Raw genomic sequence first — 144,179 nt, forward strand, 5'->3', positions numbered from 1 at the left:
TACTTCCACACCTTTCTATCGCAAACCTTCAAATTTCAAATTCCTTGGTCACCTATCTGTAATATACTGTGACAGGTAATTCTGCATTATCTTTGACTGCTTCATACCATTCATTTTCAGAGATGGTACCTTCAACCAATGTTTCCATAACTGCCACTGATATTTTTGTATTGAAGCTGGTTAGCAAGGCTGCGCAAAAAACTTTTCGTGCGACAAGACATGTCTACCAGCCAAGTTCAAGTAATCTGAATAGGGTTTGTAAAATGATTGTGACCACTTAGTCCGTTTACCAGTCATGCATACAGACACACACTGATGGCCTCAATCCCACAAAGATGACAGACTTACCTTACACACTTGCCACGCAAAGCTGAATTAGGAAGAGCTCAGCAAAGGCTGGTCTCGCAGGGGCATATTAACAAGGGCCTTATCTCCGATTTTTTTGCTTTCAAAGCCAAAAAAGCAGAGATAAGATTATCGCCCCCATCTACAAGGGGATGCTAACATCCATTAGCGCATGTTAGCACCCGTTTTCCCGACACCTCGCGGTGCATCTCTAATGAGATGCAAAGCAGGCATCCCTGGGAGTACCCCTGACGGACTACCTTGTAAATTATCACTAAATACACATTGCCATATTTACAAGGTGTCCCTCTGGGTTTTAGCAGACGTTAGTTTTTGGTGAAAACCAAGTTTTTTCGGCAAAAACTAAAATCTGCTAAAATGCTGACTTAGCTATACTTATCATTGGGGGTGGATTATGCTGATACGACCACAGGGTCATATCAGCAAGGTTATCGCTGTTTTCAATGGAGCATTGCTGAAAGAACAGCGATGTTTCATGGAAGACATCGCTATCGCTGGGATTATTATCGTCATTGCACTATGCATTGTTAATACAGCGCTAGCATAGCAATAATTATCAGCGATAGCCGGCAATAAACATGTTCACGCTGAGGGCGGCAAGCGATAATTTTCGCTGCTCCTTGGTAATATGCCCCAGAGTTCCTTTGTTCCGCAATTCTCATTGCCTTCTTTTATTTACAATTCTGAGCAGAACCTGAAACTACTTCCTCCTTTATTAATTGCTAAATGCCCTGCTTTCTTAGCCAGTATGCAAAGGCTATCATCACTTATTTTGCGTCACCAATGAAAATTGTGCCACATACGTGTGATGCAAGTGGGGTTTTATGGTTTTTGATGGAAAATGTAGGTTTAATTGAGAAAGAATTCCCACTATTAATTTCATATTTATATTACATCATTTTTCATAATTCATGTCATGTATCACTGAAAAGGCTGGAGGCCAGGGAATAACAACAACTAACAATCTCTAGAATCGAGAGAAAGGAACCCAGATTTGATTTTTATACTTGGTGCCCTTGTTGCCGCTAAGCCGGAGAATTGCAACCTTTATCTCAGACCTGTCCGAGTATTGTCCACCATTGTTAGACCGTAGGAGGGGCGGACTCCTTCCATTCCCTGGCAATACATAAGTGAGCTATAATCATTGCAATAGATTTAGCTGCAGAGAAAGATTGAGCTGCATCTTCTTCCCATCCCCAATTTAGGGGGATATTACTAAGCCCCTATCGCCACCACAACGTCACTTTTTGTGATGTTGTGGTGGCGATAAGGTCAGTGCCCTATTACCAAGGCAGCGGTAAACCACATAACCTAGCTAAAAGCCACATTAAGTGCTTTAAAGCTGCCTTGGTAATAGTGCTCTTTCCACGCTAAACTTAGCGTTAAAGTGGCATGCAGTGGGTGTTGTGCTGGGCGTTCAACAGCAACACCCATTCACTTTGACACTGTCACCTATTATCAAGAGAAGCGATAATAGGTAGCAGCACCGAACTTAAGACCAGGAAAATCCTTGTCTTAATGTGCCTTTTTCCATGTGTTCTGCCTTGTGCAGCACACATAAAAAAGGCAAAATGCCAAGGTTTGTTTTTGTACAGGAAAATTTCCCTTCCTGTACATGAACAAACCTTTTTTTAAATGCCATCTTGTAATTTACATGTGTGCTGCATGAAGTAGCACACATGTAAGTTACAAGATGGCATTTTAGGATTATGTATAGGAAGGGACACCTTCCTGTACATAAACAAACCTCCCTGCTCACAGACACCCTTGCACTCAGGTGCAAAGGTGCCTGCACTAGCATTAAGTTGTGAGACTTAGCTCCATCACTGGGGAAAATGCCAGGCTGCACCATATCCTTGGTAATATGGTGCAGCCTGTCGTTTTCTAAGTGGTGAGTCGAGGCGTTAAGCCAAGGAGTCTAACCCCTCTCACCGCTACTTCCTAGATATGCCCCCTAATATCCCTAACAGGTATCTGTGCATCAGCCTATAAAAGCTGAGAAAGATGCTGAGCTATATCTCTCAAGTACTGCTTTAAATGTCGGCAGCTGGCAAATATATGAAATATGTATGCCACATAGAGCCCACACCTTGAAAACTGCTCCTATCACCTGACTTGTTTGTATCCAATTTATCTATCTTTTCTGGTGTATAATACAACATACAGAGAGTTCTTCAAGCTTCCTGGAAAAAAAAATTTGCACTCAAAGTGGGAAAATATGGAAAAGATAAAGATTCATTATAACAATATTACAGCGGCCTATAATGCTAATTGGTTGTTGATGCCATACACACACAAAAACATAGTGGGTTAAAGATGGTGGCAGGCTAATGTTACTGTGTATGCTCTCCTGCTCTTCTCCCTCTCTGTGCCCTACCTCCTTCTTACTGACTTGAGTGATCTTCTCTGGTTGGGCCTACAGCAGATTTGGTTGGATGTTGTCTCTCTTCTGTAAGGTGCTATTTGCAGCAAACCTCTTATTTGTGAGAATCATCTATATGTGGGCAGCTTTAATGGACCACTCTTGGATCTCTTTAGGCTGCGGTGGCTGAGGAACACAAGAACGCCTTGCTACTCAGTGCTGTGTTTGGGTGCTGTCTCGGGTTCTCACAGTGGCAGCTTCTCTTCTCAGATTGGCTGCCCTGTGCTGATGTTCTTTATGGACCACACAGCTTTATGGTTGACAATGTTGAGTGGTGCGACTTCTGATCCTGAGGCACTCTCTCTTCATGAAGGTCCTGTAGTAATCTCCACTGCTGCCAGTTGATGAACATAAAAAGAACATTAGTCACCCTGAGTGGGACGGGTATGCCCAGACGTGGGTCCCGTGCTCTCCAGGCCACTGGTGTCCAGCTATCCTGGCTGATGAGGGCTGAAATCCTGAAACTGGTCCTGGAATGCTTGTTTCCAGACCAGGTAGGACCTCGCCTGGCAGTTCGGGCTGGACTGTTCCCATTGGACGCAGGGTCAAGCATGATTTGCATATGGCTGGGTCCACACTGCAATGACATGGTGAGCAAAAAACAATGGATTTAGGCCCAGATCTCTGTACTGGGGTGAATGTATGAAATTGTTCTGTATTCTGTCCATCAAGTGTTCCTTTTGCATATGTGACCTCAAGTGGAACGGGTATGCCCAGATGTGGGTCCTGTGCTCTCCATGCCACTGGTGTCAAGCTATTCTGAGTGATGAGGCCTGTAAGCCCATAACTGGTCCTAGGATGCTTGTTTCCAGTCCAGAGAGGACCTGGCCTGGCAGTTCGGGATGGACTTTTCCCATTGGGCCCAGGGTCAAGCATGATTTGCATATGGCTGGGTCCAAACTGCAATGACATGTTGAGCAAAAGTACAATGGATTTAGTCCCAGATCTCTGTACTGGGGTGAATGTATGAAATTGTTCTGTATTCTGTCCATCAAGTGTTCCTTATGCATTTGTCACCTCGAGTGGTACGGGTATGCCCAGATGTGGGTCCTATGCTCTCCATGCCACTGGTGTCAAGCTATTCTGACTAATGAGGCCTGAAAGCCCATAACCGGTCAAGGATGTTTGTTTCCAGTCCAGAGAGGACCTGGCCTGGCAGTTCGGGATGGACTGTTCCCCTTGAGTGCAGGGTCAAGACTGAATTGCATATGACTGGGTCCAAACTGCAATTGCATAGTGAGCAAAAAAAATTATTTAGGCCAGGATCTCTGGACTGGGGTGAATGTATGACATTGCTCTGCATTCTGTCCATCAATTGTTCTTTTTGCATACAGGTGATGAACAACATCAGGGATCAGAATCTCTCTCAGCTTTCCACGTGGTTCAGACCACTCTCTGCTGACTTGGAGAATCACCCACGACAAAACACCTAACAACATTTACAAGTTCTAGGCATACACAGTAACTTTCTTGTGGCAATGCAAGGGGCTTTGCTGGATAAATCTGCCTTCTCCTATGCTAAGAAAGAGGCAGACTGAGGCGACACATGTGGGCTTCATTCAGGCTTTGTCATCACCACCCTCAAATGAAATCGATATCAGTAGTACCAGCATAGCTACGGCTACTAGGTTGACTGAGGTGGATAAGGCTCAGATTTCTAAACTTCCATATGAACCATGCTTAAATGAGATGAGTATAACCAGCTCCAGGGCAGGTCCAGAGTTTTCCAATAGAGATCCATTAGGTCTCTGAGGACTGAGCAAAATGGGCAATCTGACAGGGCTGTTACTCTAAAGCCCCCAAACTCTTTGACATATGTAAGCATTTCTGAAGTTAAGGGTTGAGGGTAAGAAGCTAATCTCAGACAGGAGATGATTCAAATCCCGAAAAAGAAAAGGCATGCATCAGTGGTGCAAGAGATACTGAGAGGGCACTATAAAACCCAGGTCATACACAAGACAAAGGGAGTAGTGACTGATGGGACAATAGTGAAAACAAATAAACTTGCCTATCCTCAGATCAATGAATGACCTTCTCCTAATGTTGTTCAGCTTGGGCAAAGTGATGTTCCTGATGGTACTGCTGTTCATGGCCTATCGATCATGCCAATCCCTATTCAGTCGGCACTGGATCAATCTTCAGGAAAGAACAGTATTGGTCTGACAGTCCTCACAACAGATGCCTTGAAGCCATCTCTCTCATCTATTTTCCAGCTGATCCAAACCCCCTATTGTTCTGAGATTTCTCAACACTATACTACGGTTAGGGAGGATAATTGCCACCTTCAGCAAACAATGACAGGAATGGATGGGAAGCTATACACCCTGACCTCCTAGATGCAGCGTCTGCAGCAGAGAGTCACTGAGGCTGAGGAGGTCAGGGCATTTATATCATAGACAGTTAAAGAAGATGATACCCTGATCCTGTCTGCTCAATCAAAGCTGGAGGATTTGGAAAATCCCCAACTGTGAAATAATCTCTCAGGGGTATTGTGATGTCTTAGGGGTACTGCAGGGCAAACAGGGTAACAATGTGTATTCATACAAAATCTGGCTTGTCCAACTGGCTTTCGATGATATGGCAGACTTGGACTTCTATATTCAATGTGCACACTGGCTCCCAATATCTAAGCTCTTTGGTTCTAGTTCTATCAATAAACCTCATCCTATACTGAGCTTTGTGGGAAAATTATTTTGTGACAAACTATTTCAAGACTCTCAAAACATCAATCAGTGGGAGCCCCGTAGTCAATCAATTATTCTCACAGGTTCAACAACGTTGATTCCAAATCTTCTTTTTATTGAAGTTTTGCTCATGTAATGAAGGCGACAATTATTTCATCAATGTCCCATTCTACATATCAAATCCAATCGTGACATAAACATACAGGTTCAATTAAACAGCTGACGCTTTTTGTTCAGGAGTGGACATCATCAGGGCTGTCAAAACAAATTCAGATAAACATACAGTCAATATCCATTATTAATCATGACAATATCAAATTACTAGTTTAACAATCTATTCCTATATTAGTGATTCCAAAAACACCTGCCTATTTAACATGATAGTCGAATTTACTTGACAATATTCCCAGTATATCGAATAATTCAACCAAATGTGCTCGGCCAATCACATACTCTACCAGCTCACGTACCCCATGATAATCATGACTTTAAAAATCACAGCAGCCTACCTCCAAACGTGTTTGCTATTTCATCATGATTTCCCCACTGGTTTATCTCAGTATCATTCACCGATTTATCTGGTTTCTTATATTTAATGAAAATACCTGAAACAATATAAAGATAACACTCATCTTAATCTTTCCCTAAGATCATTATAAATTACTTATATAACCTAATGTGGATAAGAGGTACTGTGATGGGCTCCAGGTTTTCTCCCTCTTATGCCAAACTATTGGCTGGTTTGAGAGCATGCCTGGAGCTGAAGCGCCATGAAATGGACCGATCATATTTTATTTTGGACACGTTTTATAGATGATGTCCTTATGACCTGGAGGGGGTCACAGGTAGAATTGCAAGAATATTTTGCATATTTGAACTGTAACGATTTCAATGTGCTTTCACACTTGAACACGGCCAAACAAATATCATTTTCCTAGATGTAGAACTTTTTGTGAAAGGGGACAAGATATTAAGTAAATTGCACAGAAAACCTACTGCCACAAATTCTATATTGAGAGCAGACAGTCACCATCCAACGGCAGTGGTGCCAGGGATTCCATATGGGGAGATGGTGAGGACAAGGCGCAATTGCTGCAAGGATACGGATTTTAATACAGAATTGGATATGTTGCAAAAGAGATTGGTGCAGAGAGGATACAAAAAAATGGATTTGATTAAAGCAAAAACTAGGATAATGAATTTCAGTAGACAGTCAACACTTGTACAGAAATGGAAGGATACGTCCAGGGGACATTTATCGTTTGTGACAAAGTTTTGCATACAAAAAGGGGATATATACAAAGCTTTGAGTAAAGAACATTTTGAAGGGTGTTCCTCCACTGGTACCGTTTTTAGGTAAAGGACCTGAAGTGGTCTTCATGAGAAGTCTAACCATCAAGCGAATGGTGACTAGTAATTACCTGGAACCAGTTACTAATGTAGACTTGAATTGGCTACCGAAACCACCGAAGGGTTTCTTCATGTGTGGATCTTGTAAGGTGTGTAAGTTAGGAATGAATAGAACTAAGGAATTTACATTCAACACTGGGCAGAATTATACCATAAAGAATTTCATTAATTGCAATAGTGAAGGCGTAGTGTATGCAGTGATTTGCGAATGCAGTAAAGTCTACATTGGGAGCACTAAGATGAAATTAAAGCTGAGGATCCAGGTACTCAATTGGTCGATAATTAATCATGATGAACGATCTCCTATATATCAGCATATAAGAGATCAACATAATGGGCAAAGTAAAATTAGGTTTCACGGCATTCAGAAAATTGAGCCACGCAAAACAGGTGGAGACAGGGAATTATTTTTGAGACAATAGGAGGCGAAATGGATTAGCCGATGTCGAACGGTGAAGTTAGGTTTAAACACGGAGAATGAGTTGCATTATTTTCTGTGAGATTGGTGGTATTGTGGAAGTGTTAAGTGTTCACAATACAGTTCCTGTGGGGAGATGCGTCCCTGTGTAGAATTATGTAGTATGGGTAGGAGTGGAAGAATGAGGATAACGGAATATTGGACCTAAAGTGGTAATATAGTGTGGGATGAGTGACGTTGGGATAGGGAAGCATGAAGCATGGAGTGAATGTGTCTACATATGAGGTAAATGACACTGTGTAAACTATGGAGGTTGTACATTAAAAAACGATTTGCAGTTCGCTTATAAGATACACTTTAATTTGAATTGTGAGTAGCGCGGTCTGGACATTATGTTGTTTTGGGAATATATGAAGTGTTCCAATCATAGAGTAATGTTATATGAATGAATGTCATGGGTCAGGAGTAAGTCATTGGGAAAATAAGGATCATATATGATAAGGGATTGATAATAGATGAGTGTAGTATTCGAATAGAATGTTGTCTGGTGGGAAGGGAAACGTCATACAAAAGAAAGTGGATTCACAGGATTGTGGGTGTTAGGTAATAGTGTTGGGAAATGGTGGTGTCAGGTGAGATACTATTTAAATAGCGTTCCAGAGTGAGTAGTGACCGGGCAATTTGAAATTCTCTTTCGCGTTGTATGATATGGCCGGAAGGGGGGCTTTTAATGTGGGGTTGAATTCATTCGATGTACTGGGAATATTGTCATGTAATTTCAACTAGCATATTAAATAGGCAGGTGTTTTTGGAATCACTATTATAGGAATAGATTGTTAAACTAGTAATTTGATATTGTCATGATTAATAATGGATATTGACTGTATGTTTATCTGAATTTGTTTTGACAGCCCTGATGATATCCATTCCTGGACGAAACGCGTCGGCTGTTTAATTGAACCTGTATGTGTATGTCATGATTGGATTTGATACGGAGAATAGGACATAGATGAAATAATTGTCGCCTTCATTACATGATCAAAACTTCAATAAAAAGAAGATTTGGAATCAACGTTGTTGTACCTGTGAGAATAATTTATTGACTACGGGGCTCCCACTGATTGATGTTTTGAGAGTCTTGAAATAGTTTGTCACAAAATAATGTTCCCACAAAGCTCAGTATAGGATGAGGTTTATTGCTAGAACCAGAACCAAAGAGCTTAGATATTGGGAGCCTGTGTGCACATTGAATATGTCAGTCCAAGTCTGCCAGATCATCGAAAGCCTGTTGGACTAGCCAGACTTTGTATGAATACACATTGTTACCCTGCTTGCCCTGCAGTACCCCTAAGACATCACAGTACCCCTATGAGATTAGTTCACAGTTGGGGATTTTCCAAATCCTCCAGCTTTGATTGAGCAGACAGGATCAGGGTATCATCTTCTTTAACTGTCTATGATATAAATGCCCTGACCTCCTCAGCCTCAGTGACTCTCTGCTGGAGATGCTGCATCTAGGAGGTCAGGGTGTATACATTAAAGGGTTTTGGAGATTAATTCAAGATGCTTCTGGTCGATCCCCAGGAACCATGAGTTGTGAAGTTGATGAGGCTTCCTGGGAGGAGGATCTAAAGCAACTATATAAATCTAAAAATGTGGCGGAAATTAATAAGGGGAAAACACTAAGGCGACAAGTAGTTAAGAGCCTAATCCCCCTATGCTCGTTTGAAAACATAAAAGACACCATTAAGAAGTTAAATTTAACCCGTGCAGACGGGCCTGATAACATACCTGCTGTAATTATAAAAACAGAGCTAAATTGGTGGGCCTTATTCTTTTAAAAAATGTACACAGCAGTTCTGACCACAGGGATAATCCCAAAGTCTTGGAGGGGAGCCGTAATTAGGCCCATCAATATGTCATGTGCTTATCTAGGTTCCTGATCGATACTGTGACCTTATGCCCCTATTCGGCTATAAAGCCCTTTGTTCCCTATATTGGCATAACCGTTCAAGTACGATTTTCTGTAAAGTCATCTCTGGCCTCACACGAGCAGAGCCACAGAGCCACATTCCAGCATGACTCTCTGCTACTTCCTTTGCGACCAATTAGTGCAATGACAGAGCAGCAGTCACTATCTGATATTCCTAGATAACACTCCGAGTTCTTCAACAAGATAAAAACTTAGCAAACCTGGAAATCCCCGCTTGCTATGTTTTGATTAGTAATAGAACTCTAATGAGCAACTGATAGCTGCCACTTCCTAGTGACATCTTTAATTGACGTCTTATGTCCAGCAAACTTGCGTCAAACCCGGCACCTGTCAGGTATAAATATTACCAACGTTGCCTTAAGCAATGAGCGAACATGTTGCTGATGCCAGCTGCCTGCACGACCCCGTGTTGGTAAAAACTAGCACTCTGTCGCTGCAGCCTGCTATCCTGTGGTGGTGAAGCTACTGATTACCATTATCGCCGCTACAGCGCGACCTATGGTGCAGTACGCTTGAGGAGCCGTGCAGCCGTCCTCTGCGAAGACATCCAGCCCAGCTGCCCGCGGACGCTGTCACCCCTCCTTCCTCCAGACGCGCTGAGAGAAGCCGCTGCCTTTCTCGTGCAGAGAAATCCAGTCCCGGCGCTTCCAGTTTACCCTCGCAGGTGACTGGGATATCGAGAGAGACCCCTGAAGGAGATACCAATCCTCCATCATTCTATTCAGAGGTATGGTGTTGACTAAACCCTTAGAAGAGAATTCTTGAAACAAACCTTGGCAAAACCAACTTAACTTAAGCTACTTACTTACTCCCCCTTCTCACGTGTTAGGCTTAGGTCAGGCACACAGGGGTAGGCTTAGTTAGAAGCACCAGTTGAGTATGTTAGCCTAATGTATATATGACTGTATAAATGTTTTATTACTTTTAAACCATTGTATGGCTAAGAAACCATATCAATGCTTTTACAGTTCTATTTCGCTATTCTTATCTTACTGTACGTACTTTTCATAATAACAGTTATTGCAATTGTGGCAATACATTTCTCTTGTATGAGAAGAAAGACTGTTCAATAAATGTTAACCTTTATTGATACACGCCCGTCTCTCTATTCTCTACATACTGTGAAAGTAAACTGCACTAGACTGACTGAGTGAAATCTATGTCTATTGTTTCACACGACCCTAGAGATCGACTCTTGATCTGAGGAGCAAAGTTGTCATGTTGCACGGTTGTTGGAAAGCTGAATCCCTTCTTGTCTGTGCCAAGGAAGCTGATCACTTCCTATGCAGAGAAGAAAGTTTCCAGTGACCTCTGAGCTAGTTGGTAACACAACCCAATTAAGTTTAGCATAGTCAGTGGAGGCCTGGAATATAGCCAGTTCCACGTCGATACTGCTGTTTATGTTATTCCAATGCGCAGGGCCTAGTGGGAAACTAGGAACTACACTACATGGCGCCCAACGTTTGGTAAGGCGATAAACTAACGTAAGACTTGTAGAGTAACTCAGTCGTGCATATTTCACACCCCTTTCTCCCTTAAATACTCCAATAGACGTCTGGAGTGGGTGAAAGGTTAAAATCCGCCCGACCTTAGTAGGAAGAGATTCCTATGTAAAGCTCTGGTTTATTCAACGTTGAAGGATACAGTGTTCCAAAATATTGTGCATCTAATCTTTGTCTCCTTGGAGACCTACTCTGCAAACCTCGCATTTTTACAAATGCCAGAAAACGGAGCCCCTGAGGCTGCAGTAGATGCGACTCAGCAAGGTCCCGAATACACAGACCCGGATGCTATAATCATCCCGGTCCAGTTAAGAAGATCTATAACTTTAAAACTTATAGAACATGGACTGACACCTCAAGGTGGTACAGTAATTTTCGTGATAGAGGCTCACGAGTATCGGCAGACAGAGGTATTCTATTCATGGATAAACTTTCCAGCGGTAAACGCTATAACACAAGAGTTTCACTATTACAAAATAGAGGAACCTCCGGATGAGTACGCCCCTTTCGAGGAGGTTGAAATTCCACTTAAATTTCAAGAGCACCTGCTCTGGTTTAATGGCGCCCTAAAACACAATGATCACATAACCAGGCTCGGTCCACTAGGTAGACCAGGAGCCACGTGGCCGGTTCTAGCCAGCTACACACCACATCCTGACATTATAAAAATGTCTAGAGAAGAGCTGTTAGTACAGCTAAACACATTAATAAAAATACATAGGCAATTAGTCCAATATGTAATACGGACTGCAACAGTCCAGCCAGCTGTTAATTCACACCAGCTGACCCCTCATCAGGGGAACACAAATAAAATTACACCACAGAACATACAGTCATGTCTTGGTAAAACACCCGTAAAACGGGAACAAATTCCTTTCTGGTTAGCCCAGAAAATCACTCAAATAGAGGCAGTATTTCCTGATACTACCCCTATTGAGAAACACAGAATCTTGACCATCTGCCTTCCTATGGGAATCGCACCACACGTGGAGGACTGTGACACTTGGGGTACAGTCTTTGCTTCCATTTACACAAAAACACACGGTGTTCCGTCTATGGCGGTAATACCAGACGTGCTAAAACAGATTCAAAATGAATTCGGTCCAGAGCCCGCTTTAAATCTAGGTATGAAATTACTGAAAGACTTCAAGCAGGTCACGGCTATATTATTAGCCAACGTAAAGGGAGAAGCAGCATCTGTGGCGATTCGCCAGAAGTTGAGGGAAACAGATATAAAAGATCCTGTTGAGCTTGCAAAAATCATAGAAAAATGCTATGAAGAATTAGGTAGAGACAGCTTGGGTGGAAAACCAGTTAAGCCCCAACTGCTCGAAAATCCTGAAAAATTATTTATTAAAAATAATTTAAACACTCCTAAAAAGAGCTGGGATGGAAATAAACAATCCACTCCCAAGGAAAAAGTTTTCCAGTCCAGAGGAAGGTCTCCTCGACGGAGGGAAAGAACTCCGACTCGAGAACGCCAGTCTCCCCAACGGGAGCCCTCTGAGAAAAGATATAACCTTAGAAATAGGGATAATATAAAAAGACCTGATAGATATCAAAGTATTGATACACGTCCCTCTCGATCTCTTCCACAGAATTCGGAAAGAAGAGGACGGTCAGACCCAGGAGAGCACACCAAGTCCAAAGACAAGGAACCTGCTCAAAATAAGAAATCTCAATTTCCTAAAAAGAAGGTAGCCAGTATTAGAGTAATCAACCATGCCGAGAATACTGAGGACACAGTTGAAAAACGGGGAGTGGGCATTGACAATGTTGGACAGTGCAGCAGAAATCAGTATAGCGCGCAAGACCTTGATGAGTCATCTGGAGACAGTGGACACGAATGAATACATTCAGGTTGAAACTGCCGACGCCAGGCTTAGCGAGCCCCATAAAATATACGAAATAACATTGCGTATAGAGGGTGATAAGACTAGGAAAATTAAGAGTCTATTTTGGGATAAGCTCTCAAAAGGCTATGATATTCTGTTAGCTGAAAAAGATTGGCCCCCAGAGTTTGTCAGGGAGTGCCCTCGTGGCGAAGAGGTAATTATGCCTGCCTTCTCGAATCACATACCGATTCACAAAAAATACACATATGCAAGGAAATGGGCAGTAGCCCAGGCACCTGCATTGTATAAAAACCATGTAGGATGGGATGAGGATTCTACGCCTCACAAAATCCAACTAAAAAGTGAACCAACTGCCCAACGGCAGTATCCCATAAAGCAAGAAGCTAAAAAACAGGTCAGGGAGATCTTAGATCAACTTGAGTACCAGGGGGTGATTGAAACATGCACCTCTCAAATGAACAATCCTTTGTTTCCTGTCTCCAAGCCAGACAATTCATATCGTCTAGTTTTGGACTACAGACACCTTAATACATGTTGCAAAACTTTTGCAGTACAAAACTCGCATAGTGCAGCCCTAATGAATAACATAGTTAGGAAAAAATACAAAACGACATTAGACATTTCTAATGGTTTCTTTTGTCAAAACATTGCACCAGAAAGCAGATACTTGACCGCTTTCTCCGCATTTGGGTCGCAGAAAAAATTCTGTCGACTCCCACAGGGGTTCAAGAACAGCCCAGGACTATTCTCAGCTAGGGTAACAGAGTTACTACAAATCTATGATGATGAAGCATTATCTTACGTAGATGATATTTATCTCACAGACGACGACTTGGATACTCACTTGAAAAGAGTGAACACCATTATACTTGGGTTCGCAGCAGAGGGTTACAAATTCAACTTTAAAAAGTCCCGAATTGCCCATCTGACAGTACTGTTTTTAGGGTACGAATTATCAAGTGAAGGGAAAAGCCTAGCGGACAACTTCTTAGAGAAGTGCGCTGTACTCCAAGCTCCAAAAACGCTGAAGAATTTACAATCAATACTAGGTTTTCTGAATTTCGGAAGAACTTACATCCTAAATTATGCAGAGAGGGTTAAACCTCTCTACGAACTAATAAAACCTGATTTAAAACAAATCAATTGGACTCAAAAACACACAGAAATTTTGAGATCACTACAAACAGACATGTTAGCAAAAACAAAATTAGATACACGTGACAACACACGTGATCTGGTAATCCGAGTCATCCCAGGAAGATGCGGATTCACATACCTAACCTCTAATGAGGGAGAAAAGGTACCAATTTCAATTAAATCTCACTTGTACACACAAGCAGAAAAAACATTCAGTCACACAGAAAGAACTGTGAACGCAGTGCAAATTGCATTAGCAAATGAACGAGAACTAGCACACGGCAAACTGATTAATATCCTTACAGCGGAATCCGCCTTCGAGGCGCTATTCAGCCCAGTTAACCTGCCTACAGTGTCACTGGATCCGAAATGGATACAGTGCATAGATTCTCTAGGAGCGGAAGACGTGAAATACTATTTCGCCCCGCAATACGAAGAACTGAATGATTTAGAATATGAAGAAGAATATCCTCTGCCAATCGAAATCCTGCCTCTCCCACAATACGCATGTATAATCTATACAGATAGCTTTGTACAGCATTTCAACGTAGAGAGAAAATCCTACGATGCAGCATGTGCGATTATTAAAGGTCGTTGGCTGTGCGGTAAATTCAGACCGAAAGTAACAAAAACTGAATCTGTAAGAAACTGTTCGGTTCAAAGAACTGAAATCAGATCTTTAAAGATGGCGCTCGAAAATGCAGAACGCGAATTCCCCACACTTATCGTGTGCGATTCTCATTTTTGCGTCAATTCTTACAACAACAAACTGCAGAGTTGGATCGAAAACGACTACAAAGATGACACAGGTGCCACAATAAAGCATAAATTGCTTTGGGAACAAGTAGCTCTTTTACACAAAGAACTACAAAAGACTCACGTGATTCACGCACAGAGTCTTCAACGTGATGGCGTTCACGTTGCAGGGAATTCATTGGCTAATACAGCCACCGCGGAAGCAACTAACCCGGCTTCCGTAGCCACAAAAAAGCGTACAGATAAGTATATAGACGGGGAAACTATGCTAGCAGTAAAAACGACCGTAAAAGGCGACTGTGCAGCACTACCCGTAAACTATCCACTCAATTATGCATACATAATCGATGCAAACTCCGTTCCTTTTGCTCGAATCCCTGGAGTGGGGGATAGAGTAATTCCAAACATGAACAGGAGAATATTTTTAATAGCAGACGCACACATGGGTTTGGGTCTTAGGCACAGAAACATCAAGGAATCACTGACTGAATTACAATCAGTATTCTGGTGGCCGGGAATGAGTGTAGAACACCAAATATATGCAAACAACTGTGAAAACTGTAATAGGGATCGCAGTAAGGAACCTTGCTACCGGCTACCAATCAGAAAGAGCGTAACTCTGCCTACACCCCGTCCTGCGTCCTATTAATAGTTAAGACAAAATGCACTTAAAAAATGAGGCCACCAGCGCTCGGCTGACGCTAGAACGGTTATAAAAGATTTGCGAGTCTTTATCGGCACATACGCAATTACCACGTTCCATTCTGACCAGGGTCCTGCTTTCAGCTCTCGAGCTTATAGGGAGGCCATGGCCAGCATGGGAATTGGGTTGCGGTATTCTTGTCCGTCGCATCCCGAAGGGAATAGTGTGGTAGAAAGAAAAAACCGGGACATAAAGCAATCTATAACAGCGAAGGTATTAGGTTCAGGCGCTGGGTGGGTCAAACATTTAATAAGTGTCCAGACTAGTCTTAACAACATGCCAAGAAATTCTCTAAAAGGTTTCAGCCCATACGAACTATTGTTCGGAATAAGAATGCGCGTTCAGGACCTCGATAGTCAGATGTCAGTGGTACAAAAAAGAAACAAAGCAGTTTGAAGTAAAAGACCGTTTGGCTGTTTTACAGGAACTGAATGAAACAAGAAAATCATTAAGCAACATAAAGTTAAAAGCAACAGCCAAATACCACTGACGAGGCACCACCCGCAACAGCCCCAGCAAGGCCTGTCTGGATTCCAAAGATTGGGGATCTAGTCAGAGAAAAGATCGCGGTTAAGAAGGAATTTGGGCCTTCTTACAGAAAAGCAGTACCTGTCTTAGCAGTCACCGGAACAAGATCAGTTGTGCTACCGCCCCTTGCTGGTAAAAAGGAGAACAGAGTCATGTCCATCGATCTGGTAAAACCACAAGCATGTGGCCTATAATCAACAGTAGGCCCAGTGGACTCCCAAGAAACAACAGAATACCCAAACTTGCAACAATCCAAGAGGTTCAAACTGAAAGACTCATCACATTCGATCAGCCTGCAGTGCACAATGAAGGACTATGCAATAATGTCATGGAACTCGTGCCTCTTGAAACACAGATTGAAACAGTTCGTCAAGAAACAACACCAGTCTACAATAATGTGGCATCAGAAAGTGCTACCGAGAGACAGATTGAAAGAACAATCCCATCAATTGACAGAACTGCCTCTGGTTATTTCATCAACTTCGACAACTTCTCTGAAGATTTAAACGACCCCGAAGTGATGCCAGAAACAAAAAAGTCTTTTAAAGAAAAAGCAACGGAACTCTTTCATCAACTGAAGGAAAACTACCTTATTTCCCCTTGGCTAGAGTTCTGGTTTGGTCTAGGTGTATTTTTCCTCCTGCTTTGGCTCATCATGGTACTGTGTTTGGGAAAATTCATTGAAGGAAAATATATTACAATGGACACAGCAAGTCAGAACATCAACCTAGTCCTCAAACCACACAGATCATCCCACGTGAAGAAAAGAGAACTGTCAACAGTAAATGTCACAGCAATTCCAATACCTGGTGGGGTAGTATGGGAGAAAACAGACTATGAGATCTATGGTCCGGTCGAAATCCTGAAGTATCCTCATCAACTAAAGGTTTCCTTAAGTGACTTTGTTACACCTAGTACATTCTCTGATGATTGGGACTTTAACAGTATTAATGACATGATGTCTGATTTAGTAATGTCAGCTAGATTCACAGATCATGATTATTTACAAGGTTCATCTAGTTATGAGCAGTTATTCTGTTACACCCACTATGGGGATCATTACTTGCATAAATCTGCACAGCCTAGAAATGTTTTTATGTATAATCAATGGGAACATTGTAGTACACCACCTAAAAGCAGTTCTAAAGCATTTTTTGAGAAATTCAAATATTTTTCAGGGTTTAACACCAGTGATGCAGAAACGTTTTATTATAAACTGTTAGATAAAACAGGAATGAAAACAATGCTGACAAATTCTAAATTGATATATTCAGAAGCATTTTATGACAAAATGATGACATTTGGTTTTGATTATTGGAAAACTAATATTGAAACGAAAACAATTTGGGGTACAAAAGATTGGCAGGTGCAAGGCATTGAAGCACTATTTAGAACCTGCATGATACCAGAACAAATGTTATTTTTAAATGACACTGTACACCAAACATCTTGTCTTGGCCTAGCCAAGAACAAAGAAATGAAAACACCGTCTATACCAAAGCCAATAGCTGAAAATGCAACTGCAGATAATGAATTAGACGTGTCACACATTTTACATTTCAACAGAACACATCCTGATTGGAAAAAGTGGTTAATCTGGCCTACAGACACAAATAGCTGTCAAGATAGGTTCCTGAACAAAACACAGGGTTTAAAAATGACCAGATTAGACTCAAGATATTCCCAGAGACAACATCCAGGAATTATAACCACATACAGTGTAGGCAAACTCTGCCTAGAATGGCTAACTACATCCACACTGGCTGAAATTAAGCAACACTTGTCTTTATTAAAAGATGGTGCTGATTTGCGCGATTTCATTCTTGGACCACGCAAACAGCGTCAAAAGCGTTTCATAGCGACCAGCATCTATGCAGCTTACAACGAGGCTTGGAAAGTAAAGCAAATTGAAACTGCTGAAAAGATACGAGAAATTGATCGTATTAATTTGGAAAAATCACTTTCTGTAGTAGACAATGGGTTAATGACTCTGTCTTCCAGAATATATTCTTTGGACAATATTGTATCATCTGCCTTTGATGTGATAGACAGAGATTTGCTAATGTTACAACATGGCCAGTCTCAATTACGCTCTATTATAGAATTAGGCTGGACGCTGCAAAATCTTCGTTCAGGCTATGTGCCTTGGCGTCTGATAAACACAACGTCATTATTTTCCATTTTTAACCTTACTGATAAACAGATCAGTTTGGCACAGAAAGGAGCAGACTATACAATCTTGAGCATCGAGAAACTCGAGAGATTATCATTGACAATGTCAGAGAGCCCTGTCATTGAATGGATAATACACGGAATTATCACAATTCCGATAACAACTTTCCGATTTCATAAATGCCTTGAATACATACCTGCTGGCCAATATGAACAATTGGGTAAAGGATACTTAAAATCCGAATGGAAATTACCATACACTCATTCTTGCTATAGTGACAGCGACAAAAATGTATTTCTTAGTGGTGACAACTGTAAACACTCACTAAGCGGTATACTTTTGTGTCAGGGTATTAATTTACACGGAGCATGTGATGGAAATTCAAACAACCTTTCATGCCACCAGCTAGTCACACCTGCAACTCAGATAGAGCCCTTCTTTATGCAACTCGCAAACGGGAGTTACATTCTTAGAACGGATCACAGGTGCTGTGGCCTCGCGCCCGGACTAAGTTATCTAGTAGAAGTAACGTCCATGGTCAAATGTTGTATGCAAGCATTGTTTCCGAGCGGGCCTTCAGACACAGTGACTCCCCTCTGGCCTCGTCTGAATCTCTATTCTATACGAATTGATACATTAAGCAAAATGAAATCTGTGCTTTTACAGACAACAGTGCCTATAACGTCATCTAAAGAGACGTATGATCTTCTAGTCGCAAGGACGGCTACTGAGGTCCATGACCTTTTATCAACAAATTGCCCCGTGCATTTCGTACAAATACTAGACCAACTCCTTAACATGTCTAGTGCTACAAGCATCCCAGGCATATTTAAGACAGTCTTTACGGGACTGCTAACACCCTTCCAGGCAATTTTGGGAATCTTTCCTAATTTTGTGCACTCCATCTTTGGTGGTATTCCACTATTTTTTGGACTCATCGCAGGGATTCTATTTTTGACCCTCCTGCTACGTTATGGCAAACCTCGGCTCAGACATAGCTCCCATGGGAATGGAAGAAACAATCCTAGCAATGCGCTACAGGGACAGGATAACTAACGTCCTCGGATTGGCCAGGCTGAGAGATCTAAACATGACCTGGTTCCTTTCATTCAGACCGATATGGCAAAATTGCATTTTACCTGTGCTACGGTGTATGCTTTGCGGCGAGGAATGCGTGTTGGACATCTGTCTTTCACTTCCATCAGCAGTACCAATGGACGTCGATACTTTGCTAAGTCCAATAACGGCTCACGCATTGTGTTGTCCCCAGTGGCTACCAATCCTGATGACGGCATTCGTGGAGACTCCTGTACTACAGCCAAGTGGTAACAGTGGAGCGAGTGACAAAAGCAACATCATCCAGGTACAACGTTCTGTGAGCATTGCTGATCCTGCCTTCGATGACAGCAATCATTCTCACACCTGCCAAGTTTCAGCGCTATCTAATTTGGTTGAACTATCACCTGATTTTGTAGACCAATTCTTTGCGAGCCTGTCTGATACGATGTTCTCACCCACAGAGAAACAATAACTTTTGAGAAGCTTTCCGACACACAGCGTTCCCATGAACTCTGAATTCGGCCTTCAGTTTTGATCAACATAAAACTGGCAGGAGCTTTGGTAAACTGATTTTTCTTTGAATTGGACAATTTTTTAAAAAAAATATTGACCCTTCCTTTTTTTGGCACGAACAATTCTTTGCTTAACGTAAAAACTATTCTTAGAGAACAGAAGCTTCAAACTTCTATTTCTAAACACTTCTAGAGACATAACAACATAACACCAGCCTCTAGCACACATATTATTACAATGCATTTTTATGTGATGATTTATCTCGCATTTCTTCTGTCAGAGATACTTCAGGTGTAATTCTTTTTGCATAATCGTTCATTGATTTCATATGCAATACCTTTTGAATGATTACTATGCTCTAAAACTACGTACAGTACCTAAATTCCATGTATTACAAGTACGCCTATTTCGAATGCATTTATGTATTTTGGGGTGGGCTATGTTACACAATGTTACACATGCATCTAATTGCTTAGTTTTAGTAATTTTGATGGACATGAATTCGTGGAGTGGGTGTCATGTGCTTATCTAGGTTCCTGATCGATACTGTGACCTTATGCCCCTATTCGGCTATAAAGCCCTTTGTTCCCTATATTGGCATAACCGTTCAAGTACGATTTTCTGTAAAGTCATCTCTGGCCTCACACGAGCAGAGCCACAGAGCCACATTCCAGCATGACTCTCTGCTACTTCCTTTGCGACCAATTAGTGCAATGACAGAGCAGCAGTCACTATCTGATATTCCTAGATAACACTCCGAGTTCTTCAACAAGATAAAAACTTAGCAAACCTGGAAATCCCCGCTTGCTATGTTTTGATTAGTAATAGAACTCTAATGAGCAACTGATAGCTGCCACTTCCTAGTGACATCTTTAATTGACGTCTTATGTCCAGCAAACTTGCGTCAAACCCGGCACCTGTCAGGTATAAATATTACCAACGTTGCCTTAAGCAATGAGCGAACATGTTGCTGATGCCAGCTGCCTGCACGACCCCGTGTTGGTAAAAACTAGCACTCTGTCGCTGCAGCCTGCTATCCTGTGGTGGTGAAGCTACTGATTACCATTATCGCCGCTACAGCGCGACCTATGGTGCAGTACGCTTGAGGAGCCGTGCAGCCGTCCTCTGCGAAGACATCCAGCCCAGCTGCCCGCGGACGCTGTCACCCCTCCTTCCTCCAGACGCGCTGAGAGAAGCCGCTGCCTTTCTCGTGCAGAGAAATCCAGTCCCGGCGCTTCCAGTTTACCCTCGCAGGTGACTGGGATATCGAGAGAGACCCCTGAAGGAGATACCAATCCTCCATCATTCTATTCAGAGGTATGGTGTTGACTAAACCCTTAGAAGAGAATTCTTGAAACAAACCTTGGCAAAACCAACTTAACTTAAGCTACTTACTTACTCCCCCTTCTCACGTGTTAGGCTTAGGTCAGGCACACAGGGGTAGGCTTAGTTAGAAGCACCAGTTGAGTATGTTAGCCTAATGTATATATGACTGTATAAATGTTTTATTACTTTTAAACCATTGTATGGCTAAGAAACCATATCAATGCTTTTACAGTTCTATTTCGCTATTCTTATCTTACTGTACGTACTTTTCATAATAACAGTTATTGCAATTGTGGCAATACATTTCTCTTGTATGAGAAGAAAGACTGTTCAATAAATGTTAACCTTTATTGATACACGCCCGTCTCTCTATTCTCTACATACTGTGAAAGTAAACTGCACTAGACTGACTGAGTGAAATCTATGTCTATTGTTTCACACGACCCTAGAGATCGACTCTTGATCTGAGGAGCAAAGTTGTCATGTTGCACGGTTGTTGGAAAGCTGAATCCCTTCTTGTCTGTGCCAAGGAAGCTGATCACTTCCTATGCAGAGAAGAAAGTTTCCAGTGACCTCTGAGCTAGTTGGTAACACAACCCAATTAAGTTTAGCATAGTCAGTGGAGGCCTGGAATATAGCCAGTTCCACGTCGATACTACTGTTTATGTTATTCCAATGCGCAGGGCCTAGTGGGAAACTAGGAACTACACTACAAATAAGAAAGGGGATAGAAAGGATCCTAAAAATTACAGGCTAATCAATCTTCTAGACATTGGGGTTAAAGTGTTCTCTAAAATAATCCTGGGTAAACTGAAGGAATGGGTTGACTCAAATGTAATTGTCCCGGTAGAACAAGGAGGGTTCAAGGAGGGGCATTCAACTCTTGACCATTGTTTTGCCCTGTGGGCCGTGGCGAGGAAGTCGGTAGAACAGCAGGGGAGATTATACTGCTGTTTTGTTGATTTCCGGGCGGCTTTCGACTTAGTAGATAGAGAATGCCTATGGGAGACGTTAAAAAGATATGATATCCCCATGTTATCCTAGAAGTAATCCAAGGTCTCCATAATGAAAATTGGGCACAAATTATTAAAGATACATCAGGTGGCCTAACCCAAGAGATAAGAATAAAAAATGGGCTAAGACAGGGATGTGTCTTGGCTCCACTTTTGTTTTCTATCTTTCTCGCTGATCTGACGAAACGTTTAATAACTGAAAGATCTGCAGGCCCTAAGGTAGATGGAAAGCATCTGACCTGCCTGCTATATGCAGTCGATTTAGTTATTCTAGATCAAACGGAAATAGGATTGCAAAGAAAACTAAATGTCTTTGAGAACTATTCCGTATGCAAAAAATTAACAGTAAATATGGATAAAACTAAAATACTGTGCTTTGGAAAGAAACACAAAGGTTACAACTGGGCTTTGGGCCATACAAAATTAGAAGTTGTAAATGAATACAAATACTTAGGTGTATGGTTCGACAGAGCACTAAATTGGAATACGCACCTTCAAGCTCAAAAAACAAAAGGATTTGCCTGTACTTGTGGGCTGAAAAAATTCAACGATATCTATGGTGATGAATCTCATAGACCCGTGTTGAAGGCATTTAAGGCCATGATCCCCCCGCAGGTACAGTATGGGGCGGAAATTCTGTGCTTGGGGGGGAAATGTGCCTGGGAGAAGGAGGAAGGTAAATGTTTAAAATCTCTTCTCTCCTTGCCTAACTCCTCAATGATACAGGCCATTAGACTAGAACTAGACTGGCCAGCATGGAATATACAAGCACAGGTAAATCTGTGCAGATTTTGGAAAAGGAGGGGAGCAGGAGGAGTGGAGAAAGTGTCGAGCTGGTGTCGGAGGGAGATCCAACAAAGTGAATTGAAGTGGGCAATAGCTACTAGAAATAAACTGTACTCCATTTGTCAAACCCTGGAAGCAAAAATTGACCAAGAATTATTGTGCATTGATGAAGGGAAGAGTGCCTCAAAAAATCTGGGAAATGAAAAATCCAGACAGATCGATATGGAGTATCTGAAGCAAAAAAAGTCTGTGCAATTTATGATCAAAACCTGGTATAATGACAATTCATATCCATACTTAGATACTGTCCCGGACCACAGGATGAGATTAGAATTATTAAAAGTGAGAATAGGCATCAATCCCGCCCGTACAAATGAGAAAGTGAAAAACATGCTAATGGACAACTGTGGTAATTGTAGGTGTGGCTCAAATTTAAAATGAACTAGTCTTCATTTCTTAATGGATTGTCCAAAATTGATATCAGCACGGTGCTTGATATTAAGACCGCTCTTCTTAAAATATAGAATAAGAACAAGGCTGCGAGCAATTGAGCTACTTACGGATATGCAGACCTTAGAGAGTGCAATCGCCTTGGCAACATTTTTACAAGCAGCCAAAAGATATCTGTTGGAACAATGATTTAAAATTGGGTGGTCTAAGGGATGACAAACTGATAGAATTGCATGTTTTAATCCTTTCATATTGCAATTTTCTTATGTATTTCACCGTGATTTATAATGTGTTATTACAAAATATGTTATGAGAATATTATGAAATTGGTTTTTAGGCTTCTATGAATTTTAATAATTGTATTTTTTATTCTGTGATAAAATGTTTTTATAGTTTAATGGCCAAATGGTCAAAATAAACTTATCTTTGACTGACTGACTGACTGACTACGGCGCTCCCACTGTTTGATATTTTGCGAGTCTTGAAATAGTTTGTCACAAAATAATGTTCCCACAAAGCTCAGTATAGGATGAGGTTTATTGCTAGAACCAGAACCAAAGAGCTTAGATATTGGGAGCCTGTGTGCACATTGAATATGTCAGTCCAAGTCTGGCAGATCATCGAAAGCCTGTTGGACTAGCCAGACTTTGTATGAATACACATTGTTACCCTGCTTGCCCTGCAGTACCCCTAAGACATCACAGTACCCCTAAGAGATTAGTTCACAGTTGGGGATTTTCCAAATCCTCCAGCTTTGATTGAGCAGACAGGATCAGGGTATCATCTTCTTTAACTGTCTATGATATAAATGCCCTGACCTCCTCAGCCTCAGTGACTCTCTCCTGGAGATGCTGCATCTAGGAGGTCAGACTTCCCATTAAGCATGGGCGGAAAATCCGTTCCGCTTGCGGATTTTGCGGATTTTCGGTAAATTCGCAATCCGCGAACTCCCGCGAATTTACCGAAAATCCGCAAATCCGCGAGCGGCGGATTTTTCCGGGGGCAAAAGTTCAAGCCTGCCCTGTTGTAACTGTTTTAGGATGGCGCCGGCAAGCTGCCAGCGCCATCCTAAAATAGTTACTAAGTTAGCTTCAACAGGAAGCTCTACAAGATCAAATAAAGCAGGTGCTCGCAACTGCTTTATTTTATCTATTAGAGCTTCCTGTTGAAGCTAATTTAGTAAGCATTTTAGGATGGCGCTGGCAGCTTGCCGGCGCCATCCTAAAATATTTACAAATGCCCTTCCTGTGACCCTTCCTGTGGAGCTTTTTCTCTTCATCTGCTGAACTGATCTTTCTCTGACCTTTTATGCACACAAGAGGCATGTGAACACGCATGGAAGCCCCGCACGTTTGGCCCCGCGCACACACTCGCGGTTTGCACCGTCTTCCCGCCATTCACCCACTATGATGGACAGGTCACTCAAGGGACCCCTGCGCCCTTCGGGGCGATTGCATAGTAACACACACATGGTCGCTCGAACTAGTTGATGCTCAAATTCAGTGACTCATTCATTAGCCCAAAAACAATCATGAGCGTCTTCGAGGCTGGACAGGTGTGCCTCTTCCCAAATCTACTGTGGAAAGTCAGCTGTGACGCTGGGTAGAGGCCTTTGCATCCTTGACTTTCATGAGCGCAATCACCGTGCTGTTCCTGTGACCAGGAGCTTCTTTCTCTTCATATTATTGTGTTCGCACGGGTTGCTGCAAGTTCGCACGCGTTTTGTACAATTTCGCAATTTGCGAAATTGTACAAAACCCTCGCAAACTTGCAGAAACCTGTGCGAACATAAAAAAAAAATCTGCAAATTCGCGAGAATTCGCGGATTTTGCGGATTGCGAGTTCGCAAATCCGCAAAATCCGCGAACGCGAGATCCGCAAAATTCGCCCATGCTTACTTCCCATCCATTCCTGTCATTGTTTGCTGAAGGTGGCAATTATCCTCCCTAACCTTAGTATAGTGTTGAGAAATCTCAGAACAATAGGTGGTTTGGATTAGCTGGAAAATAGATGAGAGAGATGGCTTCAAGGCATCTGTCGTGAGGACTGTCAGAACAATACTGTTCTTTCCTGAAGAGTGATCCAATGCCGACTGAATAGGGATTGGCAGGATCGGTAGGCCATGAACAGCAGCACCATAAGGAACATCACTGTGCCCAAGCTGAACAACATTAGGAGAAGGTCATTTATTGATCTGAGGATAGGCAAGTTTATTTGTTTTCACTATTGTCCCATCAGTCACTAATCCCTTTGAGTTGTGTATGACCTGGGTTTTATAGTTCCCTCTCAGTATCTCTCGCACCACTGATGCATGCCTTTCCTTTTTGGGGATCTGAATCATCTCCTGTCTGAGATTAGCTTCTTTCCCTCAACCCTTAACTTCAGAAATGCTTACATATGTCAGAGGGTTTGGGGGCTTTAGAGTAACAGCCCTGTCAAATTGCCCATTTTGCTCAGACCTCAGAGACCTAGTGGAGCTCTATTGGAAAACTCTGGACCTGCCCTGGAGCTGGTTATACTCATCTCATTTAAGCATGGTTCATTTGGAAGTTTAGAAATCTGAGTCTTATCCAACTCAGTCAACCTAGTAGCCGTAGCTATGTTGGTACTACTGATATCAATTTCATTTGAGGGTGGTGATGACAAAGCCTGAATTAAGCCCACATGCGCCGCCTCAGTCTGCCTCTTTCTTAGCATAGGAGAAGGCTTAGCCAGCAAAACCCCTTGCATTTCCACAAGAAAGTTACTGTGTATGCCTAGAACTTGTAAATGTTATTATGTGTTTTGTCCTGGGGGATTCTCCAAGTCAGCAGAGAGTGGTCTGTACCACGTGGAAAGCTGAGAGAGCTTCTGATCCCTGATGTTGTTCATCACCTGTATGCAAAAAGAACAATTGATGGACAGAATGCAGAGCAATGTCATACATTCACCCCAGTCCAGAGATCTTGGCCTAAATCGTTTTTTTGCTCACTATGCCATTCCAGTTTGGACCCAGCCATATGAAAATCAATCTTGACCCTGCACGCAAGGGGAACAGTCTATCCCGAACTGCCAAGCCAGGTCCTCTCTGGACTGGAAACAAGCATCCTAGGACCGGTTATCGGCTTTCAGCCATCATCAGTCAGAATAGCTTGACACCAGTGGCATGGAGAGCACAGGACCCACATCTGGGGATACTCGTCCCACTCGAGGTGACAAATGCAAAAGAAACAGTTGATGGACAGAATACAGAACAATTTCATACATTCACCCCAGTACAGAGATCTGGGCCTAAATCCATTGTTTTTTTGCTCACCATGTCATTGCAGTATGGACCCAGTAATATTCAAATCAGTCTTGACCCTGCGCCCAATGGGAACAGTCCAGCCCGAACTGGGACCCGAACTGGGACCCCTGCGCCCTTCGGGGAGATTGCATAGTAACACACACATGGTCGCTCGAACTAGTTGATGCTCAAATTCAGTGACTCATTCATTACCCCAAAAACAATCATGAGCGTCTTCGAGGCTGGACAGGTGTGCCTCTTCCCAAATCTACTGTGGAAAGTCAGCTGTGATGCTGGGTAGAGGCCTTTGCATCCTTGACTTTCATGAGCGCAATCCCCGTGCTGTTCCTGTGACCAGGAGCTTCTTTCTCTTCATATTATTGTGTTCGCACGAGTTGCTGCAAGTTCGCACGCGTTTTGTACAATTTCGCAATTTGCGAAATTGTACAAAACCCTCGCGAACTTGCAGAAACCCGTGCGAACATAAAAAAAAAATCCGCAAATTTGCGAGAATTCGCGGATTTTGCGGATTGCGAGTTCGCAAATCCGCAAAATCCGCGAACGCGAGATCCGCAAAATTCGCCCATGCTTACTTCCCATCCATTCCTGTCATTGTTTGCTGAAGGTGGCAATTATCCTCCCTAACCTTAGTATAGTGTTGAGAAATCTCAGAACAATAGGTGGTTTGGATCAGCTGGAAAATAGATGAGAGAGATGGCTTCAAGGCATCTGTCGTGAGGACTGTCAGAACAATACTGTTCTTTCCTGAAGAGTGATCCAATGCCGACTGAATAGGGATTGGCAGGATCGGTAGGCCATGAACAGCAGCACCATAAGGAACATCACTGTGCCCAAGCTGAACAACATTAGGAGAAGGTCATTTATTGATCTGAGGATAGGCAAGTTTATTTGTTTTCACTATTGTCCCATCAGTCACTAATCCCTTTGTCTTGTGTATGACCTGGGTTTTATAGTTCCCTCTCCGTATCTCTCGCACCACTGATGCATGCCTTTCCTTTTTGGGGATCTGAATCATCTCCTGTCTGAGATTAGCTTCTTTCCCTCAACCCTTAACTTCAGAAATGCTTACATATGTCAGAGGGTTTGGGGGCTTTAGAGTAACAGCCCTGTCAGATTGCCCATTTTGCTCAGACCTCAGAGACCTAGTGGAACTCTATTGGAACACTCTGGACCTGCCCTGGAGCTGGTTATACTCATCTCATTTAAGCATGGTTCATATGGAAGTTTAGAAATCTGAGTCTTATCCAACTCAGTCAACCTAGTAGCCGTAGCTATGTTGGTACTACTGATATCAATTTCATTTGAGGGTGGTGATGACAAAGCCTGAATTAAGCCCACATGCGCCGCCTCAGTCTGCCTCTTTCTTAGCATAGGAGAAGGCTTAGCCAGCAAAACCCCTTGCATTTCCACAAGAAAGTTACTGTGTATGACTAGAACTTGTAAATGTTATTATGTGTTTTGTCCTGGGGGATTCTCCAAGTCAGCAGAGAGTGGTCTGTACCACGTGGAAAGCTGAGAGAGCTTCTGATCCCTGATGTTGTTCATCACCTGTATGCAAAAAGAACAATTGATGGACAGAATGCAGAGCAATGTCATACATTCACCCCAGTCCAGAGATCTTGGCCTAAATCGTTTTTTTGCTCACTATGCCATTCCAGTTTGGACCCAGCCATATGAAAATCAATCTTGACCCTGCACGCAAGGGGAACAGTCTATCCCGAACTGCCAAGCCAGGTCCTCTCTGGACTGGAAACAAGCATCCTAGGACCGGTTATCGGCTTTCAGCCCTCATCAGTCAGAATAGCTTGACACCAGTGGCATGGAGAGCACAGGACCCACATCTGGGGATACTCGTCCCACTCGAGTTGACAAGTGCAAAAGAAACAGTTGATGGACAGAATACAGAACAATGTCATACATTCACCCCAGTACAGAGATCTGGGCCTAAATCCATTGTTTTTTTGCTCACCATGTCATTGCAGTATGGACCCAGTCATATTCAAATCAGGCTTGACCCTGCGCCCAATGGGAACAGTCCAGCCCGAACTGCCAGGCCAGGTCCTCGCTGAACTGGAAACAAGCATCCCAGGACCAGTTTCAGCCTTTCAGCCCTTTATCATCCAGGATAGCTGGACACCAGTGGCATGGAGAGCACGGGACTCACGTCTGGGCATACCCGTCCCACTCAGGGTGACAAATGTTCTTTTTACGTTCATCAACTGGCAGAAGGAGAGATTACTACAGGACCTTCATGAAGAGAGAGTGCCTCAGGATCAGAAGTCGCACCACTCGACATCGTCAACCATAAAGCTGTGTGGCCCATAAGAAACATCAGCACAGGGCAGCCAATCTGAGAAGAGAAGCTGCCACTGTGAGAACCCGAGACAGCACCCAAAACACAGCACTGAGTAGCAAGGCGTTCTTGTGTTCCTCAGCCACCGCAGCCTAAAGAGATCCAAGAGTGGTCCATTAAAGCTGCCCACATATAGATGATTCTCACAAACAAGAGATTTGCTTCAAATAGCACCTTACAGAAGAGAGACAACATCCAACCAAATCTGCTGTAGGCCCAACCAGAGAAGTTCACTCAAGTCAGAAGAAGGAGGTAGGCCACAGAGAGGGAGAAGAGCAGGAGAGCATACACAGCAACATCAGCCTACCACCATCTTTAACCCACTATGTGTTTGTGTATGTATGGCATCAACAACCAAGTAGTATTATAGGCCTTTGTAATAGTGTTATAATGAATCTTTATCTTTTCCATATTTTCCCACTTTGAGTGCCAATTCTTTTTCCAGGAAGCTTGAGGAACTCTCTGTATGTTGTATTATACACCAGAAAAGATAGATAAATGGGATACAAACAAGTCAGGTGATAGGAGCAGTTTTTAAGGTGTGGGCTTTATGCGGCATACATAGTTCATATATTTGCCAGCTGCCGACATTTAAAGCAATACTTGAGAGATATAGCTCAGCATCTTTCTCAGCTCTTAAAGGGTGATGCACAGCTACCTGTTAGGGATAATATGGGGTATATCTAGGAAGTAGCGGTGAGAGGGGTTAGACTCCTTGGCTTAACGCCTCTCATCACCACTTCGAAGACACCAGGCTGCACCATATTACCAAGGATATGGTGCAGCCTGGCGTGTCCCCCTGCGATGGAGCTAAGTCTCACAACGTAATACCAGTGGAGGATGGAGGTTAACAGTAGTATTTGTTGTTTATTTGTTTATAGAGAACTGTTTGAGCCATCTGCTTGACTTGTCAAGGAAAAGAATGGAATAGCAATTTGTTCTAGAGATTTAGAGGTAAGATAGAGGTGCAGATATGCCTAATGGTAGCGTGGGTAATGGTATGACCATGCTGGGTGATATTAGAGGTGTGTTCTTCCTTATATTCTAGATGGAGAGAAGGTAAATGAAGAATTATTACTTGAGTCCAGGCTTGAATGAGTTATAAGACACCAGAACCAAGGTGAGGAACTAGGTACGGAGTTGAATTGAATCATCAGCAGTGGTCTAAAAGTGTGGGGAGGAGAGTGGGTTACTGTCATGATATAGGGTGACACCAGTAGTGTGAAGAACAGATAAATGGGGAATTTAAGGGAGCAATATATTTGATGGGGGATTGATTATTATACCCCCTTGTTTCAGATTAAATATGAATGGGTGACTTCTGGACAGTGAACTCACGACCTCTGCATGAGGTATTAATTACTTTGGATTGGTATCTAGGTAGGCAGAACTCCACATTAGGTTATATTAGAAATGTATAATGATCTTAGGGAAAGAATAAGATGAGTTTTATCTTTATATTGTTTCAGGTATTTTCAATAAATATAAGAAACCAGATAAATCGGTGAATGATACTGAGATAAACCGGTGGAGAAATCATGATGAAATAGCAAACACGTTTGGAGGTAGGCCGCTGTGATGTTTAAAGTCATGATTATCATGGGGTACGTGAGCTGGTAGAGTATGTGATTGGCCGAGCACATTTGGTTGAGTTATTCGATGTACTGGGAAAATTGTCATGTAAATTCGACTAGCATGTTAAATAGGCCGGTGTTTTTGGAATCACTATTATAGGAGTAGATTGTTAAACTAGAAATTTGATATTGTCATGATGTTCTCAAAGCGAAACCTGGGGGAGCTGCGAAACAAATGTATTGAGTGGACCTTGAGGGAGTCTGTATTGTAATAAACTTCAGCAGACCATTGAGTGTGCGTAGCATATTAAAACAGCAGGATGTCTATGATGGTTTCAACACTAAAATATGTTACCTCCCCTTGAGTACTTTTATAGACCTATGGCAACAGGAATTCCATGCCTTCCACAGACGGCTGCATAAAATATTATTTTCTCCTTTCTTAAAAGGGTTCAATGGGTTAGACCTATTGAGGTCTGATCTACTAGTTGGAGTTGGGTCCGCACTTAACACCAAGGCAATTAAGTCCTTCCCCAAAGCCCTGTATACCTTGAATGTAACCCAGGGGAAAGCTGATCATACACTAAATGTCCTGAGTTGGAATATTTCTGGGCTATGCTCTAAATTATTGTGCCCGGACTGGCTTTACTATATCAGTCAGTTTGATATGCTAATGTTCCAAGAGACTTCAGCGACCCATAAAATATTTGTGGATGGTTTTGCTTGTTATTATTATCTTGCTATACCTTCTAGTTCAGGTTGTGTTATAGGAAATGATTGAAAGCAAAATCCAGGCAGTGCGGTATCAAAAAGGCTTAACTATATATTTAAGTAATTTTTACAATAACAACTTCACTAATGTGCCTAATACTACATTTCCAATTTTGTTTGAGTACATTCTAAGCTTACAAAGTTGCCTTAAGAGAAAGTGAACAGCTAGCAGTCTTCTGTCTTGATGGTGATTGTAATGCTAGATTGAGCCTAGTATGCACCCATGCACAATATTTTAACACTATCTTCCGCACTGACACCATCTTGGTGTACCTAATAGATCTGATGACAGAGGATCTGAGGTGGCATAATTTCTGGCAACTTCAAATTAGGTAATGTTATGGACATTATAGGTCACCGCACAGAGGTACCACCTACTTTAAGGGGATGTGGATATACGTCCACAATCAACTGTTTTTTTACATTGCCTAACTTAGAGGGATTGCTGTTGTCAGGAAAAGGTGTTCCCCTTAGCTATGGTGATCTTATTCCAATTGAGGTAGCCCCTTTCTTGGGGCCTAAACTGCACTACATGAGGGAAACTGGATCAAGTAGTGTAACCCTCATCAGATAGGCTTATATTGATTTGGAGAGCATTTGCACCCGCATGCCTATTCCGGAAAGTAATTGAAGATAATCTTCCTGTAGTTATGGTATGCCTCAACAAGGACCACACTGTTTATCTACCGGCCATGGTTTTTGGCCAGCTCTGCTCCCTCATCAAGAAAGAGCTTATGAGACCTATTAAACCTTATTGCAGGAAGCCAAAATGGTTTAGTCGTTAGTGCGCTACCGTTAACTGCCAATTGCACTTTTTTTATCTGGGACAAATTTCCGCTGACAACGGCTCATGGACTATATACGTTGCACAAAGTAGTAATAAACTTTCAAGAGCGATTATTGCGCTGTACAACCAAGGAGGGGCGGAACTCTCCCCCCACCTCTGCAGATCTATAAAATGCAATGCGTACCGATAGCTACTTTTGGGATAGTCACAAGAGTAACTCAATTCAAGTCAAAAGAAAATAGATCTGTAGAAGAGTCCTGTGGGTTCCTATTTCTACTTCAAATTGTATCCGCCACAATGAAAAGAATGTCCCTTTTATTGATGATTACATCTATGTCCGGACAGGGTTCACCGTACATGGGGACCTCACCTTGGTGAACAATTTGATTTTATGTGGATACCTTGACATTATTTTACATCACCACGATTCACCATGTGGGATTGACAACAGGATGCTGAATACAATACCTAAACCTTCGGAATAACATCCAGACCACTGTAGATTCATGATCAGTGAAATCTTGATGTGCAGCAGAGAACGGGGTGCTGTTTTTAATCATAACCACACAGGATATCTTATGCTGACAGCCCTGTGCTGACTCACCCTGTCAGCTGTAATCCCCCAGCCCCTGTCACTCAAACTCCAGACAAGGAATACACAACCTAGCAGAGGCAGGCTTGGATAGTTAGGCAAGGAAATACCCACTATCTAAAAGTGGTATTTTCAAACACAGAATGTTTAAAACAACTTCACTAAAATATGTATTTTATCATTCTGAGTTCAGACATACTAAACTCAAATTTCTACCTAGGTCCCTGAGTCAGTTATGATTATAAGGTGTTATAATCAAACTGCCCATTCTGGCCTATGGGGAGCAATAGTGAAAAACGAAAATGGGTGTAATTCACTATTAGGAAATGCCACACACATCAGGGCATGTCCTATCTTTAACCTAAAATGCACCCTTCCCTTGGGCCTACCATAGTAATTACTAAAAACTTTTACAGAAAAGGGACGGTTTAAGGACAGGCAAGTGGGTGCACTTGCCCAGTCAACATGGCAGTCCCAGACTGCACATAGGCTCTGCAATGGCAGACCTGAGACACACTATACAGGCTCCTTCTGTGGGTGGCACAACCAGTGCTGCAAGCCCACCAGCAGCTTTTGATTTACCATCCCTGGGCGCCTGCAGTTCACTTTACTAGGGTCTGACAGTAAATCACATAAGCCAATCATGGAGTCACTAATCCATACATCAATTTACCATAGGGAGAGCATATGCACTTTAGCACTGATCAGCAGTGGTAAAGTGCTCAGAGTCATGAAACAGCCAACAGGTAAGAAAAAATACAGGAGGAAGGCAAAACATTCAGGGATGACCCTCCAAAAAGGGCCAAATCCAACAGACCGGCAGTCAGGCTGCATCGTCGGCGTATTGGAGCACCAGCAGCCTCATCGTTCCTAGTCTTTCTGCTACTAGGCAGGCTACTTTTAGGACATCCCCCAGATCCACCAAGGTATAGGTTAAAAAGGATGGGAGCCAGCACACATCCTTGCTTCAGCCCGCTCTCCATGGGTATTTTAGGGACACTGTGGTGGTACTGGTTTTAACCCGTACCCAAGTGTCTTCATATAGCCATCTAATTGCCTTCAATAGGTTTGGTAGAATGCCCAATTTTTCTAACTTCCACCATAGTCTTCTACAAACAACTTTATTGAAGACTGTGCTATAATCCACGAAACCGCAAAAAAGTGGAGGGTGGTTCTTCAGGGTTGCCTGGGCTGCTCAGTGCGCTAGCGCCAGTATATTGTCCATGGTCGATGCCTGTGACCTGAAGCCAGCCTGGTAAAAAGGTATGATGCTGTTTTCTTCCACCCACATCTCCAAGTCCTTTAGTAATAGCCGGGCAGAAGCCTTGGCTTGAAGGTCAAGTAGGGCGATGAGCCTGTAATTTGATGGCTTTGAACAGTCTCCTTTTTTTAAAATAGGGAGGACCAAGATGGAGCCCCTCCAAGAATCAGAGGTTATGGCTGTCAGGAATGTGTATTTGTACAATGGAGTTAGCATTGATGCCGAGAAGTCGGGGGCCTTTTTGAAGACCAGTGATGGAATCCCATTAGGCCTAGGAGCACCATCGTTCTTCTTGTTCTTGAAAGTCCTAATGACCAATTGGGGGTTTATCTGGGCTGGTGGTGTACAGTATGTTTTCGCTAGAGTTCTGTTACCCACAGACAAATTGCATTGGCTAGCGATCGTATCTCCTGGCATGGGGTTTGATTGCCATCTCGGCCCACCCCACCACTGGCCCCTTCTGTGCTATCTTTGTATGGGGGGTAATTTCATAGAGTTGCTTGACATGGGTCAGCCAGTCTTTTTCTGCTGCTCCGTTTTCTCTTGAGAGACCTCTTCTACTCAGCTGATTTACATGTCTCCACAGTTGCTCAAAGTTCTTCTACTTAATCAGGGAGAAGACTTTGATCCATTCCCTTTCCATGGTGGCATTTTTATGTTCCAGATTTTCTTCCTTAGTGCTGCCTTCAATGAAGCAACCAGAAGTCCCTCCGATGGTCCGCCCCCTCTTTTCTTTTTTGCTCGGGCCTTACGCAGGAGTTGTTTGCAATCTTGTATGTCTTTGTTTGGCCCTGTACTGTCACATCTTGGTTGCCCTTTGGGCCTAGGTGTTTATGGCTGGGAGTTCCCGAGCTTTGCTTGTAGGTCCTCCACGGTATCTTCCCAGTCCTTTATGGGTGAAAGCGACAAAGACAGACTGCCTTCCTGTTTCTCATCTAACCACGTTTGGAGCGAATTGTCTATCTAGTCTGACTATTTGATCCTCCTCAAGACACTATGTTTTTCATTCCCTCTTGACACACAATTGGTTTGGTGGCAGATAGCTGGCGGTACTGTCATCTGAAAGACCGCTCTCAAAGGTCTGTGATTGCTTTCCGCCCTGTCTTCAATCAATCAATCAATCAATCAATGCATTTCTAAAGCGCACTACTCACCCGGAGGGTCTTAAGGCGCTAGGGGAGGGGGGTCCACTACTGCTCGAACAGCCAGGTCTTGAGCTGCTTCCTGAAGGCGAGGTGGTCCTGGGTCAGGCGAAGGTGGGTCGGGAGGGAGTTCCAAGTCTTGGCGGCGAGGTAGGATAAGGACCTTCCCCCTGTGGTGGCTCTTCGGATGCGGGGGACGGCGGCGAGGGCGAGGCCGGTCGACCGGAGCAGGCATTTGGGAGCGTAGAAGTTGAGGCGGCTGTTGAGGTATCCTGGGTCTTGGTTGTGTAGGGATTTGTGTGTGTGGGTGAGGAGACGGAAGGTGATTCTCTTGTTGACCGGGAGCCAGTGCAGGTCTCGCAGGTGTCCGCAGATGTGGTTGTGACGAGGGATGTCCAGGATAAGTCGTGCTGAGATGTTCTGGATCCGCTGGAGTCTCTTCTGGATTTTGGCGGTGGTTGCGGCATAGAGAGAGTTGCCGTAGTCCAGACTGAGGTTCCGTGACGATTTGAACCCGTGTTTTCAACATTGTCGTAAATACATAATTTTGGTATCAGTGACCGCAAATGATCCATTTAGCATATCCTGGTGTTTTCGCTATGCTACGAGCAAGAGCACTCCTGTTATGAACACATTACTGATCTACCCATGGCATCCATCTTAGATTACGGCAGCCATTTTGTATTTCTTGCCCTCACATAGTCAATGGACCACACAGTGACCTCTTTCATTGAAGGACACGTAAGCTTTAGCCGGAGATTCACCTTGCTAGTGACACGTGCACCTTAGGACAGAACACGCCATGGCCGCATGACTCGACAGAAGCTGCCTCCTCTGCCTGAGGCCAGTCCTGCTGTACTGGTTCTCATGTTCGTTGGCCTGATCATGATTAGGCGGCTGAAGCTGGTAGCCTTGCCTATCTTCTGCACCTGGCTCTGCTCCTTTCCTTCTGGGCCTTTATTAGGGGGAGGTAACGAAATTTACGATGAGGCGGTCCGGCTCTTGAATGAAAAGTTGACATGGGATTATGATGGAACAGTGGGAACCCTTCGTTCGTAATGTTTTGACATCAGATATTGTTGACGATTCCTGTGCAACACCAAATATTTATTGTTTAAGACACAATGGTTTAGGAATGTACCAACATGTAAAGAATTTGCCCGAAGCCTAATATTTAGTATATAAGGAGCAACCCTCTTTGTACAAATTGAACAGGCTCCTAGATACTGCCCGTGTGTAGTTTCTGTGACTTCTGTGTCCCTGCAGTAATAAACCTTTGGTCTTTGACGCCACCATCGAGAAGCCCGTGTTTCTGTTTATTTGTGCACCGAGACAGGTAGAACTCCGGGGTCTTCGGGTGTTATCCCTTACACCTCTGGACGGAACCAAAAAGTCCAGAACTCCAATTGGCGCCCAATGTGGGGCGACGTCATTCGGTACCGGTCCAAAAGCCTGAAGAGTTCGAGAAGCTTCGTGTGAAGATTCCTGAGGGAGGCGCCCCACTTCATCGATCCCGGCATATCGCAAAAGTGGCCCGACGTTCTCTTCCACGAGGGTTCCCGTTCGGACGGCTGCAGTGGTCCGTTGCCTTGACCGTCGCCCTGTCTTGGACCCGAGGTGCAGTCCTTAGTACGGCGAGACGTGACGGGTTTCTCCTTGGTGACGTCTTCAGTGCCTCAGTTAAGTATTAAGTGGTTGCTAGTTGGTTACTTCGTAAGGGTTGTTCCTGTTTGGATAAAATCCGTTTTAGTTCTTGGTTTGGTTTGGTTCGTAAGATTATCACTGGTTGTTCTAGTTACGATAATCATTTGTTTTAGTTTGGGTATCGATACATTTGTTCGCTTTGGTAGGCCTAAGTTCTTGGTTCGAGTGCGCACCTTTGTTTGTGTTTTTGTCTGTTCTGTGTTCCGGATTATAAAATGGTAAGTCGGAAAAATTGTATGTTGTCGTGTTTTGGTTGCAACAGTGATTCCCGGTTGGAGGACTCATGTCTGGTTCCTCCGATTGGAACTCCTCTTTATGATCTGTATTGTAAGTTTGGAGTGGGTCCTATATCTTATAATGAGGTGTGGGTCCGATATACGGAGAAAGACGGTGTCCTTAGTTGGCCACTGCATGGTAGTTTTGAACCCAAAGTTATTGATAATTTAGAAATGAAATTGTTTAAGAAGAAAGCCCGGCCGGCAATGTTTGATTCTCTCCGCTATTGGCGAAAAGAATCTAAACAGAGAGAAATTAAAAAGTTGAAGAAAGAACAGAAAGAGCAAGAGTTGACTTTAGAACAGTCTGCTAAGCAGCTGCAACTCAACGAGTCTGAGAAAGTAATGGAGGTGGCCAACAGAGAGCGTAATTTAGCGATAGACACGTGCTATCCTGCTTTGGCATCGAGTACAGCTAAGATAGTAGAGGACCCCGAAAATGATCCTCTGTTGTCTTACTTGTTACGGTCACCGCCACCGTATGCACAGGGTGCTACGGCTCCACCTTTACCGGTTGCTGGACAGCCTGGTATTCCTGCTCCTGCTCCCCTGAATCAAGCTCCTGTACCTCCTGTGGTCAATGTTAATGTTCAATTGGCACCCCCTCTTCCAGGGTTGCCGGCTTCTTTACCTATACCTGCATCGCTTACACCCGTTGTTTCACAAGCTACTTTGCCAGCTACTTCTACTGCTCCTGTTTTATCTGTTCCAACTGCTACTTTACTTACTGCTTCTGCTAGCATCATGACTCCGCTTTCTGTTCGTCGGAGAATCACTGATTCTGTTTCTAATATTTTATCTCCCTTCTATAAAACTTTAATTAAGACTCCTGCCTCTGACTCTGTGCAGAGACGTAGTCAGCTTCCTAGTACTGAAGAACGGGGAATATTAGATTCCACAGCTCTTAGATGGATTTCAAAAAGTGGAAGATATAGTACTAGAGATGTATTAGATACATTTATGCAATGGAATGAACCGACACAACGATATGTGTTCGACAAAATGTGCTCCCTTTTGCTCGAGGAATTGGAAGAGGATGATACTGAACCAAATCTAGAAGAATTAATTAATGTTCAGAAAGAATTTGCTGCAGGTATGATAGTTGGTCAAAATATAAAAGAAGCGATGGAACTGATTTTAAGTTATAGGAATGATCCATCCCTTTGTTCACCGAGGGAGTTAGAAAAACGTAGTACGAAGCAGAATCGCCAATATCCAATGAGGGAGGTTCCTCCAATTTGGCGCGAAGCTGTGCAAGCTGATGCGGCCCATGGTATTGCTGCCGCTCCGACCCAATTCCAGAGAGTGTGGATACACATTCCGTGGAAGCGAGCCGAAGTGTTAGCAGTGAAACAGGCCTTGCCTGATCCACGTAAGAATCCAGCCGGATATTACAAAGAGTTAGCACAGACAGTTGAAGCTTGTGTGATGAATTTAGCGGACATCGACATGTTATTTGGGAATGTAGTTCCGCTACCAATTTGGGCTAAAATTCGTAAAGAGAATCATCCAGTTGCCCTAGGTGGTGATTGGGCAGCTATAATAGCAGTGGATGGTCAACAAATAGTTGGTTCCAAACCCAAACCTTTAATTGCTGATTTACCCGGTAGAATAATTGACTTAATGAAGACTCTGATGCCAGCATTGCGCGTTAACTGGGACAAGTTGTCCGCATGCAGGCAAAAGAAGGACGAAAGTGTTTCCGACTTTTTCACAAGGTTTGAAGAGACTTTCGTAGATCATAGTGGTCAGGATATGAGCACGGAAGGAGGACAGAGACTATTTGTTGATAAATTTGTGCACAATCTGTTGCCAGAGCTTAGTAATAAATTGAAAGATTCCGAAAGTGCGTGGGCTGTCTCTACGACTGCGCAAATACTTGCAACTGCCCAGTACTATGAAAATAGGGTTCTTTTGCAGCAAGCATATCCGCCTCGCACAAATCAGACTAATACACAGCAAGGGTCATATCAAAGGATAGATTATGGTTCTCAGAGACCGCAATTCCAGTGGAATCAGTGTGCATATTGTAAGAAAGAAGATCATTATAAAAATGAGTGTCCAGTCTTAGCGCAAAATAATGCTGCAGCAGCTCAGAGAGGTCGTGGTGGTTCTATGCAAAATTCTAGAGGTCGAGGACGAGGTGCTATGCCTCCACAAACGAATGATCGCCCTTCTAATCATTTTGATCAACGGAATGGACAGTCTGCTCAACAAAATAGATCCCCACAGTATCATGTTGAAGACTATTGTGAAGTTAGTGAGGAATTTCAGCAAAGTGAGTACTAGGACAGCCATGGACAAAGAGAGGGAGTAGTATCAGTTCCAGTAGATCAGAGTGGGCCTTATGTCGCAGTAGCAACATCAGGTGTAGTTGAACCGTTTCTGTTGGATACCGGTGCAGCAAAAAGTTCTATCATACATGCGAAACTCCCTGGCGCACCTTTGTCTGGCTTAACAAATGTCTCTGTAGGTTTTTCAGGCGCCCCTGTTTACAACCCCGTATCTGGTCCTTTGTCTATTTCTGTTGGACCGTGTCAATTGAAAGCACCATTGATTTTGACGACGGGTTGTAATGAAAATCTCCTTGGTGTAGACTTGTTAAAACGCCTGTATGCGACATTGTACTGTTCTCCTTCAGGAGTACAGCTTACGTTGGGTAAAAGAATTATCTCCCCGATGTACTTGTCGATGGATGCGCTCCCACCAGAGCTGCGTTCTCTCCCTGATACTCTTTGGGCGACTGGTCCTAACGATGTAGGTCTTTTAGAAATTCCACCATATGTAGTCACTTTGAAAGCAAATGTCAAATTTGCACGAATCCCTCAATGCAAGATCTCTAGTGAAGGTGAACATGCGCTTTTATTGATTGTGCAAGATTTGATCAAGAAAGGCGTAGTAGAAGAAACTAGAGGAAATGTCTGTAACAGTCCTGTGTTGCCAATTCTGAAACGTACTGATCCTTCAAAGCCTCCAGTCTATAGGTTTGTAATTGATCTTAGAGAGGTTAACAAAATTGTGATTCCACAGTTTCCTGTGGTTCCAGACATAACTGCATTGTTAACGTTGATTCCTGCCACAGCCACATGGTTTTCAGTTATCGACTTGAAGAATGCCTTTTTCAGCATTCCGATAGCCAAGGAAAGCAGGGATATTTTCAGCTTCTCTCTAGGAGGTCGAAGCTTCAGGTTTAAACGTGCTCCACAAGGGTATTGTGAGAGTACGTCCATTTACAGCCAGGCATTAAAAAGTCAGTTAGATTCCTTTATACTTCCTCCTGGTTCTGCTCTAGTGCAATATGTAGATGATCTTCTAGTGGCTGCCGATGACAAGGAAACTTGCAAAGCAGCTACAATTTCATTATTGCATCATTTGTCTAGTTTAAATCACAAGGTGTCACCTTCGAAAATGCAATACTGTTGCCAAGAAGTGACCTACCTAGGTCATCTCTTGTCAAAGGAGGGAAGAAAGTTGACCCCAGAGAGAATAAAAGCAATTACGCAGATGAATGTTCCTAGCACACAGAGAGAAGTACGTGCCTTTTTTAGGTATTACCTCATACTGTAGGCAGTGGATCCCAAATTTTTCTCTTTTGGCAAAACCATTGGTAGCTTTGACTGGGAAAAATGTTCAGAGTCCGGTGACATGGTCTGCCGAATGTCAGCAGAGTTTTTCTGAGTTACGAAACGCACTGTGTTCAGCTCCTGTGTTGGGTACACCTGACTACAGTAAGCCATTCACGCTCTATGTTCACGAGAGAGAAGGTTGTGCGTTGAGTGTTCTGACACAGAGATTTGGTGATAAACAACACCCTTGTGCGTATTTTTCATCAACATTAGATCGGTAGCTAGAGCGTTGCCTAGTTGTTTGAGAGCTACAGCAGCAGCTGCGGCTTCCATTCGACAATCTGCTGGTTTGGTGATGAACAACATGCTAGTGGTCATGGTTCCTCATGCTGTGGACACACTCATGAACCGAACCAAGACGCAACACCTTACCAGTGCTATATTATCTGGCTACGAGCTGACATTGCTAGCGAGTCATATTCAGATCAAAAGATGCAATGTATTGAATCCAGCAACATTGTTGCCGACTAATCAAGAGTCGAGTGATTCCGAACCACATGACTGTTGCTTCAGAACCGAGGAAGAGACAAAAGGACGAATTGATCTTAAAGACACTCCGTTGTCAGATCCAGATGGCACGTTGTATGTTGATGGGTCTTGCTTTAAATTGGAGAATGGTGATGTGACTGCTGCCTATGCAGTAACGACTTTGAGTACGATTGTGGAGACTGCGAGAGTGAGCCAGAATTCTGCCCAAGCTGCGGAATTAATCACACTAACGAGAGCGTGTGTTTTAGCTAAGGGAAAGAGAGTAAATGTGTTCACAGATAGTCAGTACCCGTTCGGCGTGGCCCATAGTTTTGGCCGTTTGTGGAAAGAAAGAGGTTTCATTATGTCCCATGGGACTAAGATTCAACATGGTCAGCTAGTTAATGACTTGTTGGAATCTCTAACCTTGCCGACTGAAGTTGCGATTGTGAAGTGCAGTGCTCATAAAGCAATCACGGATGATGTTGGTCGTGGAAATGCTTTTGCTGATGAGATCGCTAAACAGACAGCTAGGAATATGATGAGTAGAATGTATGTTGCAACATCGGCAAGATGGATTTCTGAGTCTGGAATGTGTGAGGACACAGTGGAAAGTGTGAAAGAAATTCAGAAAGAGGCGACTGAGGAGGAAAAGCTTGCATGGAAAGAGAGTACGGGTAAATTGGACTCGAGTGGGTGTTGGATTGATTTGTCGGAACAACAGCGTTGGATGTTGCCTGATGCGTATGTGCTTGCAGTAGTAACGATGGCGCATGGAGCAGCGCATATCAGTTCTAAAGGGATTTGTAAGATGTTGGCTCCAGTCTGGAAGAATGGTGGGATTAGTAAGTGTGCAGAGAGAGTGGTGAGAAATTGCATGGTATGCCTGATGCATAATCCTGGCAAGGGAATCCCTACACCCCCTGGTCATTTCGCTCCTCCTTCTTGCCCCTTTGAAGTGATTCAGTTAGACTTCATTCACATGGATCGTTGCAACAATCTAAAGTACGTCCTAGTGGTAGTTTGTGCGTTTTCCAGATGGATCGAAGCATATCCACTGAAGGACAATACTGCCTTGTCCACTGCCAAAATTCTTCTCAAGGAATACTTCCCCAGATATGGCATGCCACGGATTGTATGGTCAGATAACGGAAGTGAGTTTGTAGGGAAAGTTATGCAGAGTGTGTGTGCCGGTTTAGGGATAAAACAGAGGTTCCACAGTGCGAACCATCTCCAGTCTGCTGGTTTAGTTGAGGGTTACAATGGCACCCTCAAACTGAAACTTGCTAAAATACAAGCATCCACGGGTTTGCCCTGGCCAGATGCACTACCTTTGGCTCTGTTATCCACAAGAGCGACTGTGCATTCTAGAGTAGGGCTTAGTCCTTATGAAATAGTTTTTGGCCGTCCTGCAAACGTTTGGGGGGTACCTAGACCAAAGGAATTTAAACAGCTGCTAAATTGAGTCTTATTCACCAACAGGTTTTCGATGCATTGCCAAAGCCACCGGAGAGTCCAGGTCATCAGCTGAAACCAGTTGATCAAGTGGTCATCCGTATTTTTGCAAGGACGAAAAATCTCCAACCCAGATTCGTTGGCCCATTCCAGGTGTTGTTGGCGACGAGAACTTCTATTCGTGTGGCTGGCCGAAAAAACTGGATCCATACAACACACGTCAAGCGTGTGCCCCTGCCGCTTCCTTACGATAACTGGGTGAAGAAAGGAATCGGTGCCTCTGAAACTGAGCAAATAGCCAGATTTATCCCTTTCAGCGATGCAGAACTAATCACTGACACATCGAACTTTGACTCTCCTTCTGAAACTGCTCTTTTGAACTCTGAACATTTGTCATCTGCATCAAAAGAACATTTGCCATCTGCGAACTTGAACATTGCAACGCCTGCTGAAAATACACTGCAAAATTAAGATACAATTTACGATCTCGCAATATGGACAAATAAAGCAGGAAACTGCCTATTTTACACATTTGAATTTTGATACATTGCCTCCAGCCAGGAAGTTTGCTAATACTTTGTATTGTTTTGTTGTTTTAAAATTGCCTTGCCGTCTGGGTAGCCGTAGGGTCGTGGCTGTGTGCCTAGTTGAATCTGCGGGGGTCAGACACAAGGTTGATCTTTCTGTTAGTTCTGGGAACTCCCAGGGCTGATAGATGCATTTTCATCTACGTACACATCATCAGTGGTCGCGAGCGGATTGTAGAAGATGGAGCTTCCTGAGCTGCAACGAGAGAATGTAATTTATGTTCGAAGAAATAGACTTTACAAAATTCTTCACAGCAAATGCTTTCTAATGCAATGTGCAGTTACGTTTTTAATTGTTTTAATAACGTTGGTGGGTGGAATCGTCTTTGGTGTGCATTTAATTTTTACGCCGGTAACAACTATAGTACCTCCCCTTGATCCTACTACTTCTACTGTTTCTTCTATGCATTCTTTTCACTCGTTTCCTGAACACGAGCAAGCTCGACGCTCAGAATTCATTAATAACACTTTTGTACAACTCTTGCATCAACACCAACTGGTAGTTAACACTACAGACTGCTGGGTGTGTGGATTGATACCCCACACTATGGATAAAGGCATTCCCTATCTAGTCTTGCCTTTTAGCTATAATGGATCATTTCAGGCCTTTCAGACCATTTTTGCCTATGCCCTTGAGACCTATCCTCCGCGTCCACCACGTTCCACTAAATACAACTCTGCCAATAAAGCTTTAGTCCAGGGAATTATTGACATGATTAAAGACGTCAATAATACTCCATCTTACCCTAGAGATGAATTACGGGTATATTTGAGTTGGAATTCTACAGAGTATCGCCTTAGTTTGGGAGAAAGCAAGCGTAAAAGCTCCACTCCAGTCTGGGTCGTGCCTCACCGAGGTCAAGTCTGTTTGCAAGGAAATGGGAGAAATCCGAGAGCTCAGCTAGGGAGGAGTGAGTGCGTGGAGACTTACGTGTTTCCGTCTAACTCTTCCCCTGCCTTTCTTACTGCTAGAGGAACCTACTTCATCTGTCAAGACAGAGCGTATACATGGCTGCCTGCTGACTTTTCAGGTTCATGTTATATTGCTCGACTGTTGCCTCCAACGTACACTGCTTCTTCAGACTATCACAAGACCAGAGTAGCAAGAGGTGTTTTCAGCAAGGAAGATACCGCTGGTCAGGAAGCTGGAGACTTCTTCAAAGGTTTCCTTCCGTTTTGGGGGCCTATGGCCAATAGTAGAAATCTACGTCAGCTAACACGGGTAGTTGAATCTACTATTACAGAAACTGCTGGTGCCCTTAGTAACTTAACAGCTGAGCTTCAGGCGGATCGTCTCATGACGTGGCAGCACCGTATGGTTCTAGACGTAATACTTGCAGATCGAGGTGGGGTATGCAGAATGATCCAATCGAGCTGCTGTGTTTTTATTCCCAATAATGCTCCGACCGTCTATGAAGCGATCTCTAAGCTACACAAGATTTCCGACTCTATACACGTAGACAAGGGAAACTGGTCCTTCATGGAGTGGTTTTGGACTCTGCTATCAGCGTGGGGATGGAAGGTTCTGATGGTCATTGGTGTCATCCTAGTATTCATGTTCTCGTGCTGCCTTATTGTCCAATGTGGTCCCGCTTTGTGCAGTCTCTGTGCTGCAACCTGTTTCAGAAAACCACCCGCGTTTGGAGAAAAGGCGCGAGAAAGAATGATGATGCAACAACATGTCACTGACCTGATGAGCATAGAGATAGACTCGGACATAGAGTAATTGCCTATGTAAGGGCAAAAGGAGGGTCTGAGGTTCCGTGACGATTTGAACCCGTGTTTTCAACATTGTCGTAAATACATAATTTATGTATCAGTGAACCGCAAATGATCCATTTAGCATATCCTGGTGTTTTCGCTATGCTACGAGCAAGAGCACTCCTGTTATGAACACATTACTGATCTACCCATGGCATCCATCTTAGATTACGGCAGCCATTTTGTATTTCTTGCCCTCACATAGTCAATGGACCACACAGTGACCTCTTTCATTTAAGGACACGTAAGCTTTAGCCGGAGATTCACCTTGCTAGTGACACGTGCACCTTAGGACAGAACACGCTATGGCCGCATGACTCGACAGAAGCTGCCTCCTCTGCCTGAGGCCAGTCCTGCTGTACTGGTTCTCGTGTTCGTTGGCCTGATCATGATTAGGCGGCCGAAGCTGGTAGCCTTGCCCATTTACGACCCACAAACATCTCTTATCCTGCTTTTCTATCTTCTGCACCTGGCTCTGCTCCTTTCCTTCTGGGCCTTTATTAGGGGGAGGTAACGAAATTTACGATGAGGCGGTCCGGCTCTTGAATGAAAAGTTGACATGGGATTATGATGGAACAGTGGGAACCCTTCGTTCGTAATGTTTTGACATCAGATATTGTTGACGATTCCTGTGCAACACCAAATATTTATTGTTTAAGACACAATGGTTTAGGAATGTACCAACATGTACAGAATTTGCCCAAAGCCTAATATTTAGTATATAAGGAGCAACCCTCTTTGTACAAATTGAACAGGCTCCTAGATACTGCCCGTGTGTAGTTTCTGTGACTTCTGTGTCCCTGCAGTAATAAACCTTTGGTCTTTGACGCCACCATCGAGAAGCCCGTGTTTCTGTTTATTTGTGCACCGAGACAGGTAGAACTCCGGGGTCTTCGGGTGTTATCCCTGACACCTCTGGACGGAACCAAAAAGTCCAGAACTCCAAGACGGCGGGTGACGAGGGCCTGGGTGACCGTCTTCCTGGTCTCGGTGGGGATCCACCGGAAGATCTTCCGTAGCATGCGCAGGATGTTGAAGCACGACGAGGAGACGGCGTTGACTTGTCTGGTCATGGGGAGGGAGGAGTCCAGGATGAAGCCCAGGTTGCGTGCGTGATCAGTCGTTTTGGGTGCGGTGCCCAGGGCGGGGGGCCACCAGGAGTCGTCCCAGGCGGAGGGCGAGGAGCCCAGGATGAGGACTTCCGTCTTGTCTGAGTTCAGTTTCAGGTGGCTGTTCTTCATCCATTCGGCTACCTCTTTCATCCCATCGTGTAGGTTGGCTCTGGCGGTGGCTGGGTCGTTGGTGAGGGAGAGGATCAGCTGGGTGTCGTCGGCGTAGGAGATGATGTTGAGGTTGTGCTGGAGTGCGATGGCAGCGAGGGGGCTCATGTAGACGTTGAAGAGGGTAGGGCTGAGCGAGGAGGCTTGAGGAACGCCGCAGATGACTTCGGTGGCTTCTGATCTGAACGGGGGTGGCGGACCCTCTGTGTTCTTCCGGCGAGGAAGGAGATGATCCACTCCAGTGCCTTCTCCTGGATTCCGACGTTGCTGAGTCACTGTACTAGGGTACGGTGGCAGACAGTGTCGAAGGCCGCGGAGAGGTCCAGGAGGATGAGGGCCGCTGTTTCTCCGTTGTCGAGCAGGGCTCGGATGTCATCGGTTGCTGCGATCAGGGCGGTCTCGGTGCTGTGTTTGGCCCTGAAGCCAGACTGCGAGAGGTCGAGGGATCCGTTCGTTTTGAGGAAGGCGGCCAGCTGTTTGTTGATGGTCTTTTCGATGGCTTTTGCAGGAAACGGGAGCAGCGAGATGGGGAGGTAGTTCTTGAGGTCGGTGGGGTCGGCCGATGGCTTCTTAAGTAGTTCGGCATGCTTCCAGCTCTCTGGGAAGGTGGCGGTGTCGAAGGAGGCGTTGATGATGTCCCGTAGGTGGGGTGCGATGACCGCGTCGGCCTTGTTGAAGACGTGGTGAGGGCAGGGGTCGGTCGGAGATCCGGAGTGGATGGAGTTCATTGTGCGGGCGGTGTCTTCGGTGCTGATCGGCGTCCAGGCGTAGAGGGTGGTGGTGGGGGGCGGTGGTTCGGTCATGGAGTGCGTCGGCTGAGTGCTGAAGCTGTTGTGTATATCCGCGATCTTGTTGTGGAAGTAGGAGGTGAGGGAGTTGCAGAGGTCTTGCGAGGGGGTGATGTTGTTGTTTCCGGCGTCGGGGTTGGAGAGCTCTTTGACGATGTTGAAGAGTTCCTTGCTGTTGTGTGCATTGTTGCCCAGTCAATCCTTGAATGCAGTTTTCTTGGTGGCGTGGATTAGTTGGTGGTGTTTCCGGGTGGCGAGCTTGAGGGCAGTCATGTTGTCCGGTGTTGGGACTCTGCGCCAGGCTTTCTCGAGGGCTCTGCAGTTCTTCTTGGAGCTCTTGAGTTCGTTGGTAAACCAAGGGGCTTTCTTGCTGCCGGGTCTGTTCGGCGGGGTCTTCAGAGGGGTGAGGTCGTCTGCGCAGACGCTGATCAACTTCAAATTCAAAGTCATCCAATCTGGCCGCCATCGCTTTTCTGGCTATGATGTAATCGATTTTTGAGATGTCTCTGAAGGTAGGGAGAGGATCCCATGAGTTCGAGTGGGCTTTTTTCAGTGTGCGAGTTGACATCAGTTTATGGTTGTTAAGGAAGTTGGAAAAGGGTGCTGTCCTGCCTAATCACGGGGTTGGGGGCGTTTGGTTGTATGAAGATCCTTCAAGTTGATGTCCCCAGCTAGGATAACCTGGTGAGATTGGAATTTGCTTAAGAGGTCTTCTAGTTTCCCTAACAATCCCTTCAGTTTCTATTTCATGGTGAACTGCGCTGGATTGATGTAGCAGTTAATTATTAGAAGGGGCATTGGAAGTGAATTGAGGTTCGGGCCTCTGATGTGTAGAGCTTGCAATCCGGGTGAGTTTAAATTGATTACTGCAGTTTCACGGGTGCTTTTGTGCTTTATAAAGACTGGTAGACTGATGGCCTCACGGCCAAATAGATTCTTTTTTGTAGCTGGAATAAAGTGTTCGTACTACCCTGCCAGTGGAGTGCTGGACAAGGCCCAGGACTCTTGGAGACAGAGTATGTCGCCAGTTTCCAGAAACTGCTTAAAATTTTCATTTACACTGATTTTACTAATCCTTGCTATATTCCAGGAGATAAAAATGTATTGTTGTTTGTTGAATGCTCTTCGCCTAGCCGCTAGGCTGGCTGGCTGGGATTCTCCGCGGTTAGGAATACTGGTGGGAAACATCCTAAACCACGATGTTTGAGCAACGACTCACCTGAACAACGAGGAAAGAACAAGGAAGACTTCTCAACATCGACAGACGGAACCACGACGGCCGGAACCACGACTTGACGCCCACGTCACTTGTCAACGATGTCTTCCGCCTACCATCCCCTTACGCTCACTAAGATTGGGCTTTATTGGAGTAAAACGTCACTCATCTCTGCCCAATCAGAAACATTTGTCTAACGCAATAGGTTTAGAATTTTTTTTTTAAATTGGCATCATTTAGAATGCACCCTGGTTGGCGTAATCGGTTGTATGAGCATGGAACATGGAATTCTAAGACATTCAAAGGTAGGTTATATCTTAAAATGAATGTAATTTAAAAAAAATATAATTAATATTTGGAGTATTATTTGAAAAATGAGTTGATTAACATTTGTATTTAAATTAACGTATAAACACTTTCACTTCAAGCAAAATGTTAATAAGGGAGTTTTGGGGGGTGTGGGGGATTTCCCCCCCACAAATAATGACTAAATAAAGGATTTTCGTTGTACAGAAAGTCGTACTCAAAAAAGTAGTTGTAATGAAAAGATCGATGTTTAAACTTTCGTGGTTTAGGAGGTTGTGGTTCAGGTAGTCGTGGTTCAAGCAGTAGTGATCAAGTCATACAACCAATACTGGCGCCTCCCACTTGGGATTCTGAGTGAGTTCGAAGAAAAGGGGCCTACACAAATATCCTGATGGTTATTTTGGCATGAGATCCTGATGCCCATTGGGACCCTGGGGGATATCTGAGTTTTAGCCGGAGAGCCTGAACTGTTTGTCCCATGCAGATTCTACCAATGGGCCTCTCCCCTGTTATCTGGTGCCAAAACATGTAGGTATTTTGGATGCAGCAGTGTCTGGACAACAATGCCCCATTACGCAAGTTGTGTAGAGTTGTTCACAATGGCTTGTTGTATTTTTATGTGATTCAAACCCACCACTGTTGAGTCGCCGTGTGAGTCTCCCTTCATGCTCAGGAATTTCAACCATTCTATTTCACCCGTTTGTATCTGTTCTAGGGTGGCCAGATGTTTAATGAGGTGGAGTATATTGCTCCTGTTCAAGATGTCGTGCTGTCCCGTACTGGAATACCTAGGGGTGAGGATTATCACTTGGACCACTATTGGTGAGCCCAGGCTTAGGGCCGCCTTGCTCCTGTGGGTCGGGCACTGCCAAGATTGATCCTGAGCCTTGGCTTCCTTGTTTGGTAATAAAGTGTCCTGCTTGGGGCCGTTTATTGTGGCCTAGGGTGCTCCCAGCACCAGGCTCTTGTCCAGGTTCTAGTTGGAATGGAACTGGATCAATTGGTTGTAGCACTATTGTGGCTGTCGCTGATTGGAGGCTTGATTCATGAGGCGCTTATGCCAGCTGTTGAAACGCTGCCAATGAGCTGGTCTGGCCTTGCTAAAGGTTTTTGGTCCTTCGCAGTAAGGGTGCTCAGTGAAATTTATTGTATTTGCTCTTCAGCCAGAGGCTGAGCATCCATGTAGACCTTTTTGCCCCTTTTTAGCCATAAAAATTTGGTAGGGCTGAGATGGATTGCGGTGGATGGTTGTTCTTTATCAGCTGCAATTGTCTCCCTCTTGACGATGTTTTTTTCAGTTAATTCTTCAACTTCTTTTTTGCTTGCCTTGAGAGTAGAATCTTGTGCCACCGTTGTGCTGAGGGTATGTTCCGGCAAGTCTGGTGCCGGGGCATCGCTCTCCCTACTGCACCCATGGTTTATGCTAGATGTACCTTGATCTGTTTTAGAGCTGCCCTGTTTGACTGGAGTCTTCGGTTCCGATCCCGGTCGAGGTCCTACTTCCTGACTTGCCTTCTGGCGATTGTGTTAAACAACGCCCTGTCTTCTGCGTTGTTTGTGCTCAATGCCTCCGTGTGTCCTTTGGCTACCTCTACTATGTCCATTAGGACCTCGGGAGAGAGGCCCATTTCTCCATGAGGATTGAGCAGCAACAAGAGCATTCCCCTAGGTTGGAGACCAGGTAATGGGAGAACCTGTTGTCTAATTACTTCACCGTGGAGCTTATGTTGATGAGCTGCAATGGCTTGTAGGAGGTCTGTTTGAACTTCCATTCTGGATGATTGCTACAAAAGAGATTTATTGGTGATGCGGTTTGACTCGGTCGGGGAAGTTTTCTCCAAACCCGCATCTGTACTGACATTGCAGAGTTTGCGGTCTACATTTAAATTGGTGCCCCATGGGGGTGTTGTTGGCAGCAACAGATTTGGGGTTAATTCTAAAGTTCTTTTGATCTTTTGACCAAGACTGCGGAAGAAAGAAGCTGTAAGGTCGCCTCCCACAGGGGAATCTATTCTCTCTGTAGCTGAGTGGGACCACAGGCTTTTGGATTTTCCTTCGATCTCTGTGCTCTGAGTGTCTGAACCATGGGCTTTCAAATGATGAATTTGCACTTTTGTCATTGCAGTTGGAACATCCTTGATCAAAACTGTTTTGTGTGTCTTGGTGATTGTGGCGTCTCGCCCCGTGTTTAAGATTTGATGAGGGGTTTGACACATGGCTACACCATTAAGCTGCTTTTGGTCGTGTTGCCCATGGGCTGCACCTGCCATTTCCTTCTGATCCCTGGACTCCTCGCAAGGTTGTAGACCCTCCCTGTGTATACTGGTGTGCTTGGGGGGAAATCTGCCCAGCTCTTTGGGACTACTGTCTTGAGCCAGGCTCAGGCCGTGAGAGTGCGTCATAGGCTGTCCCATGGTCAATGTTAGGGTTATCCTTTTTCCTGAAAAAGTGCCTATCGAGCCCCTTTGTGCGGCGTCTTGCGATGTTTCCTTTGGGCTGTCTGTGACTGATTTACTCCTTGTGATCCTTGTAATCCCTTTGTAGGGGGAGTGACTTTTGTGAGTTTCCTCCGGATTTGTGTGGGCTCGGCCTATTCTTTCGGGGTCCATTTGCTAGGTGAAACGCTGAGGGTGCTCCTCCTGCTTCTTGCTCCAAGTAGATCGCTTACAGCTCTTACCACTCTGCGCACCTGCGAATGCTATGGGGCAAATGCTTCTTTTGTTGATGCTGGCGTGTTGAGAGGATTTTAGGAGAAAGGGATCTTTAAAGGTGCCTTAACATGACCGTGGTTATGCGCAATGATCCCCCAGTAAATCGTTATCCTCTCCCAGGCGGTGTGCGGACAGGTGAGTCAGGGAGGAAGGGAGCAAATGAAGCAGTGGGGCAGTGGGGCTGATAGTGTGAGGCAGTCCTTGCTAGGTAGGTGAAAACTGTAGCTAGCTCTGTGGGCCGCCGGGGTACCCATATCCGTAGCCTAGTAGCGACCTCACTCACCTGTGCCTTGCCAAGCCTGTTATCAAGCGCTCCTGTTGTTATAGTTGAGACTAGATGAGTTGAAATTAGGGCAGCACAGTTTTCCAGGACTCCGTAGCGCTCAGCTACTTCTCAGCCGCACTTAAGCACTCTCGGCTGCTTCTATGCACTCTCTGCTGCTCCTTTACCCGTGGCTCGGCCGGCGCTGTGAAGGGGGGGTCGACCTATGCTCGGAGCCAAGTTGCTGGGCCAACACCGGGGACCTGAGAGGGGGCCAGGCCGTTTTGGGTCAGATCTGGCTAGAGCTTGTCTATTTTGTGTCCTCTTCCCCCGCCCTTTGCAAACCACTGCAGGCTGTGTCAGCGTGCGATCAGCTAGCTCGGCGAGAAACTGCGGTCTGGATTTGGAAGGAGCCTCAAGATCTATGGAAACAGACCACGCTATCTTGCAAAAAACCTGATCTGGTATAACCCCACCAGAACCCTCAGGTCGTCCAACAAACATCTTTTTAACCCTTTTAAGATCCTTACCACCAGGAATGGCAGGAGATCTTTTTCACATCTTGTCCCCACCCAGTGTAATTCACTCCCTTTGCATCTACGTATGGAAACCAACCACAGAACATTTCGTAAGATTCTTAAGACCTGGCTGTTCTGATCTTTCCTCTCCATGTCGGCTCTCTTCGCTCTTTTCCCTTCATGTTCTTGGGTTTAGGCTAGCACTTTGACATCCTCAGGTGATATGTGCGCCTAACAAAATCCTAAGATATATGATATATATGATAATGTTCTGGCATCCGTTGCAACTGCATACAGTCCATGAAGGCCTCTTCTTGGGTATCATCTGGGGATTTGTATGTGTAGAGGGACGTTGCAAAAGGAAGCACATTCACATGCTATGCTGAGAGGCTGCGACAGAAGTTTGACTTCCAAGCAGCAGATGGTCGACATAGCAAGTCAGGCTTTCCGTTGCTTAAGCTGCCCGGCAAGGAGCCTTTCAGCTTTTTCAACCTGTTCATATGTCTTCTGTCGAATTCACTAGGGAGCTTTCTTTGCAGCAAAGGGTGTAAGTGGTTTTCAGCTCAAACTTCCCACAGCAAGAGTGTAGGCAATAAGGGTGGGTGGAATGTGTGTAGTCGCGCTACGCAAATCTTCACAAAACAGTAAAAAATCTCTGCGAGCATGCAAAAGTTCTGCGAACATGCGGAATTGCTCGTTCCACCCGTTCGCGATGCTTTTTTCCTGTTCACGAACGCTCTTTACGTGCTCGGGTAGAAATATCTTGCGAACACGCATTTTAAAAGGGAGAACAAGCAAAAAAATGTTTGCAATTCTGTGTTCTCCACGGAACTCAAAATGACCCTAATTCCGCAAATTCCGCAAGCGGAACAGAATTTACCGCCCAGGCTTAGTAAGCAACAGGGCTTTAAGTGAGCCAGGTCCTGCTGGTGCTGAGACAGGTCCCTATTGGGCTCTCCATTTTTGGCCCCATCCTCAGAGATAAAAGTTTTTTTTTAACTCTGCAGCTGTATCACCCTTCACTGCCATTGATGTAGCTTCACAGAGACGTGTCATAGTTCTTTCACAGTCTCATTTCAGACCTGAAGCATTTTCAATATAATTAACAAAGTCATAGCTGTTACATATTTATCTTATGCAACTAACAACCATTGACAAAGTCAATAGTCCTGGCTTGTTCTAGGTGTAATGTTACTTTTGTAATATATCAGGATGCATTGACTGAAGCAGCAAAATACCAGTCAAGTTTCACACTATGCTATGCACAGATTTTTAGTTTTCTTGTTTTGAAGCAATGCCCTTAATTACATCGGCCACGCCCCTGTGAGAGACTCTATGCCCAGTTTTTTACCCCACTTAATGCCCTGGTAGGCGGTATTCATCTCAAATGTCTGCGTTGTGAGAGACTGTAAGCATTCGGGAGTGGGTCATTCTCTGTATTTTAAAAAAAATGCTGGATTTCTGATTCTAGAGCCATTTTTCTACCCTCATCTGATTTCCTAGCTATGTGGGAGTCGCTCATCAGCATCCCTCATAGATAAACCTTCCCTGCGGCCCATATGAGTTGCAGAGAATTGTTTAGAGGCACTGTTAAGTTCAACATAATGTTTAAAGAGGGCCTTTCATGTATTCTTCTCTTCTCTCTTCTAGGTACTTTAGTGTCAGGATGTCTAGCTGCTGTGTGGTATCTTTTGCAGACAGTATTTTCGGGTTGAGGGTAAGCAGTATGGGGGCACTCTCGGGAGTATAACAGTTTTGGTAGGGAAGAAATCAAGCCTAGATTCAGAGCCATAAGCTGGTGACAGGTAGTTATATTCTCTTTTTCTGGGGTGAAATATGCACCTAGGATCTTGACCCAAATAATCTAGCCTGATTTCATTGAGAGTGGCCTGGGAATTATCTCATCTGGTATCAGGGCAGCCCATTTGTTCTAAAACTGGGTCCAGAATCATATTCCAGTTGCCACTGACTATGAGTTTATTTAGACCAAATTCTGGTGGTAGGAGATTCAGCTTGGAGAGCCAGAGTCACTTTGCTCCAGTTGGGGCATAGACAGAGCCAATTATTACAATTTGATCCACAATCTTTATACAGATAAAGACATATCATCCATTGGGGTTCTGTCCACATTTTGTACATTTGTACAGGACGTCTTTCATAAAAGGGTATCACCACTCTACTTTTCCTAGATGTGGTTAGAGGGTCTGAAGACAATCTGGGTGACATCCCACCCTGAGGAGGAGATGACTCTCCCTACCCAATCTCTATTCAGTTTTGCTGATTCAGATGCAGTAAGATGCATCTCCCGTATAGGGACTATGGGGAATAGTTATCAGTATGTGATGCAGCACAGCTCAGCAAGGGACAAGACTGCACCATTTTGAACATAATAAGGCACATTCCTGCCTTTTTCCAGTGTGCCTTATTCCTGCCTTTTTCCAGCATTAAGGCACACTGTGCTGCCTAGAGCCAACATAGGCGCTGGGGCCTGCGTTGTGATTGTTTTTTTGCACGAAGGAACACCTTCCTGCATAAAACATTCAGTGAGGCATTTTCCTCTTTCTATGTGTGCTACAGAGTGCAGCACACATAGAAAGAAGAAGTAAATAAAGATATTTCTCCTCGTTCACCTGGTGAGGCGCAGCATTTTTACAAGTCTACTACTGATGGTAAATATGGGAATTCACCAAAATTCATGGGTGGATGCATGGGAACACCAACGCTCCACCCATGGAACCCCTCCCCCCTGCAGAGTATCGCAATGCAGAGATTCATGCTACATTGCGTTACTCCAGATGTATCAAACCACTCAGTGTCATGCAAGGTGGCCTTCTGTGGCTTGATAAATTGCATTTTGCAGTTCTGTCATGCATGCAACCCATCACGAGTTACCAAATTGACACAACTACATTTATTCATATGTTTTATTTTATTTTTAATGTTTTTTATAACTCAACCAAGACCCTTATGGGTGAAAGAGTGCTTTACAATTAAAATGAGAGGTAGGTATTGTGCAAGTGATACATGAAACAAAATTATTATTATTATTATTATTAGGGTTTTGTAAAGCGCGTAGTAACCCGTAAGCATCCCAGCGTTACAAAACCCTAATAATAAAGGTTGTGAGAGAAAAAACAACTTGGATGTCAATGATATGGATGGAGGGGTGGGAAAATGTAATATGAGCCAGGCAGGTGGGCATCATGAATAAGGAGAGGGAGGTGTGACCTCAGTGCGAGAAGAAGATATTGGCTTGTAGTGGTTTTCCTTCTTTCCTGAAGATGGAGCTGGAAGAGTTGTACCTGGTCTCAGGGGGAGGGAGTTCCAGATAGAAGTGCAATCCCGGAAAAGGATCAATTGTAGTTTTTCTTTTTGTTGACTTTATATGGCTTTAGTAGAAGGTAGCTTGTACTTCTACACGGTCTGTTTCTGCCAGATAGGGTCAATTTCGGGGAAGATAAGAGGGAGTGTTGTGGTCTACCACTTTGTGGGTCATACAGGAAATTTTGAGATGTATCATCACCACAAAGGTTAGCCATTTCAGTAATTGAAGGTTAGAGGCAATGCAATCTCTTATTTTTTGAGGCAGTGAGAAATCTTACTGCTGCATTCAAGGCCGCTTTCAGTGCTGTGAGTTTAGTTTTTGGAAGGCCCAAAAGGTAGGACTACCATAGTTCAGTTTGGATATTAGCTATGCACTCTATAAGTCTTTTAACATAACATATTACGAGAGCTTAAACAACTGTTTTGAGATCTACAGTGGGAAGGAATGGTTTTAGTTTTCTTAGAGCATGAGTTGATGGTTAGCTCCTCTGGTGGCAGCACTTATGTGCTTTTGAATGTAGAGGTCATTGCCCCGGATTATTCCTAGTGATTTAGATGGGTCGATGATGTGTGGCGTGCCATTCTAGGTAGTAAGGGCTGGGAGCCAGTTGTTGATCCTAGGGGCGAATCTGGGTGGAGAGATCAGACGGAATACCGTTTTAAGGGTGTTAAATTTCAGGTGGTTGCGAGTCAGACATTGTTGTGTTTTAGTGAAGGTGTTGTTGAGGACTCTAATGTCATCGGGAGAAGTGAATCTCATGTAGAGTATTGTCTGCATACATATAGTAGGAGATGTGAGAGTTTAAGGATTTTGATTAAGGGTTTCCATGCATAGGTTACAAAGTGTCGGGGAGCGCTTGGGAACATTTGGGGATGCCGAGCGTAACTGGTGACTGCTCAGAAAAAGTGTGGCTAATTAGAACTTACTGAGATCTGTTGTGAAGGAATGAGGAGAAGCATTTTAACACAGTGATGGAGAGACTCATTCTAACTTCTAATAGGTTCAGTGTTTCATGATTGACAGTGTCAAATGCCCCTGACCAATCCAGTAGTATCAGTAAGCAAGATTTGTTCTGGTCGTGAGAGCAGAGAGCATCACCTACAATGTTTTGTTGCTATGTCCCATTCTGAGTCACGATTGACACTGACACGAGGAGTTGTAATTGCTTGATGTGATTCCGGAGTTGTGGGTGCACACATTTTTCGAAATTTTAGCCAAAGTTGGGATGTTGGAAATAGGGTGGTAGCGTTTAGGGTCAGACTGGTCAGAGTTACGTTTTTAAGTAAGGAGTGCCTGGACCACTTTTTAGGCAGTCGGGTATGGAGTATGGATAAGTGAGGCATTAATAATCCTTGTCCATAAGGGTAATAGAAGGTGAGTAGACTCCTTGAGAAGTTTGGAGGGAAGTAGATCAATGACATGATTTTGTTTTCATCAAAGGATTTAAAGCAGGACCAGACTGCATTGTTTTTAGCTTTGTGGGGAGAGGATGCTGGCCATTCTTCCTGAACAGATAAGGGGTTTGGTGGAGGTAAGCAAGGTAAGAGTTTTAAGGCATTCTTGATCTCCATAATGATTATCATGGGGATCTCAGCTAAGAAGGAGGAAACAGATTCATAATTAGGAAGAGTTTTGTTATCAGAGGATGGGGCATTGCTTTCTCTGGTCATTTGGTTTTTTGATAAGTTTGAACAGTTTTTTGGGATGATTTGTTGCCGAGTCAAGTTGATTTCGAAAGGGCCCTGACGACCTGAACGGACTATATATGCCTGTGTTCTCACTGATGCCGAGTTTGTGGGGAGGGGAAGTTTTTGTTATTCTTGAATTCTATTGAAGTTTTCATTTGTCAGTATTTCCAAAAAAGTGATGATGTACTTTCTCCTGGCTGTTTAAACGGCATGTTTGTCGCTTTATCATGACTACGGAGTCTGTGTTTCTGCTATCATACTGCCGCCCAGCCCCCGGGATGTGGGCTTAATGGCTGTGTTCTGTTGGTTAACGTCCAGGTCTTCGGATCAAGGATGAGCCACGTACTGGTTTACTCCGATGTCTGTCCTTTCATCACAATCAAAATAAAGTATTTTTAAAAAAAAAAGTTGATTTCGAAAGAATGTTGCTTTGGAGCTTCTAATGTGTCTGAGGCATCGGCATTTCTCGTTAAGGCTGCAGTTGAACCAAGAGTTGGATCTTTTAGATGGGATTCTCTTTTTTTTCATGGGGGAAATGGTATCCATGATTCTTTTCGTGGAGTTAATGTAGTGATTAGTGAGTTCATAATATGGCCGTAAATGTGGTTTAATAGAGCCAAGAAAGAAAGGTCTTTTTACACTTTCTGTAATGGGTCATGCCATTCACATGAGGGACGTATGTCATCACAACGCGGTGTTTACACCGAGCTACCATTACAACGCAGTTATCACAACGCAAGTTGTTACAACGACATGCGCTAGTGGCGCTGGACTTAGGAATAGTACAATTTACTATTCCAACTCCAGCCCACGTAACAGTAGGGACGTTATTGGAATAGTAAATCATACTATTCCTTAGTATATAGCGCCATCCAGCGCAAGTCGTTGTAACAACTTGCGTTGTGATGTCCGAGTCATAATGGTAGTGCGGTGTAAAGACTGCGTTGTAATGGTCGTCTTCCCACATGAGTGACCAGACATTTATGTCTAAATGCGGATGTCGGGCCATGTTTTATTTTTTTTTTAAACAGGGTGCTGGTGTATGTTCACCAAGTGAAAATATAGATCTCTTATGAATAGAATGATGAGGATGAAAAGTGGTGAATAACCTGCAAGATAATTCATGCAAAAGCAATATAATCGGTAGCTGTTTGAACAAAAAATTATCCCTCACCCCTAACAACTGTACTTTGGATACTCTGGGCCTGATTCACAGAATAAATTTAAGACTCAATCCTAAACTTACTACTATTTTGGTATTCACAGAATGCACTTACTACTTTAGAATGAACTTACTACTTTTGGTATTCACAGAAAGTTAGGATTTTGTCTTAAGTTTGTCTTAAGACAGACTTAAGACAGACTTAAGACAAACTTAAGACAGACTTAAGACAAACTTAAGACAGACTTAAGACAGACTTAAGACAAAATCCTAACTTAAGTCTGCCTTAAGTCTGTCTTAAGTTTGTCTTAAGACAAACTTAAGACAAAATCCTAACTTCTGTGAATACCAAAAGTAGTAAGGGCATTCTGTGAATACCAAAATAGTAGTAAGTTTAGGATTGAGTCTTAAGTTCATTCTGTGAATCGGGCCCTGTATGACCAATTAAAGTTTTAACAGGACTCCAGACAGTACCCGATGCAGAAGCAGTACATGCACATACAGCATTCTAGGGCTAAAGGGGGGACTGAGACGTATCTCCTTCTGTATGGTGTAGAGGCGTCTCTTTCCTAAACTCTTCATCAGTGTCTTTATGCCTGCAGGCATATTCCGAAGTGTTTGCGTGAACTACCGCTATAAGAGGGGAAGTCACCTCCATGGCAGATAGTCTAACGTCTGCATTTTTCCAACCATAACTCCAATTACGCCAAATCATGGAATTCCTCAGTCTTGATATTGACAGTGACTAGCTTCATTGCTGGCTCTATAATCCCTTGTCTCAAATCCAATCTTTTAAGCATAGGCTTGAGAAAACTCATCAGAGAAGGAAATCTTGAAGCCTTTAAATGTGTATAGTCCAAGTCTTTTAGCTTCAGATAGTGCAAACCTGGTGTGCTCAAATCTCAGGAGGTTGGCAATTATCAGTCAGGGCGAGTTTTGAACTGCATACACTGCATACAGCGATCCTGTGGGTGCCCCAAAACTCAGAAAAGGGGGTGGTGATGAACAGAGTGTCTGAATTAAGCAGACCACTCTTACCCAGTCCAAAGATCAGGGCTTGATCCATCACCGTTGTTTAGCTCACTGCACCATCCCTGCTCAGAACCTGGCTACATGCAAATTAGTCTGTTCCTGTCCCAGTGCATGATGGGAACAGGGCAAACCAAACTACCAAGCCAATTCTTATACTGGGAAGGAAACAAGCTTCCGGGGACCGGTTTCTGGCATTTCAGCCGTCGTCGGCCCGGCTTGCTTGAATCCTGATGGTGCAATGAGCAAGGGACTCACATCTGAGTATACCCTTCCGCGCTTATGGTGGACAAAATGATTCAGAAAAGGGGGTGGTGATGAACAGAGTGTCTGAATTAAGCCGACCACTCTTACCCAGTCCAAAGATCAGGGCTTGATCCATCACCGTATTTTAGCTCACTGCACAATCCCAGCTCAGAACCTGGCTACATGCAAATTAGTCTGTTCCTGTCCCAGTGCATCATGGGAACAGGGCAGACCATCATGCACTGGGACAGGAACAGACTAATTTGCATGTAGCCAGGTTCTGAGCTGGGATGGTGCACCCCCTTTTTTGAATCGTTTTTGGCCACTATAGGTGTGGCAGGGTATACTCAGACATGAGTCCCTTGCTCACTGCATCATCAGGATTCAAGCAAGCCGGGCCGACGACGGCTGAAATGCCAGAAACCGGTAATCGGAAGCTTGTCTCCTTTCTGGTGAAGAATTGGCTTGGTAGTTTGGTCTGCCCTGTTCCCATGATGCACTGGGCCAGGGACAGACTAATTTGCATATAGCCAGGTTCTGAGCTGGGATGGTGCAGTGAGCTAAATAACGGTGATGGATCAAGCCCTGATCTTTGGACTGGGTAAGAGTGGTCTGCTTAATTCAGACACTCTGTTCATCACCACCCCCTTTTTTGAATCGTTTTTGGCCACTATAGGTGTGGCAGGGTATACTCAGACATGAGTCCCTTGCTCGCTGCATCATCAGGATTCAAGCAAGCCGGGCCGACGACGGCTGAAATGCCAGAAACCGGTCCCCGGAAGCTTGTCTCCTTTCTGGTGAAGAATTGGCTGGGTAGTTTGGTCTGCCCTGTTCCCATGATGCACTGGGCCAGGGACAGACTAATTTGCATATAGCCAGGTTCTGAGCTGGGATGGTGCAGTGAGCTAAATAACGGTGATGGATCAAGCCCTGATCTTTGGACTGGGTAAGAGTGGTCTGCTTAATTCAGACACTCTGTTCATCACCACCCCCTTTTTTGAACCAAAACTCTAGTGGTCCTGAGAAATCCAGCTCAGTAATCTGCAGGTTGAAGGACTGTAGGAAGGGCATCACATCACAGGTTTCTTCCATTTCAGGCTGTCCAAAAGTCGTATATTATTTTTAGAACAGCAGTCCTCCAAAAATGTAAGTTTATTTTGGGTGTTCCACAGTCCTGTGCCCCATGTCATCATCTTCATCACCTTTTAATTGATCTTATCTATTCTTTTATCTGCTGCCTCAAGATGGCTTAAATGTACAATCCCTCCCATCAGTGCCTTAAGTTTGATATTTGTCTTGGTGGTCGATTGGTCCACGGTGTAACTTACAGACTGGTGATGCAATGCAGCAAGTCATCTTGCAGCACTGTGTGACAGGGAAAGGGCAGGAATGCGCTTTACTTAACAATATATGGGGGGGCGTGGTCTGGCGCGTGGCAAGATGGCCGCACAGTAGTGTATCTCTGCCGGCTATCGCTCATATCCTTCAAAATATCCTGTTCTGCTGTGGCCACTCATGATTGCAAAGGGTCCTTAAAGTGCGGCGGAGAGCTGGGTTACCATCCGATAGCACTCCAGCTGATGAAGGACTCTTGTGGAACCTGATCACCGTCCTATAGTGTGGGGTGCCAATAGCTGAAATGGTGGCCACGCGGCTCTGATTACGGTTGCGTGAAAGAATACTGCAGCACTGCTGTAGATCTGTTTGAGGCATTTTAGACTCCGGAGGAAGACTTCAAAATAACGGGTGAGCGGCTCCTTTCCTGCAAATCGTTAGCTGTCTTTAGCTGAAGTCACACACCCCCAAGAGAATGTGCGCGAGGAGCCCAATCTGAGCCGGAGAAGTGAGCATCATGCGAGTGCCCTGCTTTTCACTCCAGCCTAAGCCTCACCACCTAAAATGGCCTGCGTCGGCTGCTGAATGCAATCTGAGTGCTCCTTGCGCTAGATCCTGCAGAACTGTCCTGTGTAGCGGTGCACAATTAATGGGAGACCAGGCCATAAATTGCTGAGCTAGGAGACACATGGCCAGACCAGATCTGACGCTTGGTGCTATAGCTGCATTTCAGGTCTAGTTCATATCCCTCAACGCTTCATCTGCGCAGAATTTTTTTCTTTTTTGCACTAACACGATGGGCAAACCCAAAAAGTATCAGCCCCGCCTGAACTTCGAACTTCGCAAAAGTGATAAATCGGTGCTGAATGCTGCTTCTGACTCAGAGCTGGACTCTGCTGCACAGGCTCCGACGGCTCTGGAGAAGACGCTGGCTGCGATCCAAGCCAGCTTACAATCTATAGACCGAAAAATAGAAGCGTTAAATAGTCGCATGGACCACATGTTGTCTAAATGAGATAAACAGGCACTAAGGCTGGTCGAAGCAGAACAGCGGATATCTGATGTCAAAGATGTGCTGCAGCAGGCGGCAGCCAGGACCTCAGATATTGAAAAGATACTGACGCTCATCAGAGATAAAAATGAGGACATTGAAGCGCGCTCGAGGTGCAACAATGTGCGCATTTTGGGACTGCCGGAGTCAACAAATGTGGGGCGGCTGGAAGACTACATCAAGGCACTGTTTAAAGACATCTGCGGAGCTGAGAACCTATTGAATATGCTGGTCGTGGAGCGGGCCCACAGATTTCTTGCAGCCCGCGCACCCCCTGGGCCCATCATCTCGTGGCTCTTAAACTTCAGAGATCATGACGCAGTGCTGCGTATAGCCCGACAGAAGGGCACCATCAAGCACCAAGGGAATGAACTGGCATTCTATCCTGATTTCACGGCCTCTGTTCAAGCAGCTTGGAAAGAATTTCAAGGTGTTAAAAAACTGCTAATGAAAGAGCAATTGCCCTATGCTATGTTATATCCTGCTCGCCTCCGCATAGGCATGGATGACAAGGCAAAGATCTTCAGCAATCCGAAGTTGGCCATAGAATTTGCAACAAATTTGAGACACAAGCAGCAGCCCTTGGATCACACTTCGGATATAGATTAATAAACCCATTTTTCATTGTATCTTACCCACCAGCTTTTCCTGCAGATCCGACAGGGTCTGCCTGTTTAGATGTCACCTTTATTCTTTTTCTCTTATAAAAGAGGAGGTGGGAGGTATTATATCGCAAACAAGTTTCCAAGACAGTGCTTGTCACACACATGACCCTACTCAGCTCTTCTGGTATGTGTTTTTGTGGCTACGTCAATCTTTTCATGGGATTGTACACACAGGTGATTTTGTGCCCATATGAAACTACCAATAATTAAACACATGCGGAGGGAGCCCTACCTTACGAGGCTGTTTAGTACAGCGAGGGTTGGCGATCCTCTTTGCTATTGTCTCTTACAATGCTTCTAATAACGTATACCGCTTTCGGTTGCAGGTAGGTCACAAGCAGCGACCTATACTCTTTCAAGTTGGCCCCCTCCCTATTTCAACTGGGTGTGGTAGGTGCTGCTACGTCCCCCCTATGAGTGTACCCCATCATGTACTATGTCACTTGTTGGGGTTGTTTAGGATTGGGGATCATGTATTTGGCTGATTGGGTTTGCCAAAGTGGGTGGGGGGGTTTAGGATGTGGCATTGATACAGCTGTGGTGTTAAAGAGGTCAGACATGGATACGGGTCCGATTATGATTGTGTTGAAATACAGAGTGTTATTTATTCAGCAAAGTTACTCACACTGCAACAGACAGGATGGGTGAACGTTATAACTGCATAACATGGAATATCCACGGTCTTAACACTCCCAAAAAGACTCGGCAAAGGATGGCATATCTTGAGAGGCACAAAGTCCAAATCGCTTTATTACAGGAAACGCATTTGTGCAAACAAAAAGAAGTCAACATCGCACATAAATGGGCAGCATATAAGATAGCTTCATCGTTCTCCACCTATGCAAGGGGGTTCCTCATTTTGATTAGAAGAGGTGTGCCTTCACTCCCTATATTATCACACACTGACAACGAGGGTCACTGGGCTATGACGCACAGCAAGCTAGGAAATACAATGATAACATTAATTAACATGTACGACCCAGTTGTGGATGATCCGCAAGCCTTCATGCAGTTGCTGGGAGTGCTGCGAACATGGCCGGAAGCGGCAGTTATTTGGGGAGGCGATTTTAATACACATCTTGATCAGAGTCTAGATTAATCCAACCCACAGGGTGTGCATACTTCAGGGTAGCACAATGTATTTGAGACGCCATGGCGGAGATGGGACTGGCCGACGTTTGGCGACTCTGCAATGCTGAGTCTAAGGTGGCCATGCACATCACCCCTGCTCACAACAGTTGGTCAAGATTAGATAACTGGTTATTAATGGGCATATTATCAAGGGTAGGCGATAAACTTATCGCTGCTTTAGCTTCCGTTTATGGGCAAAAAGCGGCGATAAGTTTATCACGATATCAGCAAGGCCACGCTAGCGAGTGTTTTGCTGATTTTGCTTCCGTTTCCAGCACGCCTAACTTTGCATCGCTAACGAGATGCAAAGGCGTGTCTGTGGAAACAACATGGGTAAATATCGCAAAGGCAGCTTTGCGATATTTACAACGCGGGGAAGCGATTATTTCAATCGCACTAAGTATGCCTTAACGCAGGAATTTAACGTCTGTTAAATTCCTGACTAAGGCATACCTAACATGGAAGGTGGATTCATGTGATACGACCACAGGGTCGTATCATCAAGCATATCGCTGTTTTACATGGAACATCACTGGAAAACCAGCAATGTTTCATGGAAAAGGGCGATATCGCTGGAATATACATCGCCATGGCGCTAAGTGTTTGGTAATACAACGCTAGCCTGGCGAAATATTCCAGAGATAGAAAAAAAGGCTATATAGAAGGTCAACAATAATTATCACTGTCTGTTGCAAATATGCCCCTAAATGAAGAGGTATATGGATGGGTAGCGCAAATACAATACGTACCACGCACCCTGTCAGATCATAACCCAATATTGTTGAGCATTCAGATCTCTGCAATTGTACATCGCCCATTTTTGCGCTTTGGTGCTGAGGACCTACTAGACCTTATATATGAGGACACTATTAGGCAGGCAATAATACAGTTCTTTGAGCTAAATGTAGGCTCTGTGGAGAGCACTGCCATGTTGTGGGAGGCATTCAAGGTCACAATACGCGTGGTCTGCATCAGCACCACATCCAACATTTTGAAGGACATCAGAGGGCAACTGTCCAAGAACGAGTTAGAAACACAATATTCAACTACTCCGGCCACAACCACCCTCACCAAAGTTCAGGACTTGTTAAAGGAGTATGATTTAATGGCAGTGTCAGAGTCTCGCTATCTGACACGTGGCTAGAGCTTACGGAGAGGCGGGCGACCTGGTAGAAGGCTTGCTGCCACTTTACGATTCAGATCTACTCACCACCACATTATCAAAATAATTGACTCTCAGGGTCTTTAACACTATAAGCCACAAGAAATAGTAGACCAATTTAGAAGCTTTTACAGAGAGTTATACACTACACGGGGGCATGCGATGAGGCCGCACTAAATGATTATCGTGAAGATATAGCCTGTGTGTGGCTGTCAGATGGGCATAGGGAATACCTCAGCCGACCTACAGAGGAGTCAGATGTTAAAGAGGCAATTATGTCCTTGCCAAACAACAAGGCCCTGGGACCTGACGGGCTCACTGCCGAATTTTATAAATGATATGCAGACCTTCTTACCCCTTATCTATTAGATATGTACGCGGAGGCCCACGACTCTGGTGTTCTGCCTCCATCCCTTAGACAAGCTCTCATTATCACGCTGTCCAAAAAGGACAAGGCACCAACACTATGTGAATCGTACCGCCCGTTGTCACTCATAACCTAGCCGCCAAAATATTGGCGAAAATAATGGCCACCAAACTGCAGCCCCTACTTCCCACCATGGTTTTGCCTGATCAGTCCGGTTTTGTACCGGACCGCTCCAGATCAAATAATGTACGAACAATATTTGCCATGTATCACATATTAAACCCTGAACTTCCGGCGCCAGCAGTCATGCTAGACACCGCTAAGGCATTTGATTCAATTGAATGGGGGTACATGTTCCATGTCCTAAGGAGAACAGGGTTCCCAAGTGTTCTATTAAGGTGGCTGCAGGTACTATACACTGACACATTGGCGAGGGTAAGAGTGGGAGACCTCACCTCAGAACCATTTTGCATAGATTGAGGCACTCGGTAAGGGTGCCCCCTGTCATCCCTGCTGCTTTTTGCTGTAATGATGAAGCTGCTTGCCTGTCTTATACGACACAGACACACTGCACTCAACCACAGGCCTGTTGGTATTGCAATGTATGCGGACGACATGGTCCTCTTCATTCAAGACCCACAGGTCCATCTTACTGCGGTACTTCGTGAATACATCAGATTTGGGTTTTTTTTGGGACTCATGATCAACTGGGAAAAGTCTGTAGTGATCCCCTTGATTGAGTGCACACCCCCTCCCCCGATGGAATACCCCTTAGTCTGGACAACGGACCCCGCCAAATACTTAGGAATATGGGTACATCGTGATCCTGAGACAGTCATCAAGGAAAATTATGGAAGAGCATACCACACTTTGGTAAATCAGGTGGAGAAATTGGTTCATCTACCACTGTCCCTTGCAGACTGTGTGGCTGTAATCAAGATGGTCATTCTTCCCCGCTTCTTATATCTCTTTTGTAACATACTAAATAGCCTTACCAAGCACTTCTCCATGCTCAAAACACAACTCTTGAAGTTGGTGTGGGTAACCAAACAGGCCATAATCAGCTGGGCTACGCTGACACTTTCATACACTCAGGGAGGATTCAGAGCACCAGATTTGTACATATATTAATTATGTGCCCAGGTGCGGTATCCCTATTACTGGTTTAGACCACATGATTTCACGCCACACTTGACAGTGGAGGACGGGGACGCGCATCCCATACCCTTAGTGGGGATAATCACACACACTCACAGAGGCACACCCAAGGCGGAGATCAACACCATAGACACTACTGTTGAGGCGTGGCATGCGATCGCGAAGCTAGCTAGCAAGCCCCCTATTTATAGTATTATACCCGGGCCTTCCGTTAGCTGGGCACGCCGCACTATCTGTTGCACAAGAGGCTGGTCCTCTTAGAGCTTTGAAGGAAGTGGGAAACACACACATGCACGATCTATACCCTGGTGGTACTTATCTAGACAATGCTGAAGCGTGCCATGAGGAGCCACCACCCATCTTTCCCTGATGAACCACCTACTTTTCACTCTTTACAGATTCTTATTGTGAACCCTATCAAAAAGAAGCTAATTGCTAAATTATACAAGGCAGTGCAGGAGGAAACAGTGAGAGCAGCAGATAAGAGTCTTGAACGCTGGAACTCCATTTTGGATCCCTGGATAACTGTGAAAGAATGGGAACAAATATGCACTTTGACTGGTAAACTCTCGCCCAATTGGAATTTACAGATTATTCATTTTAAATGTATTCATCATTCATATCACACCCCTACAAGACTGCATAAAATAGGACTTCGTGACTTGGATCAATGCAAAAGGTGTGGGCTAGGGGAAGCTGACTTCTACCATCCAGCGTGTAGGTGTGGATCAGTCTACAGTTATTGGGAGGAGGTGCTAAACCGCTTAAACACTATGACAGGGATATCACTCCAGTGTATGCCACTCACATGTTTGCTCTGTTACGTTCCTCAGCTGAAAGGGGTGATGGGCGAATATATTCAAACCGCTCTTTTGCTGGCCAAAAAAAGGGTGGCTATGTCATGGGAGAGTAGGCTTAGTCCACAGATTGATGAATGGATCAAAGATTTAGTGTACTGCAAGGAAACCCTGGAATTGTACACAGAGGAGCTGCCGGTATCTTCACGACCAAAGGACATTTGGGAACTGCTGAGGCACTATCCGTTGCATAAAGTGCAAAGGGAGGAAACATCACCCTATATGGTACCTGTAATGTTGTAGTAACATGCATTCCTGAGGTCATACATTCTGGATTATAACTTGACCTGTACATCAATGTCCAAAAGTGTAACCTAGACTGCATGCGATAAACATAAGCCTATTGATTATGGTGTTTTGTTTGGAATATTCAAAAAACAAAAGAGGGTCCCTGAATATACTGATTACCGGGAAAGGGAGGCAGGGGAAACACTAGAACAAGAACAAACCTCTCCACGGTATAAACTTAATATTTAGGTAATATATTTAGGTAATATATCCATAATACAATAATTAAATCAACATTGTCCCAACAACAGAAATTATTTAGAAAAGTATATTCTTATTTATTCATTCTCATATCCCAAAGGATTATTTTTTATAACAAAAGAGCATCATCATATTATTCAAAACAATACATTCTGTACAACAATATCTACAAAAGCTCCACAGACAAAACCACCATATTCATTCATTCAAGAGAACCATACCAAACACTAATACATCCATTCCACACCACAACTCTGCAACCATACCATACCAAATAACAATAAACAAAAACATACATAAAGTCATATATATATACACATATATATATATATATATATACACATATATATATATATATATATATATATATATATATATATATATATAATATATATATATATATATATATATATATATATATATATATATATATATATATATATATATTCACTGAAAAAACCATAGGTTATAGACCATATATAGTTAGGAATTCGCATTTACAAAACCTTATTTTACTCACACAAAACCATTGAAATTCCATATATAGTTAGTTGCACTAACTATATATCGCGCACCCGCAATCCACTGCTGATGATGTCACATATTACATCATTCATGACATGGTCAGTGACATCACTGATGACATCACTGATGACATCTCAAATGACATCACTGATGACATCTCAAATGACATCACTGATGACATCACTGATGACATCTCATTTGACATTACTGATCACATCACTGATGATATCATTCATGTGATAATACGATGAACCTCTTCAGACTCTAATATAACCTTAGATACAATCAGTGTAAACAGACACTCACAGACTGTCACTCATCCATGGAGTTACTCACACACCTAGTCAGTCAATCAAAGAATCAATCACACCTCCATTTCCTCAACTATACAGTTATACAAACTTTACTTATTCAAACATATACTAACACATATTAACTCTCTTATACAATCCCTGATACAAGTTCACAATGATCCATACAGCCACTCACACATTCACTGGCTCTTATGCACAGTTATTTATATATGTCAACTCTCACATGTACTGTGTTTTACATATGTACTTACTTTGACATGTAGCACTGAGATATCCATTCACTCACCAATACACTCATGCACACAGTCAACCGCCCATACAGCTGTTTCCACATGCACTTTTGAAACCATACATCTAGTGAATCAACTGCTCACACATCTATGCACAGAGTCATACACCTCCCAGCCACCCACACACACACTCAGTCTCCCATACAAATACTTGGGCAACCAATCAATAACCCATATAGTTACTCATATAGCTACTTATCAACACATGCAACAGTTTACAGAACAACAGACATAATGATGCACAAATTAAGACAGTTTAGTCACTAACCCATGCACTCAGTGAGACACATTTAATCACTCACTCATACAGTCAGTCATGCACCTACTAAATCCTTCATCCAGACACTTATACATCCACTCATTCTTCAATATGTAAGACATATTTTAACTTTACAGAAACATACAGTCACTGGATGTTGTCATCAGTGATGTCATCAGTGATGTCATTTGAGATGTCATCAGTGATGTCATCAGTGATGTCACTGACCATGTCATGAATGATGTAATATGTGACATCATCAGCAGTGGATTGCGGGTGCGCGATATATAGTTAGTGCAACTAACTATATATGGAATTTCAATGGTTTTGTGTGAGTAAAATAAGGTTTTGTAAATGCGAATTCCTAACTATATATGGTCTATAACCTATGGTTTTTTCAGTGAATTTTCAAGGTTTTGTAAATGCTAATTCCTAACTATATATGGTCTATAACCTATGGTTTTTTCAGTGAATTTTCAAGGTTTTGTAAATGCTAATTCCTAACTATATATGGTCAATAGCCTATGGTTTTTTCAGTGAATATATATATATACATACATATATAAACATATATCATCTGTATATCTATATAAATACAAACATAAATGCATGCATACATATACTTATATGCATTTTAGGGTTGTTAGGGCGTTTTCGTGTGTATTATGTTGCTTTTTTAGGGCTTTTGGGTCAATTAAGTAGGGTTCCCGGAGCCTAGGGCTGAGGGGCCGGTTCAGTTTCGTGCGTATTGGTGTTGGCAAGGTTTTGAGGGATTTTGGCGGTTTTTGGTTGAGATTTGGCCGTTTTATGTCTTTTTTTGTGTTTGCGGGGGGCGCGTATTCGGGTTAAAATTCGTCCCCGTTCCAGTGGATGGATTGGGCTGATTTTTGGTGAGATGTTAGAGAATCGCTGGAACTAGTGTCCAGCCAAGTTTGAAGCGGATCGGAGCAGTGGAAGTGCTTTAAAGAGCAATTTTTGTGCAGAGTAGCGAATTGTCATGTTATTCAATGGGAGTTTTTGGTGCGCATGGAGAAGGTGAATTTGGGGTGTTCCAGTTGCGCTAGAGGGACGGGGCTTGGGTGAGCTGTGGGGAGAGTGGATCGGCAGGTGTGCCGAATTTTTGGGATTTGTTGGCCGAAGGGAAGGGTGTGCTTGGGCAAAGTCGATTTGGTCAAAACGGTGCGTTATTTACATGAAAGTTGAAAAAACACTAATAAAAGCAAAGCTAAAAAGCCACCTCATTACAAACAGAATGGCTTTAACTTAAACGAGGGCGAGATCTATTGCATTTTCAATGCTTGTTTACTTTGGTTCCATCAAGAAGGCATTCAGATGTGTCACACATTTGCCATAAATTCTGAATGTTAGCACTCTAGTTGCACATTAGATCACTGTAGTAAAGCTACTGCTCACCAGGGACGTCTGCTGCTGGTATTCAAAGTGCATGTTTCAGTCTGCATGTCAGAATTTTTTTAATGAAATAGAAGAGGATTTGAGAAGTCACTCAAAATGATCCCTAATTTTTCTTTCTGAAGCACTAATCATACTTTCTATGGCAAAATTAACCCCCTCATGTTGTTCCTTTTTAAATTGAGTGTTTTCAGACTTACCACTTCATTCCAATCAAGATGGCTTCTGGTGTGCCATACTTTTGTCATAAGTAAGACTGTTAGCGCTCTAGTTGTTCTTTAGAACACTCTGGGACATTCTGTCATTGGGCTATACTTGGGGTACATCTGGGTGATATTTGGGCTACATTTAGGCTCTTTTGTCTCTGGTGGCCATCTTGCGAGACTATGTCAGAATTTTTTAATGAAATTGAAGAGGGTTGAGAAGTCACTCAAAATGTGCCCTAATTTTTCTTTCTGCAGCACTAATCATAATTCATATGGCAAAATATACCCCCTCATTTTGTTCCTTTTTAAATTAAATGTTTTAAGAGTTACCACTTTATTCCAATCAAGATGGCTTCAGGTGTGCCATACCTTTGTAATAAGTAGGACTGTTAGCGCTCTAGTTGTTCTTTAGAACACTCTGGGACATTCTGTCATTGGGCTATACTTGGGCTACATCTGGGTGATATTTGGGCTACATTTGGGCTCTTTTGTCTCTGGTGGCCATTTTGGGAGACTGCATGTCAGAATGTTTTAATGAAATAGAAAAGGATTTGAGAAGTCACTCAAAATGTGCCCTAATTTTTCATTCTGCAGCACTAATCATACTTTCTATGGCAAAATATACCCCCTCATGTTGTTTCTTTTTAAATTAAATGTTTTAAGAGTTACCACTTTATTCCAATCAAGATGGCTTCAGGTGTGCCATACCTTTGTAATAAGTAGGACTGTTAGCGCTCTAGTTGTTCTTTAGAACACTCTGGGACATTCTGTCATTGGGCTATACTTGGGCTACATCTGGGTGATATTTGGGCTACATTTGGGCTCTTTTGTCTCTGGTGGCCATTTTGGGAGACTGCATGTCAGAATGTTTTAATGAAATAGAAAAGGATTTGAGAAGTCACTCAAAATGTGCCCTAATTTTTCATTCTGCAGCACTAATCATACTTTCTATGGCAAAATATACCCCCTCATGTTGTTTCTTTTTAAATTAAATGTTTTAAGAGTTACCACTTTATTCCAATCAAGATGGCTTCAGGTGTGCCATACCTTTGTAATAAGTAGGACTGTTAGCGCTCTAGTTGTTCTTTAGAACACTCTAGGAGGCTGCAGTAGAACACAAAGGAATCAACTGACAGTCTCTGTCCTTGTTGGATGTACATGTTTTACTGAGAATGTCAGACTTCATTTTCACATGACTGAGAAAGATAATATGAATTTACAGAAAATATGCTTTCAGTTTAGCTTATAGATCCCCTTCCAAACCACTGTGGGAAAATCATGAGATATTAGTTTTCTTTCAAACAATATTCATGATATCACAGCAGAAGGTTTTTTCACATGGTAAAATCACCTTAGAACCCACCACAATTCCTAAAACGAGTATGGTACCATCAACAAATGATTTATAATGTAACTAAAGTCCTAAAACCCTCTATTAACTACAATGCTTTTTAATGAGGTGCTATCATGTATATTGGTCCCAAGATGGCTGCCAACACTTCTTGGATGAAGTGCTGACAGCCAATCAGATCAGATGTGTGGTTAGGCTCCGCCCAGATATATATATTTTTTTGAACCTAAATTACTCAAAATCCACTGGAGCACATATATTGAGACCTAGCAAAGGCACATCAGGCTAACAGTCCCTACAATTTTGCCAAGTTTCGTGCAAATCCATTCAGCCGTTCGAGCTAAAAGTGAGGCCAACCGCCCTATGGAAATTAACATGGGAAAAATGCGTTTTGGGACCCCCCTTTTTTCTCGCCCCCCCCTTGATGAAACCCCCCCAAATTGTCAGGGGTTGCTCAGAAACAAAATGTTCCATTTTCCTGAAAATTTCAGCCAATTCCGTCCACAAACGCCAAAGTTATTAGACATAGAATTTTCAAAAATCCCATAGAGAAAAAATCCTAACTATATATACCTACTGGCGACCGCCAGTAGGTAATATATATATATAGATATCAAAGAAATAAGAGAAAATGGAAGAAAAAAGCCACAAAAAAAGTGCTGATGCGCGTTTCGGAAAAGGACAGTGTGTCCACAGCTCCTTCGTCAGGGCACAATAATTGACATTACTGGTAGGTTAGGTTTATTCTTAAGTAGATAAAAAGCAATTCTTTGACTCTAAATATTCACAAGCAGGGGCTTGAATTTTGAAGTAAATTCCAGGATCAAAAATGTAATCTGGAATTCAGAGATTCCCGGATCTACTGGTATTAGACGATCTTCGGTGTAGGGGAAGTTTCTCTTAGGAAGTAATGTGCTACCAAAAAGGACACGCCGTCAATCCCAACAAGGTTCTTGTTACAGCATACAGAGACGGTAAACGGATGTCCGACTGAGGGCGTACGTAGGAGAAGTCCTAAGAACGGCTTTATATCCACAACATTGCTATCCCAGGTATGATGTACCCAGAGATATGGGCGAACACAGGGTTCCACATGTGTCTTTCAAAGTACTCGAGCCCAGGAACAGACGGGTGGCGGGCACAAGTCCTCGTATACCCGACCTACTCGGCAAAATCGAGGCAAATTGGAAGCCAAAAACGCCGTCCACGGAATAGCAAGAATCAGCGGCCGCCCCGCGGGCATCTCCTACGTACACCCGCATTTTTCGTGTCGTAACCCCCATTCCCCTCCCACCCTCGCACTTGCTTGTCTATGCTGTTTCTTTTGGAGAGAGGTCGGGTATGCACGGAGGCAGGGATCTTCAGAAATGAAGTTGTCTTGTGTATCTTTCTTTCTGAACTCCATCCACTCCGGATCACCGACCGACCCCTGCCCTCACCACGTCTTCAACAAGGCCGACACTGTCATCGCACCCCACCTACGAGACATCATCAACACATCCTTCGACACCACCATCTTCCCTGAGAGCTGGAAACACGCGGAACTCAGCGCTCTACTCAAGAAACCAACAACGGACCCCACCGACCTCAAGAATTACCGCCCCATCTCGCTCCTCCCGTTTCCAGCCAAAGTCATCGAGAAGACCGTCAACAAGCAGATGGCCGCCTTCCTCGAGACGAACGGATCCCTCGACCCCTCACAGTCCGGCTTCCGAGCCAATCACAGCACCGAGACCGCCCTCATCGCCGCCACCGATGACATCCGAGCCCTGATAGACAATGGAGAAACAGCGGCCCTCATCCTCCTAGACCTCTCCGCGGCATTCGACACGGTCTGCCACCGCACCCTAGTACGGCGCCTCAGCAACATCGGAATCCAGGACAAGGCGCTGGAATGGATCATCTCCTTCCTCGACGGAAGAACACAGAGAGTCCGCCTACCACCGTACAAGTCAGAGGCCTCCGAAGTCATCTGCGGTGTCCCTCAAGGATCATCTCTGAGCCCCACCCTCTTCAACGTCTACATGAGCCCCCTCGCGGCCATCGTACGCAAACACAACCTCAGCATAATCTCCTACGCCGACGACACCCAGCTGATCCTCTCCCTGACCAACGACCCCGCCGCCGCCAGAGCCAACCTGCACAAAGGGATGAAAAGGTAGCCGAGTGGATGACGACCAGCCGCCTGAAACTGAACTCGGACAAGACGGAGGTCCTCATCCTGGGCTCCTCACCCTCCGCCTGGGATGACTCCTGGTGGCCTCCCGCCCTGGGCACCGCACCCAAACCAACAGACCATGCACGCAACCTGGGCTTCATCCTGGACTCCTCCCTCTCCATGACCAGGCAAGTCAACAACGTCTCCTCGGCGTGCTTCAACATCCTACGCATGCTACGGAAGATCTTCTGGTGGATCCCCACCGAGACCAGTAAGACCGTCACCCAGGCCCTCGTCACCAGCCGACTGGACTATGGCAACGCCCTCTACGCCGGTACCACCGCCAAGCTCCAGAAGAGACTCCAGCGGATCCAGAACGCCTCAGCCAGACTCATCCTCGACATCCCACGAACCAGCCACATCTCCAGACATCTGAGAGACCTTCACTGGCTCCCCGTCAACAAAAGAATCACCTTCCGCCTCCTCACCCACGCACACAAAGCCCTACACGACCAAGGCCCGAGCTACCTCAACAGCCGAGTCAACTTCTACGCTCCCAAACGCCACCTCCGATCAGCCAACCATGCCCTCGCCGCCGTCCCCCGCATCCGAAGAGCGACTACAGGAGGAAGGTCCTTCTCCTACCTGGCCGCCAAGACCTGGAACTCCCTCCCGACCAACCTGCGCCTGACCCAAGACCACCTCTCCTTCAGGAAGAAGCTGAAGACCTGGCTGTTCGAGCGGTAGCGGCACCCCCCCCCCCCAGCGCCTTGAGACCCTACGGGTATGTAGCGCGCTTTACAAGTGTCACTGATTGATTGATTGATTTCCATGATGCTTCTTATAAAGACGGATCTTGCAGGATGTGCCCACTGGTATATGACCTCCAGTTTTTAGTTGTACATTTGACAGTGGGCTGGGGCACAAGAAGGCCGTACCTGCGAGATATGTCAGGCCGCGTATTTTAAACTCCCTGAGATTAACATAAATCACGTTCCTGGATTTGGTGCTGACCGAGTGGAATTAATAAGGAGCGATTTGTAATTATGGAAGGTGACTACTGCCGAAGCACACAAAAATACCACATGTTGGACAGTTATAAGCAGCTACAGTGTATATGCTGGGCTTTGGAATTATAAAACAACTCACTGTAAAACAAACAGGTTTAGAGTTCTTGGAACACACTGTTCATGGAGCAAAAACACAAATATGGCTCACTCTGATAAGTAGAGAAACTAAAAAAACAACTGGATTTGTGATACCGAGGAGAATACCATGTGTTCCACAATGCCACGGACACAGATATGCTTCTTTGGAGTGAGGTGAGGGTTGAATTATTTGACTTACTGACTAAAAGCAGGAACAGGGTTGGAATTCAAATACTTCTGATCTGCGAATGCAAACACACTGGCAGTCTTTGAACGAATAATTAAAGGCAATCGTATTGGTGTCCTAACAGGGCACACCAGTGTGTTTGAGAAGATTGAGGGCCCAATTCAGATCTCGGTCTGAGGGGCTCCTGGCAGCATCCGTCAGGAGCAACTCTGTCCCGTACGCACAATTTCTAGATGACTCTTACCACTGTTCAAGCGAGCAAGTACGATGCAAGGATAGCCTTGCGCTCCGACCGACTCATACCCATCTGCGGCGCTGTACGGACAACTCTGACTTCATCGACGCGCACCTTGCTATGGGTCTGATTCCCGAGTGACCAAGTACGATGCACGCGTCAAGCATCCAGATCGACGCAGACCCTTAAACTCAGGGAAGCAGATTTTGGGGGTCCGTAGTGGGCCCCCTTTCACCTGGGGCACTATGACTCAATCACTGGTCCCCCCTACACATGCATGCACTGTGCAGGCGGGACCGAGACGTCCCCGCAACAGGAGGCGCCCTTGTCCGAGACGTGTGTTTTTTGTCTACACCCACATACACCAGGCTTCTGTAGACTTTAGTGGGGCTCCGAGCGACTCGAGTCCGTCAGAGCTGCAGCGCATCGTACTCTGACACTCGGAACCCAGGAGCAAGAGTTGGTCAGAAAGCTCTATGGGTGCCAGTCGGCAGTAAGGCTTTCCCAGGGAGATCGGAATCGTGCCCTCAGTGTGAAAACCTGATCCATTTATGACTAAAACCAAGCCTGATCAGATATTTCAAATTGGTTTAAGATGGAATATAAAGTGGGGTCAACCAACATTAACCTCTGAATGTCTATTCTGTGATTTGCGGTGATGCCATTAACAAGATTCCCTTTGAGACACTGTGTTCACCATGGTTACAAAATAAGTATTTGCCTGTCTCATACATTTTAGAGCATTAAATCCATTATTCTTTGCAACAATAACATTCTTATTCTAATATTGCCATCTCAGTGCTACTCACTTTATTGACACTGGAAGATTAAAATGCTAGTTTGATCTTGCAGGAATTAAAACTAGGCTCTTCAGTCAGGTTGCTGACACATCCATGTGACCCAGGCAGCTCACCAAAAATGTTGGTGGGGCCCAGTTCATATGAGCAGTTTCATAGGGGATGGAAGGTAATTCACATGCCCCGCGGGGTGCCTCTCCTCACTAGCATGTGGCCTGTTTGAGGATATAGTTATGTCTCAAGTACAGCCATTGCTAGTGTCAAGGGTGTTTGCTGCACTATGTCCCTAAGAACAAAATGAAATCGAAGGTGAAGTTGACCTCTGCAGACACCAAGGCATGGAAGAGCAGGAAAACTGTACAGCTCTCCCGCAAGGTGCAGCTTCCAGTGAGGTGCTGAGAGAGCGCAAATTAAGTAAAATGTATAAGTGCACCATATGTACAACCTAGTTGCACGAATTTAGTTAAAGCATTTAGAAGTGTTGAAAATATATAACTGCATATACTCATGAATGTTTAATCAATATAGAATGCATATTTAGAGAGTGAAACTAATGTAGTAGTGTTTAGGAATGTTGGAGTGATTATTAGAAACCATATTATGTAGCTGCTACTGAAGAAAATGTAATGCTGCAAAACGTGGAAAGGCGCAGGCCTCATGGCACTGTATGAAGAAAAAAATGTGATTTTACATTAATGCATAAGATGGATTCACTATTATTCAGAATTATAGTTTGTATGGTAAAGAGTGTTTTAATAGAAGTGTTTCATATAATCAGAGTGTTATAAGTTAGAATATTATTTTAGGTTAAGAAATAAAGGTTCACAGAGTGCAGGCCTCTTCAAGTTATTTAGCAGGCCTGGAAAGATAAAGTGGCTTCTTTGATCTGCACGTGTTAGTTAAATTCGAGTCTCGTTAAGAATAGATTGCCAACCATGTTCGAAGTTTTATGGCCTGAACAGATACGTGAAGCCTGGAATTTGGGGCCCAAATCATGTGTGTCTATTTGCAGGTGTGAGGGGGGTTCCAATCAAGAGCGTGATGAATAGAGCTCTGTCCGGGGAGACAGGCACAGGCCTGGAGGAGGTTACAGGAATTTCCTGGGGGGTACCAGCGTGCTGGAGAAGAAGCCTGGGAAGCAAGGTCAACGCTAACAAGAGGCCCAAAGGAGTGCCAACATGGAAAAAGCCAGAACCGACACCACGTGAGAAGAGTACGTGAGAGGCGTTACTGAGGGGTGTTCCAACTGCAATTGTAATTTTGTATTAGGGACAGCACCCTGGGGAGGAGTTAGAACAGATTGCTTGAGGACCCTTAGAGAGCGGATGGGTAGGCAGAGAGGGTATGACTGAAATGCATAGATTTTCGACTAAGAGGAAGTGAGTGAACTTCTTTGGAAGTCACCACGGCTGACACCTTTTTAGGATAAGATTCTGCTAAGTAGGGATGTCACCTAGTCCAGTGTAGGGACAGTCTAACCTGATTTCTTCCTTTCTGTAATGACGCTCAAATTCCAGCTTGTGTCTATGCTAGCAAACTTGCTGGTGTTCGAAGTAGTTTTGGTAGTTTTCTTCTGCCGTGTAAGATCATTCCGAGAATTCATGTTTGTACTGGTACCTGTATACCTTTTGAACCTTATATTGAGATGCTTGTATCTTCAGTTAACTTTGGCTTTATAATAAAACTTTAAAACTGATTAGTAGTAAGTGGTTCTTCAGAGTCGTGTCAATCTTTAGGTTGTCTAACCTGGTGGTAGATTGCTTTTTACTCTATGACAGGCAACAAAGATCCAGTCGACCTAGGTGGGGATTTAGATCTAGTGTGATCAGATAAGAGATCGAAAATCCCGTCTTCCCAGTTGGTAGCAGAGGATGGTTGCCTTCTTGAGGAAGGTAATCTAGATTAGGTAAGATTACCCCGAGGCCCCTAGAGATCGAGAGACGACCAGAAGAAGAATCACCTGCCGAAGAAGGTGCTGACGGTGCGAGAGAAAGAGCAGCAGAGCCGGTCGAGAGTGAGTATAAAGGGTCATGCGTTGTCAGATTGCGGTGTTTTGTGTTGTATTTGTGTTGTAACGTCAAGCGGAGTTGAATGCCTGTAGTGTGATTGAGGCAGGGTTGTGAGCGTGCGCAACCTGGTGAAAATCTTAAGTTCGGAATAGAGCTTAAGTGGTTCGGGTGTATCGGACATCCAGAGTAATTGTCGACCATTGTGAAGGGGGTCATGAGGTACCATTGATCGCCCGCAGGACCGTGATAGGGGGAACGTAAGAGTGAGTGTGTGAGCAACGGACGCTGGTCGGAAGTTACTGTGTGCAAGTAACCTATCAGTAAGACGATCGTCTGGACGGAAGACGTTTCGTCAGTTGAGGTGACAATTACAGTTAGACTGTGGGCGTACAGTCAAGAAAAGTGATCGCTTGGTCGGAAGAAATCATTTTTCAGAGTATGAATGGGACGCATGCATGACCGGGACACGAGCTGAGAAAGGAGGGGAACTGCTGCAAAGGGGACGAGTGACGTCAGAGAGAGCCGCGCTGGGATAGGCTGGTTGACGCGAACCGCGCTGTGATAGGACGGTTGGTGTAAAGTCGCGCTGTGATAGGCCAGTTAGCGAGAGCCGCGCTGGGATTGGTGGATTGTCATCAGGAAGTAAACGAACGAAGGGAATTAAGGGAAATTGCAGATTTCAAACATGAAGTGTTTTAAATGTCTGAAAGCGATCTTTAAGAAAGAAAAGAGAGAATCTTTAGACGGGGAAGAAGCCCCGCCAGAGGGTACACCGGCTCATTATATGGCTACGAATGTTGGGTTGCACACTATACTGTTGATTTCTAATTGGAGTAAGATTACAGAGGGGAACGAGGAACTGACCTTTCCGAAATACGGAACGTTTAGATTAGAAGTATTGCACCAGTTAAAAGCGGTTATGACCTCAATGAGACCTCTGCCCAGACCAACACAGTTTGAAGCCCTTAATGCATGGATTAGGGCGGCGCACGACAGGAACCAGAACAGGCGCCAAGAAAGAGTGAAATGATCGGTAAGAGCAGTGCAAGACGGCAAGTGGGATGAGGAAGCCAAGAAATGGAGAGTGCAGACTATTGAACTAAATAAATTGTACCCAGTAATAGAAGTTACAGGAGATAAGAGACCACCAGAGGAAGATGATGAGAGTGAGACAGAGGACAGTCTGATAAATAGGTTGTTGATAGACAGACCACCTCCGTACAATAGAGAGATGGAAAGTGCCGAGCTCTGAAAAGAAAGGGGGGCTGGCATAGGGGAGTATAGACCACTTCCTGTAACGGATTGGGAACCCACCAAAAGTGAGGAAATAACTCAACCTAGTCCAGTACAGAGAGTGGTCGGAAGGTTTGTAGTACAAAAGATGCCAGAAACAGAGCGTGCCAAGTCCTACCAATTACCGATCGCTCTCCAAGTACCTGTTACCATAGGTCCCATAGTATCGATTTACGACCCAGAGAAAGCACGAGAGGAGGAACAGGTACGCCTAGACAGGGAGAGATCAGAAATGGAAAGTAGGAACAATATTCTAAAGAGATCAGAGCACTCCATTGAACTCGGCAGGGGATCCCACAATAGATCAAGGGGGACAAAGAGGGCTGATGGATCTAAGGGGACCACGGCCGAAATCCTTTAAGGAGTTAAGGGAGTATTTGAAGGAATGGGATGATGCCGTATAAACTCAGAATAATCGATCAGGAGCGGAAGCTGAATGGGGAAGCCGAGACAATGGAACCCCGTCTCCCTGTGGGGCTGGCGAAAGCGGTCCAGAGTGGGACGGGAAGAGTCAGGAAAGTAAAGGTGATACCCACCATACCAGTGGTGGAAGTAGACAAGAGCAGGAAGATAGGAGTACAGGATGTGGAGGGGTGCCTCGCCCCATTCACAATGAAGGGGATCGAAGAACGCAGGAGTACAGGGATTGCTTTAGGTGCACTCACCATGCGCCTGGCGACAGTAGGAGACATTGGAGTCGCGGAAGCATGGAAAACCGCTAGGGGTCTCACCATGCGTCCAGCGATCACGGACAGGAACGGGATCGCAGGAACATGGGGAGCTGCGAGGGATCTTATCATGTGCTGAGTGACACTAGGCAGCAAGGGAATTGCGAAAGCATGGGGAACAGTGGAGGATCCTATCATGTGTCTAGAGAAACCAAACAAAACAGACTGAATTAGACTGTGGGAAATAGAGCATTGTTTCACCACGCACCAAGGGAAGATGGAAGAGCATAGGATCTAGAAAGATGGGAACATGGGAGCATGGGAGGACTCCCCATAACTCACCTGAGAGCTGCGATAAAGGCAAGAAGGCTTGACGTAACACGTTTAAAATCAGATCTAGACGAAATAATAGATGGTACGTTGCCTTTGGAGAGGATTGACATGTATGAGCAAGATGAGGTACTGTTTATAGCAAAGGATATTACTCGTAAAGCGAGAGCCGTACATGAGAGATTATCTGAATTGGCAGACAAGTACATGGTGGATCTGTCAAGAACAAAGGCATTACAGGGTAACCATCGGTTGCATTATACAGATCAGGACCTTGATGAGAGAAGGACCATCGGATTAAAAACACACATAAGGGAACGGATCACAGGAATAAGAACATGGAGAGATCTGGATAAATGGGAGGAAAGGTGGTCCAAGAAAGGGACTGTTAGGCGGAGCGCAATTGGAATGTCCCCGGAGGGAGGGCTACAGAGGATGGAAGCATACCCTTTGCGAGAAATCGCGAATGGGAGCTATGTGCATGTGCCCTGGAGTAGGGTGACTTAGCGGCATTTACCAATTCTTTTCCTAAACTGAGGGAGAATCCCGTGGAGTGGTATAAGCAGGTAGAGAGGTTCGTAAAAATCTCCAAAGTACTGTGGGTTGACCTGAACACCCTGTTCGATATTGTAGTCCCAGGAGACTTGTGGACAGCATGTAAGGTTAGTGTCGAATGGCCCACATCTGAATCGGAAAGGAATACTCAGACTAATGGACCGTCAGAAAGAGTCATGGAGAAATATGAAAGGGTAATGACATGGTTGAAGGATAAGGTGCCCCTGCAGGACATAGATTGGGTTAAAATAGGTCGGACTAGGCAGGAACCCAAGGAGACCGTCCATGAATATTATGAGAGACTACTGAAAGCGTTCAAACAGTACAGCGGATTAGATGTGATGGATCCCAAAGACATAGGACAGTTTGTGTCAAAATTCGTTTTGGGATTGAGACCTGATATCTGTTTGATGATTCAGCAACATTTAATTTGTTGGCAAAACAAACCGTTAGATGACATTTTGAGATATGCAAGGTATTGCAGTGATGAAATAGATTCCAAAGCAAAGAAACTTAAGGAGAAGCTGATGATGGTTCAGATGCAGTCGGCTGGAAAGGGTGGAAAGCAGCAACAGGGAACAGGGACCATTGGTAAAAGGCCAAATAATCAGAACAAGGACAGAGAGGAAAATTCGAGACCTAGAATGGATCTGGTTACCTTGAAAAAGACGACAAGGTGCCACCAGTGTCACCAGGTGGAACATTGGAAACGCGAGTGTCCCTATAACCCTGAAAATGGAGAAATAGAAATAGAGGAAGAAGATGATCAGAGCAGTCCAGTAAAGGGGACAACGATACCAAAGGGTAAGGTGGTCAAAGGGGGGACCCCGGCGCCTCGAGCCCAGTTTCCTCAACCACCTAGAATTGCGACTGGGGGAAACACCTACAAACAGATGCCTCTTTTTGTGGGAGGAGAAGAGTGTTACTATGTTGATCCTCTAACTGGACAATGAGTGAATAGTGAGGAAGACTGTACCCTCGGGGCAGTCCTAGAGGTGGGCCAAAGGGGACCGTACGTGGAGGCCGAGGTGGCAGGGTGTCCTACGACCTTCTTGGTGGACACGGGGGCCACTAGATCCACTCTGAGATCAGCAGTAGTTCCTGGTCTGCCAATGTCGGGAGAAACAATTCAAGTGGTAGGAGTCGCAAATAGGAGAATGACTAATCCTTTGACAGAGCCAGTACTATTGAAAATAGGGAATTACAGCGATGAGCATCAGTTTGTGGTCTGTGACTCTAGCCCTGTGTGTCTGTTGGGAAGAGACTTGTTGTGCAAATAAAATTGCACAATATATAGCACACCTCAGGGAGTGGAGGTACAGACTAACAACGATGATGCTGACTTTAAAGTTGCAAACTCAAAGGTATGCGTAGAGCTGTATCCTACCTTGACGGTGGAGGAGCTTCCATGGGACTTGAGAGATGCGGTGTCATCTGAAGTGTGGGATTTCACTGGGGAAGAGATAGGACTTATCAAAGGAGTGGAACCAGTGAAAATCATGGTAAAACCAAATGTTGAGTACCCAAGAACTCCTCAATACAAACTGACCCCGGAGACGATTGCAGGAATAAAGCCTGTGATCGACTCCATGATTAAGCAGGAAATACTGAAGGAAATCGTGGGTAGTCCATGTAACTCCCCGATTATGGGTTTGCAGAAACCTAGTGGGAAATTCAGAATAGTGCAGGACCTCCTGTGGAACCGAATCCATCAGTGATATTGTTTCAGATACCATTCCAAGCTGAGTGGTTTACGGTGATAGACCTTTGCCAGGCCTTCTTCTCGATCCCGTTAGATGAGGAGAGCCAATTTCTTTTCGCTTTTAAGCTGGAAAATCGCGTATTAACATGGTGTCGTATCCCACAAGGGTATACAGAAAGTCCATCGATTTTTAACCAACTGTTGAAGAAAAATCTTGAAAGTCTAGTACTCGGTTCTAGTCCAGTACATAGACGACCTACTTGTCGCGTCAGAAACAAAGGAAGCTTGTAAGGTAGACACCATCACCTTGCTGAACCACTTAGCTGAGAACGGACACAAGGTGTCTCCAAGCAAATTACAGTATTGTCTAACAGAAGTACAGTACTTGGGTCACAGAATTGAAAAAGGGAAACGGAAGGTGTCACCAGACAGAATAGAGGCGATCATGAAAATGAATTCGCCCACAACTCAGAGAGAGGTCAGAATGTTCCTAGGAATGGTTGGTTATTGCCGACAGTGGATAGCTAACTTTTCCCTGAAAGCAAAGCCATTACAAAAACTGACGCACAAGGAGGTGAGTGATCCGGGTCCATGGGACAAGGATTGTTTGATGGCGTTCCTGCAGCTGAGGGAGGACTTGTGTCGTGCCCCTGCTTTGGGAATGCTGGATTACGAAAAACCATTTTTTCTTTACTGTTGTGAACGAGAAGGTTGTGCTTTGTCAGTTCTAGTCCAAATTCATGGAAATGCCCGTAGACCAGTTGCATACTTTTCGGCTACTTTAGACCCAGTAGCCGCAGCGTTGCCCGGATGTCTCAAATCCGTTGCTGCAACGGGTGTCAGCATTGAGCGGTGCGAGAGTATCGTTATGGGACACCAGTTAGTGGTGTATGTACCTCATTCTGTGGAATTGTTAATGACGAGGACTAAAACACAGCATCTGACCAATAGTAGGCTCACGCGCTATGAGCAAGTCATTCTTGCTGCAGAGAACGTGACCCTTAAGAGATGCTCTGTTTTGAATCCTGCTACCTTGATGCCGCTTCCTAATGATATAGAAGATGTAGAATGTGGAGATCACGATTGCCTTGATGTGACTGAACTATGCACCAAACGAAGACCCGATATTGTGGATGAGCCGTTGACTGACCCCGATGAAATTTTCTTTGTCGATGGCTCATGTGTAAGAGACAATATTGGTCAGTTGAGAGCAGCTTATGCTCTTTGCACCATTACCGGAGTTGTGGAAGCCGCTTGCCTGGAAGGAGTACACTCCGCTCAGGTAGCTGAAATTATTGCCTTGACGCGTGCCTGTTTAGCAGGTAGCAAAATTCGAGTCACCATTTACACCGATAGCCAATATGGTTTCGGTGTAGTTCATGATTATGGGCAATTGTGGTCTCAAAGAGGTTACATGACCTCTTCAGGTTCACCTATTCGAAATGGGGAATTTGTACGCCTATTGTTGGAAGCATTACAAGGTCCGGCAGCAATTGCCGTTGTTAAATGCACAGCTCATACGAAAAACACAGATTTTGTATCCCAGGGAAACAGATACGCCGATGAGGTTGCACGTTACTGTGCAGAGCAAGGATATTCTTTCACAGAAGTGGAAGTGAGTGGGATACAGGAAAAGACTGAATTGACTATGATGTTAGAAACTGTAGACACCTGGGATGAGTTAAAATGCATACAAGAAAATGCAACAGACTTTGAGAAAAAGACCTGGGAAACTGCAGGTTGTGTGAAAAGTGAAATGGATTTTTGGGTTTCAGCAGATGAAAGGGCAGTGTTACCAAATGAATTCGTGAGTCCAATGGCGAGGCTGATACATGGTCCAGTACATTTGGGAAGAGATGCTATGTTGCGGGTATTCAGGCAAACCTCGTACAACCCCAAGTTTAGAGTAGCCGCAGAGGCAGTGTGCCAACGATGTATCACCTGTCAGCAATTGAACATAGGGAAAAGGACACCAGTCACATTAAGTCACATTGGAAGGTCTGGTGGCCCTTTCAACCGGATGCAGCTAGATTTTATTGAAATGCCAAAATGCAACCGCCTCAGATACGTTTTAGTGGTTGTCTGCATATTTTCTAGATGGGTCGAGGCTTACCCTACACGCAGGTGTGACACCCTCACAGTAGCGAAGCTGTTGCTTAGGGAGTTAATACCGCGCTTCGGGGTGCCGGCCTCTTTGGAATCAGATAGGGGAACGCATTTCAACAGCGAAATTGTGAAGATGCTCTGCTCAGCACTAAATATTGATCAGAAATTGCATTGTAGCTATCGACCAGAAGCTTCAGGGATTGTGGAACAGATCAATGGCACAATAAAGGCCCGAATTGCCAAAGTTTGTTCATCGACATCCTTAAGTTGGCCTGATGCCCTGCCACTAGTACTTATGAGCATACGTAGCACACCAGACAGGAGAACAGGACTCTCTCCACACGAAGTTCTAATGGGGAGGGCTATGAGACTGCCATCAGTTCCAACTGCAGCATTGTTGAATATTACAGATGATCTGATCCTGGACTATTGTAAGGGACTCTCTGACGCCATTCATTCTGTGTCTCTTCAGGTGCAGGCTGCTGAAATTCCATCGTCCCAAGCCTTGTGCCACGACCTGTGCCCTGGTGATTGGGTCGTGGTGAAGAAACACGTCAGGAAGAATTGCTTAGACGTGCGCTGGCGTGGACCCTCCCAGATCATACTGGTAACGAACACTGCAGTTAAGTGTGGAGGTCTGCCCAACTGGATTCATGCCTCTCACACTCGAAGAGTTCCAGCACCCCTGGAAGAAACAGCTCCTCTCTCGAATGAAAATCCCGCTGTGGACGGAGAATCAACAGAGGGGACCAGTCAAGCTGTAGGGGTGTCAGAGGAAGCTGGGAGCGTGTCTGACCAGGCGGAAGTAGGACAGTACGACAGTGAAACTGACGTTGCCACAGAAGGAGAAAGTAGCTGTGAGTACGAATCAGACACTGATCAAGCAGCCAGTGATCAAGAGTCGAGTGTAAGGACAAGAAGTCGGAGAGCAAGGCGTGGAGAGGCTAGTTGGCCTGAAAGAAGGAGGAGGCCGAGCCTAAGGTCAACTCCAGAGAGAACTCTTGCTCCGATATCTGAAGACTCAGACTTGGACGAAGGTGCACAGGACACAGACGCGGCGGGTCCAAGGAGATCAAGGAGAGTGCGTGTGCCCTGCAGAAGATACGCTATTCCTGAGTGGACCTACCTGGCAGCAGATGTCTTGGTCACAGAGATCCGGGAGGGTGAGGGGGGTGATAGTGATCAGCACTGACCCCATCATCAAATTGGAAGTGGCGTTGTTGGTGCCTGGAGTCGAAACCGAAGGGTTGCTAACACTCAATTTTCCCAATCCCCCTTACCTGAGCAAAATAAAAGAACTGGTTTTGAACAGAGTGGAATTTCCAACTTTTGGCACAACAATATCAGAACACGAGGAGACCGTTCTTCGTTTTGAAATATTAGAATATGCTATTAGAGCCGCTGGAACCCGTATCATAGTGGATGCCTAAAGACTTTAGTAAATAAAACAGATCGAAAAGACTACCTAGTGCCAAGTGAAAGAAGAATAAATTTAGGGATTTTTCCATTTAGAGGACGGAGAAGGGCTAGGGATGTCTGTTGTTGAAATTCGGGAAGACTGAACTTGCAAAGAGGGGTTCATCAGCTTCCAGGTGTGGTTTGAAAAGACTGAGTAAGCCAAGAGAACTTGATTGAAGAAACAAAGAAAGAGACTTTTCGGTTGAAATTGGGAAAAGAAACTACACTATTTGAGAACATGGAGGCCGGTAACCCGAACCGCCAGGCAAAATGTATAATAGGCACACTTTTAGCGGGAGTAATTTTTCTTATAGTTTTAGTAGTTACAGTATCATATATAGTGGGACATGAGAACGAAATAAAGTCAACAGGAGTAAAAGTTGTAATAACACCGAAACCTACTACTGCTGGTGATAAGGAGGTCAAGGTAGGGAAGGATCAAGCCTTACTGGCAGCAGAAGCTCGTAGGTTACATGTAGATGAGTCACAGGGAAACTTTAAATCGAATGCTTATGCCCAATTGCTATACAAGTACATTGATGTCATGGAGGCTAAGGATTGCTATGTATGTATGCAATTGCCAGCCTCTGTAGACGAAGGTATCAGATATCATCACCTTCCATTGACTTATGGGATTACATGTAGTTTATTGCTAAGTATATTTTATGGTCGAGATAGCTTTGAGTACTATTTCTCAAACTTCGATTCAGTGTTACCAGAAGTCCCGAACTACAAGCACCTCAATAAATGGGACTATTACAAGAGTGAGGACCGATTAGGGAAATTTGTCATTCCTTGGAACACATTAGATACTTCACATGCCCGAAGAAATAATCCGACTTGCAAAGTGTCAGAGATTGAGAAGAAGTTTATAGGGCAAGTGGATGACCGTTACAGAAGGCAAAAGATTCTGAAAATGTCAGGACAATGGAAAACAGATTGGACCGAGGAGGAAATGACACACAAAAGAAAGGGTAGTAGCAGTCCAATAGCTTTAGATCGAACACAAAAAGGGAAATTATGTATACACAGAGGTCAGACCTACTATATAAATGTGTTTGTGGGAGATGTAAGTTGTGAACATGCCTTCCAATTAGAATACTATTCGAAAGACTTCTTAAAAGGAATGCAAGTGATTCCGAATGTGTATTTTGTATGTGGAAGAAATGCCTACGTGAAACTACCTGACAATTGGTATGGATCATGTTACTTGGCAATTGTCTTCCCCAAAATATATCATGCTAAAGATTTAGAAATCATAGAGGGAAAAACTCCAGCTAGAGGGAGACGAGATGTAGGAGATGCTGAGGTAGTTGAGATGTATTTGGTGCTATGTTCCCTCTTTTAGGATTAATATTGAATGATGTCAAGATCAGAAGATTGGCAACAGTAGTAGATAGATTGTCTGCCAGCACTGCTAGATCACTCATGCTGGTAGAAGGAGAGATGCAATCGATCAGGGCAATGGTTCTTCAGAACCGTCTTGCTTTAGACGTACTGTTAGCCAAAGAGGGCGGAGTCTGTAAGGCTTTGAAGGTCCAGGAATGTTGCACTTACATTCCAGACAATTCAAAACCCCTTGAGAAGTACATACAAAACATCACTGAAATACACCAAGAAATTGAGGACTTGTCAAAAGTAAATGTGTGGGAAAAAGTGGGTCATGGAATGGGTAAAGTTGGTGGTTGGTTTGCTAACCTAGGTAAAGGTTTCATCTGGTACATTTTAAAACCTATCATCATAATAGTGATCTGTGTAATCATATTGTGGGGATTAGTGAGACTGTAAAAATGGTATAGGTCAAATAGGTTGCAAAGATCCATGAGAGCGCAGGAACAGAGATTAGCTGCCATGCAGGATAACCAATGCAGGAGTCTGAGAGCTCTAGAAACAATCAAGAGAGGGAGCCTTGCAACGAGTTCTGTTTGACAAAATCCAGATTGGTGTTGTGATGGTGATGACCCCTAGAGGTCATCAAAGGGGGGAACTGAGAGAGCGCAAATTAAGTAAAATGTATAAGTGCACCATATGTACAACCTAGTTGCACGAATTTAGGTAAAGCATTTAGAAGTGTTGAAAATATATAACTGCATATACTCATGAATGTTTAATCAATATAGAATGCATATTTAGAGAGTGAAACTAATGTAGTAGTGTCTAGGAATGTTAGAGTGATTATTAGAAACCATATTATGTAGCTGCTACTGAAGAAAATGTAATGCTGCAAAACGTGGAAAGGCGCAGGCCTCATGGCACTGTATGAAGAAAAAAATTTGCTTTTACATCAATGCATAAGATGGATTCACTATTATTCAGAATTATAGTTTGTATGGTAAAGAGTGTTTTAATAGAAGTGTTTCATATAATCAGAGTGTTATAAGTTAGAATATTATTTTAGGTTAAGAAATAAAGGTTCACAGAGTGCAGGCCTCTTCAAGTAATTTAGCAGGCCTGGAAAGATAAAGTGGCTTCTTTGATCTGCACGTGTTAGTTAAATTCGAGTCTCGTTAAGAATAGATTGCCAACCATGTTCGAAGTTTTATGGCCTGAACAGATAAGTGAAGCCTGGAATTTGGGGCCCAAATCATGTGTGTCTATTTGCAGGTGTGAGGGGGGTTCCAATCAAGAGCGTGATGAATAGAGCTCTATCCGGGGAGACAGGCACAGGCCTGGAGGAGGTTACAGGAATTTCCTGGGGGGTACCAGCGTGCTGGAGAAGAAGCCTGGGAAGCAAATTCAACGCTAACAAGAGGCCCAAAGGAGTGCCAACATGGAAAAAGCCAGAACCGACACCACGTGAGAAGAGTACGTGAGAGGCGTTACTGAGGGGCGTTCCAACTGCAATTGTAATTTTGTATTAGGGACAGCACCCTGGGGAGGAGTTAGAACAGATTGCTTGAGGACCCTTAGAGAGCGGATGGGTAGGCAGAGAGGGTATGACTGAAATGCATAGATTTTCACCTAAGACTAAGAGAAAGTGAGTGAACTTCTTTGAAAGTCACCACGGCTAACACCTTTTTAGGATAAGATTCAGCTAAGTATGGATGTCACCTAGTCCAGTGTAGGGACAGTCTAACCTGATTTCTTCCTTTCTGTAAATGACGCTCAAATTCCAGCTTGTGTCTATGCTAGCAAACTTGCTGGTGTTCGAAGTAGTTTTGGTAGTTTTCTTCTGCCGTTTAAGATCATTCCGAGAATTCATGTTTGTACTGGTACCTGTATACCTTTTGAACCTTATATTGAGATGCTTGTATCTTCAGTTAACTTTGGCTTTATAATAAAACTTTAAAACTGATTAGTAGTAAGTGGTTCTTCAGAGTCGTGTCAATCTTTAGGTTGTCTAACCTGGTGGTAGATTGCTTTTTACTCTATGACAGGCAACAAAGATCCAGTCGACCTAGGTGGGGATTTAGATCTAGTGTGATCAGATAAGAGATCGAAAATCCCGCCTTCCCAGTGCATATAAGTTGTGAGATTGAACTTTCAGCCTCCCCGGATTCTGCACTGCTGTCTTTACATCTAAGCAGCTTTGAAGAGACAGCCATTGATCAAGGCCATGAGCAGCGTCAACCACTGCCTGGGCTATATATTGCAGAGCATAGGGCAACACAGTGTGTAGGTAAAATGCGGTGCGTTCCTTCCAGAAACTTGCACTGTTTGCTCCAGCGCTTCATCCTCGGAGTCTGGCTACTACATATCTAGGGACCAAACACCCCCACACAAACAGTCAAGCAGCTAGTCTGCTGAATTTTCTATTCAGCTGTAGTATATGCAGCAGCACTAAGAAGCTACCTAAGAACTTATGTATGACATGCTCTCAGTACTGAAACTAAATCCCCACTATGTGGGGGACCTACAGACAAGAAGTCATTGAGGCAGTGCTGCATACACTTCCTTTGGTGATATGTTGCAAACTGTGCAAGGGCCACTTCAAAAAGTGTTAAACATGTGCAAATATTTGCAGGAGACCAGACATTCTGTAGACATGCATTTATTAATATACTTCATTGTCACATTAAAAACTCAGTAAATGTAAGCTGTCTGAGAACATAGGTATGAGTTTGTAAGTAAGCTCAATGTCCACCTTTGTCATCAGCACTCTCGCGCATTGGTCTCTCACAATGTCAGCCTACGAATGATGAATGATGAAATGCACAGCATGAAAAGGCTCTGATAAATGTATTACATTTGCTGTAGCACAGGCATCAGCTCCACCACTCAGCGTTCCTATCACAGCCCACCACAACCCACTAACACCAGATAACTGCATGCTAGGCCTCACTCAGTGATCACCTGGCTGCCCACCCCTGTGAATCGCAGAGCTCCATGTGAAGGACTTGCGAAGATGCTGGTCAAGTGTTGTCTCCCCCAGCTCTCACACAGATTGATGGCTCAATGTGCTTGACTTCAACATGCTGATTGTCTCCAAAATCTTTTTGACTGACCTGTTGTGGCTAAAGCTGAATTTAGGTCCACCCCAAAAGTTGCCCTTTAGCCCGTGTCTCCGCTAGGGCACTCCTCATTTGATTTCGGTGATTGTACTTTGTCAGTGGACCTGAGTAATTGAGACAGTACTGATCAATGCCACATTTATATCACCAGTCCACATAATTACACTCAATAACTCACAATCCCACTCCACATAACTCCAGTACACTCAATACCACATAAGTATTATCCACATATTTCCTCTGCACACCATGCCACATAATTCCACAACACAAGTACACACAATGTTACAACTAACAAATCTAATTCAAGCCACATAATTCCACTACACACCACATACATACACTCTATAACACCTGGGTAAAACACATTGTCATTTACAAATCCCATAGCTCTGCCTCATCAAAATGCGAGACTGATTGCATTGCCAATGCTTGTTTTGTGCAGCTTTTGCAAAGGTTATCTGTCTGACTCATTTATTTTCAGGCATTGGGTTTATAAGCTAAAGTGAGAGAGTGGAGGAGGCTAAGAATGCAGTACTCCTGGCATGGTGGAAGTAGTACTGAGTCGAAGTGTTTTTAGGCCTCGCCTACGCAGCGCATGCGCTGTCTGGTTGAGAGATGGTGTATACAGTATAGTGGGGGAAGCTCCGCCCACTTTCCACCTATCTTTTTGATTGGCTGGATACCTAAATGTTGCAGTCTGATTGGTTGACCTCAACTTAATCCTGCCTCCTGACAGCCATGTCGTCATTTTTCTCCTTCCACAGCTATCGGCCCCTTTACTTTTAAAACTGTTTTGTTCCCCTGCCTTTCCCCCTGTCCTCCCACAGTCTGTCACCTCTTTGCCCACCACAATCCACCCACCCACTCCTGTTCCTTCCTTCTTGGACGACTGCAGTTTCATTTACAATGCAATAGGGCTCACGTAAGTACAAGTTCTATTGCAATTGTAAATGCTTTTTTTCTCTTTGATTGGCAGGCTGCATTCAGACTTTATTTTGCCTGACCTAGATTCTTACATGCACGTATCTTTGTTCCCGCCCCCTCTTGCCATAGTTTGTGTTTAATACCGCCCCCTCCCGTTGTCTGTGTTAATTTTATTCCCAATTATGGGGACTGTAATCACCTCGGAAAGGCCTCACTTGCCCGAGCATCCTTGTGGTGCCATCGCCTGCATGTGGAGAGATAGTGCTGGGCAGCCTTCCCAGCACTTTCCAAGCTGTGTGCGAGCAAACGCTTGAAGAACAATACACCTTCAGGTTAGGGTGGGAGCCTGTGCGCGGAGACTGCCAGATCCGTTCCCTCATTCTTCTCTCATCCTGCAGAGTCCGGGCCGCGGTTTATTGTCCCTCCCACCCTCCCCCAGGCGCCCTCTAGGTCTCTCCGGTGGTCGGCGCCTGCCTCTCCCCGTATCCCTATTGTTCCCTGCCATTCGTGAGTGTATAACAATTCAGGATAAGCCGACCCCCTCTGCCTATGATTATGTAGTGAGTGGCAGGAATGAGGTGCATTGCATGCTCCCACCCCGTGCGCTCGGTTGCAGCTGGGATCCGCAGTTGCATTGAAATGTCTGGTGTGGGCATAGGAGGAAGGATTGAGAGGTGCAGGATGGCAGTACCGGTAAGTACCCCACCGTGTTGCCGCGTGAAGAGGCCTCTGGTGCTGGGGAAGGGGGTGAGGGTCCCGGTGCCCCAGTCTATCCCTCTGGCTGTGTTTAGCTACAGTCCGAGAGCTCCTTAAGTATCCCCGTCTTGCTGTGTGCAGGGTCCTTTCTGAGTGGCTGACATGAACCCCCAGCAGCAACGGATGGCCGTTATTGGGAGAGCCAAGGAGTTGAGTGCCCTACTGCATTCATTGCGCAGCTCCGAGCATTCTAGGTCCACTGAAACTGTCACAGTTTCAGGGTAATTAACATTAAATCCCTTTTCTAGCCTTTAAAACATCAGACACAGATTTGTGCCACATTTTTCAGAGTCCATTGGATTCGTAGGGTAATTACTCTATTTTTCATGTACAAAGTGCTTGATTTATTGTCCACCGTTGAGAAGGTGGCAGCGATCATTCAGCAGCAGTTACAGCAGATTTGCAGAGAGGGGTTGTGCCACCTTGGAAGCAAGACAGTCCTCCCTCCCCCGTCCCCCTCTCTCTCTCTCCTACTCTCCCTCCTCTGTCCCTCTCTCCCTCCTCCATCTCTCTGCGTCCCTCTCTCCCCACCCCCATCGCTCTCTCCCACATGTCCCTGGCTCCCCCTCTCCCCCGTCCCTCTCTCCCCCATTCTTCTCTCCCCCCTAGCCGTCCCTCTCTCCCTCATCCCTCTCTCCATCCGCAAATGGTCCTGGCCAAGTACGAGCGACATTGTACCACTCAAGCCCTGGCAGAGCTCCTGCGCTTGGCTCTCCCTCTCTCTCCCCAGTGAGACTGGCCTGAGTGACACAAGAGATTTTAATTCCCGCCACGCTACATGAGCCACAAGATAGGAGTGATTATATTGCCCTTATTTGATCTCCCTTTGCCTCTACCCCCACCCCGTGCACGACACTGCATGCCTACAGCTGACAGCAGAAACCAAGCTTCCTGCTCTCTGATAATATGTACATTCTTCAGGGATATTTGATGTGTTTGTATTTCTCCCTCAATGAACCGCTGCCCGTCACAAAATATCACCGACCAATGCCACGTTTGGCTGTCACCTTTGGAACGCTCAGTGCCTCATTGAACAGATCTCATACACATTCATTTCATGAAGCTTTATTCGGTACATAAAACAATGACCATAAAAGCACAAACAATGCGGTACAAAGCAGCAAATACAAGTGCAAAATACCGAATAAAACAGACGTTAAAATAGACGAATGTTTAAAATATCATACTTTTCCTAAATTCAATGGATTTATATATAAAAGTGGCAATATAAAAACATTTGTCCGGGGAATTCATATTATAGATCAACTTCATGGCGTCATCCACATTGTAGATACCATACTTTACAAACAATGGTTTCAAGTAAGTAACCCTGACATTCAAGAAAAGGGTGCAAATTAGCATAAAGTGCAGGGTGCTTTGTTTCGAGTGCCCATCACATGGGCAGGGGCCAAAAGGGTACTTTTTTGGTTGAGGGAAGGCCACGAGGACGTGGGCCATTCCAAATCTGAGTCTTGTTAAGACGTAACTATGGGTTGGTCTGGTTACCATACTCAGGTACGGCTGGTAGCCTTCGCTTTTGATATATTTATTATAAAGCTGAACTGTAGTAAGGCAACCATCCGCTGCTAGAATTTTTTGGGTTCTATGCAACATAAAAATGTCTTTCATTTCTTGTTTAATAATAATTCCGACGGAACATGAATCTAACAATATGTTGATCCCATAGATAGTTAGAAAACTGTCCATAACATAATTAAGCCAGGGCATCTTAGTACAATTTTCCAGGTTGAGACAATCCCTGATGACAAGTTGATTAAACACTGTCTCTTCCTTGCGCCAAATCGCTTGGAAAAGCATCAAATGCCTTAGCGGGATGAGGTCACCTAAATAGCTACCCCTACCTCCCTATGAATCAAATCAGTTGCAGCTGAGGTAGGTAAGCACAAAAGTTTTTTTGAGGAAGATATTTTCTTCCCTTTGCAACATACCTATATTTGTGTAACCCCACAGCCCTGCCCGTATAATGCAATAGAGATGCTCCTTGCCTTGTAAATCTGCATCATGTCTCTAATTCGCCTATCCCCTAGCTTAGAGGCGAATTTAAAAATGCCATAGGAACTTTTTACCATCTTTGATCTAACATTTAATAAATCCTGGGACCAACTTCCGTCGCAAGGAAATAGTGACACCCAAGTAACAAAATGTTTCCACCTGCTGCACTTTCACCCCTTCAATAAAAAAGGCATGGTTTTTATTAGTTCTAGCCCCGCAGATCATAGTATGGGTTTTACTCTTATTGATCAACAGCTTTCTCTCCCCAATAAAATCAGAAAACCGATCCATCAGGCGCTGTAAACCAATGGGAGTCCGTGATAAAAGTACGGCATTGTCTGCATAAAGCAGAACTGGAACGCTGGATCTGGCTACCTGAGGGGCATCAGCCTTAACTGTTTTCAAGACGGAGTCTACGCCGTTAATAAATTGAGTACGGAAAGTCAAAGGAAAATCCCTGGAAAAACTACTGTGCTATTGAGCTATCAGCGTCCCATTCATCCAGCATACATTATTCAAAAAGAACCATTCAGTTAAAGTTTCCACACTAGAATGTAACGTTTACAGTCTTTTTTATTATTCGTTTTTTTTAAAAAGAAGAAGAGTAGGATACATCGATTATCCTATACACATTAGTTTAAAATTTCAGCAAAAAATACTTTTCTTGACAATGTATCTAAAAAAACAATACTTTTAAAAAATCACGGCCCTTTCTAAAGGCATACTGGGAATTAGCAAGAATCCCCTTCTCCTCTGCCTAATTTTCCAGCCTAGACAGCAGCACTCTACTCATGATTTTCACTGATGAGTCAAGTAGACTAATAGGTCGGTAGTTACATGCTGCTGTCTTGTCCCCCTTCTTATAGATAGGGACAATAATCGAGTCTCCCCAGGTAGTTGGAATCAAGGCTGTAACTGCTGCGTTGAGAACCAAAGTAGGTATTGGTCCCCACAATAAAGAGAGGGCCCTATAAACATCGATGAGGACTCCATTGGGGCCCTGTGCCTTTCCCCCTTACTAGCTTTAATACTGCATTCAACCTCTCCCAAGGGTATGTCCAAAGGGGCTATAGGCCAGTGCCTTTGTTCTGCTTCAATTGTCCCATTAGCTTGAAATATGGCTGAAAAGTGGGAGACCCATGCCTCACTACTGACATTAGATGAAAGTTGGGGAGTTTTATCATCTTTAAGGAAGGGGGAGTTAACTGTGGACCAGAACAGGCAGCTGTCAGAAGTTTCTGCTGCCTGCGTTAAACTATCCCATGCTTCTTGCTATAATTCCTTCTTCCTTTTAGAGAGTGCCATTGTGTAGTCATAGCTCAAGAGTATAACTTGATTCCTATCCCTTGGTCTAAGGGCTAGAGCCTGCTTCAATTGGGAAAGGAGGGCTGTGCACGCGTGATCGAACCAGCCCTTGCCATGGCCAGTCGAACCTGGCCTTTTGCCCGTAAATATATTATCAATAATTGTATTAATTTTAACAAAATTATTTACAATTGAGACAGACCCACTTCCTAATGTCAAAATGACATTAATATCTGCCAAAGTTCTAGAAATAATTACTGGCACAACTGTTGCAGATTTTTCACCTTTCCACCTTATCCTAGGCCTATGGGGCTCGACATTATCTAGGGTTCTTGATGCCCGCAGATTCCTACAATTCCAATTTTCTATTCTCATAACTAAACAATTATGATCACTTAGAGTAGGTACCTCAATAACCACTGTCAAACAGTAAGGCTCTATACTGGCTGAAACCATAATATGATCAATGAAGGAATTAGTGTTTCTCCCGGTGTAGGTGTGGATGGTTTGGCCACTAGCATCTTTAACAGGCTGCACTAACTCTAAATCATAAGCTGCCATGATACCACTAATTGCCTCCCTATAGGCATTATGTGGGAAGTGGGGTGTATTTTCGCCACTATTGTTTTGCACCCCACAAACCCTGGAGAGTGACTGGGGGCAAATTGAAAAATTAAAATCGCCTAACCAGATATTTATTTATTTATTTATTTATTCAAAGTTTTATATAGCGCGAACAAGATCCTTACAGATATCAGAGCGCTTCACAATGACATGGTAGGGGCAGTAGGAATGAACAGGGGTAATGGGAGCAATGTAGTAGTCACTAACATGAAAGGATAATAATAACATACATAAAACATATCAATATACAGTTAGGTAAACAGGTAGTATAAGACGGCACAAGTCATTGATCCCACTACAGAGGTGTTCAGGTACACTTTGGGTGTGTGGAAGGCTTATACCAGTGTTTTAGTATAGAGAGAGCACTGAGTGGGGGCAACCGGGAGGGTGAATCAGTGACCCAACGTGTATCATATATTGTAAGAAAGTAGCGTAGTAGTGTCTCCATCAAGTAGAGGTATAGTGCCAAAGGCCAAGGTGAGTATTGACACAAGGCAATGCAGAGTCTCTGATCCAGCACCTATAAGGTTCAGGAGATCTTGGCCAGAAGGATGGTTTTCACCTCTTTCTTGAAGAGTGCAGTGGAGGAGATACGCCTGGTTTCAGGAGGGAGCGCATTCCAGATCCTGGGTGCCATTCCTGAGAAGGAGCGCTTATAAGTTTTCTCTTTCCGGAATCTACGGGGTTTCAGGAGTAGATTTTTTGAGCTTCTATTGGATCTCGAACCTCCTGATATAGACAACTTTTGAGCGAGGTAGTTGGGTGCATTGTGGTGCACGGCCGCGTGTGTCATAACTGCAATTTTTAGTTGTATTCTGGCTTCAAAAGGCAGCCATTTTAGGGACTTTAAGTCTGGGAAAATATGCGAATGTTTTCTTGAGCCAGTAATGAGTCTTGCGGCAGCGTTCAGGGAGGCTCTTAAGGGTGCTGTTGTGGATAGCGGGAGTCCGCTGAGGGCCACAATTCCGTAGTCTATTCGAGGGATGACTAACGCTTGTACAGCAGTTTGGAAGTCTTCAGTAGGGAGGAAGGGTTTAATTTTCCTCAGTGTGTTAATTTGGAAATTAGCTGCTTTTGTGGCTTTGCTGACGTGCTGCTGCATGTTGAGCTTGGCGTCTAGTGTGATGCCTAGGGATTTCGCTGAGTCCACGATGGTGGGTTGGACATTGAGTGCTGTTAGGTTGTTGAGCCATGTTTGGGTGGTGGAAATTTTCGCCGGGGGTGAGATGAGAAGGAACTCAGTTTTCAGAGCATTTAGTTTGAGGTGATTATCGGCTACCCAAGATTGAGTGTTAATAAGCGTGGCATTCAGATGTTTGATATCTTCCGGAGATTGAAGCTTTAGGTACAGTTGTGTGTCGTCGGCGTACATATGGAATTGGACATTAGAAGCTTGGAGCAAGGTGGCGAGCGGTTCCATGACGAGGTTGAATAATGTGGGGGAGAGGGAGGATCCTTGTGGAACACCTAGATCGGCAGGCACAGGTGAAGATAGCACATTGTCGATCTTGAACTTCTGAGACCGGTTGTGAAGGAAGGACGAAAACCATTTGAGAACCGTTCCCGATAGACCCATTCTAGTGCTTAGCAGCTCCAGCAAGTTCTCATGTTTGACCGTGTCAAAAGCTGACGAGAGGTCAAGAAGGATGAGGAGGCAGGACTCATTGCGATCAAGAATTTGGAGGGCGTCATAAATTGTGTGTGTCATAGCTGTTTCCGTGCTATGTTTCGCTCGGAAGCCTGATTGATGAGAGTTGAGGGGGTCAAATTGGTCAATGTGTCTTGTTAGTTGGAGTTGGACACATTTCTCCAGCAGTTTGGCCAGGGTGGGGATATGGTGATGGTCCGGTAATTGTTTAGGTCAGACGGATCAGCTGTAGGTTTCTTGAGTAAAGGCGTGACTTGCCCCACCTTGAGGGAGTCTGGAATGAGGCCTTGTTGCAGGGAGCAGTTGATGATTTTGGTCCAGAGAGGGAGGAGCAAGGGGATGAAGTCTTTTACAGCATTAGCAGGTAGAGGGTCTGTGAGGTGATTAGAGGGCTTCAAGGTGCAGAGCAGTTTGTGTATTGTTTCTTCCGAGTAGGTATCGAAGTATAGCCAGGATGCCATGTTTTTAGGTTGAGTGTTAGCCATTCTTGTGTGGTTGGGGAATCGGCTTACATCCATGATGAGGTCATTTCTTATGTTGTCAGTCTTTAGCTTAAAGAAAGCAGAGAAGTCTTCACAGTGTGGGGTGTCGCTTGTTGTGCTATTTGATTGTAAGGGTTGTGCCTTTGTTTGGGTCTTGATTAGTTCGAACAGTTTTCTTGGCCTGTTTTTTGCTTGGTCCAACTGGCGGCTGAAGAAGTCCAACTTTGTGCGCTTTATTTTCCTAAAGTAGGCATTTCTCTTGTTTTTAAGCCTTTTGAGGTGCAGTGCTGAGGGGTCCGCTCTCCAGGTGCGCTCTGCCATTCGCATCGAACGCCTGTCGTCATTGAGTCTGTCGTCATACCAGGGGTTAGAAGTTTTGGTGGAGACTCTCTTCAGTTGCAGTGGAGCGACTTCATTGACTAATGTATTCATAGATTCAAGGTAGTGGTCAGTCAGTGATTGAACATCCGAGGCACCTGAAGGGGGAAGGAGGAGATTGCCGATGTGGGGAGGCAGAGTAGAGGGGGTGAGATTCTTCATGTCCCTTTTCCATGTTTTGGATTTGATTGGTTGAGCCGGGTTAGGTTTAACTTTTTCATTGATAAAGAAGGTGATAATGTGGTGATCTGACCAGTCGCAGGGTATAATCGTCTCCAGTTGTGTAGAATTCTCTTTGGCAATGATGAGATCAAGTATCGAGCCTTTGTCGTGTGTTGGTCTATCGCATATTTGGGTGAGGTCAAGCGCATTAAGGAAAGTTTTGAGACTATTCACCACTGTGTCTTTCTGATCGTTCCAGTGGAGATTGAAGTCACCGAGGTAGACTTGGGTGGTCTGCCGACCGACATTGGAAGTGATCATGTCCATGAGTTGTTGGGTGAATATGAGATTGTCACCAGGGGGGTGATAGATGAGATGTAAAGCACAAACTTGTTTGCCCTCGCTGGTGATGTCGAGGCAGAGGAGTTCACAGGAGGAGAGGGGGGGGGGGTGACTTTAGTAACGGAGAGGTTGCTTCTAAAAATGCATGCAATTCCCCCGCCCGTCTTGTCCGTGGACCTGTCTAGCCTAATGATGTGATAGTTGGGTGGGACTAGTATGTCCATAATCGGGATAGAGGCTTCAGTGAGCCAAGTTTCTGTTAGGAAGGCTAGGTCCAGATCCCTAGCTGAGACGAGATCAGCGATGTCGGAGGAGTGTCTCTGGGCCGACCTGCAGTTGAGTAGGATGCATTTGAGTTTGGGAGAGAGAAGGGTGGTCGAGCTTTCTAGAGTGAGGGGAACTTTTCTGAGGTTGTTAGGGACGGAACCTCTGTTGTTGAGTGTTGGGAGCCTCAGAGGGTTTGTGAGAATTGTGGGTATGGGGATGTGTGTGCTAGGTATGTGTTTTACCGGACCTGGGCCATAAGTGCGTAGGAGAGAGCATAGGTCGCGGTCCGACAATGGGTTGAGGACACGGCGGGAGCGGTGGGAGTTGTTGCGAACGGGGATAGTCGGCCAGCGCGGATGTCGTTGGAGGCGAGGGTATGTAGGGCGGGAGCGTCCTTTGTAGGGTAGAGGGATGATGGGAGGTAGACTGGGATGTGATGAGAGAAGGTCTTTGATTGCGTGGACATCTTTTTTGATTTGTAGAATATCCTCTTTGACTTGTTGGAGGGTGGGTAAAGTCAGGTCGGGGGGTGCATTGGGGATGGCGTAGGTAGTGAGAGCCAATGGTGAATGGTTGTGTAGTGAGCTGGAAAGCGGGCAGGGAATCGAAGGGGGGGTATACTGGCGTTGTTGGAATGTTCTGCAGTGCAAATGGATGGGATGGCATTCAAAGAGTGGGCATCTTTGTGGGCGGGGGTGTGGGTGAAGTAGGCGGTGTAGGCGGTGGGTGGGAGGCATAGGTAGTGCCGTCAGTGGGAGACGGTGCCGGTGAGTGGAAGAGTGAGTGAAGGCTGAAGACAGTGGGGGAGACCGGGGGGTAGTGAGGGCTGAGAATAGGAGGTGGGAGAGAGGGGGATGCTAAGGTAGGGGAGGTGGTATGTTCTGTGTGTGTTGTTGGGAGGGTGTGAGTGTCGTGGGTGGGAGTGGGGAGGGAGCTGGGGGAGGAAAGGTGTCCGCCGTGGGGGGTATGGGAGGGGGGGGTGGATAGACTCCGAGTGGTGAAGTTATCAGATGGTGGCGTGTTGTGGGTGAGAGTTGTTCTGTTAGGTGTGAGAGTGTCGTGGGTGAGAGTGGGGAGGGAGCTGAGGAGGGAGAGGCGTCTGTCGTGGGGGGGATGGGAGAGGGGGTGGATAAACTCCGAGCGGTGGTGTGTTCAGGTGGCGTGTTGCGGGTGGGGGTTGTTATGTCAGGGAGAAGAGGGATAGGGGGGATGTGAGTGGGAGTAAAAGGGATCCTGTTAGAGGGGCGGTTAGCATAAGAGGTGGCAACATTTGTGTCTGTCCTTGGGGAATATAGGGCGTTGACAGCAAGTGGGCCATTTACTGGGGTACTGGGGGTGTCTGTCCTTGGGGAGTGTGGGGTGTTAACAGCAGGTGGGCCATTTACTGGGGTGCTGGGGGTAGAGGTGTTGCAGGTGGGGGCTGCAACGTCAGGGGTGATAGTGCTGGTGGAGATCTGGGTGGGGGTCCGCAGATTGGAGAGGTGCTCTTTGAACTTGGGGAACAGGTTGTCTAGTAGTTCCAGATTCTTGTCCGTGGATTGAATTAGGACGATCCCGTTGTTATAGATAGTAATGTAGTCCTGCCAGGGAAGAGGTGGGAGGGTGTGATAGAGAGAGTTAGGCCATGAGTTGTTTTCCTGGTGGAGGAGACGGTGAGTAGGGTTAGGAACGTTTTTTTCCATTGGGCTCTGCCTGAGGTGTGGAAGATGATATCGGTATTCAGGGCTCCATTGCCCGGTGAGAAGTAGGTGTCGGCAAAGGGTGTTTCAGGGTGCGACCTCATGAAGTTATGTTTAAAACGTTTAGTGGCTTTTTTGGTGAGGGTGGAAGGGTAGTTAATTCGAAAAGTGTGCTTGCCGTTGCGCTGCATTTTAGAGGCTGTAATGTTGGGTGTAGGAGCTAGGGCGTCTTAGGTGACACTAGTGAGCATCCAAAACAGATATGAGGTAGCGTCCAAAAGAGATATGAGGTAGTATGTATCTAAATCTAAATCACTGTGTCTAAATACAATAATCACAATCAGACTCAGCAGTCGTTGTAAACATGGTCAGAGTCAAAATCTAAATACAATAATCACAATCAGACTCAAAATACAACGAAAACGGGATGTAGGAAGTGGTAATTGGTGCAGTCCAGGGAGAGGAGTGGAATGGGTTCACCTTACCGCAGGGGATGGAGACAGAAATATGTGAATGGAGATCGACGTAGAATAAGCATAAAAATACTAATAGTGATAATACAGGCATGAGGTAGCATAGTACTAGTAATAATAAAACTATGAGGTAGCAGTCGGTGCAGTACTGAGATAGAGGAAGAAGGGTACAGTTTATAACAGTGGATAGTCTAGAGGTGTAATATTAGTGATACACTAGAACAAGGTACAGGTATACAGAGTGAAGAGATATGCAGTTTTTTTTAAAATATGAGGTAGTTAACGGTGCAATACTATATTGAAAGTGCGAGGGGTGTAATATACTTAACGGAGTATAATATTAATGATATATCAGGTCAGAGTCTATATACATAATACATGTGCAAAAGAAAAGCAGCAGGAGTCAGAGATGCCCCTAGTGAGCAGCCAGAAATATATGAGGTATCCGTCAGTGCATTAAGTACATGTAGAGGTATAATACTGCAATAAACTGTAGACACTCGGTACTTGAGATTAGGAGAGAGGAGAGATAGGGTCAGACCACTCCAAAATGGCCGCCAAAGTAGAGGAGATAGCTACGGCAGTCCTCTGTTAGTTTCTGTTGCTTTAGGCACAGGGAGGGCAGAGTAGATTCTAGATTCTGTTTGAGCAAGGCCAGATCCTCTCTTGCTGGGAGGGAGTCTTATCTGTAATTTGGTCTGTGTGGGGGAGTCAGAGACAGACCTGGGAGCCTTGTGGGCCTCTTCGATGCAGGAGGCGATTTATTGCTGCCGTTTTATGGCCACAGCCATTTTGAATAGAGGCACAAAGGAAAAAAAGGGAAATGTGTGCAGGGTCGATAAATACCTTCTTATAGTTCTGCCCATATAGACCCACGATGTTGCCAGCGGAGTCGTGCCAAGTGAAGCCTTTTTCTTTTTTTCTTTTTCCTGTTCTAGAAATGAGGAAAGGACGCACACCGCTGTTGCCCCGCCTTCTGGTTGGTGTGTGTGCGCAGCGTGTGTTTTCCCTACTGCCCCAGGTCTCGGGAGACAGCCATCTCCTCCGTCAGTGGTGGAAACAATAACGACACTTCAATTCAATTCACCTCAATTCCCCGTGGAGAGAGGTAGGCTCTGGTCGGACCGATTTCCGATGTCACCCACTGACCCGAGTGCTCATGGCTCTAATCCTGCTGCTCTCTGGGCGGCGGCGCCTCACCTCCGGTCACCTTTGGCTCCCATCGCAGGGGCAGTACAGGCTCCTGCTATGCGTCGCTGCTCGTCCGGATCCCGCGCGTCCCGGGGCTCACCTCAAGCTGTTCCTGTGGCAGCGCCAGCATTCGATTTCTGGACTTTGTGTTGTCCCTCCAGATCACCTCCGGGATCGTCCAGTGCCTCCGAGGCAGGCAGGCAGGCAGGCAGGCTCTCCGGGCGACGCACGATCCACCCGGGCGTCTGTGCTACCCTCCGGCAGGCTCCGTCCGTCCGACTCGGACACCGCCTGAGTCCAGAGCCAGGGCCAGCCCGGTGGAAGTGGGGGTGTTCACGGGGCCCAGCACGCCCTGTATGTCCCGGTGCTCCAGCCGCCCCACCCGAGCACCAACCGATGTAGGTGGGGGTGACACCAGTGTCCCGCAGCAGTTCAGATATAAGTAAAACATCGTTTTGCTCCTGCTACAAGCTTCATGAGGGCACTTTCCAATTCTTCTATAACATTGTGCCGTGAATTATTAAAAATATTGTTATAGAAGTTAATTAGGAGCACCTCTGGGCCTTCCTTCAATTGTACCCAAAGAATTTGGGAATGAGTTCCTACTGTTACATGTTTTACTACTGTCAACGTCAGGTCCACAGATAGGAGGAAAAGTAAACCTCCCTTAGCTCTCCCATGTCTAGACTCTACAGCGTCTAAACTATAACAGGCATACCCTTCGAAACTAGGTTTAGTAACACACCACGTTTCTTGAAGACATAAGATGTCGTAAGACCTAATCATGTCCTCCCATCCCAAATTGTTCCTTTTCGAAGCCCAACCAGCTCGGTTCCAGCTCACAATAGAGGTTCCCCTTGTGGTACAATTATTGGGTTCATCTTGGACAACAATGAGATTGACATCAACCTCAGTTAAACCACATTAGGGACCTGAGCATATGCTGTTTGTTGATTAGTCGTCCCCCTCACTGTAGCCGGGTCAGATTCCAGACCACTGTCAATCAATGCAAAAGTGGAAGTGGAATCCTTAGTTTGCCCCAGATCTATACTAGGCCCATCTAGGTATGTTCCTTGGACATTAAGGGATAAACTAAGCTGAGGTGTAATAACCTTTAGATGTCAATCGTTCTGGTCTAGAGAACTCAAAGCTTGGTATCTGTTCTCTAATGGTACCTCAAAGATTGGACCGTGATTGAGGGAAAAGTGTCTACCTCTATTGGTGACATGGGGCATCTTACTAAGATGATTATAAAAATATCCCAAAAGGCGTACAAGTTCATCATTTTCATTTGGGGTTAGTGAGGCTGCTCTGACCAGGACAGTTGCGACATGTTGAGGGTATTTAAAATTAACAATGACTCAATCCCCCCTACTGGACTTTCTTGAGTCACTAATCCAATTAACCCTTCTTGTTGTTAGTATTTGATCCGAGTAATTGGTTGGAAACCACATTGCCTATGCAGCCACGAAACCGTTTTATTCTTAAGCGATTCATGTGATTCCTGAGGGATTAGTGGAATGTGAGACTGACTGATATCAAGAGGCGGGACATTGGTTAGAACAACTACATTGGGTGCACAGTCTGGTGGAAGATTGATAAAAGTACTTTTCTTAGGCGCAGATCCTCCAACTGTGCTTACTGGCGCTGCTGTTACCTGCGCAGTCCTACAACCCACTGGCAGGCCAGCTGTATCTACTTTATGTAAGCTAGGCCTCTCATCAAGTGGATTCTGGGCATTGTCCTGTGCAGTTCTACAACCCACTGGCGGACCAGCTGTAACTACTTTATTTAAGCTAGACCTCTCATCCAGTGGCACATCCAGTAGTCTGCCCAATCTAAACACCTCAGCTGTGAGAAGGTCTAGTTTGTCCACAAGTGGTTTAACAATTGTTTCGAACTTCCCCTCTATGATGCTGACTAATATATCAAATTGCTCAGAATTAGAATTAGAATTAGCCGTACAGTTCTTAATCATAGTCTCTTTATCGCTGGCATTACTAGTGAGCGTTGGTACAGCTTTCCTCTTGTTATAGTTTCCCCCGCACTTGGTTTGTACTTTCCTACAGGCCCTCACTGTTCGCAAGGCCGGGGAACGTCGTGGCGTGATGGCATCAGGTGTTTCAGGTGAATCGGGGGAGTCCTGGGTTAGAACTGGGTCAGCTGGTATAACATCAGGATCCCCATTTAAGTCCACAAGCAGATCGTTACTAGCTATAGGTAGTGCAGAAGGTAAGTCTGGGGACTCCAGATAGTTCTAGTTTTTGTGCAAGGTAGGTGGTGGTTTTGAAGTGGAGGGCTTTGTGTGAAAGGCAGGCAATCTTCAGATGAATTTTAGCTTCGTAGTGTAGCCAATTAAGTGATTTTAAAACCGGAGAGATGTGTGTATTTTGCTTGGTGCCCATGATCAATCTGGCTGCTGCGTTTAATGGGGCCTTTAGGGGGCCAAAGAGTATTTAGGGAGTCCACATAGCATAATTTAAATGTTGAGGCAGGATTATTAAATGGTGCAATGGGTAAAGGTATTGATTTTATTAAATTTCCAAATATGAATGAGGTTGAATATTTAGCCATAAGATACGATTATATTGATGGCATGAAGGAGATTGGCCGATGTTTTGTATGTTTTCTGCTTGTAAAGGACTTATATGTCTGGTGGCAGCAGTTTCCAGTGTCTCTAGCATAAGCTGTAACTATCCATAAATCTCAAGGTTTAAGTGTAGACACAGCTTTTATTAATATTGGTGGTGTAGTGAAATTGTTAGCAGTTCTTTTTTCCTAATATATATATGTGATTGTTTTTTTCCCCACTGTTCAGAGATAAATCTTTATACAGTACATCATTTATGGTGTACTATTATGAAAGCTTAGACCACGCAAAAGAGGAAAATTGAATGTTTTACTATAATTGTGATATACCCTTGGAATGTATACTGTTTTGTTTCTGGAATTTTGCAAATGTAATGCTAACTTATATTTATGTTCTTTTCCTTTTAAAATGTGTCAACATACTTGTATACATAAAAAGATTTTGAAGAAGGTATGTAATATGTTGTATTGTCTTGAGTAAGAACATTGTCTGTTTTGGTTTTGGTTGATTTTTATGACTGGAAAGTTAGTACCAATGCAAGTTGTGTCAGAGATTACAATCGGTTAAGAAGTTTATATACTCCTCATTTAGTCCAGTATCCTATTTATGAAAAACACATAATCTGTCTAAAGCAGAAGCTTACAGAAGAATCTACAGATTTTTCTAAAATGGAGAACAAGGAAGGTGTTAAGAAGAAAAAGCTGGAGAATGAGGGAGGTATTGTAGGTTCCCAGATGTCTAACACTTCTGGTGTCAACTGCTATTCAAAGCTGGACAAATATACATTTCTGGAAGAACTTATACTACTATGGCTATCATCTTTCAGAATGTCTATCTAAAGAGTGAAACAGGTGGGCAGAATGCAATACGGCAACCTTAACTTCAAACAAAAACTTCCTTTCAAACGTACATTTCTTACCTCTTATTCCTTCAACCAAAGTTCTGAGGAGGATTTCTGATTTAAAAATAGTGGTGTATGGTATTTCTTCTATGTGGATCGTCAGTGTTTAAGTTATCATTCAGCCTACCATAAGTGATGTTTTCAAAAGTATCTCCCAAATTGAAGTGTGTTTTAAATCTAAAAGTTGAACTGAACAAGTTAGAATAATGAAAGTGTGATTTTTAACATATAAATGTTTTCAAAAGTATCTCCCAAATTGAAGTGTGTTTTATATCTAAAAGTTGAACTGAACAAGTTAGAATAATGAAAGTCTGATTTTTAACATATAATTGTCTAGATTAGTTCAGTAACTGTAGTCAAAACAATTGATTGAAATGTTTTAGTGAGTGCAATGCCTAGTGTCACTTATTTGTAGTGAAATTGTTAGCAGTTCTTTTTTCCTAATATATATGTGATTGTTTTTGTGAGAAGGTGGCCTGGTATATAATGCTCACTAATTCTAGTGATCACTTTGTACCATGCCAAGCAACCCTTATGATGATTGGTTGTAAGTCAACCTTATAGACCAGTTATCCTAGTGGTAACGTGGACAAAGCAGTCTTAGGCTAAACTCTGAAAGGCATGTGAAGCCAGCTGTATTACCATACACAACCCCCTTGAATACCAAATGAAAGGACACCACACAGATATATATATTGAAAATATTTATAGATTTATTAACTACAAATATCCCCTGGACTCTTTATGAGCACAGAAGCACAAGCGTTAAACACAAGACAGTTTAAAATACACAAAGGTTGCACAATATCGATGAGCCCTAGGGGCCACCTAAACCATATACTAAGAAAGTGGTATAAGAGATACCAATTGCAATGGAAACAGGCCTAGGGCCTTGGGAATCGCTGGAGCTGATCGGGACTAGCAGTGACTAAGTCGGAAAAAAGCCCGCGGGACTCGGGTGCAGTGTTTAAAGTGCACGCACTCACCAATGCAAAGTCTATAATGCGTAAAAAGTACAAAGTTAGTTAGTTCGGAACCTTCCGAGTGACCTAGAAAGCTGAAACTTGAGACACAGGCCCTAGAGATGTGTACCAGTGTGGGAACACCGGCAGAGCTGAGGTACCTCACCCACAGGAAGCGGGTGCATAGGGTCGAAGTTGTGTCGGGTTTCGTCACGCAGGTCGATGGTGCTCGGAGCTGAAGATGCTGCAGGCGGCTCGATGTGAAGAGTTCCGGTGGATCCAAGGGTGGATCTGAAAATGTGAAGACCTGAAAGCAGAGGGGACAATGTTCAAAGTCACTAGCCAGTGACTACCGTGGAACCAGGATGGAACCAGGCGATGTCGGGTGCAAACAGGCATTGAGGTGTAGCTTCTCTCTGCAGCCACGTGGACACCGGGGGTTGAGGACATCCAGGAGTCGGTCACGAGCTGTCTTACGTAGGCTTATCGCTGTTGGCGGTGTTGGCAACTTGATCGGAGCAAACAGGCCTTGGCTAATGCAAGCCACGCAGAAGTTGAAAAAGGCTTCTTACTCAGACCAGCAAGGTCAGAGCGGGTGCTCCTTTTTACAGGAGCGAGGGCAAGTCTAGAGCAACCAGACCCGTAGTGTAGTTCTTCGGTTTCGTTGCCAAGATGGCCGCTGGCCGCATGGCTAGTGGCCGGGATGGCACGTCAAGTGGCAAAATGCAAAAGGGCCCCACACAGATCGTGGAGATGCTGGGGGGCTGATCTTCGGTGCAAGGGCTGCTCGGTGGTTGGGGGTCTCAGTCCCCAAAGCACAACGTCGAGGATGCCTCTGGTGCTGTGCAGTCAGCTCTTCAGGTGTCTTTCAAGATGGCTGGTCCCACGTCTCTCGGTGCCTCCACGGGTCCCTTCTTTGCAGGGACTGTGGATCGGGCTGTGAGAAGTCTGGGAGTTTGGGTCTTGTCAGGCTCTGGGCTCGGGCTCCGGCGGGAGGCGGTGGCAAAGCAGACGTCGATTCGCTGGTTGGTACCTGTATTCACAGGGTGGCCACTCCTAGGCCACAAGGGAGATTCTCTTCAGTCTTCTGAGCAGCAGAATGTCGAAGTCCAGTCTTCTTCTTCGTGTAAAGTTGATTCAGGATGATCTGCTGTGCAATGGCACTGCTCCCACTCTTATTCCCAATCTGAGGGGTGGATCACCTACTAGGTCCCTCCTCTGGGTGGGACCAGGAAGGGGGATGGTTACACCCCCTCTCCTTTGTCCAGCTCCTTGCCAAGACTGGGGCTGGAAAGCCCCAGAACCGGTTTGGGCTGGCTTAAGCACAGGGACACCTTTTGTGCCCGAGGCATGTCTCAATCTATTCAGCCCTGTCCTACCCAATACACAAAACCCTGTCTGGGGTGGTGCTCGCACCTCCCAAGGCAGGAAACCCTTTGTCCAAGCCCTCCTCGCTGGAAGGACTCCCAGCAGCAGGAGGTCAGACATGTGTCTGTGGTGGCAGCATCCATTTTGTGATGCTGAGGCTCTGGTTAACTTTAACCGGGGTTAAGGCTACACACATGTCGTGTCCCTCTAGAAGGGTGGAATGCTATCCCCGTCGACAGAACTGTCGAGGGGATAGTATTCCAACTCGTATGACACCTTACTCGACATGTTTTGATAAAGCCAAACCAAAGATAGCATATAACCGCGAGGATTATAATGCACTTAAGAGTATATGGTATGGCAATATCCCGGAACAGCTTAGAGAGTGGTTCCCGACAGCTGCAGACAGGCTCAGCTCATGCTAGAGCACCATCTCACATATTTCCAAGCACTCTGCCTCCAGGATTGATGAGGCCTTCAATAGGAGTGGCTGATAGGAACATATGTGTCCAGTTTAAGGTTAGATATAGGGATACTATATCTAAGTAAGAGGTGATTACACCAACTTACCCCAGCTGAGTGATCAGCCAGTTGTGTCAAATATGGAGGCCAGGCCAGGGGTGGCACAATACATGATGCAGCCCCTGGTAGGTCTTGGTTGCACCTATGCCCTGGGTACCTAGGGTACACTGTTACAGGGTCCAACAAGGTGAACCAGTTCCAATTCGTAATGCACCTAGAGTGCATTGGCAATAATTTAGAGAGAGAACAGCAGGCTGTGGGTCTGATTAGCAGGCCCACAGCCACATTAAGTCATAAACCAGTGAAGCAAAAAGCAAAAATTTGGGGTGACCATAGCCTAGCAGACCCTACTCTCCTACACATCCCCCCCCAAACGCAGGGACATTAGACTAACCTTGACCAGTTGTGTCTTCATGTTCTAAGTGGAAGTACCTGGAGAGACCATCTGCGTTGCCATGGTCAGTCCCTGGGCGGTGCTCCACTGTAAAGTCCATCCCCTGTAGGGAAATGGACCACCTGAGTAGTTTGGGGTTTTCACCCTTCATCTGATTAAGCCATAAGAGGGGTTTATGGTCGGTCTGAATCTTGAAGTGAGTGCCAAATAAGTATGGTCTCAACTTCTTCAGGGCCCACACCACAGCAAAGGCCTCCCTCTCAATAGCTGACCAACGTTTCTCTCTGGGGGTCAGCCTTCTGCTAATAAAAGCAATGGGCTGGTCCTGGCCATCTACATTAAGCTGTGAAAGCACTGCCCCCACTACCAACTCAGAAGCATCTGTTTGGACAATGAACTCTCTTGAGTAGTCAGGACTCTTCAGGATAGGTGCAGAGCACATGGCCTGCTTCAGGTCATCAAATGCCTTTTGACAGTTTACTGTCCACTGAACCTTTTTGGGCATCTTCTTAGATGTCAGATCATTAAGAGGAGTCACAATGGACCCATAGTACTTAACAAACTTCCTGTAGTACCCAGTCAGGCCCAAGAAAGCTCTGACCTGAGTCTGGGTAGTTGGAGGGGACCAGTCCTTTATGGTCTGGATCTTACTCTCCAGTGGTTGAACTTGGCCTCCACCTACAAGGTGGCCCAGGTATACAACCTTGATCTGCCCTATCTGGCACTTTGTTGCCTTGATAGTGAGGCCTGCCTTCTGCAGAGCCTCAAGCACTTCCTTCAGGTGGACCAGTTGAATCTCCCAGGTGGAGCTAAAGACAGCAATATCATCCAGATATGCTGCGCAAAAGTCATCCAACCCAGTAAGGACTTGATTCACCAACCTTTGGAAGGTGGCAGGTGCATTTTTCAAACCAAAGGGCATCACCACAAATTGATAATGCCCACTAGGGGTAGAAAATGCAGTTTTGGCTTTAGACTCCTCAGCTAACCTGATTTGCCAGTAGCCAGCTGTCAAGTCAAATGTGCTCAAATATTTGGTAGAAGCCAACTTGTCAATGAGCTCATCTGCCCTTGGAATAGGGTGTGCATCTGTCCTGGTGACAGCATTGAGTCCTCTGTAATCCACACAGAACCTCATCTCTCTCTTGCCATCTTTGGTGTGAGGTTTGGGGACCAGAACCACTGGGCTAGCCCAGGGGCTCTCTGAAGGCTCAATGACACCTAATTCCAGCATCTTTTGCACCTCAGTCTTTATACAGTCACTGACGTGGTCAGGTTGCCTGTAAATTTTGCTCTTTACAGGAAGACTGTCACCAGTGTCCACCACATGGGTACACCAGTTAGTCTGACTGGTCGTCAATGAGAACATATGCCTGTATGCCTGCAGAACTTGTCTACAGTCATTTTGCTGATGTTCAGTGAGGCTGCCATCTAAGGCCACACCATCAACTGAGCAAATCCTCAGGGTTCTGAGTGAGCAGGTCTGGGAGAGGGTCACTCTGTTCCTCCTGTTCCCCATCTGTAGCCATGAGCAAGCCCATGTCTGCCCTGCTGACATATGCCTTTAGTCTGTTTACATGGAGCACCCTGTGGGGGCTCCTGGGATTCCTAGGTCCACCAAGTAGGTAACCTCTCCCTTCTTTTCCAGAATTGTATGGGGTCCAGACCATTTGTCTTGGAGTGCTGCTGGGGCCACTGGCTCCAACACCCATACCTTCTGTCCTGGCTGAAACTCAACCAAGACAGCCTTTTGGTCATGCCAAGCTTTCTGTAATTCTTGGCTAGCCTCAAGGTTTTTGGATGCCTTTTCCATGTACTCAGCCATCCTGAAGCGGAGACCAAGTACATAGTCCACTATGTCCTGTTTAGGATTTTTGAGAGGTAACTCCCATCCTTCCTTCACTAGACATAGGGGTCCTCTTACAGGGTGCCCAAACAACAATTCAAAGGGGCTGAAACCAACCCCCTTTTGAGGGACCTCTCTGTAAGCAAACAAAAGGCAGGGTAGAAGGATGTCCCATCTGCGTCTGAGCTTTTCAGGTAATCCTTTGATCATACCCTTTAGGGTCTTGTTAAATCTTTCAACAAGCCCATTACACTGTGGATGGTAAGGAGTGGTGAACTTGTAGTTGACACCACATTCCTTCCACATAGCTGTCAAATATCCTGACATAAAGTTGGCACCTCTGTCAGATATTACCTCCTTAGGAAACCCCACTCTGGAGAAAACTCCAAGTAAGGCCCTGGCCACAACAGGAGCTGTTGTGGGCCTAAGTGGAATTGCCTCTGGGTACCTGGTGGCATGGTCCACCACCACCAGTATCAATCTGTGCCCAGATGCTGTAGGGGGATCCATTGGACCTACAATATCAATCCCCACTCTTTCAAAGGGAACCCCCACCACAGGTAGTGGTATCAGGGGGGCCTTTGTGGTTCCACCTGCTTTGCCACTGGCTTGGCAGGTTTCACAGGAGCGACAAAAGTCCTTGGTGTCTTCAGACATGTGTGGCCAGTGAAAGTGAGGGACAAGCCTGTCCCAGGTCTTATTCTGGCCTAAGTGTCCTGCTAAAGGAATATCATGGGCCAAGGTGAGAAGGAAACCCCTAAATTGCAGAGGTATAACCAACCTCCTGGTTGTACCAGGCTTGGGGTCTCTACCCTCTGTGTAAAGGAGTCCTTCATCCCAATAAACTTTATGGGCACCTTGAGCATTCCCAGCAGCCTCAGCAGCAGCCTGCTGTCTTCTGAGGGGTTCAAGAGAAGGACAGGTTAACTGAGCCTTGCCCAAGTCTGCCCTAGAAGGTCCCCCTGTCCCCAGGAACTCAACCTGATCCGGTTCAAGTTCTTCAGAGACCGTTCCTTCAGGGGTCTCAAGATCAGTTTCCTGTGAAGCCTGATCCTCACTTGTAGGCAGTTGGGAAGGCACAGCCTTTACCCTTCTGTTCTTCTTCTTGGAAGGTTCTTGGTCCATTGTTCCAGGATCCAAGACCTGAGGTTCAGAGAGGCACTTTTTGGCCTGTGACCTGGTCACAGCAAGGACATGTGATGATATCCCTAACATCTCTGCATGAGTCCTGTACTCAACTTCTGACCATAGAGAGCTCTCCAGGTCATTGCCCAACAAACGTTCAACTGGGAGATCAGCACTAACCACAACTCTTTTTAGGCCAGTTACCCCTCCCCAGGAAAAGTTAACAATTGCCACACTATGTGTAGTAGTGACATTGCTGGCATTGGTCACCAGGTAATTATCACCTGGCATGTATTGTCCAGGGTCCACAAAGTTAGGTGTCACCATAGTGACACTGGCACATGTGTCCCTGTAAGCTTGAGCCACTTTGTTATTAATCAAAGGTGTCTGTCTGTATTTGCCCAGGTTACTGGGACTTATGTCAGGGGTCAAATCTATGTCCCCTTCACAAACCAGAACAGCCTGTGTAAGGGTTCTGACTAGGTCAGAATCTCCTTCAGTTCCCAAGGTGATACCCACTACCCCCTTGGTTTGTGGACCAGCACTGCTAGCTGTACTAGTGGGTGCAGTTGCCTTAGGGGCTGCAGTGCTGGGGGCTCCACCCTTTTTACTCTCACTTGTCCAGTGAGAGGTGTTCTTACAAGTTTTACACCAGGGTTTCTTCTGACCTTCTTTCTTCTTCTTCTTGGAAGTTTGGTACCCACCCTCTGTATCAGTTTGGGGCCCTGTTGAAGACTTCTGGTCTTTAGCTTTCTGCTCCCCACCCTTCTGGTCTGTTTTCTTCTGGTCACCACCTTGTTCTGGTTCTGGTTCTTTTGCTTAACTCTGGTTTTAACCCATTTATCTGCCCTCTTTCCCAATTCTTGGGGAGAGGTCAAATCTGAGTCAACCAAATGTTGATGCAACTGCTGGTTCTGACAATTATTTAAAATTTGTTCTCTCATCAGCAAATTATACAATCCTTCATAGTCTGTAACCTTGCTTCCCAGCAACCATCCCTCCAGAGCTTTAGTGGCACACTCAACAAATTCAGACCAGTCCTGAGTGTGTCTTCTGGGTATCTCTAAACATTAACCTGTACTGTTCAGTGGTTAAGCCTAACCCATCAATCAGAACACTCTTCAGGACCAGGTAGTTTCTAGAATCCTCATCACTAACTGTGAGGAGTCTGTCTCGGCCTCTACCTTCAAAGGAGAGCCACAAGATTGCTGCCCACTGCTCCTGAGGGATCTGCTGTACTCTGCAGGCTCTCTCAAGTGCAGTCATCCATTTGTAGATATCATCCCCAGCTTTGCAGGGGGGCACAATCTTACTCAGGTTTCTGTTATCAAAAGACCTGTCTTTATCCTTGTGGATATTGCTGCCACCAGTGGGTTCTATTACCCCACTCTCTCTAGGCTGTCTTGCTCTAGCAAGTTTCTCTTGGGCCAGGGCAACCTCTAACTCTTGTCTCTGGATCCTCAATTCAGCCTCTCTCATTTTGGCCTCATGTTCCCTTCTCTGAGGGCTAGTCATCTCCCTTCTGGAGTGACCATGAGAACCTCTAGAAGCATGGGAGTTCTTAGAGTCACCTGAGTGAGTCCTTCTCCTCCTAGGCTTCTGGTTAAGTCCACCTGGGGGTCTGAATGGGTTGTTACCGGATTCAGTCCCAAATAGGCTTAAGTTAGCCTGGTTCAGTCTGCTGACCAGCACCTGACTAGTTCTGTCATCATCTGACTCACTGCTCCCCCCTTCTGTCTCTTATTCCTCTTCCTCCTCCTCATCTACCTGAGGAGCTCCAGTGATGGGGGCTTCCTCATCTACCAGGATTATAGGGACAGGGGCTTCTGCAGTGTCATCCTCTGAAGGATGGCCTCCTTCAGCATTCCCTGTGGGGTCTGCCTTAGAGGAATTTAGAGTCTCAGACTGGTCCAAGATCTCTCTAAGGTGGTCTGTAGTAGGGGAAGGCCCTGTCTTCAGACCCCTTAAGACACAAAGCTGTCTTAATTCCTTAAAGGAAAAAATAGCAAATTTGGAATGTGCCCTTGGAGGGTCACTCTGACCAGAAACATTCCCAGTGGGACCCTCTGCTCCAGACATTGCTCTAGTGTGGGTGGATATGTTGCAATCTACCTACACTGGTGTTCACCTGCTAAACCTATCTAGTAGTTGTAGTCAGGGTGTGCTACTCCCTTTCCTCTACAACAACTAAGTTCAGTAGAACTTAAGTATACTAGTCTTGTTTTATATGTACCTAACAGGTACCTTTGTGATCTTTCAAATGATAATCTCAAAGATTGCAATGGTAAAACAACAGCAAGCTCAGATCCCAATCCGCTGCTCACCAATGTGAGAAGTTGGCCTGGTATATAATGCTCACTAATTCTAGTGATCACTTTGTACCATGCCAAGCAACCCTTATGATGATTGGTTGTAAGTCAACCTTATAGACCAGTTATCCTAGTGGTAACATGGACAAAGCAGTCTTAGGCTAAACTCTGAAAGGCATGTGAAGCCAGCTGTATTACCATACACAACCCCCTTGAATACCAAATAAAAGGACACCACACAGATATATATATTGTAATGTAATGTAATGTAATGTAATGTATAGGCATTTATATAGCGCACTACTTACCCAGATGGTCCCAAGGCGCTTCGACCGCTGCGAAACCCTTCCTGGCTTCCCTGAGAGATGGTCCCTTAATGGGTATCTCCATGGTGAGACCAGGCATCCCCGGCGGTCTGGTGGGGCCGTTAGTGAAGATGAGGCAAGCTAATGCCCAGAGTTGCCGAGTGTGATCGCTGATCAGAGTGGGCACCGAGGCGAGAGAATTATCGAGTCCGCTGACCCTGGTCCAGAAACCTGCAGCGCCGGGATTCGAACCCTGGTCCCGGGCCGTCCTCTGCTCTCGGGTCTGCCGCCTCTAACCAGTGAGCCACACTACTTCATATATATAGATTTATTAACTACAAATATCCCCTGGACTCTTTATGAGCACAGAAGCACAAGCGTTAAACACAAGACAGTTTAAAATACACAAAAGTTGCACAATATGGATGAGCCCTAGGGGCCACCTAAACCATATACTAAGAAAGTGGTATAAGAGATACCAATTGCAATGGAAACAGGCCTAGGGCCTTGGGAATCGCTGGAGCTGATCGGGACTAGCAGTGACTAAGTCAGGAAAGGCCCGCGGGACTCGGGTGCAGTGTTTAAAGTGCACGCACTCACCAATGCAAAGTCTATGGTGCGTAAAAAGTACAAAGTTAGTTAGTTCGGAACCTTCCGAGTGGCCTAGAAAGCTGAAACTTGAGACACAGGCCCTAGAGATGTGTACCAGTGTGGGAACACCGGCGGAGCTGAGTTACCTCACCCACAGGAAGCGGGTGCATAGGGTCGAAGTTGTGTCGGGTTTCGTCACGGTGGATCTGAGGATGTGAAGACCTGAAAGCAGAGGGGACAATGTTCAAAGTCACTAGCCAGTGACTACCGTGGAACCAGGATGGAACCAGGCGATGTCGGGTGCAAACAGGCATTGAGGTGTAGCTTCTCTCTGCAGCCACGTGGACACCGGGAGTCGAGGACGTCCAGGAGTCGGTCACGAGCTGTCCCACGTAGGCTTCTCGCTGTTGGCAGTGTCGGCAACTTGATCGGAGCGAACAGGCCTTGGATAATGCAAGCCACGCAGAAGTTGAAAAAGGCTTCTTACTCGGACCAGCAAGGTCAGAGCGGGTGCTCCTTTTTACAGGAGCGAGGGCAAGTCTGGAGCAACCAGACCCGCAGTGTAGTTCTTCGGTTTCGTCGCCAAGATGGCCGCTGGCCGCGTGGCTAGTGGCCGGGATGGCGCGTCGAGTGGCACAATACAAAAGGGCCCCACGCAGATCGTGGAGATGCTGGGGGGCTGATCTTCGGTGCAAGGGGTGCTCGGTGGTTGGGGGTCTCAGTCCCCAAAGCACAACGTCGAGGATGCCTCTGGTGCTGCGCAGTCAGCTCTTTGGGTGACTTTCAAGATGGCCGGTCCCACGTCTCTCGGTGCCTCCACGGGTCCCTTCTTTGCAGGGACTGTGGATCGGGCAGTGAGAAGTCTGGGAGTCTGGGTCTTGTCAGGCTCTGGGCTTGGGCTCTGGTGGGAGGCGGCGTCAAAGCAGACGTCGATTCGCTGGTTGGTACCTGTATTCACAGGGTGGCCACTCCTAGGCCACAAGGGAGATTCTCTTCAGTCTTCTGAGCAGCAGAATGTCGAAGTCCAGTCTTCTTCTTCGTGTAAAGTTGAATCAGGATGATCTGCTGTGCAATGGCATTGCTCCCACTCTTATTCCCAATCTGAGGGGTGGATCACCTACTAGGTCCCTCCTCTGGGTGGGACCAGGAAGGGGGATGGTTACACCCCCTCTCCTTTGTCCAGCTCCTCACCAGGACTGGGGCTGGAAAGCCCCAGAACCGGTTTGGGCTGGCTTATGCACAGGGACACCTTGTGTGCCCCAGGCATGTCTCAATCTATTCAGCCCTGTCCTACCCAATACACCAAACCCTGTCTGGGGTGGTGCTCGCACCTCCCAAGGCAGGAAACCCTTTGTCCAAGCCCTCCTCGCTGGAAGGACTCCCAGCAGCAGGAGGTCAGACATGTGTCTGTGGTGGCAGCATCCATTTTGTGATGCTGAGGCTCTGGTTAACTTTAACCGGGGTTAAGGCTACACACATGTCGTGTCCCTCTAGAAGGGTGGAATGCTATCCCTGTCGACAGAACTGGCGAGGGGATAGTATTCCAACTCGTATGACACCTTACTCGACATGTTTTGATAAAGCCAAACCAAAGATAGCATATAACCGCGAGGATTATAATGCACTTAAGAGTACATGGTATGGCAATATCCCGGAATAGCTTAGGGAGTGGTTCCCGACAGCTGCAGACAGGCTCAGCCCATGCTAGAGCACCATCTCACATATTTCCAAGCACTCTGCCTCCAGGATTGATGAGGCCTTCCATAGGAGTGGCTGATAGGAACATATGTGTCCAGTTTAAGGTTAGATATTTTTATTTTTATTATTTATTTTTATTTTATGTAGTTTGTAGAGCGCGCAGCTACCCCCGAAGGGGTGTCCCGGCGCTAAAATCCAGGGTTTACCAAGGGAGAGGGGGAGTGAAGAAAAAGGAGAAGTGGAGAGACTAGAGTCCGGAGAAGAGCCAGGTTTTAAGTTTGGCTCGGAAGATGGTTTCGGAAGGACAGAACCTCAGCTCAAGTGGAAGGGAGTTCCACAGTCTGGCAGCAATGACACTGAAACCTCTGCCACCGGTTCTAGACAGTCTGAAACGGGGCGAGATCAGGAGACGGAGGTCATTGGATCTCAAGGATCTGGTGGAGCGGGATATCGAGACCCGTTTTTTCAAATAGGTAGGACCGTAGTTGTTGACGGCTCGGTAGGTAAGGGTGAGGACCTTAAACTGTATGCGGCTAGCCACAGGAAGCCAATGGAGTTCCCTCCGGTAGGCAGAAACAGATTGACGGTACGGGATATTACCGATCAGTCTGGCTGCAGCATTCTGGACAATCTGCAGCCGGCCTATCAGGTACTGGGGAGCTCCTGCATAGAGACTATTGGCATAATCCAAGTGGGACGTGATGAGGGCCTGGGTGACTGTGCGGCGGGAATCTAGGGGGAGATAGGGGAGGATCTTTCTTATCATGCGTAGTTTCATAAAGCAGGCGGAAGTAACTTTATTGATCTGGGTTTTGCATGACAGGGAGTCATCAAATTGGAAACCAAGATTCCGCGCCGAGTGAACAGGGGCCGGAGCGGGGTCAAGCGCCGTGGGCCACCACCAAGAAGAGGGGATAGAGGTTTTCTGATTGAAAAACAGAACCTCAGTTTTATCTGCATTCAATCTAAGGTGGTTCGCGGTCATCCAGCCACTGATGTTATTGAGGCATTGGCGGAAGTTGAGGAATGCGGAGTCCGAGTGGTCCCTAAAGGAAAACACCAACTGTGTGTCGTCCGCGTAAGAGACCACCCTGACTCCGTAAGACTCCACAACGTCAGCCAAGGGGGCCAGATAGACGTTGAAGAACAGGGGGCTGAGGGCGGAGCCCTGCGGCACCCCACATGACAGTGGTTTTTTCTCTGACTTAAAAGGACGTAACAGTACCCTTTGACTTCTGGATGAGAGGAAGGACTCGATCCAGCTGAGGGCAGTGCCACCGATGCCGATCTGCTTAAGTCGATCACGGAGGATGGGGTGAGAGACCGTGTCGAATGCTGCGGACAGGTCGAGGAGAACCAACATGGCCTCCTCGCCCCTGTCCACGCATTCTCGGATGGTTTCAGATACTTCCAGCAGGGCCGTCTCCGTGCTGAATCCGGCTCTGAAACCGGATTGAGATCCATGAAGCAGAGAATGGTCTTCTAAATATTTCGTAAGTTGGAGCTGCACGGCTTTTTCCAGGACCTTGGCGGGTTTAGGAAGAAGGGAGATGGGACGGTAGTTGGTAAAGACAGCGGGGTCTGCGTCTGCCTTTTTCAAGATAGGGATCACCAATGCCTCCTTCCAGGTGGTAGGGAAGAAGCCATGGTGAAGGGAGGCATTCCAGACGGAAAGGAAAGGGCAGGCAAGTGAAGGCGCCAGTTCTCCCATGATTTTTGCAGGGACCGGATCAGAGGGGGCACCGGATTTACAGCAACTGAGTAGTCTGATAGCCTCGTCCTGGTTGAGTTTGTTAAATTAAAGGAAGGACGGAGACTCTGGGGGACCAGTGAAGGAAGACGGGGTGGCAGACTCTGTGGGGAAGGAAACACAGAGTTTGTTAATCTTTTCCAGAAAGAAATCTGAGAGTCCCTCGCAAAGAGCCTGACAGGCGGTGTTCTGGGGGGCCCTAGCCGGAGGGTTAATAAAGTCTTTAACGATGCTAAAGAGCGTTTTTGATGAATTTTTAGCTTTATTAATTTGGGCGGCAAAGTGGTCTTTCATCGCGCATTTTTTAAGTTTAAGAAATTGTTTTAGGGCCGTTCTGTAAAGATGTTTGGCTTCAAGGTCATAGTTAAGTCTCCACTTGCGTTCGAGAACCTTACATCTGCTTTTCTCCTCCCGAAGGGGGGTGGAGAACCAGGGAGCAGAGGGTCGCGACCTAGTGGAGGAGATGGTTATCTGGGGGGCAATAGAATCAATTGCTTTAAGGAGAGTGGAATTCAACCTAGAAACATTTTCATCGATGTCCGGGGAGAGGTCCTCCGACTGATAGTGGAATAGTGGGTCCAGGGTAGCGCAGGTAACCTTGTGCCACTTTCTTCCCAGTTCCTTCCTAGGGGCCAATGGGGCAGATTTGCGTCCCAGGGTGAGAGAGAATGGAATGAGGAAGTGATCAGTCCAAGTAAGGGGGAGAGGCTGTAGAACAGTAATGAGCGGAAAATTGGCGAATATAAGGTCCAGAGTGTGGCCTGCCACATGGGTGGGACCTACAACCAGTTGTTTAAGATTGAGGCTCTCCATGGTATCCACCAGGTTGGTAGCCTTAGCACAGAGCGGGTTGTCTATGTGGAGGTTAAAATCGCCCAGGACAATGAAGTTTTGATGTTTAATAGATAGATCAGCCAATAAGTGGACAAGGGCAGTGAGGGAGGGGGCGGTGACGGGGGGGGGATAATAAACTAGTGTGCCAGCCAAGATAACTGACGCAGAGTCAGAGACAGAGAAGTACATGGCTTCGATTGTACCTATATCAGCAAGTTTAGTGAAGGTCAGCTGGAAAAAGGATTTAAATATGACGGCTAGACCGCCTCCAGACTTACCTCCAGCCCGATTCAGGCATTTAATGTCATAGCCTGGGGGGATAGCCAGATAGATGTCCGGCGAGGAAGAGTCTGTGATCCAAGACTCGGTTAGAAAGAGAATATCCCATTCATCAGACGAGATGGACATCCAGATGTCATTGGCATGACGGGGAAGAGACCGGCAATTAATCAAACCTGCTCGCAAGGTGTACTGATTAGAGGAGGATGGCTGTGGTGGTGGACAAAGGGAGAGACGAGGTTGGCAGGGCGGGAGAGAGAAGTTGCATTGTGAGCAGAGGTAATGAGCGGTTTCCAGGTGATTAGGGATGCAGCGAGGGCTGGTCGGGCATAGGCGCGTATTGAGTGAATGGAGTTGGGCAGTAGTCCAGCAGATGCGGGCAGGGCTAGTGGAAAAGGCAGGGGGACTGGCCCTGGGCCCGGTCCAGGCCCGGACGGGCCCAGACGGGCTTGCCTTTAACGCGCCTTCGGCGCGCTGACGGCGCGCCCGCTGCGCCCGTCCGCTGCGCTTCCTGGCGAGGCACATCTTTTATGTCCGTGTGAGAGGGAACATGGGGGTGTGGCCAGCTGAGGTGGGCGTGTCCGCCGTGGCGCCTCGCCCTCAGTGATGGCGACAGGTAGCCTTCGTTGCAGCGCTAGGAGCGCTGTTTTAGTGCACAGGGAGGTGTTTGTTAAAAGCAGAGTATCACACAACAAAGTTTTTAAAAGAAAGAGATTCACTCCCGGCTTCCGCCTCAGGAGACTCCCGAATTAAAGTGTCGCGCTTTCCAGCTGCGCGCACTTTATAGTGTCAGGGGGGGGGCGTGGCCAGCTGAGGTGGGCGTGTCCGCCGTGGCGCCTCGCCCTCAGTGATGGCGACAGGTAGCCTTCGTTGCAGCGCTAGGAGCGCTGTTTTAGTGCACAGGGAGGTGTTTGTTAAAAGCAGAGTATCACACAACAAAGTTTTTAAAAGAAAGAGATTCACTCCCGGCTTCCGCCTCAGGAGACTCCCGAATTAAAGTGTCGCGCTTTCCAGCTGCGCGCACTTTATAGTGTCAGGGGGGGGGCGTGGCCAGCTGAGGTGGGCGTGTCCGCCGTGGCGCCTCGCCCTCAGTGATGGCGACAGGTAGCCTTCGTTGCAGCGCTAGGAGCGCTGTTTTAGTGCACAGGGAGGTGTTTGTTAAAAGCAGAGTATCACACAACAAAGTTTTTAAAAGAAAGAGATTCACTCCCGGCTTCCGCCTCAGGAGACTCCCGAATTAAAGTGTCGCGCTTTCCAGCTGCGCGCACTTTATAGTGTCAGGGGGGGGGCGTGGCCAGCTGAGGTGGGCGTGTCCGCCATGGCGCCTCGCCCTCAGTGATGGCGACAGGTAGCCTTCGTTGCAGCGCTAGGAGCGCTGTTTTAGTGCACAGGGAGGTGTTTGTTAAAAGCAGAGTATCACACAACAAAGTTTTTAAAAGAAAGAGATTCACTCCCGGCTTCCGCCTCAGGAGACTCCCGAATTAAAGTGTCGCGCTTTCCAGCTGCGCGCACTTTATAGTGTCAGGGGGGGGGCGTGGCCAGCTGAGGTGGGCGTGTCCGCCGTGGCGCCTCGCCCTCAGTGATGGCGACAGGTAGCCTTCGTTGCAGCGCTAGGAGCGCTGTTTTAGTGCACAGGGAGGTGTTTGTTAAAAGCAGAGTATCACACAACAAAGTTTTTAAAAGAAAGAGATTCACTCCCGGCTTCCGCCTCAGGAGACTCCCGAATTAAAGTGTCGCGCTTTCCAGCTGCGCGCACTTTATAGTGTCAGGGGGGGGGCGTGGCCAGCTGAGGTGGGCGTGTCCGCCGTGGCGCCTCGCCCTCAGTGATGGCGACAGGTAGCCTTCGTTGCAGCGCTAGGAGCGCTGTTTTAGTGCACAGGGAGGTGTTTGTTAAAAGCAGAGTATCACACAACAAAGTTTTTAAAAGAAAGAGATTCACTCCCGGCTTCCGCCTCAGGAGACTCCCGAATTAAAGTGTCGCGCTTTCCAGCTGCGCGCACTTTATAGTGTCAGGGGGGGGGCGTGGCCAGCTGAGGTGGGCGTGTCCGCCGTGGCGCCTCGCCCTCAGTGATGGCGACAGGTAGCCTTCGTTGCAGCGCTAGGAGCGCTGTTTTAGTGCACAGGGAGGTGTTTGTTAAAAGCAGAGTATCACACAACAAAGTTTTTAAAAGAAAGAGATTCACTCCCGGCTTCCGCCTCAGGAGACTCCCGAATTAAAGTGTCGCGCTTTCCAGCTGCGCGCACTTTATAGTGTCAGGGGGGGGGCGTGGCCAGCTGAGGTGGGCGTGTCCGCCGTGGCGCCTCGCCCTCAGTGATGTCGACAGGTAGCCTTCGTTGCAGCGCTAGGAGCGCTGTTTTAGTGCACAGGGAGGTGTTTGTTAAAAGCAGAGTATCACACAACAAAGTTTTTAAAAGAAAGAGATTCACTCCCGGCTTCCGCCTCAGGAGACTCCCGAATTAAAGTGTCGCGCTTTCCAGCTGCGCGCACTTTATAGTGTCAGGGGGGGGGCGTGGCCAGCTGAGGTGGGCGTGTCCGCCGTGGCGCCTCGCCCTCAGTGATGGCGACAGGTAGCCTTCGTTGCAGCGCTAGGAGCGCTGTTTTAGTGCACAGGGAGGTGTTTGTTAAAAGCAGAGTATCACACAACAAAGTTTTTAAAAGAAAGAGATTCACTCCCGGCTTCCGCCTCAGGAGACTCCCAAATTAAAGTGTCGCGCTTTCCAGCTGCGCACACTTTATAGTGTCAGGGGGGGGGTGGCCAGCTGAGGTGGGCGTGTCCGCCGTGGCGCCTCGCCCTCAGTGATGGCGACAGGTAGCCTTCGTTGCAGCGCTAGGAGCGCTGTTTTAGTGCACAGGGAGGTGTTTGTTAAAAGCAGAGTATCACACAACAAAGTTTTTAAAAGAAAGAGATTCACTCCCGGCTTCCGCCTCAGGAGACTCCCGAATTAAAGTGTCGCGCTTTCCAGCTGCGCGCACTTTATAGTGTCAGGGGGGGGGCGTGGCCAGCTGAGGTTGGCGTGTCCGCCGTGGCGCCTCGCCCTCAGTGATGGCGACAGGTAGCCTTCGTTGCAGCGCTAGGAGCGCTGTTTTAGTGCACAGGGAGGTGTTTGTTAAAAGCAGAGTATCACACAACAAAGTTTTTAAAAGAAAGAGATTCACTCCCGGCTTCCGCCTCAGGAGACTCCCGAATTAAAGTGTCGCGCTTTCCAGCTGCGCGCACTTTATAGTGTCAGGGGGGGGGCGTGGCCAGCTGAGGTGGGCGTGTCCGCCGTGGCGCCTCGCCCTCAGTGATGGCGACAGGTAGCCTTCGTTGCAGCGCTAGGAGCGCTGTTTTAGTGCACAGGGAGGTGTTTGTTAAAAGCAGAGTATCACACAACAAAGTTTTTAAAAGAAAGAGATTCACTCCCGGCTTCCGCCTCAGGAGACTCCCGAATTAAAGTGTCGCGCTTTCCAGCTGCGCGCACTTTATAGTGTCAGAGGGGGGCGTGGCCAGCTGAGGTGGGCGTGTCCGCCGTGGCGCCTCGCCCTCAGTGATGTCGACAGGTAGCCTTCGTTGCAGCGCTAGGAGCGCTGTTTTAGTGCACAGGGAGGTGTTTGTTAAAAGCAGAGTATCACACAACAAAGTTTTTAAAAGAAAGAGATTCACTCCCGGCTTCCGCCTCAGGAGACTCCCGAATTAAAGTGTCGCGCTTTCCAGCTGCGCGCACTTTATAGTGTCAGGGGGGGGGCGTGGCCAGCTGAGGTGGGCGTGTCCGCCGTGGCGCCTCGCCCTCAGTGATGGCGTCAGGTAGCCTTCGTTGCAGCGCTAGGAGCGCTGTTTTAGTGCACAGGGAGGTGTTTGTTAAAAGCAGAGTATCACACAACAAAGTTTTTAAAAGAAAGAGATTCACTCCCGGCTTCCGCCTCAGGAGACTCCCGAATTAAAGTGTCGCGCTTTCCAGCTGCGCGCACTTTATAGTGTCAGGGGGGGGGGCGTGGCCAGCTGAGGTTGGCGTGTCCGCCGTGGCGCCTCGCCCTCAGTGATGGCGACAGGTAGCCTTCGTTGCAGCGCTAGGAGCGCTGTTTTAGTGCACAGGGAGGTGTTTGTTAAAAGCAGAGTATCACACAACAAAGTTTTTAAAAGAAAGAGATTCACTCCCGGCTTCCGCCTCAGGAGACTCCCGAATTAAAGTGTCGCGCTTTCCAGCTGCGCGCACTTTATAGTGTCAGGGGGGGGCGTGGCCAGCTGAGGTGGGCGTGTCCGCCGTGGCGCCTCGCCCTCAGTGATGGCGACAGGTAGCCTTCGTTGCAGCGCTAGGAGCGCTGTTTTAGTGCACAGGGAGGTGTTTGTTAAAAGCAGAGTATCACACAACAAAGTTTTTAAAAGAAAGAGATTCACTCCCGGCTTCCGCCTCAGGAGACTCCCGAATTAAAGTGTCGCGCTTTCCAGCTGCGCGCACTTTATAGTGTCAGGGGGGGGCGTGGCCAGCTGAGGTGGGCGTGTCCGCCGTGGCGCCTCGCCCTCAGTGATGGCGACAGGTAGCCTTCGTTGCAGCGCTAGGAGCGCTGTTTTAGTGCACAGGGAGGTGTTTGTTAAAAGCAGAGTATCACACAACAAAGTTTTTAAAAGAAAGAGATTCACTCCCGGCTTCCGCCTCAGGAGACTCCCGAATTAAAGTGTCGCGCTTTCCAGCTGCGCGCACTTTATAGTGTCAGGGGGGGGGGCGTGGCCAGCTGAGGTGGGCGTGTCCGCCGTGGCGCCTCGCCCTCAGTGATGGCGACAGGTAGCCTTCGTTGCAGCGCTAGGAGCGCTGTTTTAGTGCACAGGGAGGTGTTTGTTAAAAGCAGAGTATCACACAACAAAGTTTTTAAAAGAAAGAGATTCACTCCCGGCTTCCGCCTCAGGAGACTCCCGAATTAAATTGTCGCGCTTTCCAGCTGCGCGCACTTTATAGTGTCAGGGGGGGGCGTGGCCAGCTGAGGTGGGCGTGTCCGCCGTGGCGCCTCGCCCTCAGTGATGGCGACAGGTAGCCTTCGTTGCAGCGCTAGGAGCGCTGTTTTAGTGCACAGGGAGGTGTTTGTTAAAAGCAGAGTATCACACAACAAAGTTTTTAAAAGAAAGAGATTCACTCCCGGCTTCCGCCTCAGGAGACTCCCGAATTAAAGTGTCGCGCTTTCCAGCTGCGCGCACTTTATAGTGTCAGGGGGGGGCGTGGCCAGCTGAGGTGGGCGTGTCCGCCGTGGCGCCTCGCCCTCAGTGATGTCGACAGGTAGCCTTCGTTGCAGCGCTAGGAGCGCTGTTTTAGTGCACAGGGAGGTGTTTGTTAAAAGCAGAGTATCACACAACAAAGTTTTTAAAAGAAAGAGATTCACTCCCGGCTTCCGCCTCAGGAGACTCCCGAATTAAAGTGTCGCGCTTTCCAGCTGCGCGCACTTTATAGTGTCAGGGGGGGGGGGCGTGGCCAGCTGAGGTGGGCGTGTCCGCCGTGGCGCCTCGCCCTCAGTGATGGCGACAGGTAGCCTTCGTTGCAGCGCTAGGAGCGCTGTTTTAGTGCACAGGGAGGTGTTTGTTAAAAGCAGAGTATCACACAACAAAGTTTTTAAAAGAAAGAGATTCACTCCCGGCTTCCGCCTCAGGAGACTCCCGAATTAAAGTGTCGCGCTTTCCAGCTGCGCGCACTTTATAGTGTCAGGGGGGGGCGTGGCCAGCTGAGGTGGGCGTGTCCGCCGTGGCGCCTCGCCCTCAGTGATGGCGACAGGTAGCCTTCGTTGCAGCGCTAGGAGCGCTGTTTTAGTGCACAGGGAGGTGTTTGTTAAAAGCAGAGTATCACACAACAAAGTTTTTAAAAGAAAGAGATTCACTCCCGGCTTCCGCCTCAGGAGACTCCCGAATTAAAGTGTCGCGCTTTCCAGCTGCGCGCACTTTATAGTGTCAGGGGGGGGGCGTGGCCAGCTGAGGTGGGCGTGTCCGCCGTGGCGCCTCGCCCTCAGTGATGGCGACAGGTAGCCTTCGTTGCAGCGCTAGGAGCGCTGTTTTAGTGCACAGGGAGGTGTTTGTTAAAAGCAGAGTATCACACAACAAAGTTTTTAAAAGAAAGAGATTCACTCCCGGCTTCCGCCTCAGGAGACTCCCGAATTAAAGTGTCGCGCTTTCCAGCTGCGCGCACTTTATAGTGTCAGGGGGGGCGTGGCCAGCTGAGGTGGGCGTGTCCGCCGTGGCGCCTCTCCCTCAGTGATGGCGACAGGTAGCCTTCGTTGCAGCGCTAGGAGCGCTGTTTTAGTGCACAGGGAGGTGTTTGTTAAAAGCAGAGTATCACACAACAAAGTTTTTAAAAGAAAGAGATTCACTCCCGGCTTCCGCCTCAGGAGACTCCCGAATTAAAGTGTCGCGCTTTCCAGCTGCGCGCACTTTATAGTGTCAGGGGGGGGGCGTGGCCAGCTGAGGTGGGCGTGTCCGCCGTGGCGCCTCGCCCTCAGTGATGGCGACAGGTAGCCTTCGTTGCAGCGCTAGGAGCGCTGTTTTAGTGCACAGGGAGGTGTTTGTTAAAAGCAGAGTATCACACAACAAAGTTTTTAAAAGAAAGAGATTCACTCCCGGCTTCCGCCTCAGGAGACTCCCGAATTAAAGTGTCGCGCTTTCCAGCTGCGCGCACTTTATAGTGTCAGGGGGGGGCGTGGCCAGCTGAGGTGGGCGTGTCCGCCGTGGCGCCTCGCCCTCAGTGATGGCGACAGGTAGCCTTCGTTGCAGCGCTAGGAGCGCTGTTTTAGTGCACAGGGAGGTGTTTGTTAAAAGCAGAGTATCACACAACAAAGTTTTTAAAAGAAAGAGATTCACTCCCGGCTTCCGCCTCAGGAGACTCCCGAATTAAAGTGTTGCGCTTTCCAGCTGCGCGCACTTTATAGTGTCAGGGGGGGGGCGTGGCCAGCTGAGGTGGGCGTGTCCGCCGTGGCGCCTCGCCCTCAGTGATGGCGACAGGTAGCCTTCGTTGCAGCGCTAGGAGCGCTGTTTTAGTGCACAGGGAGGTGTTTGTTAAAAGCAGAGTATCACACAACAAAGTTTTTAAAAGAAAGAGATTCACTCCCGGCTTCCGCCTCAGGAGACTCCCGAATTAAAGTGTCGCGCTTTCCAGCTGCGCGCACTTTATAGTGTCAGGGGGGGGCGTTGCCAGCTGAGGTGGGCGTGTCCGCCGTGGCGCCTCGCCCTCAGTGATGGCGACAGGTAGCCTTCGTTGCAGCGCTAGGAGCGCTGTTTTAGTGCACAGGGAGGTGTTTGTTAAAAGCAGAGTATCACACAACAAAGTTTTTAAAAGAAAGAGATTCACTCCCGGCTTCCGCCTCAGGAGACTCCCGAATTAAAGTGTCGCGCTTTCCAGCTGCGCGCACTTTATAGTGTCAGGGGGGGGGCGTGGCCAGCTGAGGTGGGCGTGTCCGCCGTGGCGCCTCGCCCTCAGTGATGGCGACAGGTAGCCTTCGTTGCAGCGCTAGGAGCGCTGTTTTAGTGCACAGGGAGGTGTTTGTTAAAAGCAGAGTATCACACAACAAAGTTTTTAAAAGAAAGAGATTCACTCCCGGCTTCCGCCTCAGGAGACTCCCGAATTAAAGTGTCGCGCTTTCCAGCTGCGCGCACTTTATAGTGTCAGGGGGGGGGCGTGGCCAGCTGAGGTGGGCGTGTCCGCCGTGGCGCCTCGCCCTCAGTGATGGCGACAGGTAGCCTTCGTTGCAGCGCTAGGAGCGCTGTTTTAGTGCACAGGGAGGTGTTTGTTAAAAGCAGAGTATCACACAACAAAGTTTTTAAAAGAAAGAGATTCACTCCCGGCTTCCGCCTCAGGAGACTCCCGAATTAAAGTGTCGCGCTTTCCAGCTGCGCGCACTTTATAGTGTCAGGGGGGGGGCGTGGCCAGCTGAGGTGGGCGTGTCCGCCGTGGCGCCTCGCCCTCAGTGATGGCGACAGGTAGCCTTCGTTGCAGCGCTAGGAGCGCTGTTTTAGTGCACAGGGAGGTGTTTGTTAAAAGCAGAGTATCACACAACAAAGTTTTTAAAAGAAAGAGATTCACTCCCGGCTTCCGCCTCAGGAGACTCCCGAATTAAAGTGTCGCGCTTTCCAGCTGCGCGCACTTTATAGTGTCAGGGGGGGGGCGTGGCCAGCTGAGGTGGGCGTGTCCGCCGTGGCGCCTCGCCCTCAGTGATGGCGACAGGTAGCCTTCGTTGCAGCGCTAGGAGCGCTGTTTTAGTGCACAGGGAGGTGTTTGTTAAAAGCAGAGTATCACACAACAAAGTTTTTAAAAGAAAGAGATTCACTCCCGGCTTCCGCCTCAGGAGACTCCCGAATTAAAGTGTTGCGCTTTCCAGCTGCGCGCACTTTATAGTGTCAGGGGGGGGCGTGGCCAGCTGAGGTGGGCGCGTCCGCCGTGGCGCCTCGCCCTCAGTGATGGCGACAGGTAGCCTTCGTTGCAGCGCTAGGAGCGCTGTTTTAGTGCACAGGGAGGTGTTTGTTAAAAGCAGAGTATCACACAACAAAGTTTTTAAAAGAAAGAGATTCACTCCCGGCTTCCGCCTCAGGAGACTCCCGAATTAAAGTGTCGCGCTTTCCAGCTGCGCGCACTTTATAGTGTCAGGGGGGGGGCGTGGCCAGCTGAGGTGGGCGTGTCCGCCGTGGCGCCTCGCCCTCAGTGATGGCGACAGGTAGCCTTCGTTGCAGCGCTAGGAGCGCTGTTTTAGTGCACAGGGAGGTGTTTCTTAAAAGCAGAGTATCACACAACAAAGTTTTTAAAAGAAAGAGATTCACTCCCGGCTTCCGCCTCAGGAGACTCCCGAATTAAAGGGATACTATATCTAAGTAAGAGGTGATTACACCAACTTACCCCAACTTACCCCAGCTGAGTGATCAGCCAGTTGTGTCCAATATGGAGGCCAGGCCAGGGGTGGCACAATACATGCTGCAGCCCCTGGTAGGCCTTGGTTGCACCTATGCCCTGGGTACCTAGGGTACACTGTTACAGGGTCCAACAAGGTGAACCAGTTCCAATTCGTAATGCACCTAGAGTGCATTGGCAATAATTTAGAGAGAGAACAGCAGGCTGTGGGTCTGATTAGCAGGCCCACAGCCACATGAAGTCATAAACCAGTGAAGCAAAAAGCAAAAATTTGGGGTGGCCATAGGATAGCAGACCCTACTCTCCTACAGTTTTTTCCCCACTGTTCAGAGATAAATCTTTATACAGTACATCATTTATGGTGTACTATTATGAAAGCTTAGACCAAGAAAAAGAGGAAAATTGAATGTTTTATTACCATTATAGCATAAGGAATGTATACTGTTTTGTTTCTGGAATTTTGCAAATGTAATGCTAACTTATATTTATGTTCTTTTCCTTTTTCAACAGTGTTTGGAGTGATTCATCTTTAAAATGTGTCAACATACTTGTATACATACAAAGATTTTTTTGACACTGCACAGGTACATCAGAGGCAGCACATGAGAGGCCAGAATGCATTATCAGATCAGCAACAAGGCATTGTGGACACCAGAGCAGGTACATCAGAGGCAGCACATGAGAGGGCAGAATGCATTATCAGATCAGCAACAGGGCATTGTGGACACCAGAACAGGTACATCAGAGGCAGCACATGAGAGGGGCTAAGTCCATCAACAGTCCATTGAGAGGAACTAAGTCCATCAACAGTCCATTGCACTGCACAGGTACATCAGAGGCAGCACAAGTACGTATTACAAGCAACCCGTCCCAAGGACCACAGCAGTGGAAGTCTGTTTACAATGGACAACGTACACACCATGTTCAATGATATGTGAGTGAAGTGAACAGCACCTCACATCACACTATCAGGTGGATTGCGTGAAGTACCTGCATCGGACAGACTGCCAGCACCAGAAAATGGAGTGTGAGACACAGCCACAGCTCGAGTGACTGACACATGGGCCACAGACCCAGACACACTTCCTGCACCACTAACAGGAGTGTGACACACAGCCACAGATGTAGTGACTGACACGTGAGCCACAGACCCAGACACACTGCCAGCACCTGATACAGGAGTGTGAGACACAGCCACAGCTCGAGTGACTGACACATGCGCCACAGACCCAGATACCCTGCCAGCACCTGATACAGGAGTGTGAGACACAGCCACAGCTCGAGTGACTGACACATGCGCCACAGACCCAGATACAATGCCAGCACCTGATACAGGAGTGTGAGACACAGCCACAGCTCGAGTGACTGACACATGGCCCATACACCCAGAGACACTGCCAGCACCAGAAACAGGAGAGGGCACAACTGATAAAGTGCTACTACATGATGCATGACAGCAAACAACAGACACAGTGCCACTATCTGACACTTGCGAGTCAACTGCAGCTGCGCCACTGGGACCACTGAAATACTGAGCCACAGGGCTGCATGGGCCAGGAGGCAGGGTGGCTCTGGGAGCGGGGGATAGTTGCACTTGACCGACATCGGGGTGGGCATGTGTCAATGGTGTGTATCTACGTCTCTTGGGGATATGTGAGTGCACCCTGGACAGGACAGGACTGGCAAGTGGCTCGGACTGAAATGACATATCACCCACCATGGGTGGTGCATCTGCTGCCGGGGGTATGCTCTCTGGGGATGTGCTGGAGCCTGCTTGTCGTTTGCTGTGTGGCTGCCTTCTGGCCTCTGCAACATGTGTCATTGGGGATGCTACAACAGGGTCCACCTTCCTCTGCTCCTGACGGGCCCTGATGGGAGTGGAGGTAAGGGGTGACTCCACCGCGGAGACATCTGTATTCCGTTCCCTCAACAACATCAGCGTCAGTGCAGCAAGGGGTGATGTATGCCTGTCCTTGATAGCGCCAGTGTCCATGGGAGAATCCTTGTCCCTTGGATGTTCCTTTTCCGTAGGAGGAATGTGGTCTGTGTACTTTCCCTGTTCCCTGGATGGTGCCCTGTTCCTGCCAGCAGACTTGTCGTCTGTGGTGTACCTGTCTCCAGAACACACCTTCTCCCTGTGTGTGTCCCTGCCCTTGGGAGTGTCCCTGCTCTTCTTAGGTGCCTTTGTCTTTTGACTGTCCTTGTCCCTGCCCTTGGGAGTGGCTCCTTCCTTCCTAGTGTCCCTGTCCTTGGGAGTGGCTCCTGCCTTACTAGTGTCCCTTGTCCTTGGGAGTGGCTCCTGCCTTACTAGTGTCCTTGTCCTTGGGAGTGGCTCCAGCCTTCCTAGTGTCCCTGTCCTTGGGAGTGGCTCCTGCCTTACTAGTGTCCCTGTCCTTGGGAGTGGCTCCTGCCTTACTAGTGTCCTTGTCCTTGGGAGTGGCTCCTGCCTTACTAGTGTCCCTGTCCTTGGGAGTAGCTCCTGCCTTCCTAGTGTCCCTGTCCTTGGGAGTGGCTCCTGCCTTACTAGTGTCCCTGTCCTTGGGAGTAGCTCCTGCCTTCCTAGTGCCCCTGCCCTTGGGAGTGGCTCCTTCCTTCCTAGTGTCCCTGTCCTTGGGAGTGGCTCCTGCCTTCCTAGTGTCCCTGTCCTTGGGAGTGGCTCCTTCCTTAGTAGTGTCCCTGTCCTTGGGAGTGTCCCTGCTCTTTTGAGGTGCCTTTGTCTTCTGACTGTCCTTGTCCAAGGGAGTGTCCATGGACCTGGGAGTATTCCTTGCCTTGGGAGTACCTTTTGTGTGGGATGGCTGTGTAGCATGTGAAGGCATTTCCCCCAAGACCACTTGTGGATCCTGTGTGTGAACTCCAGTGTATCTGACGTTGTCTTTGTGAACAGATTTTGCTGACCTAGGGGATGGTGTCTGTGCCCTCCGTGCCCTGACGTGCTGTCTGACGCTGCTTCTAGTGCAATAACCTGTATTTGAGTCCTGGTCAGAATATTCACTCCCCCCTGAGACATCCAGTGGTGTAGATGGGGAAACAGAAGTAGCACCCAGTCCATGCGACTGTACAATGGCAGACGACACACTGCTTGCCAATGACTGTACTGTCCTGTGTAGACCAGCAAGATCGCCATGCATCCCTTCCATGAATGCCACCACCTGCCCCAACTTCCTATCATGGTCCTGGAATGCATTTATCATATTGGTCTGCCCCACACACAGCTGTCGCAGCAGATCAACAGCCTCAGCACAAAGTGCATTTTGGGTCACCGAGGCTGGGGCAGCGGTGCCTCCACCGAACGCCACTCTGCTCCCCCTACTCCTGCGTGCATGAACAGTACATGGTGCAGTTGGCGGCAGTGTGGGCCCTGTGTGCTGTGTCCTGACCGAAGGTGTTGATTGCCCACTCCCAGTCTGTGACAACAGTTCTGACCCACCAACACTGTCGGAAGATGAGGACGATGGTGTCTCCACATGCGAGTCCTAAGGGACGGTCCTGTCCCCCGCTACGGCGCTGCCCTCTTCTGTGTCAGTCTGCTTGTGCGTGAAGTCTGATCCGGATGTATTGCCTCCACACATCTCCGCCGTCTGTGGCTGAGTGCCCTCTGCCAAAGCTGAAATGCACAGAAAAGAGGTGTAAGTCATGGGCACACTCACGTACAGTAGGACAAGGAATCCCTAATGCCATTGCTCACAAAGTACATCTAGCCCCCAACCTGCACACGGCCCACCCCTACCAGTCATCCTCACATGAAATATGCGGTGTTGGCCGTGAAACATGTACAGCATGCGGACAGGGCAGGAGCAAGTACATCTGCACACATGTCTTGCCACAGGGCGACGGACCACCACGGCATGTGCTTCAAGACTCAACTGCTAAGCAAGTGGCGTGTCAACATGCCGGACCTGGAAGTCACATTAGACTCCGCCAATGGCATCATCATGCCATTGCAACGATACATACGCTACACGGAAGTCACTAATGTGTCTGAGCAACAATACATGCATTGCACTCCCAAGTACCATACACAGACAGTCTGCTTACCGCTACTTTGCTGTTGATCCACACCCAGCCGGTCGGACAGGTCAGGATGCGTCACAGCAATGATACGGTGCATGAGAGGGGTCATGGAGCGTCAGGCCAGACGTGGCGTTCTTGGAATCATCCCCAGTGTCACTTCCGCTACATTCTTGCTCAGCCTGGAAATGTCGTCCCAGCGTTTGTGGCAGTGTGTATGTCGTCTATTGGACACTCCCACTGCCCGTACATCACGTGCAATGGTCCTCCACACGTCCTTGCGAAGGTGAAGCTTGACCTACCATGATGGGAGACAAAAGGGTGCAAGTCAGTGGACAGTTGGCCAGTCACACAGATAGGGGCAACACGTATCTCTCAGCAGCCATGCACATTTCGACAAATGTGTTGGGCCCACAGCACACCGCCAATATTGCAGAGGGCCGGAGTCATTGACCACCTCATGCACACCTACATGTCCCCCACTGCACTTACCACCTGTCCGGGTGCGCCGTACAGCCGTCCGAAGTTGCGGAGCACACCGTCCACGAGGACATCCAGCTCCACGGTGGTGAAGGGACGAGACCAGATCTCTTTGACTCTCGACATGGCAAGTTCACGGAGTATGGCACTAGAGCAGCAGTCGGTGGTCAGCTCAGCAGCAGCAGGTCGAGGTGATGGTCACAGACAGCAGTCGGTGGTCAGCTCATCAGCAGCAGGTCGAGGTGATGGTCACAGACAGCAGTCGGTGGTCAGCTCAGCAGCAGCAGGTCAAGGTGATGGTCACAGACAGCAGTCGGTGGTCAGCTCAGCAGTAGCAGGTCGAGGTGATGGTCACAGGCAGCAGTCGGTGGCCAGCGTAGAATGTGTGCTTTTGCAAATCACACATATATAGGGCCTTGAGGCCATGTCAGTGGCATACGTCGCCAGCCATTGGTCAGCTCTGGATGCGTGTTTGGAAAAGGGCCAATGACTGGCCCTGGTGTGGCGGTGCACTGCATCCGCTACTTTCGATTGGGCATACGCGGCCCGCGGCCCCTCTTCCCATTGGCTGCATGTGCACGGACCCTCACGGTCACACATCGGCAACCGCATGTGCTAGCCTCCGGGACGGATGCTTCAATTGCAACAATGTTCAAGCACTGGTGCCACCATGGCGGGGCACGTATTCGGCGGGGGAGGTGCTGGCCAACACATCCATGAGATGATGTCAATGGACATGGTGGTTCATGACCCCCCTTACAGTCACATTGCATCATCAACCGTACACCAGCCGGCCCAGCCCGGCCCAGGACCGGCCTGGCGGCCATGTCAACCTGGAGTTCTGGACTTTTTGGTTCCGTCCAGAGGTGTCAGGGATAACACCCGAAGACCCCGGAGTTCTACCTGTCTCGGTGCACAAATAAACAGAAACACGGGCTTCTCGATGGTGGCGTCAAAGACCAAAGGTTTATTACTGCAGGGACACAGAAGTCACAGAAACTACACACGGGCAGAATCTAGGAGACTGTTCGATTTGTACAAAGAGGGTTGCTCCTTATATACGAAATATTGGGCTTCGGGCAAATTCTTTACATGTTAGTACATTCCCAAACCTTTGTGTCCTAAACAATAAATATTTGGCGTTGCACAGGAATCGTCAACAATATCTGATGTCAAAACATTACGAACGAGGGGCTCCCACTATTCCATCATAATCCCATGTCAACTTTTCATTCAAGAGCCGGACCGCCTCATCGTAAATTTCGTTACCTCCCCCTAATAAAGGCCAGAAGGAAAGGAGCAGAGCCAGGTGCAGAAGATAGAAAAGCAGGATAAGAGATGTTTGTGGGTCGTAAATGGGCAAGGCTACCAGCTTCGGCCGCCTAATCATGATCAGGCCAACGAACACGAGAACCAGTATAGCAGGACTGGCCTCAGGCAGAGGAGGCAGTTTCTGTCGAGTCATGCAGCCATGGCGTGTTCTGTTCTAAGGTGCACGTGTCACTAGAGAGGTGAAAAGCCTACGTGTCCTTAATCGAAATGAAGTAATCAGAGGTCATTGCGTGTCTATTGTCTATGTGAGGGCAAGAAACACAAAATGGCTGCCATAATCTAAGATGGATGCCATGGGTAGATCAGAAATGTGTTTGTAACAGGAGTACTCTTGCTCGTAGCATAGCGAAAACACCAGGATATGCTAAATGGATCATTTGCTGTTCGCCGATACCAAAATTATGTATTTACGACAATGTTGAAAACACGGGTTCAAATCGTCACGGAACCTCAGACCCTCCTTTTGCCCTTACATAGGCAATTACTCAGTCTATGTCTAACTCTATGCTCATCAGGTCAGTGACATGTTGTTGTATCATCATCCTTTCTCGCGCCTTTTCTCCAAACGCAGGTGGTTTTCTGAAACAGGTTGCAGCACAGAGACTACACAAAGCGGGACCACACTGGATAATCAGGCAGCACGAGAACAGGAATACTAAGATGACACCAATGACCATCAGAACCTTCCATCCCCACGCTGATATCAGAGTCCAAAACCACTCCATGAAGGACCAGTTTCCCTTGTCTACATGTATAGAGTCGGAAATCTTGTGTAGCTTAGAGATCGCTTCATAGACAGTTGGAGCATTATTGGGAATAAAGACACAGCAGCTCGATTGGATCATTCTGCATACCCCACCTCGATCTGCAAGTATTACGTCTAGAACCATACGGTTCTGCAATGTCATGAGACGATCCGCCTGAAGCTCAGCTGTCAAGTTGCTAAGGGCACCAGCAGTTTCGGTAATAGTAGATTCAACTACCCGTGTTAGCTGACGTATATTTCTACTATTGGCCATAGGCCCCCAGAACGGAAGGAAACCTTTGAAGAAGTCTCCAGCTTCCTGACCAGCGGTATCTTCCTTGCTGAAGACACCTCTTGCTACTCTGGTCTTGTGATAGTCTGAAGAAGCAGTGTACGTTGGAGGCAACAATCGAGCAATATAACACGAACCTGCGAAGTCAGCAGGTAACCATGTATACGCTCTGTCTTGACAGATGAAGTAGGTACCCCTAGCAGTAAGAAAGGCAGGTGAAGAGTTGGACGGAAACACGTAAGTCTCAACGCACTCACTCCTCCCTAGCTGAGCTCTCGGATTCCTCCCATTTCCTTGCAAACAGACTTGACCTCCGTGAGGTACGACCCAGACTGGAGTTGAGCTTTTACGCTTGCTTTTTCCCAAACTAAGGCGATACTCTGTAGAATTCCAACTCAAATATACCCGTAATTCATCTCTAGGGTAAAATGGAGTATTATTGACGTCTTTAATCATGTCAATAATTCCCTGGACTAAAGCTTTGTTGACAGAGTTGTATTTAGTGGAACGTGGTGGACGCGGAGGATAGGTCTCAAGGGCATAGGCAAAAATGGTCTGAAAGGCCTGAAATGATCCATTATAGCTAAAAGGCAAAACTAGATAGGGAATGCCTTTATCCATAGTGTGGGGTATCAAGCCACACACCCAGCAGTCTGTAGTGTTAACTACCAGTTGGTGTTGATGCAAGAGCTGTACAAATGTGTTGTTAATGAATTCTGAGCGTCGAGCTTGTTCGTGTTCAGGAAACGAGTGAAAAGAATGCACGGAACCTCAAACCACCGCTGTGCAAGGCCCCGTCCACAACCGCCGTGCCAGGCCCCGTCCACTACTGCCGTGCAAGGCCCCGTCCACTACCGCCGTGCAAGGCCCCGTCCACTACCGCCGTGCCATGCCCGGCCCAGGACCGGCCTGGCGGCCATGTCAACCACCAACGTTGACATGGCCTTGCACGGCAGTAGTGGACGGGGCCTGGCACGGGGGTGGTTGACATCGCTCTCATTGCACCACGGGCACGTGAGCAGGTGTATAGGAATCGGAAGCACTTCCATTCCCTCAACGTGCAGGTGGTGTGCCAGGCCGACAACATCATATCCCATGTGTGTGCAAGATTTCCTGGCTCTGCACATGACTCCCACATCATGCGGAGCAGCATTGTCCCCCAACTGATGGCAAATCTGCGTCCAGCACAAGCGTGGCTTGTTGGTGAGTATGCTGTGGTGACAGGAGTGATATCTGTGTGGCATTGTGTGCACACCAATTCTGGTAGTGACATTTCTGTCTCTCTCTTCCCCCAACATAGGCGACTCGGCTTACCCAAACAGGCCTTGGCTACTGAGTCCCATACGTAATCCTACAACAGCGGGTGAGATGCGATACAACGATGACCTTGGGAGAACACGTAGAGTGGTTGAACGTACTTTTGGACTGCTGAAGTCTAGGTTTCGGTGCCTGGATAAGACCGGAGGGGCCCTGCCTTACTCACCAGGCAAAGTATGCAGGATCGTGATTGCCTGCTGCATGCTCCACAACCTGGCTGTGCGCAATAACATAGAACTGCTCTTGGACCCTGATGAACAACAAGTTCCTCGTCCTCCCAACACACTCATGTCGACTGATGAGGATAGTGGTGAGGAGGAAGGTGTGGACCAGAGGCGCCAGCTCATTGATCGCTACTTCCCTTGAATGTGAGTGAGCACCTCTTGTGCTGGTTGTGTATGCCTTGTGTATGTTTGCTGGTGTTGTGTGGTTGTGGTGTGCATCATCAGTGTGTTCTGCTATGTGATGTTTGCATGTGAGTGTGTGTTTATTTATTCGGACATGCAATGCTCCATGATGTTTGTCCTCTCAGCCAATGATTTTGTGATGAGTGTGGTTTGTGGAATGTTGTTATGTTATGTTATGTTAAAACAATTTGTATATCGCTGCTAACACCTGAAGGTTTCTTGGCGCTTATGCTGAGGAAACAGAGAAAAGGTGAGGGACAAAGCTAATTGTAGACCTCAGTAAACAAAAAAGTTTTAAGGAGGGATCTGAACCTAGAATAGGAGGAGGACAGCCTTAGAGGGAGGGGGAGGGCATTCCAGAAAAAAAGGGGCTAAAAAAGAAAACCTAAGGCGACCATGTTGCACTGCAGTGTGTTGTGATGGGTGTGATTCTGTTTTCTGACGTGTCTTTGCTGTCTCTGTTTTTCCCTAGGTCACTCCCGCTGCGGCATGATTATGTACGACTTGGATCCCTGAACCTGGTGACGTCTGTTTCTGATACAATCTCATGTGAATACACATGGAGCCAACACATAATTGAGTGAGTAAGTGGTATTTATTTACAGATTGTGTATTGGTGCGGGTGCATATTTACAAATGAGTGTGGGGTGGGGGAGTGTGAGTTTCAGGGAATGGCAGATGAAATGTCCGTGCTGTCACCACATTGGGTGGTGACTGGCTAGTCCAGCAGACCTGTGCCAATGATTGGCTATGTGGGACAGGATAGTTTGCTGGGTGAATGGCGGGCTCTGGCAGTGTCTCAGTCATTGACGGCCCCTCTTGGGGCGTGTTGTAGGAGCATCCCCACTGCTCTCCCCCACTTCCAGCCTCAGACGGCCCCTCCGTCTTGGAGACGGGACAGAGTCAGCTGGGGGGGCAGTTTGCTCCGGTGCCACATCCGTCGGCAGGGGCGCAGGTGGCGGTGGCAGTGGTGTTGCTGCCCGTGCCATTGGTTGAGGGGGTGTGGGGGTGTTGCGGGCTATCTATGCCCTCCACATGGTTGCCTGCTGGGCCATGATGTCTACAATTTGCTCAAGCCGGCACTCAATGGCCCGCAACATGTTGGTGTTGTCCACTGAGTCCTGGTGGGCACGATCTGCCTGTGCCTGGCCACGCTCGTAGTTTGCCTGGACCCTGGTTCGGGCTTCCAGGGACTGTGCCACAGGATGGGGTGGGTGTCCTTCCTCTGCACGACGTTGCATTGCACTCCTGCCTGGCTGATGTGTCCTTGGATCTCTTGTTTGACGCCCACTCTCCCTGCGTGGCTGAGTTGGCGCAGGCCCTGCGTTGTGCGGTGGGTTAGGCAGGGTGGCAGAGGCAGGAGTGGTGGTACTGGTGGTGGTGGAGGTGGTGGTGGTGGTGGCTGTGCAGGTCACTGTGGCCGATGTAGCAGGAATAGCACAGGCGGTAGTAGTCGGGGCTAGAATCTCCTGGGAGGCAGATGGCCCCGGCAGCCTGTTTGTTCCCGCACCATCCTCCGCACCGGAGCTGGCTGTGGCATCGTCCCCAGAGAGTTCGGTGTGAGGCGAGTGTGAGAAGTTGGCCTGATATATGATGTTTCCAATTCTGGAACCACCTTGTATCAGTCCAAACAATCCCTTATGGTGTCTGGTTGTAAGTCAACCTTGTTAGACAAGCTATCCTAGGGGTAGCATGGACTAAGCAGCCTAAAGGCTTAACTTAAGAGGTTGTGTTAAGCGAGCTGTTTTACCAAATACAATCATGTAATATCAAATGAAAGGACACCACACAAGTATATATTATAATAATATATGTGTTTATTTCTAAAATAATTTAAGGAAATCAAAAAAGAGGGAAGGAAGAGGTGGTGCTGGATGGCACCGGGGTGGGCACGTCCTCCTCTTGTAAAGGTATTGGTAATCAAGAAAGGTCCACCTCCGAAAAGGTTAGTGTGTATCCTGTTGTTGTTGGAATGCACAAGATGTGTTAAAATACCCCTCACACACCAAAAGGGCCCTTGGTGTAATGCTTCATCATCGGGGTCTTCCCGCTCGGCTGCCGGACGGGGCAGTGCTGCAACAAGCGACTACGCCGGAGCACCTTTTAAATGTGGGTGCTATGTGAGTGAGTGGGAGTGAGTGTCAGTAGGGTCAGGGGTGATAGAGTTAAGTGATGTTAAATAATACCTGGCCTAGTGAAAGAAAAAATTATTAAATAAGCACTGGCTGGTATTGTTAAAAAAGTGATATCGGAAAGATCAAGCTGGTTAGTGGGCTCACTTTCCTGTGCGGGTCAGTGTCTGTCACGGAAGCCACGGACAGAGGAGGAAGCACCACGAGGCTGGGGGTTTACTGGACCCTGATTTACCCTTCTGTCCAGATTTGGCTCATGGGGCACTGAACCCCTCCTTGCCAAGCATACGATCACAGTATACTAGTATTAGCAAGGGCAGTGTATTAATATACAATATATGTCAATACACATTGATAAAGACAAGTACACTACATTATATTGTACATACACGCACTGTGGAACAACATTAGTGAGTGACAAGGGGATCTGACCCCGGTCCTGACGAAGGGGCACGGTGCCCCGAAACATGTTGACCCGCACAGGAAAGTGCGGGTCAACCACCTAAACACAAGCTAAACACAAGGCAAAAAAACTGGGGTAACCATAGTCAGGTAGCCACCTTCCTACAGCGAGTCTTGAGGCCGGATTGTGGTTCCACCAGTGAGATTACGATCACCTGGGGGATAAGATTGTGCAGGTCAGTACTGTGGACATTACGTGTTATTTTCAAAATGATGACATTTCAGTGTCCAGTCGCACACACCCCACCCACCACCACCGCCCTCCCTGTGGACATGGGGGCCTGTTGGGATTTGTGGTTCTGTCCTCTCACACACCCCACACACCACCACCGCCCTCCCTGTGGACATGGAGGCCTGTTGGGAGTTGTGGTTCTGTCCTCTCACACACCCCACACACCACCACCGCCCTCCCTGTGGACATGGGGGCCAGTTGGGAGTTGTGGTTCTGTCCTCTCACACACCCCACCCACCACCACCGCCCTCCCTGTGGACATGGGGGCCTGTTGGGATTTGTGGTTCTGTCCTCTCACACACCCCACACACCACCACCGCCCTCCCTGTGGACATGGGGGCCTGTTGGGAGTTGTGGTTCTTTCCTCTCACACACCCCAAACACCACCACCGCCCTCCCTGTGGACATGGGGGCCTGTTGGGAGTTGTGGTTCTGTCCTCTCACACACCCCACACACCACCACCGCCCTCCCTGTGGACATGGGGGCCTGTTGGGAGATGTACTGGTGTCCTCTCACACACCCCACCCACCACCACCGCCCTCCCTGTGGACATGGGAGCCTGTTGGGATTTGTGGTTCTGTCCTCTCACACACCCCACACACAACCACCGCCCTCCCTGTGGACATGGGGGCCTGTTGGGAGTTGTGGTTCTGTCCTCTCACACACCCCACACACCACCACTGCCCTCCCTGTGGACATGGGGGCCTGTTGGGAGATATACTGGTGTCCTCTCACACACCCCACCCACCACCACCGCCCTCACTGTGGACATTGGGGCCTGTTGGGATTTGTGGTTCTGTCCTCTCACACACCCCACCCACCACCACCACCCTCCCTGTGGACATGGGGGCCTCTTGGGATTTGTGGTTCTGTCCTCTCACACACCCCACACACCACCACCGCCCTCCCTGTGGACATGGGGGCCTGATGGGAGTTGTGGTTCTGTCCTCTCACACACCTCACACACCACCACCACCCTCCCTGTGGACATGGGGGCCTGTTGGGAGTTGTGGTTCTGTCCTCTCACACACCCCACACACCACCACCGCCTTCCCTGTGGACATGGGGGCCTGTTGGGAGATGTACTGGTGTCCTCTCACACACCCCACCCACCACCACCGCCCTCCCTGTGGACATGGGGGCCTGTTGGGATTTGTGGTTCTGTCTTCTCACACACCCCACACACCACCACCGCCCTCCCTCTGGACATGGGGGCCTGTTGGGAGTTGTGGTTCTGTCCGCTCACACACCCCACACACCACCACCGCCCTCCCTGTGGACATGGGGGCCTGTTGGGAGTTGTGGTTCTGTCCTCTCACACACCCCACACACCACCACCGCCCTCCCTGTGGACATGGGGGCCTGTTGGGAGATGTACTGGTGTCCTCTCACACACCCCACCCACCACCACCGCCCTCCCTGTGGACATGGGGGCCTGTTGGGAGTTGTGGTTCTGTCCTCTCACACACCCCACACACCACCACCGCCCTCCCTGTGGACATGGGGGCCTGTTGGGATTTGTGGTTCTGTCCTCTCACACACCCCACACAGCACCACCGCCCTCCCTGTGGACATGGGGGCCTGTTGGGAGTTGTGGTTCTGTCCTCTCACACACCCCACACACCACCACCGCCCTCCCTGTGGACATGGGGGCCTGTTGGGAGATGTACTGGTGTCCTCTCACACACCCCACCCACCACCACCGCCCTCCCTGTGGACATGGGGGCCTGTTGGGATTTGTGGTTCTGTCCTCTCACACACCCCACACACCACCTCCGCCCTCCCTGTGGACATGGGGGCCTGTTGGGAGTTGTGGTTCTGTCCTCTCACACACCCCACACACCACCACCGCCCTCCCTGTGGACATGGGGGCCTATTGGGAGTTGTGGTTCTGTCCTCTCACACACCCCACACACCACCACCAACCTCCCCGTGGACATGGGGGCCTGTTGGGAGTTGTGGTTCTGTCCTCTCACACACCCCACCCACCACAACCACCCTCCCTGTGGACATGGGGGCCTGTTGGGAGATATATTGGTGTCCTCTCACACACCCCACCCACCACCACCGCCCTCCCTGTGGACATGGGGGCCTGTTGGGATTTGTGGTTCTGTCCTCTCACACACCCCACCCACCACCACCGCCCTACCTGTGGACATGGGGGCCTGTTGGGAGTTGTGGTTCTGTCCTCTCACACACCCCACCCACCACCACCTCCCTCCCTGTGGACATGGGCGCCTGTTGGGGTGGTTTACACGTTGGTGAGTATGCATGGGCTGGGGCCTCGGAGATGTGTATGCAAAGTTGTGTGAGGCACGCCATGTCGTTGTGCTTGTGCTGCTTAGTTTGTACTTACCAGCCTCTTCGCCTTCCTCAATTCCATCAAGGGTCTCTGGGTGCAGTATGCCCAGCACCTTTTCCTCCCATTCGGTGTAGGGCAAGGGCTCCGGGGGTGTTCCGCCACCAGTGTGATGTGCCCGGAGATGGTTCTTGGCCCGGATTCCTTTGACCCGGGTTTTAAGGTCCTGCCACCGCCTCTGTATATCCAGCTTTGTCCTCGGCACTCTCCCTGATGCATTCACCCTAGTAACTATCCTGTCCCACATGTGATTTTTTCTGGCCACGGATGTCTGCTGCACTAGGGCCCCGAATAAGTGGGGTTCTACATGGATGATTTCATCCACCATTACCTTTAACTCTGTGTCAGTGAATTTGGGGTTCTTTTTGGGTGCCATGGTGTGTGGTGCTCAGGGTGTGGGTTTGAGTGAGGTCGGAGGTGTGTGGTGTGTAGGAATGGTGTGGTGGGTGTTTGTGTTGTGGGTGTGTTTGGGTGGTGGCTGTGTGCATAATATAGTTGTGTGCTGTAGGTACTCTTGGGCCTCTTGCTATCAGCTATGCTGTGATGCAAAGGATTTCGGTAGTGGGTGGGAGTGGTTTTATAGTCTGTGTCTTGGTCCTGTCTCAATGGTTATTTGCAGTCAGGTGCTAGGTGGGTGTGTTGACTAGTGTGCATTATTTGGTACTTGGGGGTGGGTCATTGTGTCTTGTGATTGGTTTTGATGTTTCAGGTGGGTGGTAGTTTACTTTCCTGTGTTTGCTATTTACTTCCGTCACGTTTGTCATTAGTTTGACGGTAGGGATGTTGTTCGTGTTGGGCTTCCGCTGTGATGCAGCGGACGTGGATTGCGGTGCGTACCGGGGTACAGGCGGTGTTATCCTAATAGCGGACACGGAGCCTCCGTAGGTATAGCGGGAGTTGTGG

The sequence above is a fragment of the Lissotriton vulgaris genome, chromosome 1_2 (assembly GCF_964263255.1).
Source record: "Lissotriton vulgaris chromosome 1_2, aLisVul1.2, whole genome shotgun sequence".
Classification (NCBI taxonomy): Eukaryota; Metazoa; Chordata; class Amphibia; order Caudata; family Salamandridae; genus Lissotriton; species Lissotriton vulgaris.